The following is a 144179-nucleotide window of genomic DNA, read 5'->3' on the forward strand; positions in this document are numbered from 1 at the left end:
CCTTGGAAAAACAAATCTCACTTCCATACCTTGAGAGAGTATCAGAAGAGGACATTTAGCATTCAGTGTTGTGAGTAGGACAGTCAAAGCAACTGTCATCAGTGACTCAGTTTAGATATCATCTTGGATTTTTCTTCACGCTCTCCATGACTCACATGATTTTCTGTTTAACTTACCTTCTTGAGACAATAGCCTTATCTCTAGCCTGATTCCTTTCAGAGAGTTGCCTGGCTTCAGACATCATCCTCAGAAGTCATGTCTCAGTAACATCCAACACCTGGCCTGAATACAGGAAGCAGGGACAGGCTGTTTAGAACACAAGCTATTTGTGTTTTATTGGAAGCCAAGCCTGAGAAGCAACCCTTGCCACCTTTGCCAGGGTAAGGTAAGCGTCACCTGCTGGTGAGATAGGTAAGGAGCTCCAGGGGCTCCAGTAAACTGAGCTCCCTCCAGACAGCTGCTAAGACCAGCTAAGGAACAAAATCCATTATAATAACATGCTTTCTGAGAAAAGGGGATTACAGGTAATTTTCTTTTATTCCCTAGTAACAGGGTTTTAATACAGTGCTGAGACTGTCGTTGAAAATCAAATACCTCATTGAATTAAGGGAAAAAATAGATACATTGTCTCATTCCTTGTTCAAGGATTTGGAATCGGTGGAAGTTGGTTGCCACTTTGTCGCAAGAAAAATTTTTCTAAACATCAGTTCAGCTACAGTAGCTATAGGATTATTTGTTTTCAAAGTCTTGAGCTGTGAAGAAGAACACAGGTCAATTGAATGTGTTTCATTTCAACAGGATTTTGACATGAGGAAATTGACGAGTTGTAGGCACATTCATAAATGACCAGGATTTATAAATTATCATGTCAGTAAGAGTTGTGGTACACTCACCGTCAGAAGTTTATCATAGAAGTTTATTTTTCTTAGCTCTTAATTTTTACATATGGAGGTGGGATTAAGAATAAGTGTGTACAGGCAAAGCCATTCCACACCATTGTTGTGATTTTCCATCTTGTGTCCTTGGATGTTCTATGTAATGGATGGTGAGAGTGGGGCTTATATGCAGGACCTGTTTCTAATACTATTATTAATCATCAGTTAACATTTATATAGTTCTTGTTATATGCCAGCTACTGTACTTTATAAATATAATCACATTTCATCTTCAGAACAATCCTATGAAGATGGTATTAGTATCCCCATTTTACAGATGAAGCAAATAGAGGTGAAGTGCCTTGCTCAAGGTCACATAGCTAGTAAGTACCAGAGGCCAATTTGAACTCATATGTCATTGACTCCAGGCCTAGTGCTATAACCTCTGTTAGCTATCTTCCACTTCTGCCTCCCTACATTATCAGTGTTTTTGCCCCAGTTGTCACCCCAACCTTTACTTGGTGAATGCCAGTTTGTATGTATGTATGTAAACACATATATATTCATATTATGTGTTCCATTATTGTGCTATATTTTACACTTCCCCACACACATATATTTAAATTAAAGGATTTTTTTTTACTAATTTCACTTTGAAAGCATTTAAATGTTTTCTAATAAATGTTTATAGTCTTAACTTGCAACTGTTTTCTGCAAGGTATAGTGAAATAGGACCAACCAGCAATTATATAAAGTACCTACTCTGTGCTAAATACTGAGCTAAGGGCTAGGGATACAAAGAAAAGGGAGAAATAGCCCTCACACTCAAGTAGCTTACTTGGCCACACCCTCAAATAGTTTACTTACACACTAACAGAGGAAACAAGATGTACAAAGGAAAACACATTCAAAACATACAAATGGAATGTAAGGTAGCTTCTGGTGAGGGGGTAAGAGTCGTGAGGTGACATTGGAGCTATCTTCAAGAATACCGTAAGTTGAAAGAGTTAGAGGTGGGGAGGAAAACCATTCAAGTCATAGAGGATGACCAGCACAGAGGTAGAGAACAAGGAAAACGTTATGTTGGAGTCAAGCGACCAGAGACCAAATTTTAATTCCCACATGTATAATAAACTGGTATGATCAACTTCCTTTGCTTCTCAGAGCCTCAGTTTCCTCAACTTTAAAGTCATAAAATTTGCACTTCCTACTTAGAGGAGTTTCACTGCAAAGTGGTTGGTAAAGCTGACAACACTAGAAGTTTAGTTATTAATGCTGTTAGATATATAGAGAGATATAGTAAGGTAGATTATCTCTCTCTCTCTCTTTTTCTTACTCTGTACACACACATAAATTTGTATCCATATTTATCAATCTCTATAACTATCATCTATCTGTTTATCTATCTATCATCTATCTATGGCATTAGAGGGAAAATACCATTTGAAACACACAGGATGCGCATCAAGGGTAACATTTATTCCATGGCAATAACCAAAAGACCATCTTAATTGTGAACTGAAAAGTTGTATGCATAATTCCAGACTCATTATAAGTAGAAATGTTGATATATTAAACTCTGGAATTGGTTTCTAATGGAAAACCTAATTGATCATTAACTAGGGTAAGGTTAGCAGTATCCAATTTAATGATACATTCATGATAGATAGCAGATTAATATCCTGTTGTTATTAAAGAGATGTGATTAGGAGAGGTCGTTCACACTTCAGTCCTTGGGGATTCTTGGTCACCATGTCCTAGGGTTGTTTAGTCAAGATCTGCAGTTTTCCTTGTTTGGCTAAGGCCTATGATGTTGGAAATCCTGTGATTTGAGATGTCTTTCTTCAATTCATTTTTCGTAACAATGTAGCTGTGAACTGTCTTACTGTGGGAGTTGGGAATGTAAATATAGAAGGAACTGCACTTGTTTTCTTAAAATAACATGCTTCTCAATATCCAGAAGAAAAGTCTTTACAGCTCACTACAAATACTGAGCACAATATAGATTTAAGAGCTAGAAGAAAATTTAGAGTTCCTTTTCCTTGTTTTATAGGTGAGAAAACTCTGGGTCAGAATGCTTACAAGACTTTCCTAAGGTTCCTCAGGTAGCAAGCAGTAGAGATAGTAGAGATCAGATGTCAGTCCAGATTATAGAATCATACAGATGTTTTGAGCCAGAAGCAAACTTGAAAACAAATTAATGTGAGGGTTCTTAACCTGTGGTTGATGACCTGAAAACATTTTTTTATAATAGTATCTGAATATAATTAATACAATTGATCTTCTTTTTACTCCTATGCATTTTATTTATGCATTTAAAATATTATTCAGAGAAGGCATCTATGAAGGTTATGGATGCTTCAACAGACACCAATGGGGTAGAGGAAAAGGATAAGCATTTATATGGAACCTACTATGTGTCAGGTACTATGCTAAATACTTTACAAACATCTCATTTGATCCTCGTAACAACCCTGAAAGGTGGGTGCTATTATTATCTTTATTTTGCAGTCAAGAAAACTGAGGCAAACAGAAGTTAAGTGACCAGTCTAGGGCCACACAGCTAATGAGACTCCAAATCAGAACTCAGATCTTCCCGACTCTAGGCCTAGATTTCATGCCCTATGGTGCCACCAAGTGCCTCAGTGGGGCTCCGTGTCACACAAATACAATGTTAAGAATTCCTGATTCTACTACAACCTCCTCATTTTACAGATGAGTAATCTAGGTCAAGCAAAATGAAAAGACTTCTCAAAGGACATACAGGTAGCTAAAATCCAAGCCTGGGTCTTAGCCTAACTAGAAGGAGCATAGATCTAGAGCTGGGAGGGATCTCATAGGCTACCTGACTCCTAGCTCTACATTTTTTAGATAAGGAAAATAAGACCAAGAAAAGTTAAGAGATTTGCCAGAAAACATGCCGCTAGGGAGTAGCAAAGTCTGGATTTAAGTCCAGGTCTTGTGATCTTTCTACTTCTCTGCACCTCAGTTTCCTCACTTATAAAATCAGGATTTGTTAGAATCAACAAGGCAAGGAAAATCAGCAAGAATTTTTTCAGCTCTTGCTACAGGCAGCTAGGTAGTGTAGAGGATAGAGTGCCTGGTCTAGAGTCAAGAAGACCTGGGTTCAAACCTGGCCTCAGACACTTACTATCTATGTGGCCCTGGGCAAGTCACTGCACCCTGTTTGCCTCAGTTTCCTCATGAGTAAAATGATCTGGAGAAGGAAATGGCAAAACCACTTCTGCAAATTTGCCAAGAAAACCCCAAATGGGGTCATAGAGAGTCAGACATCACTGAAATGACTCAATAACATGTGATCAGCACTGGGAATAGAAAAGCAAACTCGATGAAATAGCCCCTGTCCTAAAGGAGCTTAAATTACAACAGAGGAGGACAACACATGCAAGAGAACTGAGAAGCTGGAGAGGGGGAGAAAGAAGGTACCATGATGGGGAGTGGTGGATGGTCTAAAGAATCAGGAGAAAAGCAAAGGTGTGAGTAAAGCTGTACTTCCTCAAGACAGTGGTTTCAGGGGAATTCATCAATCAAGGCAAGGCTCTTCTTCCTGGATGAAAAGGCTGCTTGGCTATAGTAGAGAATTCCAGGGAGTTAGGACTCTAAAATGAAAATAATCATCATCATTCATACTAAAATAATAATTATTACTTTTCTTTATATCCTTATTGCTTAGAGTGTCTGCCACATGGTAAACACTGAGCGGTACATAAATGTTTGCTGTTTGATTTTGCAAACCTTAGAGTGCCTTCGAAGATGGGCTCTCAGCTATTTATGGCCCTGTACTGCCTCTGATGTCCAGAGAGAGAGCAGTTCAGACTGTATTTAGTACATGCTCAGTTTCTGAGAATGGTACATCATTGTGGGGGGAGGAATGATCAGAAGGCCTGACATGAGGGTTTGGCAAAGGCATGGCATAGGATGGTGCAGCCCCGAAAAGCTCTCTGCTTCTCAGTGAAGTTAAAAGGAACATGGCCAAATCCACCAGGTGTGTTAACCTCCTCTTTTCCAGCTCCAGAAAGAGGCAGGTGAGAGAGTGGGAGGGCCTGGCCAAATGTGGAAGCAAATGTCTTGCATTTCTCCTCCTGAATTCTAGTATAAATCAAAGAGCCAATAGAAATTGATTGAAGTGGAACCAGAGCCAGATGGTGAGTCAGGGAAGAGGAGAAGGAGCTCTCAGCTGCTAGTCACTACAAACCAGCCATGCCAGGATGATGAGGCAGGGGGCTGCTGGGGGAGAAGAACAGATGAGAGGCTAAACCTGGCTGATGGAAGACTGCATCGGTAACACAGCAGAGGTGATAGGAATTCCATCACCTTTACTGTGTTATGGATACAACTTTGATTGTTGCTGGTGGAGGGGGGAGTAACTAGTCATTCTTTCCTACTGCAGAAGGGAAGGTGCTAAATGACCCATTCCTTATCTCTGATAAAACACACACTGTTTCTAATTTTTATGAGTAGCTTTTCTCTCTCACATCAGTGTGAGACCAGCACCTGGGCATCATAACTTGTCAATCCATTACCTCTGTCACTTGATGATTGATAAGTACAAGGCCTTGCAAGTAATTCCAGCACCTTCCCAAACAGGAACTGTGAGGAGCTTTGTGGGCTATTTCCAATACTTTTAGGCCGTTCCTATTATCTGCTTACCTATAGTAAGATCACAGTAATGGAAAGGATCCCTTGACTTTTCTAGGTGCTGGGGAGGGAGAATGAATGGAAACTAGTATGGGTTCCAGGAATGGGGCATCCTGGCTTTCCTCACTTGACCTTGCAATGGGCCTGGGATCATCAAGGAAGGTGAAGCTTCAGAATTAGATGGCAAGGAAGAAATAAGGAGTAGAGCCTGGATAAAGCTGCTGCCCATGGCTCATCAATAATAATACATTACTCTCCTGGTCTATAGACCCTCGTGGCTCCCTCCTACCTCTAGGATCAAAAACAACACCTCTGGTTGGCAGGTAAAGGTTTTCATAGCCTGGCTTCAATCTATCAACCTATCTTTCTACCTAATACTTAATAGTATTAATCTCTTTCCATCACTATTTGTTTCAGTCAAACTATCCTTCTCCCTGTTCCTCATGTATGACATACCATGGCTTTGCAAAGTTAAGGCATGGAATTCACTACCACATGGGTGGAATACATTTCTTCCTTGCCTCTAATTCATAGAATATTTAGTCTTTTTCTAAGTTTAACCTGTGGTGCAAATCAAAACTCTGAAGTACCATATCACACCTATCATATTGGCAAACATGACAGAACGGGAAGATGATAAATGTTGGAGAGGATGTGGGAGAGTTGGAATACTAATACATTGTTGTTGGAGCTGTGAGCTGATCAAACAATTCTGGAGAGCAATTTGGAACTATACCCAAAGGGCTACAAAAATATGCATACCCTTTTACCCAACATTAACACTTCTAGGATTGTATCCCCAAGAGACCATAAGAATGGGAAAGGGTCCCACATGTACAAAAATATTTATAGCAGCACTCTTTGTGGTGGCCAAGAACTGGAAATCAAGGGGATGCCCATCAATTGGGGAATGGCTGAATAAATTATGGTGTATGAATGTAATGCAATACTGTTGCACTGTAAAAAATGATGAACAGGAAGACTTCAGAGAGGCCTGGAAAGACTTATATGATCTGATGCTGAGTGAAAGGAGCAGAACCAGGAGAACCTTGTGCACAGCAATGACCACAGTGTGCGAGTGTTTTCTGGTAGACTTGGAACTTTGTAGCAATGCAAGGAACTAAAAAAAAAAAATTCCCAGTGGTCTTCTAAGGCAAAATGCCTTCCACATCCAGAGAAAGACCTATGAAATCCAATCACACCAATGTAGCAGATTATTTTTTTTTGTATTACGTTTCAGTTTGTTATATGATTTTTCCCATTCATTTTAATTCTTCATCACAGTATGATTATAGTGAAAATGTATTTAATAGGAATGTACGTATAGAACCTACATAAAATTGTATGCCGTCTCAGGGAGATAACGAGAAGGTAGGGGGGAGGAAGGGAAAATAATAATCTAAGTTACATAGTAGTGATTGTAGAACATTGATAATAAATAAAATTAATTAAAAATTAAAAAAAAAAGTTTAACCTGTGTGCTATCTTATACTTGATATCTTTCCTGATTTTCCCCTCCTACCAGCTGCCATTGCCTTCCTATATCCCACTACTTTTTGGGGTATTTTATAATCCTAATTATGTATAATCCTAATTTTGTATTTTATAATCTTAATCTATAAAATGAGAATAATATTAGTAGGATTGTTGTAAGGAGCAAATGAAATAAGACATGATTTACAAATCTTAAAGTGCTAGATAAAACAATGAATGAAAGGATAATTTAGTGTGCATTTACTATATGTGAAGCCCTATGATGAAAATAGAAATGTAAGGCAGCCTTTGCCCTCAAAAAACTCCGATTTTATTGGCAGAAACTACTCCTATGAAAGGTTTTAGCTGTGAATCAGATGGAAATGTCCCATAATCCTGAAGGTGTTATAGCAAAGCTGATGGTAATGCCATATACATATATGCATACACATGTTTCCATACATGTAATGTATCTACATACAGATACAAATCTCTCTCCATATATATATATATACATATATGAACATAGACATAAATATATATGGATATTATATATACGTGTGTGTGTGTGCTATTCTTATTACACATTGTTGTCTCTCATTATAGAATGTCAGGTTCTCAAGGTCAGGGACTTCATTTTGTCTTTGCCATTGCATATACCACCACATTAGTCACTTCATAAATCTTGTAGACTGATTGAATGATAGCAGATAGAGCAATGAGCGCTGTCAGAAAACCTAGATTTGAATACTATTTCTGATGTTTGCTGTGTACCTAGGGTAAGTCCCTCAACTTCTCTGAAATCTACTTTTTCTTACCTGTCAAACAGGGATAATAACACCTGTATTGCCTGCCTCCTGAGACTCTCGTGGCCATCAAACAAAAAAGTGGAGTCTTCCAAAGGGACTACTCCTTGGAGTCTCCTTTATTCTCTGGGATCCACTACTAACTCTTCAGACTTCTTTTTTCTTTGTGACCCAACAGCCTTCTCATGCTCAGAGAGAACTGCTCCCAAGCAGCTTTCTTACCCTGAACTATCATACCACTTTGCAGCTTCTTTTGCTTCGATAGTTCCTTTTGTATCCTCCATTATAAGGAATATGCCCAGAACAGCATGGTCACTCCTTCATCCTTCACAGGGATTACAATCTTGACTCTTAGAACTTTTATCCCCTGCCCCCTCCTCTGTCCTTTTTCAGTTTCCCTTTATGTGTTTCCCCCATTAGAAGTTCCTTGAGGGCAGGAGCTGTCTTTCAGAAAGATGAATCTGGAGTCATGAAGTCTTGAGTCTATATCTGGTCTCAGCTGTGACCATTTGCAAAACAGCCTCTGTTTGTCTCAGTTTCTTCCTCTGTAAAATGGGCATAACTGACCTACCTATTACAGTTGTAACTACCTACTAGAATGCATAATTACCTATCAAAGTTGTAACTACCTACTAGAATGCATAATTACCTATCAAAGTTGCTGTGAGGATAAAATGAGATAATTTGTATAACATGCTTTGTAAAATTGAAAGGTCAATATAATGCTATTAATTAAGATTATGATTACCCTCAGCACTCACCACAGTACCTATCATATAATAAGTGCTTAATAAATGAGTTGGTGACTTGCCTACCCCTTTCCTGCAGAACAACAACAAAATGAGAATTAGACCTTGAGAGGCAATGAAGTGTTTGGACCAAAGTGCCGACATCTAATTACCTACTTCCTGTGGGTTAAGTCTTTGCATTCTATGGTTCTTGGTTCTGAATCTCTATGTAGTGCTTACAGAATCATCTGAATGGGTCCATTGATTAGGAATAGTATGTTTTTTCCATTCTTCCTATGAATTTAGTCTTCTCTGTATTTGCTATATGGATTATGAGTATATGCCTCAGTCTTTGGGGATTAAAATCCTCATTAAGTCTATCATCTGTCTGGAAGCTGATCAGATTTTCAGTGGTCATGTGTTACCCATCCTTTCCAACTCATGATAACAAAGATGTGATGGCACTCACATCTTTTACCTCTTTCTTTGTTTCTTTTTATTTTCTTTTCTTCCTTCTACTTTCTTTTTCCTTCTTTCTTTCCATTTTTCCTTATTTCCTCTCTCTGTCTCTTCCTCCCTTCCTCCCTCCTTTCCTTCTTTCTTTCCTTCCCTCAGCAATATCTAGCATATGATATAAGTTTCCTGGCACTGTTCATCCAAAATGATGATATCTGAATATGATCTCCTGGTGTAGCTTGTAATCAGGTATCTAGTTACAATAAATATCCTCACAGTGTTATGCTAATATCCAATATTTTGTAACCATTTTGTAAAATTTGTCTATTGGACCTCAACAACAACAGCTGCAGCAACAAAAGGACATTCAATGAACTAACAGACTTTCATAATTTTATTGCAAAAGAAAAACAGAAATTAATAGAAAATTTGACATACAAGATCCAAGAGAAATATAAGGTAGGCAGAGAAGATTAATTACAAGGAACTCAATAAGGACAAATTATTTATTTTTCATATGTGGAAATATCAACCATATGTCTAAGATTGTCATTAGTAATTGGGTAATTTGAAAGAAAGACTGGGGTAGAGCTGAGTATGATGTGATTTTAACAACTAAAATCTCGTAGGAAAGGCAAAAAGCATAATTATCTCATACAAATGAGAGTCCAAAGGAAGAATTGATACAGAGGAATTAGATGAAGGAGGAGTGCTGGTAGTTCTAGAACTCTGCTCTCACCAGGAATGAATTTGAAGAGGGAATAATGTGTGTGTGTGTGTGTGTGTGTGTGTGTGTGTGTGTGTGTGTAAAAGGCTGTAACGTTTTCTTAATTTAGTAAGAAATAAGAGGATAAAAGAATGGGGGGGGGAGGATAAGGGAGGGAATCAGAAAGAACATTACATTAGATCTGGGTTAAAGAGAAAGGAGCATATACATATATAGTAACATATAAAAGTTTTGTAAATTTATAAAGAAAGAAAAGGATGAAGAAATAAGATAAGGAAATGGTATTTAAGCATATTGTTTATTGAGAATGGGATAAAAAGGAAAATATATGTATTTGGAAGAGTATAAGTCTTCTAAATTCAGATAAAAAGGGAGATAGGGTGGGGAAAGGATAAGGGAGGAATTCTAAGATGGAGGGTAGGTTTAGGAATAGGAGGGCAAGGTAGTGGATAGAAGTAAAATAGAGGAGTCAGGAGGGATAGGAATAGGGTGAGAAGGGAAAATAGGAAGGAGGAAAATAAAGAATAAGTAATTATAGCCTAGAATGTGAAAAGGATCTTCAGGAATCCTTATAAAAATGAGAGATACACACAAACATAAAGATCAGGAGTAGAATTTATTATATAACAAAGCAGGGCTAGTAATCATGATCTCAGACAAAGTTAAAACTAAAATAGATTTAAACAAAAGAGAAAAATAGGGAAACCATACTATATGTCATCCATATTAATCAATATTGTTTTGGACTATTTAAAATAACTAAATAGTATCACATTGGAATGTTGCTGTGGTATAGGAAATATGAGTTGATGGATTTCAAAAAATATATAGGAAAGCTTGGACTTTTGAAGGAAGATGTTATCCAGCTTCAGAAATACAGAAAATGAGTGGAAATAAGCAGAGAATGATCTTACATATATGTATATGAATGCATGTGTGTGTATGATTATAGATATCTATGTCTATGTCCACATACAAATGTATATATGTGTTTGTATCTATTGGTCTCTCTATTTATCTATCTATTTTTCTATCTATATCTGTGCTTAATAGTAGCCTTCTGGGGATAAGGGTGGAAAAGGGTAAAGAAATAAAATAAAATGAAAAGTGTGCAACAGTGAACAAAAGAAAACTTACAAGGAAGCAAAGAGAAGATGGACAGCTATGAATACAGTGTATAATATTTATTATATAGACTTTTGTGAAATGGAAATTTATTACTTTTTATTTTGCATCCTCTTATGTTCTGCTGTACACATGACAGTTTTTTTCTTTTCTTAGTTTGTATAAGTTTAATATAAAAACATTATATTAAAAAATAAAAATTTGATAAATATATCCTATTGAACTTATATAGTATATTTCTTCTAAGTATCTTAGTATTATACAAAATGGTCCCTTCTCAATCTTTCCTCATTTTCTCCTTATTTGAGAACTCTAGCTCTCAATTGACAATCTTCAGGAGAAATGACTGCCTCCTCTGCCAGTGACCCTCTTCCTCAGGTGAGAGGTGCAGCAGTGTATAACTTACATTTAATCTCTAGGGCTTTGTTCTGACTGTCATCTATCCTCAGATTCAAATCCGGTAAGAAGAAAAACGCGTAAGGAAATAGAGGTGAAGATGGTGGCAATGGCCAATTAGACATCTTGAACTGGATTCCAGGAAACAGACTTGCCATGTGCAGAATGGGTCTCATTATCTCCCTGATCCACCTATACCTTCTGAATTTCCGTAATCCTGTCAGAGGTACCACCGTCCTGCCAGTTAGCCTGGACCAGAGTAAGGGGAAAAAAATAGAATAAACAAACACTCATCTAGCACCTTTTATGCCCTGGGCTCTGTGCTGACTTCACAACTATTTTCTCATCAATCTAAATTTTGTTATCCTAGACTCTTCACTTTCTTCTGCTCCATCTCCAGTTGTTTTGAAGTCCTGTTGATTTTACCTCTACTCTATGTTACCATAACATGTCTCATATGTGCCCACCTCTTTCCTCTGACATTAACAACCTGGATGCAGTTCTTTATCACCTTACACTTGTGCTATCTTCACTACCCTTCTGGTTAGTCTCCCTGTGACAAGTCTTTCCCTCTTTAGTCTATCCTCCACTCAACTGTCAAAGTGATTTTTTTTCTAAAGTTCAAATCTAAACAAGTTACCTCTTTTCCCTGCCCCCTCAAAAAACTCCAGTTGCTCCATATCACCTCCAGGATCAAATATAAATTTCTCTTCTTGGCATTAAAATTCCTTCATAAACTTCCCCCATCTTTCCAGTATTCTTTTACTCTTGGCAGTTAGGTGGCCCAAGGGATAGAATGTTGAGCCTACAGTCAGAAAGATTTCAGTTCCAACCCAGCCTCAGACACTTTCGAGCTTTATGAACCTTGGGAAATCACTTTACATCTGTTTTTTCAACTGCAAAATTGGGATAATAATAGCACTACCTCTCAGGGTTGTTTTGAGGATACAATGAGATAGTATTTGCAATGTTTTTAATGCAACTGAGTCAGCACTCAAACTGGCACATAGTAGGTACTGTATACAAATGCTTATTCCCTTCTCTTCTCCCATTACTCACTCCCACATATTTTATGAGCCAGTAACACTGGATACTTCTTGCATTCAATGTTCAATCTCTCCTCTTGGTGTGTTTTCACTGGTTGGACTCTATGCCTGGAATTCTCTCCCTCCTTATCAGAGAGTCCTGACTTGCCTAGCTTTCCTAGTGAAGAGCAAGATAAAGAACAATAGGATGAGCTAAAAAGAATCTAAGCTTTATGTCAGAGGAGAAAAGACAAATAAACAAACAACTTCCTCACAATATATTTAGCCTGAAGTAGAATGGGAATCTATATAAGTAGAGGCTTACCCCTCCTTGCTGGTCTTCAAGAAGTGTCTATATGAATATGTGTTGGTAAATCATCATGAAGACCTCTTTTTAGGTATGAATCAGATTAACTGGCCACAGAACAATAGTCCAGCTCAGAAATGCTGTGACTTCCTGTTCAGAAGGAAGCAACCACCAACATTAAAACAGGCAGCTCCATTCTCCATGTAGAACATAGAGCAGAGACGTCAACTTTCCCAAGATATCAAATGGAAGAGAAGACAAGCATTTCCATACTGACTCAGAACCTCCCAGTCTGCTCCTTTTGACAACCACACCATGGCACAGGTTGTAGAAGGTCATGGTTGTCTTCCTTGATGTCAACTTCCAAAAATTTGGGACATGCTCCCAAATCTCATTAAAGTTTCCTAGCTCAGAACAGAGGCAGCTAGAAGTAGATTTGTATCTGCTTATGGCTTTGCCGTTATTTACACCTCTTCATTCCTCTATTGCTTCATTGACTAGTAAATTTGCAGTTGGTGCACAAGCCTTGCATTTTGGGGGCTATAAATCAGGTGTACAAAGAACAGAAATGTTGGTGCTAAGTAAGAATTTTTTTTTTAATTTGAGTATTGAACTTCTCTGGCTTGTTGAAATATAGGGCAGGTCCCAGTTACACGGGTATACAGGACTGGGCTGGAAGAATAAAAAATTCACTGGTGACCACATCCATCCTCTTCCAAACCCCAGAGCTGCCTGCTTAGACCTGGAGCACCATTGAAATACAGCAATAGAGGAAGCTGCCACTCTAACGTGTACCTAAAACCACTCGTGTGGAAATGAAGACAGCTGTAGTGTCAGAGAATTATGTGGTCATATTGTCTCTGATGACTTGTTGTGGATAAGGCATGCTCTATACCTCTCACGTTCCTTTCTTTCCAGGGAGTTGACTGTATTGAAGTGTATCTGATATTTTTCTTATAATATGTCAAACTTCCATTTTATTGATGCAGGTCCTTCTATAATACTGTAATATTTTTGATGTAATTTTGTACTAGAGTGGGATTTGGGGGGAGGTTGCTTTCTTAAGAGTTCTTTGAAAACAACAAACTTGCACTACTTAATATCGATTCACTTTCTGAAAGGCTTAAAAGATCACAAAATTTAGGTCATACCATAACTAACCCTTTTGTCCTTTTTCACTCATTAAGTCCATGTATTTTTCTTCATGTGAATAATGATAGGTGACATTTGCATAGTATATTACATACCATGCTAGCCCAGAAAAGTCTCTGCTTGTTAGGGTTTAGTCTTTTTTCAGCAGGCTATATTCATAAGTCAGTCAACAAGCATTTATTAAGCACTTACTATATGTGAGACACTACTAATGTTGGAGAAACAAAGAAAAGAAATAGTCTGCTTTGCTTGGTACCCTTTGGCTCCTGAATCCTCTTATCTTTGGATTCTTCATCTCTAGAAACTTCTATCTCCCCTGTAATCAGATAATGAGAGCCTCCTAGCCAACATATGACACCAGAGGAGTAAAACCAATGAGATGTCTTTAAGTGACAAATCATCCCTCTTTTGTCCTGGTATATGATCCTGTTGTATGTGAAAGCCCAAGTGGCCCAAACTGAAGAACTGCAGGACTAACTAAGCATCTGTCATGCCAGGGAGGGTATCAGGAAAGATGCCAGGCCTAAAGATCGTTGTCTTCAAGGTCTGGAACCTGTACACTCTGCCTAGTCAAACCATTCTCTTTCAGTTGTCAGTAATTCTACGGTCCTCTTCCTCCTTTGCCCTCTTCCTTATCCTGTCACCCTCCACCATGAGGTGTGTAAAGCCAAATGACTTCACTTAGAAAGAGTCAAAAGTCCCATAATCATTATTGTCTTTTTTGAATTTTGACTACCAATTTCTACATACCTTCAAAGCAGCTACAGCTGAGTTGGACATGCACTATTTCAGATGAGCTTTAGAAGCAATTTTTTAAAGGGAGGGACTATAGCATGATTATTCCTGTTTTACAAACAAAGAAACTGAGGCTCAGAGGGTTTAAATGACTTGTTCCAGTGATGCAGTGAGTTTTAATATCAGAGGCTTAGATTTGAACTCAGCTTTCTGCTGCCTTGGAACAGAGCACTCCTCACTACATGAGTCCAACTTGAACAATAGAAACAACAGGCTGCTATGTTATTTAAAGTCAAACAAGCAATGAATGGAAAAACAAATGAAACAACAAAGGATTTTTACATGTGATATAATTTGGTTCAGCCCCTCTAATTCACTTACTTGTTAGGAAGGGAACAGAATGAGGAAGGAGGTAGGAGGTAGGAGAAAGAAGAAAAGTGATTCCAAGAGCATAGATTGAGAGCTGGAAAGGAGATGAGAGGCCAGTTGGTTCTACCTGGCCCCCAGATTCTACAAGACCTATTCCAGGTGAAGCAGGCAGCAAAAAGCAGAGGTGAAATTAGTATCCAGGTGCTCTAGATTCCAAAACCAGCGTCCTTTACAAAGTGCCACGAGACAGAAGGAAGGATACACAAGCACAGTGTAAGTTATAAACATCAAGTTTTAATATAGTTAAGGAATAGTTTATTTTTCAAACATATAAACATATTCATATATTCATACCTACAAATGTGCAGGTGTACATATGTGCATACATATGTATATGCATCCATATCCACATGTGTACATATATTCACACATAGATGCACATGTGCATGCAAACAAACACATGTTCACATATATCTATATGTGTGTATACATACAATGTACATAGACATATATCAGTGTGCACATGCACATGTGCATCCACATCCACATCCATATCCATATCCATATCCATATCCATATATTTCCCTGAGGCAACTCCCCAAAGCGTGAGTTCTTAACTTAGAGTCTGTAAAGGTGTTCATTTTTTTGTTTGATAACTGCATATCAATATAATCTGTTTCTTTTGTAATTCTATTAAATTTTATGCATTAAAAAATTCCCTGAAGGATCTGACTCCACCAGACTGTCAAAGGGGTAGATGAAACAAAAATGGTAGAGAATCAGTGCCCAAATGATCTGCAAAGGAGTAGCTGATTTGCATTGGTGGAGAGAATTCCTATACTGGAAATCATGGAAATCAAAAAGTCAAATCATGGGTCTAACACAACTTACCTTATCCCACCTCCTCAAAGAAATTGTATGAATATAAGATATATGTTCCCATCAATGGACAAAATGACAGTTTCCCTGAATATGGGGTTCTCTACTTTCCTCCCTCCACCCAAAGCTGAAAACTCTTCTGTGTGGAAAAAAAAAAAAAAGAGTAATTAACTTTTTTAAGCTCACTAAGGGACAACTTCAGTTTACACTTACCCAGGCAAGTTTTCAACAGCAGCTCCCTGCAACAAAGAATGGAAAATGTCAAAGCCTGAGCAGTTAACTGCTTAACAATCAACCCCAAAGAGCCGACTTTGAAAGTACATGCACAGACGATTATTGTCTCCAGGACTGGCATCACACAAGTGAGACTGTCTTTTTCTGCATTCACTTTTTTTTTTTTTTACCCTGGACACCTTTGACTGTGAATGTCATTCATCACCATCCCCATTGTCTGACGCTTTAGAGATCTCACTACCAATGAGAGCAGCAGGAGATTTAGGCTGAGAAAAAGAAATGGCTCTAGGATCATTTTTTAAAGAACGTGAAACATTTTACCGTCTTTGTATTTTGGCTTGTTCTATATCTGTCTCAATGTCACTTGTACTATTGTCTGTGTGTTCTGAATACATACTTATTAAGGGACAGCTTAGATACCTAGCAGTGGTGACTGTGAAAGGGAGGACTAAGGCCTTAGTTCTTTGCCCTTTAGCTATGACTGTTGTCTCATGGAATACTTAATTTTCACAGGTCTCTAAAATATGATCGTTTGGTATGATGAGAAGAGCATTGGATTTAGTGCTAAAGGACTCCAGTTCGAATCTGAACGCTGATGTGACTTGTATGACACTGGGAAAGTCAATTAATTTCCCTGGGACTCCATTTCCTCATCTGTAAAATGAGAAATTGTGCTAGGTGGTCTCTGAGGTCCCTTCTGGGTCTATAAGTATGACCTTGGGAGACAATGTTTCATGGAGGTCATACAAGTATGAAGTCCTGATTTCAAGCCCTCTCCTGCCAGAAGAGTCAAGCATGTGGCCCATGGACTGTACACGGTTCACAACACACCTGAGTACAGCCTGAATCAAATACTATTGTGTACAAAAAATGATGAACTCAATAATTTTTAGAAAAAATAAATGGAAAGATGCCCAAAATAATGAAGAGCAAAATTAACAGAACCGAGAGAATATTGTATACAGTAACATCAACATTGTTTTAAGAATGACTTTGAGTGAATACGTTATTTTGTCTATTATAAATACCCAAATTAATTGTAAATGACATAAAAAAGATGTTATCTTAATACAAAGAATTTACTTATATATGTAAAGTTATTCTGTACGTATTTCTATTTATCAGTTTTTTCTGATTTTACACACACACACACATATACACAAATCTATTTGTGTTGAATATATATATAATACATACATATGCATACATACACATACATGTATACATATACACATATACACACATGTATGTGCATACCTATTTGTGTCTAATACTAGCTATCTAGGGAAAGGGGAGGAAGAAAAACAGAAATCTACATGATAATTTTGTTGTATATTTGAAAGGAATAACAAGTTGTGCATACTAGCTTTGCAGTTTCATGCACAATCATCTTTTTATTGTACTATGTTACGGAAATGTTTGTTTTATTTCATAAAGTAAAAAGAATAAAAAATATGATTGGGAAATATTTAACAAAATAGATAAGCTGGCAAACAAAATATACATGGTTTTCTAAGTAACTATGACCTGAAATCCATAAAGATCCATATATATATATATATATATATATATATATATATATATATATATATATATATATGGCTTGGTGACCTCCATTTCTATTTAGGTTTGACACTTTTGCTTTACCCTACCATTAGCTTATCATGGAAACTTGGATTATTCAAAATATTATAATCATTCTCTTCACCCGTAAAATGTTAACATAGTGACTAGGTGGTCTCTGAAGTCCCTTCAAGATCTGAAATTCAGTGGACCTGCTTAACCAAGGAATGGATCCATGGAGAAGCATGACTTGGCATCTGTAATGATACCAGTTAGCTTTAATAACCAAATGTCTAGAAAGTTTTAATGGCAGGTGCAGTTGGAAAAGAAGCATTTAAAAACATGAACCTTTATTTCAAAGGATGTGAATCGAACTTCAGATGAAATATCAGATTCAGGCAAGATAACTCCACAGAGCCCTTACATGGTTTGGATAGTTATTTCCCAGACATTTCTCTGCTCCTTCTGATGGATTAGGCTGGGAATAGAGGGATATAATATCTTATGAAAGTGCTTTTCTATCTGGTCGAGGGATGAAATATTCCCTCTGCTTCTGGTAAGGAAGCAATGAAAATAACACAAGTATTGAGTTAGGGTGGTTGGACCATGAAAGACATCCTGAAAATGGTGCCATGGTCTGGTTGCTAGAGAACTAGATGGGGAGCATGAAACTTGAAGCCCTATTCTCAAAGCTATCTGACCAGCTCCAAAAATACTACAAGGGCAGTTTCTGTGATTCTTAGTTGGTTTTCGTTTTTTTGTGGGATCGATCAAGGTTAGTGGTTGATGCTGGCCCAATCCACTAAATGTTTGAACAAGTCACTGAATTCTTGTGTGGCTGCTGTGTACCTCCAGACTGATATAGGGTTCATGGTCTTTTATATGCTAACCATTTCATTTTGGACAGTGTTTGTGGGATCAATAGAAAGTGGTGTTATTACAAATGAAAACAACTCTGAGGCACTACCTCACACTCTGCCATATTGGCAAAATTAACAAAAAACGGAAAATGACGAATGTTTTATGCAAATAAAAATAATAATAGGTACCATTTATATAGTACTTCAGTTTTGTAGACCACTTTACAAAATATATCTATTTGATTCTCAAAGCAACCTTGGGAACTAGGCACTATTATAATGCCTATTTTACAGATAAGAAAACTGAGGTGGAGAAAGAACAAGTGAATTCTCCATAGCTAATAATAGTCCAAGGCAGTATATGAACTTAGTGGTTCCTGACTCTGAGTCACTTTCTATCCATTACCATGCCTGGTGTAATCTGCACCTGACTATTAATTTCTTTTTTTTCCTTTTAATCACTTTGAAAATGCTTCATGATTCATACCTGTATTATTTTAAGAAAACAGGGTGGAGAATAGACCAGATGAAGATGCTACATGGACATCTTACAAGCATTATAAATTTAGTTTTCATAAACCCTAAGGATTTTTCATGATGATTAAACTTCTAATAAAGATGATCAAACTCCTCAACCTTCCCCCCCCACCACCACCAACCCCACAGAAAGATTATTGGTGTGTCAGTGAGCTTGGTTGCCATTTCGTTTTGCAGACCTATTTAAGGATTTTGCATCCACATAGAAGATTGTCTAGTTGAAGAAATCTGTAAAGTACCAAAAAGAAAATCTCAACATTATATGGACCATACAAAAAAAGATCTTGTTTACAAAATTAATTTAAGATAACATAAGTTACAATGAAATCACAGTGGAGTAGTGAGATTTTTCTGTATATAGATGGAAGACTTGTGGGGATAAACAATGTAGACTGGGAGAGTACCTCTCCACTCCTACCACCATGTGTATCACAATCAACAGTCTTAACCCTGTCTACCATCTTTGTAAAGACATAAATAAAGAACCCCAAACTCAGGTGATTCAGAGTAGCCAACTAAAGCATGTAGTACTGATGTCATGGCCACATTCTCCAGTATCTGGGTCTAAGATTACACATTTATAGTGGTAGCTGGCAGAGGCAAGACTTGAGTTGATATGCTCTTATTCCAAATTTAGTCTTTTCTACCTTGTGCCAGCTTTCTAAACCTTTTACCCTCTAACACTCACCTTTATCTATAAAATGAAAGGATTGGGCTAATTGATCACTGAGGTCCTTTTCTGCTATGAAAATCAGTAAATCTTCCTCCCCTATGGTGTCATAGACAGACTGACTTGAGTCCAAAAGGTCACCTGTAACAATGAAGGTTTGAGACTTATCCATAGTCTCACAGCCTGTACTTACCAACGCAAAGCTGGAACCTAAATCAGTGCTTCCTCTCTAGTCACTGAGACAGGTTGCTGTTTGTCAAAAACAGGCATAGAATAAATCCAGTTGAACAACTACTTAGCCTCATGTTCAGTCATTCATTTGTACTACTCTCTGCAGTGAGGATGGCTGGATATAGAAGGTTAATATGGTCATCTAGAATTTTCTTTTCTAATAAGCTATTCCTCACACCCACTAGATATGAATATTTCAACATATATATTCATTAGCAGCATAACCGATGCAATTATTATCTGGAAGGGCCAGGCATTGTAGGAAGAGAGTGCTCTGTGTTAAGTCCAAAGCTATAAGGGGACATGTGTGTCAAAATGTCTAAAAATCCAAGTTCAAAACCCACTCAGGATTCTTTGCTGTGACCCTCTAAAGCAAATGTGTACCTTTGAAGCTGTCAGCTTTTAACAAAGTGTAGCTTATTCTACTTAAGAACCTTAACCTTGACAATGAATATATCAGGTAGTTCTTACAAATAGGCTGTTTCCTTAAATCTTAATGATAGGAAATACATGAACTGAAGTTTTTGTAAAAGAGATATTAAAGTCCTCAGGCAGGGAGAGAAATTTTACTTATCTTTTTATCTTCCCCTCAGTCAGTGCCTAACATTTAATAAAAAAAAGATGTGGAATTGAATGGAATTACTTATGCAAGTTGTCACTTTATGGTACAGTGGCAGAGAATTGGACCTAGAATAGGGAAAGCATGAGTTTAAATCTGGCCACGGAGATTTACAACCTCTGTAAGCCTGGGCAAATCTGTGCCTCCGTTTCCCCATCTGTAAAATGAGATTAATAAGAGCTCCTATATCACAAGATTGTTGTGAGGATAAAATGATATTGTAAAGGATTTGAAAATAAGAAAATGCTGTTATTGTTGTAAATGGGCATTAATAAGCAGTAACTATGGGGAGAGACCTTGTAGGATGGAGTGGATTAAGAGCTGGCCACAGAATCAGGAATATTTTGGCTCAAGTGCTCCTTCCATCACTATCAAATATATGGCCCTGGGCTAGTCAACTAAACTCGGAGTGCCTCAGTCAGTTGTCAACACACATCAATAGAGATACGCTCCTCATTAGTTGTTTCCCACACCAAATGAAATCATGAATTGGTCTAAAAAAAATCATGGTGTTAGGTACTGGTGATTCCAAGATAATGGGGCAATGACCCCTGACCTCAAGAAAATTTCTTGGGGAATAGGGATAGAATAAATTGAAAGGCAACATGGTGCCAAAGGAAAAGCAGTTAATCAACATATACTCACTTTAAAAAATTTTTTTCTTTTATTCCATAAGTAATGACTCAACATATATTTATTAGCTACCTAGCACTGTGCTAAGTGCCAGGGATACAAAGAAAGGCAAAAGCAGCAAAACCAAGCAAAACAAAACCAGCCACAAACCCCAAGGAACTCCTATCAAGTTGCATTGAAAATAGAGTTAGGAGCAGAGGTGAGCTAAAACAGAAAGAATGGAGTTTTTCCTCAGGTGCTAGGGGGGTAGGAACAGGTGGATGTCAATTTTCCTGGTGTTGCTTCTGGTCTGTCAGCAGCTTAGAAATCTTAAGAAATGCTTTCTTCTCAGTGATCCCTACACCTTAGATAACTACACACACACACACACACACACACACACACACACACACACACGCATGCCCACGCACGCACACACACACATTTCCAAAAGATAGGGTTTGAAATCTTGTTCCACTACTTCCTGTGTGACCCTCAGCAGGTTACCTCACTTTCTTTTGGACTCAGTTTCCTCCTATATAAAATGGAAATAGCAGTGCTTATGCTACCTCATTCACCAATTATGAAGAAAGTACTTTGTAAACCTTAAGGGACTACAGCATGCAGCTTACAGCATCCTGTCTTTGAAAATTGACCAGAGACCGTAGGCAGGAAATATAGTTACTAGACATCTACATACTATTTATAAAATGAAGTTTTCCAATTGAATCTTTATCAAAATATATGTTTTTTAATGTTTTTCTAAGAGACTGCATCTAGACATGTGAAATTAAATATTATTTGAGCAAAATGATTTTTATCTTTATAATCAAGCAGATCTTTATTTTTATGTTTTGGTGGTGGGTTTTCCATTTTAGGTATCTTAATTTTATGAACATATACGTATATGTGTGTGTATATGCATGTGTGTGTGTGTTCATCCTTCATTGCCGAAGAAGACCATGCCATCAGAGAAACCAGAAAAACAATGACATGACTTGCACTTGACTTCGTTTTGAGTGAGGGAGGGCTGTGCAGGTCACCAGCCTCACCTCTCCTCGAGAGCCATCTGAATCCAGTGACCAGATATTCATCAGGATGACTGGAGATGATCCAGGATGAGACAATTGGGGATAAGTGACTTGCCCAAGGTCACACAGCTAGTAAGTGTCAAGTGTGTGAGGTGAGATTTGAACTCAGGTCCTCCTGACTCCTGCACTGATGCTCTATCCACTGCACCACCTAGCTGCCCCTATATATTGTATAATTCAAACTCACTGGCTACTTATCATTTGCTGGGTTTTTTTCCCCTTTCTACCATTGTAAATGTGGCTGAATTGTGTTTCCTTTAAAAGTCCCCATGGAAGACTATGATTGTCACATCCAGTATGGAAAATCATTGGATTACCCCCAAAAACTCATCTAATACATTTGAGGTTTTAGGTTAATGCTGACAATTCAATGCAAAACATCCTGAATGTACTTGGCATTCTACATATTCTTTCCCTGTCAAACCTTGAATAATATTAACTGAATTATATATTTCTTCATTTCTGATCATTAGACATATAAAGAATAATGTCATTAGCTTTCATATTTACCCCAGAGTAAAGGTGAAAGTGAAGTTGATGGTTTCATTAAAATATTCAGGCCATATCATTTTTCTTAGCATACTTCATAAATTAGGTATTCAAATTGGAACTGAGTCTATTCTCACAAAATGTCCTTTATAAAAGTTGTTTTCCTTCATTTAGGTTTAGCACCTCAAGAATCCCTCCAACTTCAAAGTGGATCCCTAGAAAAAGTTATCCCAGACTCAAAATACTTCATGGGCTCTACACCGTATTTCAAGAGCCCCTACCAATATGATTACCTTTACTGCTAACCAGGGGATATAATCACTTTAAAACAAAGACACTGTATACATATGTACATATATATGTACATGCACACACATATCCACATACATGTGTATGCACACACATATGCATACATATATACTTATGAAACATTTTTTGTCATATATGTGGGGCACATTCTTCCATAAATACTATCACTTCATAAATAGGGAGCACACGTGGACATGTCATGACTATCAGACATATAATCTCTGCTAGACACGACCCCTGCCAGATGCACAGTTTCCTCCACTTGTTCTCTGATGATCTCATGTAACTTCTGCTCACTATATCTGTATTGATCCTGTGAAAATGATCACCTCTCCAGCCTCAAAAATTAACTTCAAAAAATTGACCAAAAAGTGACTAAAATCTCCAGTTCTCTCCATGCTCAATTCTTGTTCCTTCCTCTTTGACTCCTGCCTCTTCCCCTTTGCCTCTCTCCACACCATGACAAGTGAATGAAAAACAACTTGGTTATCAGGCTAGTCTGAAAACAATGATTGCACCTTACACCCCTCATACACAACACACACACACATACACACACACACACACACACACACACACACACACACTCCTACCATTCAAATCAAAAAACATGCATTTCAATGGAGATCAAAAATTGGTATTTGAAATGAGAAGTATTTTTTTTCCAAACAGCAAATTTGCTTTTGAGAAAACTCTATTTAATTGCATTTTAGGCATGGTCTTTTCCCTTGGATCCTTTTCTCATTAACTAGACTAGAACATTTCAGCATGTAATAAGGGTTGACTGGCATTTGGGGATTTGTAGATCAGAGGTATAAGCATTCCCTTTCATCCCAGAGAGTTTTTTTGACTATCACAAACTTTGACCCAGAAGATGGACATGAGTCATACCTAGGAATTTTGAAAAAGATACACCTATTCTGACAGAAAGGAGTGGAGACTAGGAGACCTAAACAGTAGCACCCACAAGAGGGGAAAGACAAAATGTCCAGCCCTGTTCCAAATTCTCCAAGAGAAAAAGCATCAGTGGCACAGAAGTAAGTAGGTAAAAGGAGAAAGTGAGAGTGTGGCTGAGCTGGGCAAAGAAGGGAGAGATGGAGGAAGACATCTGACAGACATCTGATAACAGAAAATACAAGGCTAATAGTGGTACCCACTTCTTCAGAGACAGAGGGAAGTTTATAATTCACCTCTCTCTCTTTGTGAATGGCTAGCACCAGGCATTATAATACACTGTACTCATCTTTTCTATCTGAACAATTCCAGTGTCTTGATTTTTGCCTCAAATACCAAGCCAGAACTTAGCTGGAAATATACAAAATTTAGGTTTGGGCCAGAAGGCAAGTTTCATTCAAATTGGTAGAAATTTTCTTAACTAGGGGCTTTGAACTACTGTGATTTTTTTTGTAGTAATTTGGTTTTTACTTGAAATTAAATCCATAAAATAGCAAAGAAAGGAAACATGCAAATGTGTGGATTTGGAGGTCTTGCCTCTATTATAAAAGGGAACTAATTTTTTTGTACCAAAGTGTGACTGACTAAATCTCCAGAGGAAAGGGGGATAGGGAACAGGTGGTAGTGATACCCCTTCTCTCTTTCCCCCTCAAAAAAATTCATATCTTAAACCACTTTACAGAAAGGCAATTGACATTCCCAAGGAAGGATTCAGTTCTCCCATATTCTGTGAGGGACAGACACAAAAAGGTCCTTGTACCAGACGGTCTTATCTTTCCTACACAGCAGTACCCACAGTGGTTCCAAAAAGAAAAGTTTCATCTAAATATTATGGAAATTTAAATCTAGAGGGTACCTTGGAGTTCATCTAGTCTAACTTCATAATTTTATAAATGATGAATGTAAGGTTCAGAGATGGTAATAAACTACCTAATTGCTGTGCTGAGAGACAAAGCTCACTATAGTGGAAAGGACACCACATTTGGAGTTATAGGATAATGGCCTAAAATTTGACTCTGATTGGAAGACCTGGAAAAATGCACTTGATCATAGGATTATAGATTTGTAGCCATAAAGGACTTCAGAGATCTAACTCACCCCTTTTATTTTACATTGGAGGAAATTGAGACCTAGAGAAATTAAGAGATTTTTCCATCTTCAGCCAGGTAACACATAGCAGAAATGAGAGTTGAAAATATATGTATTTTATTCCTGATTCCAAATCCCGGGGCTCTTTGTACTATACCATACTGCCTCGCTGATTTTAGTGGATTAATTTTTTTCATCTGTAAAACTATAGGTATAAACTATATGATACAGAGGAAAGAGAACTGTATTTAAAGCTTGAGCGACTGAGTCTGAATTCATATTTATTCTTTATTATCTCTCTGATCTTACAAGAGGAACTTCATTTCTTTGGACTTTGTTTTCCTCATCAGTGAAATAAGGTGATGAAATAATCTTTTAAAACCTTCTTACACCTTCAACTTAGTTACATGTGATTATATAACAACAGAGATGATGATGATGATGATGTCCTTCTGCCTCTAAATCCAATGAACCTGTCATTCAACTTCCATTCTAGTGAAATTTCCACATCACACGGCCCCCATTTGCTTTGGCCCTGGAGGTCCAGTTTTGGTGACATCTCCCCAAGGAAATGGTAAATTGAGATCTTTTCTGACAGTCTTAGGTGTGTATACAATAACTTAGCTAAGAAAAATATCCTAAAAAGACTGAAAGACAATTTCAGAAACTTTGCCAACCCTTCTCTAATAAATGATGTCATTTGTAACTAACGTAATTCAATTTCTCTTGGTTGTCTCAATTATTGACCATCTGATTAAAAGTGTGTTTTGCCTTAAGTGAAACCTGGCTTTGAGGTGTTTGTACAATAAAGAAATTGAGATCCTCAACATCTTATTGATTCTTTTGTCCTTATTTTTGTCAAGGCAAGTCTTCAAGCATTTACTCACCATTCACTATGTTCCAGGTACTGTGCTAAGAATTGGAAATTATAACCAAAGACAAAAACAGTTCCTGTCCCCAGGGAGTTTAATAGGGAACCAGACATAAGCAAGTATTTACAAATAAGATATACAGAATAAATTGAAGATAATCTCAGAGGAAAGACATTGTCACTTCTAGTAGACTGCAATCTTCTTGAGGATAAGAACCATGTCTTGTTTACCTATGTATCTCAGTATATATATATATATACATATATATATATATATATATATCAATCATAGTGCTAATAGGTGCCTAATAAATATTTATTGGGTTTAATTGAATTGAATGACTCTCTTCTAGTTCTACGATCCCTGCGTGGCCATAAAGCCTCCAGTTCTTTGCTTCATTAGGGGAAAATAGGAATGTGGAAGCTATAAGGAAAAGGAGGAGAATATAAAGAACTGGAAAATGAGAAATACGGATTGGAAAAGGGGAAAAGAAATTAAAAATGAATTACAGGACGAGAAACTGAAAAGAAAATAAAGGGTATATGTGAACTCATTTTTGTGGTTTTTAAATTATTTTTTTTCTAATTACATGTAAAAATATTTAACATTTTGAGTTCCCTCTCTCCTCCTCCCCATTTCCCTCACTGAGAATAAAGGCAATTTTTATAAGTTAAGCATGTTCAGTTGTACAAAACACATTTCCATATTATATATAGTTATGTTGTGAAAGAAAACACAGCCACTACCCCCCCCCCCAAAAAAAGAAAAAATCAATAACAATAAAGAAATCATTAAAAAATATGTTTCAGTTCCTTCTCTGGAGGTAGAGAGTATTTTTCATCATGAGTCCTTCAGAGTTTTCTTAGATCATTTTATTGCTGAGAAGAGCTAAGTCATTGTGTGATGTTGTTGTTTCTGTGTACAGTATTCTCCTGGTTCTTCTTACTTCACTTTTTAACCGTTCATGTAAGTCTTCCCAGGTATTTCTGAAAGCATCCTGCTAGTCATTTCTTATAGCACAATAATATTCCATCACATTCATACAGCACAACTTATTCAGTTGCTCCCCAATTGATAGACATCCTCTCAATTTATTGTTTGGTTTAGCATACACACATAGAACTGAATTCAGTAATTCACTTGAATGAGTAATAATCAGCTATTACGTATAAGGCAGGACCCACTATGATGTAGTGGATCAAGAGTGCTCCTGTAAGGCTGGGTTCAGTTCCTGTTGTATACTGTCTATGTGACCCTGAAAATGTCACATAATATATTTAAGTCTTTTAGAGGAAGGACAGTTTTGTTATGCACTGGCAGGAGGTATTTATTCCCTGACCAGTTTCCTAAGTCAAAAAATCCCAAACCCAGACCAAATAGCAACAAAAACCAAACAATAATAGCTTAAATTTCATAGGCATGTCAAGGTTTGCAAAATGCTCTATAATTTGATATTCAAAGTATTACTTCCACTGATTTTTCTCAGTTCCCTTTCATGTTTTGACTTCTTCCATTAGAATTTAAATTCCTTAAGGGCAGGGCACTCTTGTATTTGTGTTAATAATGCTTTTTTATAATTATTCTGTCTGTCTTTTTAATAACTGTAGGCTTTTTTTTTTTGAGGCAATCAAGGCCAAGTGACTTGTCCAAAGTCACACAGCTAGTAAGTCTCCATGGCCAAATTTGAATTTAGGTCCTCCTGACTCTAGGGCTAATGCTTTATCAACTCTGTTACCTATGTCTCCCATAATTCCCGACTATTAACTCCATTTTATTTTATTTTATTTTATTTTTATTTTATTTTTATTTTTTAATGTTTAACAATCACTGCCATACAATTGAGATTTTATCCCCCCCACCTACCCCCTACTACCCCCCTCCCTCCCTGCGACTGCATACAATTCTTTATAGATTCTACATATACTTTCCTATTGAGTATATTTTCACTATAGTCATGCTATGTAGTCAGACTAAAATAAATGAAAGAAATCGTATAACAAATCAGAACATGATACACAAACACATACACATACACAAACATGATCTGCTACGTTTTGTGAGTGACTTCCATATTTCTTTCTCTGAGTGTGGAAGGCATCTTGCCTTGAGAACCACCTTTGGGATTTTTTTTTTTTATAAGAAATTTTTGCGTTATTACAAAAATCCAAGTCTACCAGAAAAAACTCTCACACACTGTGGTCGTTGCTGTGCACAAAGTTCTCCTGGTTCTGCTCCTTTCACTCAGCATCAGGTCATATAAGTCCTTCCAGGCCTCTCTGAAGTCTTCTTGTTCATCATTTCTTATGGCACAATAGTACTCCATTACATTCATATACCATAATTTATTTAGCCATTCCCCAATTGATGGACATCCCCTTGACTTCCAGTTTTTGGCAACTACATAGAGTGCTGCTATAAATATTTTTGTACATGTGGGACCCTTTCCCATTTTTATGATGTCTTGGGGATATAGTCCTAGTAGCGTTATTGCTGGGTCAAAGTGTATGCACATTTTTGTAGCCCTTTGGGCATAGTTCCAAATTGCTCTCCAGAATGGTTGGATGCGCTCACAGCTCCACCAACAATGAATTAGTGTTCCAACTCTCCCACATCCTCTCCAGCATTTATCATTTTCTTGTTCTGTCATGTTTGCCAATCTTATAGGTGTGATGTGGTACCTCAGAGTTGTTTTGATTTGCATCTCTCTAATTAATAGTGATTTAGAGCATTTTTTCATATGATTATAGATAGCTTTAATTTCTTCCTCTGAAAATTGCCTGTTCATATCCTTTGACCATTTATCAATTGGGGAATGACTTGTATGATTATACATTTGGGTCAGTTCTCTATATATTCTAGAAATGAGGCCTTTATCCCTGAGCTTAGCTGTAAAAATTCTTTCCCAATTTACTACATCCCTCCAGATTTTGGTTGCATTGGGTTTGGTTGTGCAAAAACTTCTCAGTTTAATGTAATCAAAATTATCCATTTTGCATTTCATAATGCTTTCTATCTCTCCTTTAGTAAAGAATTCTTCCCTTCTCCATAGATCTGATAAATACACTATTCCTTGCTTTTCCAGTTTATTCATGGTATCAATCTTTATACCTAAATCATGTACCCATTTGGACTTTATTCTTGTGTACGGTGTCAGGTATGGGTCTATGCCTAATTTCCGCCACACTGTTATCCAGTTTTCCCAGCAATTTTTGTCAAACAATGAGTTCTTATCCCGGAAGCTGGGGTCCTTGGGTTTATAAAACAGAAGGTTGCTATATTCCTTGCCTACTGCATCTTGAGTGCCAAGTCTATTCCACTTGTCTACCTCTCTGTTTCTTAGCCAATACCAAGTGGTTTTGATAATTGCTGCTTTATAGTACAGTTTGAGGTCTGGTAGCGCTAGGCCACCTTCCCAAGCATTTCTTTTCATTAGTCCCTTTGATATTCTGGACCTTTTGTTTTTCCAAATGAATTTTGATATTATTTTATCCAGCTCTAGAAAGTAATTGTCTGATAGTTTAATTGGTATGGCACTAAATAAGTATATTAATTTAGGTAGAATTGTCATTTTTATTATATTAGCACGGCCTACCCATGAGCAACTAATGTTTTTCCACTTACTTAAATCTGAGTTTATTTGTGCAAAAAGTGACTTGTAATTGTGTTCATATAATCCCTGGGTTTGTTTTGGCAGGTAGACTCCTAAGTATTTTATACTGTCTACCCTAGCTTTCAATGGGATTTCTCTTTCTATCTCTTGCTGTTGGACTTTTTTGCTAATATATAGGAACGCAGAAGATTTGTGTGGGTTTATTTTGTAACCTGCATCTTTGCCAAAGTTGTGTATTAATTCAAGTAATTTTTTACTTGAATCTCTGGGATTCTCTAGGTAAATCATCATATCATCTGCAAAGAGTGATAACTTAGTTTCTTCTTTGGCTATTCTTATTCCTTGAATATCTTTATCTTGTCTAATTGCTACAGCTAACATTTCTAGTACCATATTGAATAATAGTGGTGATAATGGACAACCTTGTTTCACCCCTGATCTTATTGGGAATGCATCTAGCTTATCCCCATTGCATATAATGCTTGCTGAAGGTTTTAGATAGATACTGCTTATTATTTTATGGAAAGTTCCCTTTATTCCTACGTTCTCCAGTGTTTTTAGTAGGAATGTGTGTTGTATTTTGTCAAAAGCTTTTTCTGCATCTATTGAGATAATCATGTGGTTTTTGTTAGCTTTGTTGTTGATGTGATTGATAATGCTAATAGTTTTCCTAATATTGAACCAGCCCTGTAGTCCTGGTATGAATCCTACCTGATCATAATGTATTAATCTCGTGATAAGATGCTGTATTCGTTTTGCTAAAATCTTATTTAAAATTTTTGCATCTATATTCATTAGGGAAATTGGTCTATAATTTTCTTTCTCTGTTTTGTCTCTTCCTGGTTTGGGTATCAAAACCATATTTGTATCATAGAAAGAATTTGGGAGGACTCCTTCTTCCCCAATTTTCAAAAATAGTGTATGTAGTATTGGAATTAACTGTTCTTTAAATATTTGATAGAATTCACTTGTGAATCCATCTGGCCCTGGAGATTTTTTCCTAGGGAGTTCATTGATGGCTTGTTCAATTTCTTTTTCTGAGATGGGGTTGTTTAAGTATTCAACTTCCTCTTCTGTTAATCTGGGCAATTTGTATTTTTTAAAATATTCATCCATCTCATTTAGATTATCGAATTTGTGAGCATAAAGTTGGGCAAAGTAGTTTCTAATTATTGTTTTAATTTCCTCCTCATTGGAGTTGAGTTCACCCCTTTCATTTTTAATATTAGTAATTTGATTTTCTTCTTTCTTTTTTTAATCAGATTGACCAAAGGTTTATCAATTTTATTAGTTCTTTCATAAAACCAACTATTGGTTTTATTTATTAATTCAATAGTTTTCTTAATTTCAATTTTATTAATCTCTCCTTTGGTTTTCAGTATTTCTAATTTGGTATTTACTTGGGGATTTTCAATTTGTTCTTTTTCTAGCTTTTTCAACTGCAAGCCTAAGTCATTGATCTCCTCTTTCTCTATTTTATTTATGTAAGCATTCAAAGATATAAAACTTCCCCTAATAACTGCTTTTGCAGTATCCCATAAGTTTTGGTATGTTGTCTCACTATTGTCATTCTCTCGAATGAAATTGTTGATTGTTTCTATGATTTCTTCTTTAACCCAACCCTTCTTTAGAATTAGATTATTTAGTTTCCAATTGATTTTTGGTTTCTCTTTCCATGGCCTTTTATTACATGTAATTTTTAATGCATTATGATCTGAAAAGGATGCATTGATTATCTCTACCTTTCTGCACTGGATTGTGAGTTTTTTATGTCCTAGTACATGGTCAATTTTTATAAATGTTCCATGTACCGCTGAGAAAAAGCTATATTCCTTTCTATTCCCATTTAATTTTCTCCAAAGATCTATCATATCTACCTTATCCAGAGTTTTATTTACCTCCTTAACCTCTTTCTTGTTCATTTTGAGGTTAGATTTATCGAGTTCAGAGAGGGGGAGGTTGAGGTCCCCCACTAGTATAGTTTTGCTATCAATTTCTTCCTTCAACTCCCCCAACCTCTCCTCTAAGAATCTGGATGCTATACCACTTGGAGCATACATGTTTAGTAATGATATTGCTTCATTGTCTATGGTGCCTTTTAGCAGGATATAGTTTCTATCCTTATCCCTTTTGATTAGATCTATTTCTGCTTTTGCTTTGTCTGAGATTAGGATTGCTACTCCTGCCTTTCTTACATGAGCTGAAGCACAATATATTCTGCTCCATCCTTTGACCTTTATCCTATGTGTATCCCCCCGTTTCAAATGTGTTTCTTGTAAGCAGCATATTGTTGGATTATGGCTTTTAATCCATTCTGCTATCCGTCTCCGTTTTATGGGAGAGTTCATTCCGTTCACATTCACAGTTATGATTACAATCTGTGTATTTCCCTCCAACCTCTTTCCCACCATTTGTGCTTTTAGCTCTCCCGTCTCCCTTCCCCTCCTCAATAGTATTCACTTTTCTCCCCCTCCTCCTGCAGCCTTCCCCTCCTTCTTTTAGCCCCGCTCCCTTTTAGTTCCCTTTACTCTTATTGCTTCTTTCCTCCCTTTTAGCCACCCTCCCCTTTCTTCCCCCTTCCCCTCCTACTACCTATAGAGCTAGTTAGGCTTATCTACTTAAGATTATTGTTCCCTCCTTTGAACAAATCAGATGAGAGTACCTCTCAAACAATGCTCATCTCCCTCCCCTCCTTCCCTCTACTATAGTTTTGTATTTCTTCCTGTGATATAATTTGCCATTTTCTGCTTCCCCCTTTTCACACCTCCTATTACAATCCCTTCTCATACTTAAATCATATTTTTGACATAACATCATTTACTTTATGCCCGTTCCCTCTACATATATCCCTTTTATCATAATACCTGCACAGTTCTCAAGATTAACAGGTATCATCTTCCCTTATAGGGAGGTAAACAGTTTGCCCTAATTGAGTAGCAAGTTTTTATTTTTGTTTTTTCCCCTCTGTTTACCTTTTTATGATTCTCTGGAGACCTGCATTTGAAGATCAAATTGTCTATTGAGTTCTGGTGTTTTGGTCAGGAAGCTCTGGAAATCCCTTATTTCGTTGAATGACTTTCTCCTTGCCTGAAATGTTATGCTGAACTTTGCTGGGTAGTTGATCCTTGGTTGAAGTCCCAACTCCTTTGCCTTACGGAATATTGGGTTCCAATTCTTTCGATCTTTTAATGTAGAAGCTGCAAGGTCCTGTGTGATCCTGACTGTGTGTCCTTGATATTTGAATTGTTTCTTTCTGGCTGCTTGTAGTATTTTCTCCTTCACTTGATAGCTCTGGAATTTGGCAACGATATTTCTTGGGGTTTTGAGTTTGGGATCCCTTTCGGGAGGGGAACGGTGGATTCTTTCGATGACGATTTTGCCCTCTGAGTCTAGTACTTCTGGGCAGTTTTCCTTGATGATTTCCTGGAAGATATTGTCCAGACTCTTTTCTTCATCATGGGTTACTGGCAGGCCAATAATTCTTAAATTTTCTCTCCTGAATCTATTTTCCAGGTCAGTTGTTTTTCCAATTAAATATTTTACATTTTCTTCTATCTTTTCATTCTTTAGATTTTGTTTCACTGATTCTTGTTGCCTCATTGAGTCATTAGTTTCTACTTGCCCAATTCTAATCTTCATCGTATTGTTTTCTTCAGTTAGCTTTTGCATCTCCTTTTCCATCTGACCAATTTTTCCCTTTAAGGAGCTATTTTCTCCATTTAATTTTTGTACTTCTTTTTCCATTCGACCAATTTTCCCAGTTAGGTTTTGGGTTTCCTTTTCCATCTGATCAATTTTCCCAATTAGGTTTTGGGTTTCCTTTTCCATTTGATTAACTCCTCCTTTTAGGGAATTATTCTCTCCAGTTAATTTTTGAACTTCCTTTTCCATTTGTTCAATTTTCCTTTTCAGAGTAATGTTTTCATCAGTGAATTCTTTTTTTATAATTTTAAAATCATTGGCCAGTTTTTCTTTTATATCCTCCTTCAGATGTTCCAGGTAATCTAGTTGTGCTTGCGAGAAATTCACAGTCCCATCTGAGGTTTCAGATGGAAGTACAGTCTCAGCTCTGACCTCTTTGGTGTTTGTGTTTTGGTCCTTATCCCCATAGAAAGATTCTATGGTTCTTTCATTTTTTGTCTGTTTTTTCTGATTCATGATGTTGGCTGAGTGTTGTAGTTTCTGGTTCTTTCAGTCAGAAGATACAGATCTTTTAAATTGAGCTGATGTGTGTCTAGGCTAAAAGCAGGCTTTTTTTTGTTGTTGTTGTTGTTTCCCAGATCAACCCTGGGGTTAGCTTGTTAGGTGTGTGGGAGGGGTGGTCTGGTCTCAGGAGATCTCCTCAGCTGACCTGAGGCAAAGGCAAGTTCAGGGGATGGTGATCCCTGCTTCCCTATTGTCTTCCCTTTTCCCCTGGAGGGCTAGGGCACGCCTAGAAGCTAATGCGTGTTCCCACCCCTCCTGGGGCTTGACTCCCATCTCTGAGGCTTGCCTGGGTATCAGTGCAAATTTTCTCTGCCCTGGGTCATCTGTCCTTCCAGATCGCCTCCGCCACAGTAGGAAGAATCCCCCTTTGCTATTTTTCTAGCCTCTGGTGTTATGAGACTATTTGCCCCCTTCTGCTGTTCCGGCAGATCCAGAATTTATCTGGGGAAGAATTTTATGGTCTTTTCACGGTCATCAGGGGGGAGGAGAGAGCATTTATTGATCACTCCGCCATCCTGGCTCCCGGAAGTTCAAGTAGTTGACTTACCGAAGTTTAGTCTTCAGGCTGAAGGTTTCAAGGGCTGCTGCGCTGATATCTGGAGCTCAGCGGCTCTCACCAGCTCGGTTTGGCTTGTCTCCTGCTCCGCTGGTTTCGCCCGCCACTCTTGGGCTTCTCAGGTCCCTTCCGCCCTGCTGCGCTGACCGCGCTGCGCTGTGCGCTGGGGGCTTACCCCCGCGGAACAGATCCTTCCCGTGGACCTTCCAGTCTAACCTGGGCTCCGAATCTGTCAAAGTCTGTTACCCACTGGATTCTACACCTCCAAAGTCTGGTCAGATTCTCCTTTCAGAGATATCCAGAGGAGTTTTTCCAGGCACTTAGGTGAGTCGTTGCTTACACTCTGCCATCTTGGCTCCGCCCCCTATTAACTCCATTTTATAGATGAAAAAACTAAAGCCAAGAGAAGTCCAGTGTCACAAAATCAGAGTCACAAAGCTAACTAGGTTACATTAGCTAATTAAGCCTGAAGAGCTTTATGCAATTAAAAACAAGTAGAACATTAGTTCCTAAATTTACTACTAGCTGGAAGGGTACAGTATACACATGGTCAGGTAAATAGAATTGTTTTGCTTTCCTTGCTGTTTTATTCAGGCCTGCAATTTCATTGTTGTGGGACACTTCTTGTGAAAAGCCATCTCACCTCCCTCTCCCACAGACTAGGAAATGTTCTGCAACTCTTACTGCAAGTGAAGAGGACAGCTGTAAAGACTTGGGTAAAGTAGAAGCGGAATGTCAGAGGTGATGCCTAGAAGGTGCATTGAAGGAAGTAGGGGATCAAAAGAGGCAAAGTGGAGGGAAGAGATGTATTCTAGAAATGGGACAGGCAAGTCAAACCCCTCTACATACAGAAGTGATTCTATTCTGCCCTCACTTCTCCGGGATTTTACCTAATACACTCACTCTCGTTTACCTTCAATATCTCCCTGTTCAATGCCTGACTTTCTGTTACCTACAAATATGCCCATACCTCTCTGTCCTCCAAAAGCCCGCACTGGATCCAGCTACAGCACAGTAAATAGAGGGCTGAGGATAGAATCAAGAAAACCTGAGTTCAAATCCAGCTGTGTGACCCTGGAAAAGTCAGTATCTGTTTGCCTTGGTTACCTCAACTTCAAAATGAGTATTTTAATAGCAGCTATCTTGAAGGTTATTTTGAGTATCAAATGAGATACTATTTGTAAATACTTAGCATAGTGTCTGGTGCATAGTAGGTGCTATAAAAGTATTTATTCCCTTCACTCACTTTTTATCCATTTCCACTACTTATGTCTCAGGGACCTAAACTTGAAAAGACCATCTATAATACGTTCCTCCATTTCCTTTTCTCTCACTCTCTTAATTCTCTAGAGTATGGCTTCAAGTTTCATCATTCTACTAAAACTGCCCTCTCCAGAATTATTCATAAACCCCTAATGACCAAATCTAAAGAACTTTCTTCAATACTCATTTTTCTTGATCTTATACAGACTTTGATACTTTTGAACACCCTCTCCTCTTCAACTCTCTTTTTCTCCCCCTAGGTGTTTATGACACTAGTCTCCGAGTTCTCCTCCTAACATCTGAGTTCTACTTTTCAATCTCTTTTGATGAATTTTCATTGGCATTAAGCCCTGCAACAGTGGGTATACCAATTGTTTCTGTCCCAGGCCCTCTTCTTTTATTCTATAGAATTTTACTTAGTCCTCTCATCATCTCCCATAGATTCAATCTCAATTCTAATGATCTCAAATCTTTTCCACCCCTCATCTCTCTAATCTCTTCAAGTCTTATGTTTTCAACTATTATACATCATGTACATCATAAAGTGGATGTTCCATTTAAACTCAACATGTTCAAAATTGAACTCATTATTTTTACCCCCAAATGTCCCCCTCTTCCTCTCTATACTTCACTGTAAAGGTTCACCCAGATTAACAATCTTGGAGTTCTCACTAATCTCTCATTCCACATCCTTATCCATTCTATTGTCAAGATATTTCTTACCTAAGCCTACTGCTACCATCTTGGTGCTTGATATCATCTCACTCCTTGACTCTTGAAATAGCCTGCTGGTTGTTCTTCTCCATGACTCAATTTTCTCCCTACCCAAGTCTATCCTTCACTGAGCTGTAAAATTATTTTTTCAAAAGTATATGCTCCCAGTCATCTATGGGAATAGATATATAACCCTCTATTTTGGCATTCAAAGTCACGTTTAACCTGTCCTCCTTACTTTTCTACTCTTCTTATATCTTACACTATCCACATACTCTGTGATGCAGTACTATTGACTTCTTTACTATTCCTGGCATAAGATCCTCCATCTCCTGACACCGAGAATTTTACTTGTTGTCAGCTTTGACTGGAATCCTCTCTCCTCTTCCAAAACCTCCTCTATTTCTGTTTCCTGGTTTCCCTGTCTTCAAACTTAAACTAAAATCCTTCCTTCAGCAGGAAGTCTTTCCTGATCTTTGCTAATGTAAATCCTTTCCCTCTGTTGACTCTTTCCAATTTATCTTGTCCATAGCTTGTTGTTTCACAGTTGTTTGGATACTCTCTCCCCAATTAGACTGTGAACTCTGAGAGGGATTATCTTTTGACTTTCTTTGTATTCCTAGTGTTTAGAACAGTGTACTATGTGCTTAGCACGTAGTGGGTATTTAGTAAATACTGACTGACCACCTAACTTTAATTCCAGTGCCTCTTTCTTTCCATTGTGCCATTCTTCTTCTTCCTCTGATGGGCTCTATCTTTGGTTTTATTGTTATTTTTTCCTGAGAAAAATTAGACCAGATATACGAAATGATAAATTTTGGAATCAAGAAAAGAAAGGTTGAAAACACCCCCAAAGGAAAGGAAAAGAGCTTACCAACCTGACTATGGGAAAGAGGATTATTTTAGGTCCAAATTCCTAATAATCTCTATTTCTCAAGAGCCATGCTAATGACCCATTAGACAAAACCCCCCACACTTAGCAGCCTCCCAGGCTCCATTCAATTCTCTCTTTGGCTGAAGGTCACCCATAATTATACTCTCACCTAGCTCCCAGGGTCACTGGGAGGAATAACTTGTATATTATTGAGAAATAGTTCACATGGTATGCATCAAAAGCTAGATTCACATCTTACCTTATCGAAAGTCACCAAAAAGGTAGGCTAACAAAAAAAATTATTTGGGGACACTGAGTAGGAGGGAATCCTCTGTTTGAAATACATATTTAAAAGTATTCTTGCCCCTTCCCCAAATAAGTGTAGCCACTTCTAAATATCATCTCCCAAAGGTATCTTAGTAAATGCTGTTTGATATGTCATGCATTGCTCACCACTCTCCATACATCATCTTGTCTTTTTGGTGAAAGTAAAGGGTGATGAGACATGACAACAGTCATAAGTCTGTTGTGACTTTTTAAAATGAATTTTTTGGAATATTTCAACCTTCCATGTAAAAGCATAGCTATATTGAGGCAGTGTTCTTTAGCTTAAAAATGGAGCAAACCTCAAAGTTTTGATTTAAATGCATGTTGTTTTTTGAGTAAGTTCCCATTAAAACTGGAAAAAACCCCCTTTTTGATGCATTTAAAAAGAACAAATTATAGCCTGAATCCATGGGGAAATCACACATTTAAATTGTTCATGTTTATTTCTTCTTGGCTAATAGAGAAGTTTTTATAGGCAGGAAGGGGGAAAATGTACAGCTGGGAAGGTGAAGAAAAGTTGTGAGTTCAGAGGTAATTAAAAAACTGAGTAAATGGATTCTGCATCATGAGGCTGTATGACTTGTAAGGATCTAGGATAAAAACTAGAGAAAAAGAGATTTTTAAATAAATTGATGCTGATGTGGGAGGAGGAAGAGAGGAAGGGATGGTGTTTTTTAAAGCCATACAGATTTGAGTTGAAGGCCAAACAATCCATTAAGATTTAGGGAATCCCACTGTCTAACTAGAGCACAATCTATTGGTTCTGCATCCATGTTTAGTCAGTTGATTTATCAATCAATAAGCATTTATTATGTACTATGTGCCAGAAACTGTGCTAAGCACTAGATCTACACAACTGTCTCTGATGTTCTTTTGTTGCATTTTCATCCTTGTGGGAATCTAAGAAACCCAAGATCTGAGGGTTGCTGAATTTGTGACCCTTTGGAAACTGAGACTGCTTCAATCTTTTCTTGGATAGAAAGAGGACAGGAAATCTAGACAGTTCTTAGCTTACAAGGAATCTGAAGTGATATAATCTTCAAGTTGTGGAATATAGGGTTGATTGCTTCTTTTTTCCTTCTGCTGCCCTTGCACATAAGACAGGCTAATCAACATGCAGCAAGGGGGTGGCCATTAACCTGAGTTTTGGTCTTCCAGCAATCCCTGAGCTACAAAAAAAGCAGTCAGACTCTTAGCTATGATGGCCAATACCCTCACTGCTGTGTTGTCTAGAGACTCATCAACCAGAGAACAAGATATTCTGAGGGCACTGCAAAAGAGATCCTCACTTTATAGCATGGACAAAGAAGGAAACTGGGAGAAGAAAGGAACTTTGCCAAAGACAATTTTTACTTCTGTGATTTCTGTCAGGCTAATGTCCACGAGAGAAACACAGATTTATCTCACTGCTTTTCACCCTTTTCTCCTTAATTTACTCCCAGAACTCCATAAAAACCAGAATTGACTAATTGGGCAAAGTAATACAAAAATTCACTGAAGAAGATAATTGCTTAAAAATTAAAATTGGGCAAATGGAAGCTAATGATTTTGCAAGAAATCAAGAAACAATCAAATAAAGTCAAAAGAATAAACAAGATAGAAGAAAATGTTATATATCTTTATATAGAAACATGTATATATAGAAGCATATACATATACACATACATATATACACCTATTATATATAGATATAGACATATATATGTGTGTGTATGTGTATGTATGTATATGTGTATATATGTGTGTATGTGTATATATATATACATATATATATGTATATATATATATATATATATATATATACACATATAGAAACTGACTTGGAAAATAGATCTGGGAGAGATAATTTAAGAATTTTTGGACTACCTGAAATCCATGAGCAATTAAAAAAAAAAGAAACAAGACATCATATTTCAAGAAACTATCAAGGAAAGCTGTTCTGATATCCCTGAACAGAGGGAAAAATAGAAACTGAAATAATCCAGAAATCACCTTCTGAAAGAGATCCTAAAATGAAAACTCCAAAGAATATTATAACCATATTCCAGAGCTTCCATGTCAAGAAGAAAATATTGCAAGTAGGGAGAAAGAAACAAATCAAATATCTTGGAGTCATGGTCAGGATCACACAAGATTTAACAACTTTCACATTAAAGGAACAGAAAGTTTGAAATATGATATGCCAAAAAGGTAAAGAACATAGAATTGCAATCAACAATGACCTATTCATTAAAACTGAATATAATCCTTCAAGAAAAAGAATGAATACTTAATGAAATAGAGAACTTCCAAGCATTCCTAATGAAAAGAACAGAACTAAGTAGAAAATATGACTTTCAGATACAAGACTCAAAAGAAGCATAAAAAGATATACATGAAAGAGAAATCATAAGGGACTCAATGAAGTTGAGCATTTACATTTCTACATGAAATATAATACATGTAACAACTAAGAACTTTATCATTGGGGCATTTAGAAGTATACATAGAAAGAGGATACTAAAGTGAGTCAATTATATTGTGATGATGTAAAAGTAAATAGATATGTGAGAAGGAAGGGTAAAATGGGAGAAGAGAAAAGGGAGAACGATGGCAAAAAATATCTCACAAAAAAGGGACACAAGGAAGATTCTTTACAGTGAAGAAGGTGGGGGGGAATGCTTGAACCTCATCTAAATTGGTTCAAAGAGGGGAAAATATATAGAAGTACACAATAGCCCAACTATTTTGGAGGATAATCTAGAACTATCCCTGAAGGACTGAAAAACTGAGAATACTCTTTGACCCTCCAATACCACAGCTAAGTCTGTATCCCAAAGAGATCAAAGGAAAGGAAAATTATCTATTTGTAAAAAAAATCATACCAGCTCTTTTGGGGGTGGCAAAGAATTGTGAATGTGGGGAATGGTTGAACAAGTTGTGGCATGTGATTGTGATGGAATACTATTGTGTTAAAAATGATAAGGTGCATGGTTTCAGAAAAAAAAAACATGGGAAGACTTATATGAATTCATGCAAAGACAATTGAGAAGAACATTGTACATAGTAATAGTAATATTTCACTATGATTACCTGTCAATGACTTAGCTATTCTGATCTCTAAAATAATCTAAGACAATTCTGAAGGATTTATGATGAAAAATGCCATCCGTCTCCAGAGAAAGAACTAATGGAGTCTGAATGCAGATTGAAGCCAAATTTTTTTTCACTTTTCTTTTTTATTCTTTTTTTTTTTACAACATGGTTAATCTGAAAATGTGATTTCCATAATTTCACATGTATAACTGGCATCATATTTCTTAATTTCACAACAAGTGTGGGCGTCATGAGAGAGAGGGAGGAAATTCAGAACTCATTTTAAATGATTGTTAAAAATAAATATTTTTAAATAAAACAAAACATAAACTTTACATTTGAAGCAAAATTCTATATCATTCCTTATCTAAATTTGGGATATGTCTAACATCAACACTTGAAGTTATGTATTTCTTGGTGAGAAGAGTAATCTAGGCATCTCCAGGCTGATTGCCATCTGATAGCAAGTAAGAAATGTTAGACTTTTAAGGAGGCTATTGCTCACAAAAATGCCAGAGAGATTCTGATGAAACTGTTGGACTAGAGCTCAACAGGGTCATCACATGGTGGAAAACTCAGATAATGCATTCCCTCACTAGTTAAATATTTGATAAGTGAGATATATTTCCTTTCTGTAGACTTGAAGAAGGTAGCACCTAAGCCACATAAAACAAAAGGCACCAGGGAAAGAAAGAGGGCACAGAAGTTTGGAGTGCCACACTACTATGCCCTCAAGGTGTGATCAGACCTTAGTAAAATAAAGAAGAAAAGTTTTCTGATGCACTGCTGTGGACACATGTGAAATTAATTGGACAAGATGAATAATATCTTTCCCATAACTGCCAAAACAATCTTCTTAGATAACATGGTACATCATGTCACTTTCTTGCTACTCATTGTTGCTTTTGGAATGAAAAACAAGTGGTCCAGATTAGCACTGATGCCCTTTACAATATTACTTCTTGCATTTCTTAACTTAATTCCAATTACTCTCCTTTGTCTGCTTTAGATTTCAGCTCAAATAGCCCCTTTGATTCTCTCTAATCATTTCATGACCTTATTCCGTGCTTGTGCAAAAGCTATGTTCTAGACCTGAAATTCACTTCTTCACCTTCTCAGAATTACAAGGTTCTTTTTTTTTCATTCAACAAGCAAGTGGACCAGTTTTTATTAAGTGTATACTATTTTCCAAATACTAAGCTAAGAACAGGGAATACAGTTGCAAGCAGAAATATAGTACCTGTCCTCAAGGAGCTTACCTTCTAATGGAGGAAGACAACATATCAAAAGAGTGCTGAAAAGGAGAATGGGGGGATTCTCATAGAGACCTGGTAGAAAAAATCCAGAGAGTCAGGTATACAGCCTGAGGAAGAATGAAGACATAGAGGGCCTGGGCATAATCCTTAAAATGTAATATGAAAGAGGGAGTAGACTTATTTTTTTCTTGATTCTAGAGGGCAAACCTATGGAGAAATAGATACCACAGTTACACAGATTTCTTCTTGCTTTAAGGAAATAAAAAATAAAAAAAAACAATAAAAGAATGAATAATTAACTAAATGGATAGATAAATGGATTAGCTAATTACTAAACAAACAAGTATGGACTTCTTCACAACTAGAGCTATCCAAAAGTGGAACGGACCATCTCACGAAATTACCAGTTCCCCATCGTTAGATGTTTTTTACCTGAAGCATGGTCAAAGATGTTGCAAAGAAAATTCCCTTTTCAAGCAAACACTTGTCACTAGATAACTTCTAAGGCTCCTTACAATTTGGAGGTTATGCTATTAAATTATTCTAGAGGTGTATAATACTTAAGCTCTTTATGAAAACCAGAAAGAGGAAGTTTGTAAGGAATACATTTTGCATCTGTATCCCTCCTCATATAATTGTTACTGGCCCCGAGTTTATTGATCTTATGGATATTTAAATAGAATTTCCCTTCTTTATACAAGCAGGCTTTTTAATTAATAGCATGTTTAGCTGTTAGATTTGGTCTCAGTTTGGTCAAAGCCAACTTCTTTGGACTTATTGACTATTATTTCCCCTCTCCCATATGCTCTGTTTGACCCATACTAGTCTTCTAGCTCTTCCTTAATATGGATATTCTGTCTCTCCTTCATACTTGACTAAGATTGTCTCCTACTATAATGCATGGTCTACTCATCTCTGCTTCTTGGAATGTCTAACTTCATCTCAGTCTCAATTTAGGGAAGTCTTTATGACACATTTAATTGTTAGAGCAATATCAAATTATATTGTATTTATGATCTGCTACATATGTCTATGTATTATGTTTAATATTTTACAGAGCAATAAGCTAGTGAGGCTCAGAAAAGGACATCATTTACTTAGGGCCATGGATCTTGCAAATATTTAAACTGGGACAGCAACTCAAGTCTGATTCCAGCACTTTTTTTCATTCCCCCCATCCCCACCCCCTTACACCACAGTTTAGGATTTCATCAGAAGTCTACTGAGAAGCAGCAGAGGCTTGTGGACAGACTTCTGGCCTTTGAGTCAAGAAAATTGGCTTAAATGACTAATTAGCCCAGAGTATAGCATTGACTGTAGTATAAAAATTAATTACTTATATGATTGACAGCATGCCATTTAACATCTATGGACTTCAGTTTTCACATATGTAAAGTGAGAGGAAAATTAATAATAGTCATACCTACCTCATGTGGTAAGGGGAGGAATGGACTCTGAAGAGCTGAAGGGGTTAAAGAAAAATGATTCATCATTACCAAAGTCTAGCACACCCACACATGTTCTCTAGTGGAATGTATCAGAAGGGAGCATCTCTCTGTCTCTGTCTCTGTCTCTGTCTCTGTCTCTCTCTTCTTGCACTCCCCATTACTTTGTTTCTATTTTGCATATATTTTCAATTTAATTATCTTCCAGTTTTTACCCAGTAGAATAAAACTCCTCAAGGGTAGTAACTGGTTTTTTTATGCTTGAATACCTAGTGCCTAGCAGGTAATTATCACGTTTATTTCTTCGAATTGCACTAAATTGTTCCAGTTCTTTCTTCTTCCAGGAGAAAGTAAGCACCTTGAGGGCAGGGACTACTTGCATGTTTTGCTTTTATTTTTGTGTCTCCAGCACCTAACAGAGTCTTTCAATTAAAAAATAATTAATAAATAACCATGGAATGAATCTTTTTTTACTATCTTATTCTAGAAACTGGAGACTACATATGTTTTCAATAAATCAAACACCTGACAGAACATCATTTGACAAGGGCTTTTGATGAAAAGAAAATTGTCCAGAAAAAACATTAAAGCCATCAGTAAGAATTTCCAAATATTTAAAAGAAAAGTTTTTTTGTTGTTTTTGCCTTGAAGAAATAAAAACAATGAGCACTATACAAGTTGATTGACATGAGAAATCTGAGCTGGACATCTAAAATTCCAATAGTATTTAAGGAAGAGGTGGAATCTTATTTTCATCCAAACTTTAGAAATATCTATAGTCATTTATATATTGTACCTTTCTTAGACAAAACAAAGAAGCCGGAGTTACTGAGCACGTGAGAAAACATTTAATAATTTTACTGTAGAAATGTTAAATGGTAATACCTCCAAATTTCTTGTTCTTATGAATGGCAAGTGTCTGCAAATTCATCATTCTGAAAAACAAACAAACAAACCTTATTGAGTATTCAGTGCATGAGTTGATTTAATAAAAAAATTAATAAAGCCCAATAGGAAGAAAAATGCATGTGTTTTTAAACCTGGAGTTAGGAGACAAGATTTAAGTCTATAAAAGCAATAATTAAAATCTAATACCATATTATTTGAAACAGGACCTGAATATTCATGTTGAGTTAATTGCCATAGACCCTACCAATTCTGTTGGCAGTGCTATATTGGGTGAATATTTTCCTAGACTTATTTGTTAATATAATGTAAATTTTTATGGGAAAAAACCCAACAACTCTCTAACATGAAGGGCCTTCTGTTAGAGAAGTCACTAACGATTTAAAAACATATATTTAAGTCATATTTACTGGAAATAAGTGGAAAATTGGCCTTTTGAGAATGCTGAAATCAGAGATGTTTAGTTTCTTTGTGTCAACTAATCAGGGGGAAGGGAGCTTTTTCTTTCTTTCTTTTTTTTTTTTTTTTTTTTAATGCAAAACAGATGAGCCTTCTGGAGCTCCATAGAAGCTGAATATTGTGCTATTCCCTTTTAAAGATGGATTTCAGAGGTAGGGAACCTGCAGCCTCGAAGGCACATGTGACCTTCTAGATCCTTAGGTATGGCCTTCTGACTGAGTCCAAGTTTGACAACAAATCCTTTTATTAAGGGGATTTGTTCTGTGAAGTTTGGAATCAATTAAAGGGCCACCAACACAGGGGGACCTACAGGGTTACATGCTGCCTCAACACCACAGATTTCCTCACCCTGGAAATCATCTACATTGATAAACTTTTGCATAATCTACCTAGCAACTATTGTTGATTTCCTTCAGGCAAGTTAAAGTCTTGGAACCCAGGGATTTAATAGATAAGGAATTAGAAATGAGGAGTTAAGTGATTATAATACTTGAACAAGTATAGATGGGCCATAACCACCAAACACCCCATGCAAGTGTCTCTCTACTTGGCCCTATCACACTTGTTCTGGAAAGATGAACTGGATAAAACCTTAGCAATGTAATTCAGGAGCATGTGTGGTTCAAGAAATTGAATGATTCTGCCAATGTTAGTTTGAATGTCCTAACCTTGAGAAATAACAGTATGTGAAGGATCTGTATAAACATCCATGAATAAAAGACAGAAAGAGCAAATAAAATTTTCTCATATTTCTTTTTTTTAATCTCTTATTTTCATATCTGTCAGGTATTGGATCAGGGTTATTTTTAAATGTCAAAATGAAAAGAAAAGATGTTTTCTCCTTGCTTAATTGACATTCTATTAGGGGGTAGAGCTTTATTTTCTCTGTTCAACCTATCAAATCTTCAACATTATCTTCATATACAGCTTTCTCCTACCTCAACAACTGTGAAAATACAATGAAATAGTTTGCCATCTTTCATATCCTGTTTATAAGCTCCAAATAATTATTTATCTGGCAGTAAACCCTTTTAGCTCTCCTTGCCCAAAATAACGTGGCATGGTAAGCAGGGAAGTTCCTATTATTCCTATTATTAAGTTCCTATTCTAAAAGGTACATGCTATTATCATCCTCATTTTATGGAACAGGAAACTGAGACAGAGAAGGATTTTGTGACTTTCATGGTTCAGACAAAGATTTAAAGTTAAATCTTTCTGATTCCAGGCCCAATACTCTATCAACTGCACCATTTAGCTTTTAGCTATGTCATAGAAAGAGTGATGCTGGATGTGGAGAACCAGAGAACTGACTTCAAAATCCTGCATTTGATACTCTACTGCATCTTGGAATAAGTCACTTAATCTCTCTGTGCTATAGTAGCCTTATATCTAAAGGAAGTGGGTTAGCCAGATGATATCTTAAATTTCCTTTCAGGTTTAATATTTTATGAGATGATTTGTCATAAGTACAACACAGGAGTCTACAACATACTTTGTGTGGGTCTATGCCTATGTTTGTCTGTGGAAAGGAGTTCCACCCTGATTTCATCAGTTTAGGAAACTATGATGTTGAATTTCCCTTACTGGTACAGATTTGACACTGCAGTGAGTGATAATCTAAAGTCACACAGCTAGTACCCCAAAAGCAAAATTTTAAATTCAGGTCTTTTTTTGATCCCATGACCTGCCCCCTGCCACTACTCTATGGATGCTCTCATAAAATGTTGTCCCAATATAGGACAGGGGTCTAGATTGAAATATACCCTGTTAATGCAGGGATTGGTCTCATTATGCCATGGGATTATTCTCATCCTTCAAAGAATGTGTTTGACATGTACAAAATTATTCTGGTGCACTATGTACATGTTTAACCTCATTGCATTAGATTGTAAGTTCCTTGAGGACTGGGACCATGTTGTATAAATCTTCCTCAACCTACTTCTGGTGCTTAGTAAATGTGGGTTGAATACTAGTCAATAAAGAATGAGGGATGGTCATTTGAGGGTTTAAACTTATTATTATAATGGAATTAGACCCTGTGCAGAGAGAAAATGAATGTCTATTGGTGACTATTAACACTGGAGATGTTCATCATTAAGGGCAAAGTTGCTTTCAATTTAATTTTCATAAAGCTCTAGGTAAAATGTTGCTGCTCTGTGGTACATCAGTGGTTTCTAAGATGCATTAGAATAATGTAGCTCAGAAAGGACATTTCTAAATCTAAATCCATGGTGTAATAAAAGAAATATAAATACTTAGGAGGCAAGTGCTTTTCTGTTGACAGGTTGGAGTAATTTATCCTTTTTTATATTGAAGATTATATGTATGTGTGTGTGTGTTTCCTCATTTCTTGCTATAACTTTAAAGAGATGTAAGAAAAAAGCTCTCTGGCTTCATTTTGTATCAGCTCTAAAAATGGCATTAGACAGCAAACGGAATGCTTTAGATTCTGATACTGGTTATTCCATATGCATACACACTTCTGTCATGTATGTGAACATTATAGGTAACTGTGACCATAAGGGCAATACAGAGGCAGAGGGATATAGACTGGATAAGGGAAAAAGATAGGGCAGATGAAAAGGAGGACAAGAAACAGGAGGAGGAGGAAAGGAAGGAATTTAATCAGTCCTACTACACGCCAGACACAATGTTAAGCACTGGGTAATATAAAGAAAGGGAAGAGACAATCTTTACTGTTTACAATCTAAGGCAAAGAGCTATGTATAAAGTAGGCATATATGGGATAAATTGAAACTAATCAATAGAGCAAAAATCAGTAGAGCAAAAGCAAAGAGGAAAAGGGGAAGAAGAGATAGAAGGAAGGTATGAGGGAAGGAGAGAAAGGAGAAGAGAAGGAGAGAAGGAAGGAAAGAATAAAGGAAGTTAGGTAAGGAAGAAAAGAAGGAAGGAAGGAAAGAAGGAAGGAAAGAGGAAGAAAAGGAAAGAAGGAGGGAAGGAAGGAAGGAGAGAAGGAAGGAAGGAAGGAATACATGATAGAATGAAGGAAAGAACTTGTGAAATTTGGTTCTAACGATATATATGAAGGACAATTTTTCTTGTTCAGACTGTGTGGGGAGAGATGTATTTTGGTCACTATTCCTATATTCAGCATACTGCAAAATTACTTCTTCACAATCATCAACTTCATAACCTGAAAAGAAACTCTTTGGGCATCCATCTTCCCCAGTCTGATTTTGGGAATTATGTCTATGTTCACCTACAAGCAAAACTTTTCAAAATAAAGCCATATCCAGGTGCATTTGAGATGAAGTTGTCACAGTCATTCCAGTTCATATCCAGTCGATATTAAAAATAGAGTTTTTTACAAGGTAAGCAACAGGGAAATTACATTTTCTAGATTCAGGTCCCCTACACAATTGTCAAGTGATGTGGCATCAACATCAAGCAAAGAGTTTGATTTTATGACAATGTGTTTACAAATATATTAAGGGTGGAATTTCCAGGATGTTGAATGGGATTTGAGATGCATTTCTGGCTTATGATCACAGTAGATGCTTGTCTGCAGCCAAGTCTCTTGATAATATGATGGAAATGAGACTGGTGTTTATTTTTGTTCCTCTATGGTGGAAACTACCAATAAAAACACCTATTTGGATGGTGTTTTAAGTGCCACGAGAATGCACTAATTAAATATTGCAGAATGAATGTCCCGGAAAGGGTGTCACTCACATAAAAATGCTTCAATACAGAGTCAATTTTGAATACTGAAATGCCCCATATGAAATGCCAGATAAATTACTGGAGCTCATCAAAATGAAGGCACACATCACCAACTATTCCACATGTCTCCATACTACAGTCTGAAATTAAAATCCAGCCTGCTTTGCTCCCCTTTTGTCCTTCTGCGATAAAGTGAGATTTCTTGATGGGAAAACCTCCATGGGATAGTGGTTTGGATAAACTACAAGTTCTTCTCTGAGCCTGACTCCTTCCAGGCCCATTCTATTCACAACACATAATAATTAATTTAACGACAGCAGCTCAAAGAATTTCCTCTGCAAAAAAAAAAAAAAAAAAAGGAAAAGAAAATTTAAATGTATCATGGAAAAATACAGATAGATATAGATAGATAGATGGATGGATGGATGGATGGATGGATGGATGGATGGATGGATGGATGGAGAGAGGTGATTTACCAAATTTCTGAATTTAAAATACTAATACTAATAATCAAGTCAGAGATGGAGATTTGAATGCCATTATTAAAGTTTAGGGTAGCTCGTATGTCTCTTTACTGTTCACTTTGGTGCACTTTTCCTTTGAGAAGCTAGATTTCCAGGTGCTGATAGTCTGGTTTCATTTTTATTTTTGCATTCCACCTCCATCTCAGATTGTCCATGTCACTCTCCATAAAGTTCTCTTGTTTTCTTCTATGGTTACATCTACATTAGAAAGGGAATATAGAAAATCATAATCAAAGGTGATGTTGTTTTCAACCTTAGAGGCCATCATTCTGATAAATCCCATTTGATTTTCCTGATCATAATAAAGTTCTTCTCCCACCCAGTCTCTCTCCCTATCTCACTCTATTTCTTAGTCCTCCTCTCCTTCTCAAAATATCTAGCAAACTGTAAAATTGAGATAATAACAGCGCCTACCACACAGGGTTGTTGTGAGGATTTCAGGAAATATTTGCAAAGAACCTAGCACGGTGCCCAACCCAGAGGAGGTACTTAATAGTTATTCCCTTCTCCTTTGTTCACTTAGTACAGATATACATATGGTTATGTATTATTATATCATACAATATTATATCATACAATCAGAAGATAAGTTCCCTGAGGGAAGGGCAAATTTCCCTTTTGTCTTTCTATCCTTAGCATGTAGCTTACGGGCTGGTCCACAGTAAAAATGTAAACAAATGTTTGTTGGCTTGCAGTTTAATTCAAATTTCTTTCAGCAACAGTTAAAGTCCTGTATTCAGGACAGGTCATATTGATTCAGGGACATGAAGATTTATTTTGAAAAGCAATGTGTGAATTCATAGCATGATTGTTTCTAAGTCATGTAGGTTTATCTCATGACATCTTTTCCCTTCTTCAAGTGGATTGTCTCTGTGACTTCTCATCAAAGAGTGAGAGAGCAAACATCGAAGTTCATCTTACAGATAATATTGTTTGAACTGGTAGACACGCTGTGGCCACACTAGCTTTAGAACAGTAATTTTAAAATTGAGTAGAAGACTAGCTTGTTATAGTTAAAAAATGAGGAAGAAAACAGATGCAGAGACATTAACAAATGTTCATTGAAAAACTGATTATTAATCGATAGCCTATATACCGATTAAAACAATTTTTAAGAGCCAAGAGTCCTACAATTTGGGTTAATGTTGATATTGTTTTTTTTCTTAAATTTAGCAATGTTTAAAAATTAAAGTTTATTGATGCCTTTTGTTTTTACATCACAATCATTTCCTAATATACTGACCCATCCATGTCATCCTATGAGTTTTTCCTTGGAAGAAAGAAAACCAGTTAAGCCTGTAGGCTGAAGCCCATTCTAGTCTGGGATAATTTTAATTATTAGAATTTCTTTTACATAAAGCCTAAGTTTTCCTCTTGGGAACTTCTATTCATAACTCTGAGTTTTGAATTTTGAGATTAAGCTGAACAAGTCTAACCTAGATGGTTCAATGGTGAAAGTGCTGGATCTGGAGTCAGGGAGACTTTGCATTCAAATCTATCTTCAGATAATTTACTAGCTGTGTGACCTTGGGGAAGTAATTTAACCTCTATTTCCTTAACTATGAAGTGGGAATATTAATAGCACCTATCTCATGGGTGTTGTGAGAATTAAATGAGATATTTTTAAAGCACTTAGCACAGTTCCTGGCACAAAGGATCTGCTATATAAATGCTAGATATTATTCACAGTATCTCTTTAGTATGACAACCATTCAAAATTAGCTGTCATACTCTCTGAGTCATCTCTTCTCCAAGATAAATATGTCCAGTCTCTTGAACTGATTTCTTCAGACCCAAGTTATCTGCTGGGGATAGTTCATTTACTCAATCAGTCAAGTCATGCCACAACAATAAACATTTATTTCACATGCCCTATGTGTCAATTGCTATGCAAAACGCTAGGACTAAATATAGCCCCCACTAGTGAGGAACTCACATGATAAAGTGGAGACAACACGCAAGCATACAAGATACAGCAATGGGGGACATGAGAGAAAGGAAGACAAGGGAAGTCCTCCTGTACAAGATAAGATTTAAACCAAATCTTGGATGAAGATATGGAAGCCAGAGGCAGAGGGAAGAGAGAAGCGTATTCCAGGGATGGGGAATGGTCTTTAAGAAACCATGATTTCAGGAGATAAAGTATGTGTGTGTGGGGGGGTGGGGGTGGGTGGGTGTGTGAGAATAACAGCAAAGCTAGTGTTAGTGGATTGTAGAGTACAAAGAAGGGAGTAAATTATAATAAAGATGGGAAAGCAGTAAGGAGTCAGGTTGTGAAAGTCTTTAAAAGTCAAAAAGATGATTATAACAATGCTTCTTGACTTAAGTATCTGGAGTTTGCAGATTTGGGATGTGACATGGTCAGCTCCATGCTTTACAAAGATCATTTAGCTACTGACAGAAGGATATCTTAGAATGGGGAAACCCTTGAGGCTAGAACACCTATTGAAATCATCCAGGCATGAGGAGGACCTGTAACAGGATGGTGGCTGTGTCACACCAACAATAGGGAGCATATATGACATATGTGAAGGTAGAAGTAAGAAGACTCATCAACATATTGGATATGTGTGGTAAGTGGAAGTAGAGAGTTGAGAGTGAGGCAAGAATTGGGGAGTCACAACCTAAGTTGCAAGCCTGGGTGACTGATAGAATAATAATGCCCTTGACATTAGTAGATAACTTTCGAAGGAAGGGGTGAGGAAGTCTAAATTCAGTCAAAGGGCCACATTTGATGACCTAGAGGGCCACATGCATCCTTGAGGCTGCAGGTCCTCCACCCATGATTAGTGAGAAAGATGATGATATCTGTTTGGGACATGTCAAGTTTGTGATTTCTATGGGACATCTAGTTTGAGATGAAACATAAGCAGTTAGTAATTTGACACTGGAAATCAGGAGGGAAATGAGGGCTGGATTGACAGATGTGAGAATGATCTAAATAAAGATGATTACTGAATCTGTAGTGACTGATTAGGTCATGAAGGGACCTAATATAAAGGGAGGGAAGAGGAATGACAAGGACAGTATTTGGGGAGACATCTACAATATGTGGTTATGACTTCAAACTGGATGATGATCAAACAAAGGAGATTGAGAACTGATTGGTAAGGCAAGGTAAGAAGAGAACCTCAAAAGAGCAGGAACATAGAAACAGAGAGAAGAGAGTATGAAAGACAAAAATGTGATTGACAGTGTCACACACAGCAAACAGGTCATGAAGGATGAGGACTGAGGACTTGTCATTTACGAGATCATTATCATCCTTCGATAAAGCATTCAATCAACAAGCATTTATTAAATACCTACTAGGAGCCAGGATCTTTGCTGGGCTCTGGAGCTACAAGAACAAAAAAGAATTTACTCAAGGGTTTAAAAAGCACAATCAAGGAGCTTACATTCTATTGGGAAAATGGAGATGATTTATTTAGATAACTGCTGATTAAGCTAGATTGTTCTAGCTCTCTCTCCACTTGTGTATCGTGTCCATACTTTCTTCGGATCCCTGAAATTTAAATACAATCTCTCAGGTTTCTCAATCAAAGTAAAAACCCACCTGAGGATGCCGAAAACACCCCACAAGAGATCAAACAGATCAAAATCTCAGGGGAGACGTAGAGCAGATCATTTATTCCATAGTCATATACACTAGGAACTGTGTCAGTATAGGTCAGATATTCAGTGTGACCACTGCAGAGCAAAACTCTTAACCCCACTCCAGTGTGGACACACAGTTCCAAGTTGCAATGGTGTTTCAAAATGTCATCTTTCTGGGTGGGGGTGTAGGCAGAGGGAGGGGGCAGTCCAGTGGTGCCAGTAAACTTTGGTGACAGGTAATAAAATGCTAGAGCATAGGCCAGAATATTTCATTTCAGTGAATGCCACAGCTCAGAATACTGAATACTGAAGAATCCCAAAGAGGCCTCCATCTGGCCCTACCACAACCCAAGCCTGTTCTTGGGTATAACAATTCACACGTCATTTAATTGCTCTGGCCTGAAAAGGACTAGAGCTGTGAGTGTTGTCTAGAGTTTCTTCTCCTCTTGGGGGAAATGTCAGTGAACCAGGCTGGTGTACAAGTTGGTGAGTGTTATAAGGTGCCTATGTGTGAGCAGGTAGAGAAAAAGAAATGTTTGTGAGATCAAGCAACTCAACAGCTGTTTATTAGCTGTTATATTTCCACATGGTGGGGGGGTGAGGGGGGAAGGAGGAGGATGCCAAAATAATCCTAACCCTTATCTGTGTTCCTTTCTCAATTTGACTTAATATATCATGAAATAATCACTTTTAAAATTTCTGGTTTGTATTTTATTACTTGTGTAGTTGGGACTCTGAGGGTTGTAAATTGATCATTTTAGTGAAATCATCTGAAAAAAGGAAAAGAAAACTAATGAAAATGAGCAAAAAGGGGGCATAATAAAGCCAGTGTCACATACAACCAACATTTATTAATTAAGGACATTGGGCTGGGTACTTAGAGGGAGACATAAACATTCATTGGAATCCTCCCTCTCTTAGGAACAACTACCTGGTTGTCACTGGGCAAGGCAGGGAGCTTCTACAGGCATGAATTCACTTGTTCAGAAAATTACATTGGATTAGCTAACCTGTACTTTCTTTTCTTCTATTTTTTCATTTTATTATGAACTTAATCATTTCCATAGTCATAGAATAGAATAGAAAAAAAGATGATTTTCTATGAAACTGCAAATCTATTAAGTACAATTTACTAGTAATTTGAATATATAATGAAGTAATCACATAACATTCTTTTTTTCTCTTTTTTTTCTTCCATTCCCACACCCCTGAGATGGCTACCACTACACACAAACATGTGTGTAGATAGACAGGTAGGTAGATAGATAGGTAGATAGGGAGATAGATAGAGAGAGAGAGAGATAGACAGACATAGATAGATGTGTGTATAAATATGTGTATGTATGTGTATAAAACCATTCTATGCATATTTCTCTTTATCAGTTCTTTCTCTGGATGCTGAGTCTTCTTTCATATGTCATTTGTAGTTAATTTGAGTATTTGTAATAGCTGAAATGATTTAGTCACTCAAAACTGTTCTTAAAACAATATTGTTGTTACAGTACATAATGTCCTCTTGGTCCTTTCCACCTTTAAATCCTGAGATCTAATGTCTGGGCTTTTAGGGAATTGACAATAGAGCAGAGATAGAACACAAATAACTATTTTTAAAAAGTTAACATTAGAAGAATCTAGGAAATGGTCCATGTGTTGTAAGACATTCAAGGAGGGAGACCCCTTTATACATACTTTTCCAAATAGGTTAGCAGTTGTCTTTAGATTTGTACTTTTGTATTGACCTGAGCATCTTGATTAATGGCATAATTTTAGAACTAGAATGGACCTTCTGAATCCTCTACTGAATCTGCTACATACTTTTTAAGAGTTCAAGAGGTTAAGTGAATTTTGAGTCTTGCCTCAGATTCATACTGTCTCTATGACCCTAGGCATGACACAACCTGTCAATGGTCTACACAACTGTCTAAGACTGAGTTGCAGAGTTCATACCTATTTTCAATGGTAGATAGAGTTCCCCTTACCAAAGACATCATAGATTTCACCCTCAAATTTGGTGCATGTGTCACCATACACTAGATTATAAGTTCCATGTATGTGGGGCCTACATCTAAACAACTTTTGTATTTCTAGCTGTGCCTACAACAGTATTTTGCACATCATAAGCAATTAATAAATGGCTTATCAAAAGGATGAATAAAATAAAGTAAAACAGGTAACAGAGGCAATAAACCTTCAAAATAAACAATGTGTTTTGGAAATATGTATCTGGTTCCTAACTCACAGAAGACCTTAAGTTTCTGACAGGACAGTGATTAGTAATATCACAAAATTGGCTTTTACACTCCAGAGAAGAGAAGCAATATTTTTTTTCTGTGGCACCCTGTGTCAGCCTTCATTCTACTGAGATTGGGCAGACGCCCCCATTAATGGGCTGGAGAATATCAGCAATGTTGGTTTCTAACATTTTTTTGAAAAGTTTCTTTCTTTCTATTCCTAGAGCTTATCTCACTGTCTTGGATAACACAGACATTTTTTAAGGTTCAGTTCAACTGCTAGCTCTCAAAAGATAGCTGTCATCATTTACCCAGTTAAAACATCATAGAATTTGATAGTTGGAAGGCCCCCAGTGGCCATCCAATCCAACCCACACCCAAAAGGAATCCCAATTATAACAGATTCACTTCCAAGCTCTACTTGCAGAATTATGAGGAAGGAGGAATTCATGGCCTCTCAAGCCCAGTTTATATTTGATTACCTTTAGTAATAACTAAAATGGGTGAGGAGGGGCAAACTATAATAAATGCATCCTCCAGAATGGAATTCCAGGATGAGGACAGAATGAGGAGATGAGGGGCAGATTTGGTTCAATGTATGTAGAAGAGAAGCATTCTTCATTTCTCTTTTGAAAGAGAAACCATGTGATTCTAGACTTTCTTGGGTACCAGTTCTTGACACATGCAGAGACAAATGGACTTTGTAAGGCAGACAAGTATAGGAAACCAACATGTCCATGATTTCAAGTTTGCCTTTCTAGAGACTCCAGGGAATGTTTCCTTGAATGCATTAGACCCACCACAGACTGCTGAAATTGTCAAGGTGTAAAGTGACAAGGGTTGCTACCATGGTGGTAGCACAGAAGAAAAGGGGATATTTTTAGGAGATATTACACTAGAATTTGACCACATTTTGGGTATGGGTGAATGAGGGAGAGTGAGGAGTAAAACATGGCACCTAGGTGGCAAAGATATGGAACTGGAATAATGGTACTACCCTTGATCATAATAGGGAAGTTAGGTAGAGAGCAAAGTTTGTGGATAATTTCACTAAAGTAGACCATTCGCCCTGGTGTAGTTTCTGGTATACTTTAATCTGTAGATCTTCTCCAATTTCTATTTGTTATTTTCCTAGATAAGTAAGCTTATACAATATTGGCTATGATATTGGAGGGAAGGAATCAAGCTCCTGAGTTCAATCTTGGGTTACATTTTCACTTGAAGAATAGAGATCAGGGATTCTAGAGATTTCAACCTCCTCTCCAAAATGTATGCCTCCAAAGCAGCAATATTTGGAGGGAGCAAATATACGCAATTCTAATATGCTGCCCCTTTCTTTTAGAGGAAAACTGATAGGCTATCCTCATGGCCCCCTTTGTTCCCCTCAAGACAGGTAACAAGGTCCTGTTTGGTAAGGAGTGAGCAAGGTAATAGAAGTATCCATGACTCCCCTCGAGTTAACTGAGTATACGTTCAGCTTTCCTATGTGAATGTAGAAATCTTACATAGATAGCATGCACCTTACATACTTGTTAGGGTTCTTTTTCCCCTGATATCAAGCCTAGAGTAGCTTCTTTGCAACTTCTACGTATTACCCCCATTTCTGTATTCTGGCCTCACACATAACAAATTGAATCTTTCCTTCATGTGAGAGATTTTCACATATATAGAGACAGATATCATATCCCCTCTGAGCTTTATCTTCTGCCCAAATGCGTCCAGATTACCAGTGCATTCACATAATTGTCAGTGCCTCTGAGAAAAACTAGAAGGTATTTATCTAATATTTTATATTAATTTATCTGTATTCATATTGTGTCTTACCAGTAGCAAGAAGGAGGAAAACAGCTGTCCCAGTTTTGGATCCGTATGCCCAGTACCACACAGTCCCTGGCACATACCAAATGCTTGAAGAATTAAATTGAACAGACAATTGCTTTTTGAATCATTAGATTGGATTTTGCCTAGTAAGAAGCTGTATAATCTGCTTTTGGCAGTATTCATTTGCATTCCTTGAGATAATCACTCTGTTTGGGTAGGGTGTGTCAGCCTCCAAAGAGTAAGATATCATAGAGCACCCAAAGCATTTTCCATTTCTTCTGAATCTATCACAATGAAAGTTCAGGAACTGGCTATAATCACCACTTCTATTTTCAATCCATTGATTTGTTTACTAATTAGATGAAAGACTGTGTCCTGGTTAGGATCTGATAACAATCACAGCTGAGTATGTTTTGACTGTTAAAGTGATAAATTATACTTCTGTTTACTCTTTAGTTCTCAATGTTAGTTGTGTGTGTGTGTGTGCGTGTGTGTGTATATGTGTTTGTATTTTATTTCTTTGATATGTTGAAAAAATCAGCCTATAGAGATTACTTAAGGTGGATTCATGCATATTTAAAGTTACTGTGTTAGACTAGCTTCATAGAGAATTTATTTCACCCCCTCCCACTATATTTGAACACTCTCAGCCCATGTCCATCCCTGAGGAAGGGTCTTTAGTAGGGCTACTAAAATAAAAGTAAAAGGCAAATACAAAAGTAGCTGGAAAACGACACAATATTAAAAAGAAACCAGGTTTTGAGATGAAATTGATCCAAATTTATTAAACACTGGCAAATTGCCAGGTATTGCCATCAGATTATATCTTTGTATGATTCAATCCAATATGGAACAATCTCAAGTCAGTCAACTAGTCCTTATCAAGTGCCTACCGTATATAAGGCACTATGCTAGGTACTAGGGATCAAAGAGAGTCAAATAACAGTTTCTCCTCTCAAGCAAGTTACAGTCGACTGGGAGAGAAAATATGCAAACAATTATGTACAAACAAGATATATATATATATGTATATATATGCATATATATGTATGTGTGTATATATGTGTATATATGTGTGTACATATATGTGTATATATATACATATATATGCATATATATGTATATATATATATATATATATATATATATATATATATATATATACACACGTCTATGTTATAAATTGTGAGTAATCTCAGAGGGAAACCATTGAGATTGAGGAGGAAAGGCTTCTTATATTAGGTGGGACTTTAGTTAAGACTTGAAGGAAGCCAAGCCAAGGAAGGAAAGAGGCAGAGAAGAGGGAGGCCTAGGAACAACTAGTGAAAACATAATTAGAAAATAGAGTGTATTTTAAAAAGAATAAGATTTCATTCCCCCCCCAATTATATGTAAAAGCAATTTTTAACATTCATTCATTTTTTTAAAGTTTTGAGGTCAAACTTCTATCCCTCCCTTCCCCACTCCCTGACATGGTAAGCAATTTGATATAGATTATACATGTGCAATCATAATATTTCCATATTAGTCATTTTGTGCAAGAAGAAAAAAAGAGATAGAGGGAGGGAGAAAGGAAGAAAGGAAGAAAGAAACAAAGAAAGAAAGAGAAAAAAGAAAAAGAAAGGGAGAGAGGGAGGAAGGAAGGGAGTGAAAAACAGTATGCTTCAATCTGTATTCAGAGAGCATCAGTTCTTACTGTAGAAGCAGACAGCATTTATCATCATGACTCTTGGGATTGTGTTGAATCACTGTATTTCTGAGAATAGCCAAATCATTCACAATTCTTCACCGTACAGTACTTCTGTTAACGTGCACAATGTTCTCCTCGTTCTGTTCCCTTCACTTTGTACAGACATAACAAGTTAAGTTTTGGACATAGATTAAAGATAGCTATGGATCATGCAATTTGAGATGTCCATAGGTACATGGAAGTGCAAGACTGGAAGTTGGCTGGACAAGTTGATCGGAAAGTCACCTGTGTAGAGATGAAAATTGAATCTACAGAAGCTGAGATTGCCAAGCAAAATTATGTTGTGTGAAAAAGAAAGAGGACCTAAGATAGAATCTTGGCAGAGCCTTCTCTTAGTAGGTATGATGTGGATAAATATTTACCTAAGAAAATTGAGAAGGAATTGTGGGATAGGTAAGGGGAGCCAAGACACTGGTCATGATAATCAAGAGAGAAGGTGATCTACAGTATCAGAAAATAAACAAAGAAGATAAATATGAAAAGTGAAAAAGTCATAAGATTTGGTAATTAAAAGATAATTCGCAATTTTGGATAGAGCAATTTCGGTTGAATAATGTAGTCAGAAACCATATTGCAAAGAGTTAAGAAAAGAGTGAGAGGAAAGAAAGTGGAAACATCTATGGAAGACAATCTTCTCTATGAGTTAGGGCCCAAAAGGAGAATTCTAGCAGAGTTGCTATTAAAAATGGAATAGTGAGGTTTTTGAGAATGGGTGAGATATGGACATGTCTGTAGACAACAGTGGAGTAAACTATAGAAAATAGTTTACTGTATTAGTGAAAGAATATTAGTGAAGGAATAAAGGTGATAGAGTGTGCAGTCTGCTAGAGAAAAGGGGATGGAATGGTGTCACTTATGCATGTAGAAGGGTTTGTCTTGACCTCCTCTTCATATAAAACAAAGGTGAGGAAAAGAGAGTGGCAGAAGGCATCTAGATTATGAGATGAAGAACATGAAAGAAAAAGGAGATCTTCACAGATGACCACATTTTTTTTTAAGTGAATTATGAGGTAACATTCTTAGCTGAGAGGATAGATGAAGGAATAATTATGGGAGGCCTAAGGCAGGATGAAAAGGTTTAGGAAAATTCTATGGTAAGTGCGATAGTAGGTCTATTACCTAGATTACCTAGTAGCAGTGAGAGCCCAGTTGATATTATGTAACCAACTTTAAAGAACTTTGTCAGCTTGTTTTTTGTTTTTTTTTTCTTATTCTCTCCCACTTTATTTAGCAAGATGTGAATAGGAAGCAAAACATCAGGTGGTGGAAATAATCCAAAGCTAGGATTTGGCAGGGCAAGATCACCAATAGAACAAGGAAGAAAAGGACTTAAGAGAAGAGGAAGCTACATTGAAATGATTCGTCAGGGGAAGGGAAGATAATGGAATCAATGCAGGGATGCAGGGGTGACAGTCAGAGAAAGAATAAAGGGGTAGAAAGATTGGAGGTCATTGTGAGAACAAAGAACAGGTATTGCAGCTTCAAGGAAAAAGGAGAGGAAGAATAAACAGATTACAATTAGATAAAGGAGTTTCCGGAGTTCATGAACATGGATGCAGAATACTTGCAGGTGATGACAAGATCAAAGGTATGGCTATTAATGCTTCTACCTATGAAAGAGTAGAGGTATATGACATGAGAAACGAGTAAGTTCAATACTTGGGAGTCTGGGTATTTGATGGAACATAATTAAATATGATAAAGTTCCTTCAGTATGAGAGCAGTAGCCGGGGAGGAATGACTGTGAGCCAGACACTGAATTCATTGAGGATGAAAGGAGAGTATCCTGGAGATTTAGGCAATGACTTCCAGAATCTTGACTGGGTGATAAATATGAATGGAAAGAAAGGTTACTGAGTGATTGAAACAGCAAGTACCCTAGCATACCAGGATGGCTGCTAGTGTAGGTTCTTAGATCTGCTTTACTAGGAAAGATAGTTGTTTAAAGAGTCAATAATCTTTATTTTAAATTACATTCCCTAGTTCAAGGGGAAAAGTCAGTACCCTGAACTTCAGAAAAAATACAAACAGAGAATATAAGCAGAGAAACAAATACCAAGAGACAGGGTTCTACTGCCTGAATCAAAACAATATTACCTATATACTTTATATACATCTCTGGATTGAGAGACCCTTTACATCTGAGCAGTCAAAGGCTACTTAAGAGTCTTGACCAGGGAATCACAAGGCCTTCTCAAAAGCAAGTCCCCAAAGCAAAATACCAATTCAGAGTATGTGTGTTCTCAAAGCCAGAAGGCATCACAACCCTTGTGACTCAGTGCCTAATTAGAAATTAGAAAAAGGTGTGAAAGCCTTCCTACAAGCAGCCTTCCCCTAAGCAAGCGTCCCTTAATGGGCTCCATGTGAAGAGCCGTTAATGGTCAGGGAAGATCTTAAATCCAATTAACATAACAGTGATGGTGATAGAGGGAGTGGTATTGGAGGGCAAAGAGTAAATGAACTCCTCTACCTTGACCAGTGAGTTGGGAGAATGAATGAAAGTGCAGGCAGTACAGGAAAGGGTAGTCAGAGAAGCTGTCTCAAGTAACTTTGGTAAATATTTAAAATATAACAATGATTATTGCTTCCTTCTGATGTCTAGAAATCTTCCTTATAAGGATAATGGTTAAAATTTCTAAATATTTTGTAATTCATGATGTGCAGTAGGAAAATATGCCTTCTGCCCTCTTAAAACCAAGAGTCTCAGCTTTATTGTCTGTAAAATCATACACTTACCTTGTAAGGTGCAAATACATGTCACTCTTCAAATTTTGAGATTGATTGACTTCCTGGGAGTCACACAGCTAGCAAGTGTCACAGGTGATATTTGAAACCAGGTCTCTCCTCAATCTAAGGCCACAGTTCGTTCAATTGGTTTTGAAGAAGAGACCTGTGTTTGGATTACACTTTAGACACATATTAGCTACGTGGTCCCCACATCCAGGAGGGAGGAAAGTAGATTTCCCTACTGTACATCATAAATTACAAAACATTTAAAAACTTTACAAGTGATCATTACACAGACTACTTCCAGACACATTCAGGAAAAATAAATCGTATCCGAGACTAAATTATAATTCTCATCCTCCCACTTTCCTTTCATATTGAAATGTTACAATGAAATCAACCCCAAAGTGAAACCTCCCCTACCCCCACCCTGCGATGTTTCTAATAGCTGAAGTGTTCAGGTTAAGAAAAGTAGGGGCAGCAAAGCTGTGTGAATTCCCATTACTCTCCACCTAGGCAGATTTTGTGTTTACCTTCCATGCTCATCATAAGCAACAGGGGTTATAATGTCTGCTATGCAGTTAGAATAATATAAAGATCATTTTCTGTCATAGAAGCCAATTAATATGATGGGGCGTCAAGGGGGTAACGTGAAGCTTGGTCTTTATGAATTTGAAGTGGCATGTTCAGTTTAGACAGATTAATTAAAACACCCAGGTACATGTTGTTATCATATCGAATTCACATCCTTTTTTGCATTAAGGTTGCATTAGATTGATAAAATGGGATATTAATGGAGAGAGGTGCTAATTAAATGTAAATAAAGGCCATTATGAACTTTTCATCTGAGCTCAACTGGTGTCATTTTATGAAATAAAAATGGTGTCAATCAGCAGCCTGGGTGGATGACTGTTTGCTGCTAACGGGATTCTAAAGTACCATTACTGATGAGATCATTTGAATTAAATATTAATAAAAGCTCAGCTGACCATTTGCCTAGGCCATGTGACGTGGGTTACAGGTAACCATTCATTTCTAGGAAACAATGACTTTGTTTTTCTAACAAAATAGTTGCAGAATCTCTTCCAGACTAAATTCTCCAGTTCACATAGGAAGCTCTCTAAGATTTCATCCCCCTCTCCACCCCAGTTCTTTCTAGAATTGTCAATGGTGCATATTCACCTTCATAATAATGAGGACTTTTCTTTGCTCCTGCTTTCTAATGAGAAAACTCATCTTTTTGCTTTCCCCACTAAAAATGTTCACAGGCTGCAAAACCAAGGAAGGCTAGAATCTCTGGAGAAATATAAATTTCTGGTAGCCCAAAGGCCACTTGACTGGTGGTCATAAGCAATGTATTACCAATGATGACTTAAAAAAAAAGAAGTCACCTAATAGATATGCTGGAAATTTATCTCTGTCTATCTTTCTATCTATCTACCTATCTACCTACATACCTACCTATCTATCTACCTATCTACCTACCTACCTACCTATCTATCTATCTATCTATCTATCTATCTATCTATCTATCTATCTATCTGTCTATCTATCTGAATTGAGGAGATGCCCATCAATTGGTAATTCACTGAAGAACAAGATGCTTTCAGCAAAACCTGGAAGGACTTATGTGAAATGATACAGAGTGAAATCAACAGAATCAGGAGAACACTGTACACAGTAAAAGCAATATTGTATGATGAGCAACTGTGAACGATTTAGCTCTTAGCCATATAATGATCCAAGACAATTCTAAAGGATTCATCATTAAAAATGCTACCCACCTTCAGAGAAAGAACCAATTGAGTATGAACACAGACACCTACTATTTTTATGTGTTTGGATTACTTTTTTTGGTCTGTGTTGACTTTCACAACATGGCTAACATGGAAATATGTTTAGCATGATTGCCTTTATATAACTTATATCAAATGATTTGTCACCTGTGGGATAAGGGAAAGGAGGGAGGGAGAATTGGAGAGAATTTAGAACTTAAAAAAAAGAATATAAAATTGTTTTTATATATAATTGGAAAAAATATTCAACATTTTATAAAACAATTTATTAAGCACCTACATTGTGTCAGGCACTGTGCTAAGGGATAAGAAAACAAAGAAGGACAAAATAATTCCCTACCCTCAAAAGGCTTATGTTCTAGTGGAAGAAAGCTTTGACTTCCAGGAATAAAATATTAGTTGTTTTCACTGCATCTTATATATTGTATTGCGTTTTGTGCACCACATTTTTTAGGGAAAAAAAATATTGATATATGGCAAGCATCCAAAGGAATGCAATCAAATGTATGAAATCCTTCAAATCGTATGAGTCCATTTAAGTATTGATGAAAGGAAATGCAAACATTTAATCTGTAGAAGGGGAAACTCAGGGCAGACATGATGGCTGTGTTTAACTATTTGAAGGTCTGTCATGTGGAAGAAAGATTATATTTTATTTGTTTGACTCCATAGCACAGAACCAAAAGGAAGACAGGAACATCGCAAAGAAACAAACAGAAGCTTGATTTCAGGATAGCAAAACAAAACAAAAAAAGCTTCCTAACAATTAGAACTGTCCAAATTTGGAATAGGTTGATTTCAAAGGTGCTGGATGCTCCTTAAATAATTTTCTGAAATTCAAGACGATGACATACTACAGTAGAAATTCATTCTCGGTTACATGTTGAAATAGAAGATTTCAGGGGTCCCTTTTGACTCTAAAATCCCCTGCTTCCTTGAAATTATTATTATATTTTATCAGTGGGTATTTGGCACAATGACTTTTTGCTGTTCCATAAATATTTCTGCCTATGGATTCTATTTTTAACATCTAAGTGATATTTATAGCCACTCACTGGGGATTCCCATACCCATTTGGGAAGTGTGCCTTGCTGGAAAGAAATATTATGTTTTATACTCCCTAAACTTTTCAGAGAATAATCAGTCAACATTTCATTCCTCGACTCTACCTTTCTTTTCTGGGCAACACCTACTTATCATTTAAGACCATAGATTTATACATTGACTCAAACAGAACTTCTTTCTGAGTCCCCAACCACTAGTGAAATCCTGCATCCTTTACTTGAACTCCCTTTAACTCATGATTGCCTAATCTCTTCTTCCCCAGCTACAAGTGTCTCCCCTGAAAATCACCTTGAATTTATTTTGTATAAACATATATATGTTTAGAGGTTGTCCCTCTTAATAGATTGTAAACTCTTCGAGGGAAGGGATAATAATTGTCCTTATCTTTGTAACTTCAATGTTTAGCACAGAGCCTGGCATACAGGAGGTATTTAATAAATAAATGATTGTTTAATTTGCTGGATTGCTCTATTTCAGTGAGTACTTGTCATAAAAATGCCAATATACCAGATTCACTTCTGCATCGACAGCAGGAGTTTCCTCATCTGGGATTTCCCTACAGCAATGAAAGGACAAGCTCAGCCTTATCCTTATCCTTCTAAATGCACTATGAGGTAAATATTTCCATTTTACAGATAGGGAAACCAAAAAAAAAAAAAAGTAAAATGATTGATCCAGTGCCATACCAATAATCTGAGGTGGAATTTGAAGCCATTTCTTTTTTCAGTTTTTAATCTAGTCTTCTGTATAACTAGAAAACAATTAGGATACAGTATAAAAAAAATGGGTTATTTTGTGTGTGTGTGTATGACAAACTATGGGAAAGTTTCTAAGAAATTGATAGCCCTGCACATTTCTTCATTGTTAGAGATGAAAATTACCCATTTGGTATTCTCTTTCTTTGGTTGTAGCAATAATTATCCATATATAATTTCTCCATACGCCTCAGAACTAACATAATAATATGTCTTATGTATGTCTAGTTATTGAAGCTATAAATCAAAAGAGAAACAAATAAAAACCTAGTACTGTTTGAAATCATAATTCCAAGTCAAATTTATGTTAAATTAACCTATTGCTTGAGAGGTTATACATGATATTATTTTTATCATTAGCATTGTCTGGCTTCTATGTGTTTATCATATTAACTATGCCAGAATACTTAGAGATCTAAAATATTCTTTCTCTTATGTCCACTAACATTTATTCCTCAAGGAAACACACAAACAACTTCAATTTCTAACAGGAGAGTAATTTTTTTGTTGTTCTTTGATGTCCCCAGCCAAGTATAACTATTTCAGAAAAATTCTTAGATATATGACCAACAATTTTGGCCTGGTATTCAGACATGAGTGAAAGGGTCAGGCACGCCACCATGTTCCTTCAGCTCACTCCCATGCCTTCCCCTCTCTCCAATAAAAGTCCCTTAAGGTCAAATCCAAATAGGCTTGCCAGATGAGGAAATTCCTGACAGAATAACCAATCTTCACTCAGGGAATTTTAAAAGTAGGTGGTAAGATTTCATTTGATCTTAGAAAAATAATAATAAAAAGAGGGCATTTGGTACTCTTGGAGAAGCAGGAGATTCTAGCCTGAGTCACATGTGTTGTAAAAATGCCTTCCTCTCTAAAAAGTGGCTATTGATTGAAGGGCAACACCAAATGTTAACACTAATGTGCTAAAATGCAAATGTAGAGTCATAAGTATTTTCAAATATTTGAGGGAAGTTTATTTTAGTGAAATGTAAGCTTCCTAAGGGCAAGAACTATCTCATATTCATATTTGTATACCCACCACATAGTACAGTGTCTAGCATATAGTAAGAACTTACAAATGTCTGCTGATTAATTGATTAAAGATGATGAAAGCTTCCTAGTAAAAGATATGTGATATTAATATGTTATTGTTTATTTGAGGTGTGTGGATCCCTAAGACGGTAGTATAACTAACCCAAGTACTAAAGGAGATGAGGATTCCACAAGTAGGCTCAAAAACAAAGAAGGGAAATAACAATGAGGGATGGAGCCAAGATGGTGGAGTACAAGTTGGACCTAGATGAACTTTCCCAACATTCCCCAAAATAACTTTAAAATAATTTTGCACCAGCAGAGCCAACAAAAAGGTCAGAGGGAGGCATTTTTTTTCCAGCCTAAGGTAGCATAGGAGGTCTATGGAAGAGGTCTGTGATAGGGAGATGAAATTAGCAGGATCACCACTGGTGGTGGACTTTAGAGGTTGCTGTGACAGAAGAAGCACCTTCAGGAATTTTCAGATCAGAGATGGTAAGGGGGTGTGACAACTGGTCAGGAAGAGATGGAAGGGGACCATTTTCTGGCAATGGGTGCAGTTGGCAACAAAAGTTGGATAGGTCTCAGGGTATATTTGTTTACTCTGTATAACTGAAGAGATGCAGACACACTGATGAGCTTATAAAGGGTTAAGGATCTTAACATGATTGAATAGTTTGATGAAAACAGTAGCAGAGACATGTAATTTAATATAGACAGGTGATATAATATCGTAGGATCATCATGTAAAGATGGAGAGGTTCTCAGTTGCTATCTGTGCAACCTCTGAAGCTGAGATACAACAAAGTATGGATCAATTCTCTGCTGCTTGTGCTAATTTGGGCGTAACCATTAACAACAAGAAAACATAGGTTCTCCACCAGCCAACACCACACCATCCATATGTGGAAGCATCGGTTACAGTAAATGGAGAAATACTTAATGCTGTGGAAAAGTTCACTTAGTTCGGAGATGTACACATAGATGATGAGGTTGATGCACACATTGCCAGAGTGAATTCATTGTTTAAGAGAATCCTACCAAACTGAAGGTCTGCAAAGTCTTGTGCTGATCTCACTGTTGGAGACCTGTGAACCTGTACAGTGCCATGCCAGGAAACTGAATCACTTCCATGTGAATTAACTAAGGAAGATTCTGAAGCTCACCTGGAAGGATAAGGTAACTGACACTGAAGTCCTTTCTCAAGCTGAACTACCAAGCATTTCAACTCTACCTCAGACAGTGCAACTTTGATGAGTTGACCATATTGTTCAAATGTCAAATGTACATTTGTCTAAAAGACTATTTTATGGAGAACTCATATAAGGTAAGTGCCCACAAAAAGATAAGAAGAAGTGATACAAGGACACTCTCAAGATCTCTCTGAAAAACTTTGGAATTGATTTCATGTCATGGGCAACATTGGCAAAAGACTGCCCAGTGTGGCATGCCCACATTAAAGAAAGTGCTGTGTTCTAAGAGTGAAGTAGAATTGCAGTAGCTCAAAAGAAATGTGAGATGCAAAAATTTAGAGACATCTCCACTCCAAATGTTCATGTGGACTATTTGCAGCCCATCTGTGGTATAGACTTTCAAGCTCATATTGGTCTGATCAGTCACAGTTGGACATACTTGACTCCAATATAATGATGTTAATTTGGTTCTCTCCAACAATGAAGAACAAAAATCAACCAACTGGTGGCTATCTACTACAATAAGTGGGAAGAATGACAACATTCATGGGTTGACAAAATTGGCAATACTGCATCCAGGTTGCTGGAACTATCCAGGGTGATGGTGGTAGTAGCCTCAGGTGCAATTGGGGGATGTTAAATAAAAATAAGAGTTAACCTAACTTAATTACAGGAGGTCATCAAGTATTTTTCTTGAAAAGGGAGTAGTAGGTCAAGTAAGTTCAGGAGCCTCTGAATCAATATTGTTATCTATAGCTATCTATTATATCCATCTCTTTGTATAGAGGGGGTATTCTAAGGTCCCCTCTATATAGAGAGATAGAGCGGACCTTAAATCCTGGGTCCTCTTTATATAGAAATAGAGACAGATAGAAATACATACATACATACATATACATGTGGAAAGCATGTACTGTGTTCTAAGTATTGCTTGTTCTGCATAAGCACTGTGGAACAAAATGGATTTTACATATCTTTTGTATGCTCTAGGATGCTATTTTAAACTCCTTAGGAAAGATATACTGTTCAGGCCTACAAAGATGGTAGTATCGAAGTATAGACAGAGTCTAAATAGTATACATATAAACATGTGTATATACATATATATATAATATGTATTCAATCAATTTTGTTATTATATTGATATATTGTTAATATAGCATCTTACTACCAATATATAATATATTCTGTAATATATTAATGCACTATAATATCTATACATCATTTTATAATATTAATATATTATATATATTATTTAAAGTCTATATTATATAGTGTGAGTGACTTGCTCAATATCAATCCACCAGTGAGTGTCTGGGAGGATGCAAATCTAGGGCTCTACTGAACCATAGTCTAGTATGTTTTCAATGACACAGTGTTGCCTCCCTTAATGTCTCTTGATGGAGGGAATAAGAGGATAAACTTGGTATCTCAGTTTTTCTAACATTCTTTCAAAATGCTTATTAATATGTGCACTATTTGGCAATTATCTTTCCAAAAATAGCTGCTTATTGAATTCAATTGCATTAAGAGAACTGAACTAAACAGTAGAGGTTAAGGACTAATGTAGGGAAATGATTTTGCTCATTGATGAAGAGAGCTTTCTGGCATCTTCCTCTCTCCACTGATTTAAATATCTTCCCATGTAAGATTTCTATGTTAATATATAATATCAAATATCCTTGTATTTTTTCTCTAAATATTTTTAAAGTGTTTGGAATTTGTAATAATTAGGTGAACTAATGGATTTTCTGGAGAGATACTGAGAAAATGGATTTTTTTCCCTCTTTGAAAAATCATGATGCTGAAGAGTTTCAGTTACACCAAACAGCAAGGGACAAAAGATGTTTTAAATTCAATAATGGCAAAAGAATTTTGGAGAGGCTGACTAAGCCAAACCACTGTGTTATCTTTGCAAACAAACTGAATAAAAAATAATTAGGCGTTAAAGTGCCTCATCGACACCTCATGCATGATGCTCACTTATTGGAAAAGGGATTTGGGGGTTTATTGAATGGAGCAATGGAGGGGACTTGGGGGCTGAAATGTAATTGATACCTCTGTCTCTGGGTAGCACTACACTTGAGCCTCCTAGACAGATGTTTGTCTCTCCTTTTAAAAATTCCCAGGAAAGGAAATTCAGAAAGAAAAAAAAATTGTCCAAAACTTTTTATTGTTATTTAACTCAGAGATAAGAATTTCCCTTTTACAACTAACCTGAAACTCTCATTTTATTAAATCCCCTTTTCTTTTTGGTGTAGATGGACACCATTTACTAATCAGTTTTTATATTAAAATTCTTTATGGATTTGAATACAGCGTCCATCCAGCAAAAAAGTTGGGACTTTAACACAAATTGTCCTTCAAATGCCCCAAATCCTTTATCTATATCCCTTTTTATCTCCTTTTATTCTCCCCTTATCCAAGTACCTAATTACTGTTTCTAGAGGAAATTTATTTGCTAAATAATAAATTATGTCACAATGATGATGATGACAAAGATATTATGGTTCAGTTATGTTTAATCCTTTGGGAGCTCATTTGGGGTTTTCTTGGAAAAGATACTGAAATGGTTTGCTGTTTCCTTCTCTACCTCACTTTACAGAAGAGAAGCTGAGGCAAATAGGGTTACACAGTTACTAAGTATCTAGGGCTGTATTTGAACTCAAGTCTTCCTGACTGCAGGAAAGAAGTTGCTAATAGAGGAATGTTGGACCCCTCCAATAAACCCATAAAGGAGATACTTGAAAGCCAGAGATCTCCCTGTCATCAACTAACATCAACTAGGTGACTACCTATTCTGATCATATAGTAAATGTAGATGTGCTTTCCTTTTGCTACAACCTTCTTTTTGTTCTGGCAAGATTACATAGAAATCCAAAGCACCGTTGCAAAAAAATTGGGGCAACTAACTGATCGTGCTCTCAGATATAGCAAAACACATTCAAGGATTAAGAAAGAAACTATATTATGCTGAAAGGTATAATAGATAATGAGCCAATATCAGTATTAACCATACACACACATATATGTATATCAAATGCCTTAACATGTAGCTTCATAAAGGAACAATTTAAATGAAGAACAAGAAAGCCTAAATAAATGGTAATGTAATAGTGGCAGGAAATTTAAAAGTACCCTCTCCATTTTGAATGAATCTAACAAAAAAGATAAACAAGGAAAAAAAAGCTAGAAATGAACAAACTGCTGGAGAAAATAGCTAAAGGATACATGACATCTTCAAAGTTGGACTACTAAAGAATATGTCTATTTCTAAGCACCACTTGGTGAACATGTATTAGAAAACAGTTATTGTAAAAAGCAGAAATAGCAAACACATCTTTTACAGACAATAATGTAATAAAAATAGTAAATCAATACAGGGAGCACAGAGATAAATAGAGACTTCGCAATGAAATTTTTAATAATGAGTGAGGCAAAGAACAAATCATAGAAATAATAATTATGTGAAAGAAAATGATCATATAAAACACAGCATTTTTTGAGATGCAACTAAAGTAGTCCTCTAGGGAAAGATTGTTGCTGTGTTTGTCCTTCTTCTGAAGCCTGGGGTAGTACACCTTCCACTGGATGACAAAGGACTCAAAAATCAAGTAATTGCCTGGGGACATGCAACCAAAGGAGAAAAATAAGACTATAGAAGGTTGCTTTCTTTGTGAAAAGGTTTTTTTCTTCTGTCTGATGAAGAAGAGCAAAGCATATAATCATAGGAAAACCAAAGAGGAAAACAGTAAGTTCAAAGTTCCTACATTCAAAGCCTAAAAAAGAAATATGCAATGGTCTCAGGCCAAGGAAGAGCTCAAAAAGGATTTTGAAAATTAAGTAAGAGTGGTGGAGGAAAAACAGGGAAGAGAAACCAAATTTTGACATCATTTTCCATAAACCCTCACAACTAACAGTGTCAAAGGCCTTGGTCAGATCTACAAACGTTGTGCACAGACCTCTGTTCTGCTCCTGGCATTTCTCCTGGAGTTGTCAGGCAGCAAACATCATATCCACTGTTCCTCAGCCCTTTCTGAAGCCACACTGGCTCTCAGGTATATGACCATCTTCCAGGTGAAGGATCAGTCTATTAAGGAGACCTCTAGCAAGAATTTTGCTAGCAAAGACTAAGGGAGAGATCCCCCTGTGATTGTCACAGGACAACCTATTCCTTTTACCCTTATAGAGATGGACAATGGAGGCATCTTTGAACTCCTGGGGGATAACCTCCTTTTGCCATATAACCTGGAAAATTTCAGTCAGCTTTTGTATGGGGTGGGGATGAGGAGAGATGAGGAGAGAATTTTGAATTTGAATTATTCTGAAAGTAAGTGTTGAAAACTAAAAAATAAATAAATAATTATATATTTTACAAAAAGAAAAAAAAAAGAATGATGGATGAAGAACAACTGGCAACACTAGTTGAGAATGGTACCTATCTCTCTCAACCCCCAAATCACTCATTACAATACTATTGATTTTGTTTGTTTGGTTTTCTGCATTGGAGGATGTATGGGAAGGTGCAACCACAGCTGTGGATTTCTCAGACACTTCTGTGGTGTCAGTGATCACAGGTCTTCACCAGGAAAAAATCCAGATGACCAGAAGAGAAATAAGACAGTGTTCATGGAGTTTACTTCCATGTTATAGCATGGATAGAGAATCGTACATGAAGTCAGGAAGACACATACTAGTCACATGATCCTGGCCAAGTCATTTAAACTCTTTGTGCCTCAGAAAAATCTGGAGCTACATTCTTCCTTGTATGATAATCCATTTATCTGTACATATGGCTAATGCTTAAATAGGAATGTATAAGTATAAAGCTCGTTAAAGTCATTATAGTAAAACCTCATTAATTTCAAATAATATAAAATATGCAATAATCTGGGAATATATGACATGATCCTAAGAGCAAATTTATAACAGGACTTCAGGGGGTGTAATTAGCCTATTCAAAAACAGGCTTACCCTCTGATGCCTAAAGGGAGGGATGCGAGGAGGGAAAATAGGATATAGAAATTGATTTACTGGCTAAAAATATAATGTCAGAGAAAGGGATTTGGCTTTCTGGATCATGCCTTAAGATATGAGCATGATGAGCTCTAGGCCAGGGATAGATTTTATCACATGAGGATTGAAAAGAATGCATATGCCTGGAGATTTGTTGATCTGATCAGGAAAGCTTGAAAACAAAAATATAGAAAAAGGAGGAAGAAAACTGTCCAGACACAACAACTAAATCAAATAACAACAAGAATTCATATCTAAAGAGCATTTTAATGTTTACAAAACACACTCCATTTACTTGAGCTTCACAATAGCCCTGTGAGCTAAGAACTTCGTGTATCCCCCTTTGCCCAGATGGTGGTACTGAAACACAGAGAGGCTGTGATTTCTCCATTGTCACAAAAGTATTAAATGTCAGGAGGAGGATTTAAACCCAGAGCTTCTTGGCTTCATGTCCAGCACTACATGGCAGATGGCCGCTAGATTAGACTTGGAATCAAGAAGGACTGAATTCACATCCTACCTCAGATACTAGCAGCGGGACCCCTGCCTAGTCATAACTTCTCTGTGCCTAAATTTCTACATCTGTAAAATCAGGGTGATAATAGAACCTAAATCACGAGGTTGCGGTGAGGATTAAATGAGGTAACATATTGCAGTGCCTTGCAAACATTAAAGCTTTATAGAAATGCTAGCTGCTGGTTCTGTAATATTCAGACTGCCAGTCTCCTTCATATTGGGAGGGGGGAGTCCAGTTGATGTGGTATGCCTCCTGGCTCTGGAGTCAGAGAACCTTAGTTCAAATCTGGCCTTTAATGTTTTTTACTTGTATAACCTTGGGTAAGTCAATTAACCTTGAGGAAAGTCAATTTCCTCATATGTAAAACTAAAGGGTTAAATTAGATAGCCTTTACTCTCCCCTCTAGATTTAAATCCATGAACCTCTAAGCCTACTATGAATGACTAGCAGAGGAGAAATCTAGTCATTCAGAGGAGAAAATCACTTGGAGGAGAAGGAAAATACACTTAAGATTTTTGTCTATGGACCAATCAATGTTCAGAGTACATAATAAAGTGAACTTGAGGTGTTAACATAAGGAAGATAGATGTCTCATAGGTGAAAGCAAGACTTGGTGGGATGGGCTTAGTGAGGGTTATATATTCCTGTGTGCTCATCCTTCGTTGCTGAACAAGACCATGCCATCAGAGAAATAATGACATGACTTGCACTTGACTTTGTTTTGAGTGAGGGAGGGCTGTGCAGGTCACCAGCCTCACTTCTCCTCCAGAGCCATCTGAATCCAGTGACCAGATATTCATCAGGATGACTGGAGATGACCCAGGATGAGGCAGTTGGGGTTAAGTGACTTGCCTAAGGTCACACACTAGTGAGTGTCAAGTGTCTGAGGTGAGATCTGAACCCAGGTCCTCCCGACTCCTGCACTGGTGGTCTATCCACTGCACTACCAACTGCCTCAAGGGTTATATAGCAATAGAAAGAAATATCTTGTCAGTAATGGCTTGGGATAAAATGGCTTTATAGACACACTATATATAGATATAGATATATATCTATGTATATGTATACAGATATGTATGTATATATACACATATATACATATATGAACACACACACACATATATATATTTATACATCCCTGAGTGGAACTCCATGAATCATAAGAAGAAAAGTTCATTTAGCATTTATACAATGATAAACTGGTTTTTTTTTTAAGTAATAAAATAAAAATATTTTATAAACTTTCTGGTCACATGGAAGAAATTACTAATGAGTTCCAGAACTAAGATACAAACAAAAAGATGCCACAAAGGCAAGAAATTATTGAGATAAGGAATTCCAGCTATTTCCAATCTGCTGGGTGGCTAATCACTCTAAAATAATTTTTTTGGATATAATTTTTCCTTTCCTAAATAAAGCCAAAGTTTAATGGGGAGAAGTGGAACTGGAAGCTTTCAGCTTGGCTGAGGGGTTGGGGCTGGAGAAGTAGACTGGGGAATCATCTTCATAGAACTGATTATTTTGAAGCCATGAAAATTGTTAAAACCAAGAGGCAGAAAGAAAAGAGAGGAGAGATAAGGCCTGAGCTTTGAGGAAGGTATAGTAAGAGCATGTGGAGAGGTTATTCAGAACAGAAAAATTATTAAGAGCCAGATAAGTTGTAATAATATTCATTAGAAGAGCATGGTCTATAATATCAAATATCAGTGGATTATTATTAGTAGTAGTAATATTTAAAATAATTTTACTGATTGTAATCAATTCAATGTAATAACCTACTGATATTTTCAGTAGTAATAAACATTTATATAGCACCTACTATGTGTCAGGTACTGTGCTAAGTGCTTTACCAATATTATCTCATTTGATTCTCACAACAATCCTGTGAGTTTGGTACTATGACTGTTCCCATTTCACAGTTGAAGAAACTGAGGCAAATAGAGGTTAACTAGGTCACCCAGCTATTAGGCATTTGAGGTTGTAATTTGAGGTAGATCTTTCTGAATCCAAGCCCAGCTTTCTATCATTGAATCATTTAGTTGGTTATTAACTATCACTGAGGAAGAAATTTTATTAGAGTGATATAGCAATAGATCATATTTATATTATATAGTGCTCTAAGATTTACAGTTTGCTTTATACACATTATTTTATTCTCATAATAACCCTGGGAAGTAGGTGCTATTACAATCTACATATTACAGATTAGGAAATATACATACATGAAAGTAACTTGTTCAGATTCTTGTCTGAGACTGGACTTGAACTCAGGTCTTCCTGATTTCAGGTATAGCGCTCTATCCCCTGTCTCATTTCATATTATACTCCTTCACATATTTTACATTCTACAAAAATGAAACAAAACAAGATAAAAATGAAAACAAAACTCACCATCACCAACAAAACCCCTGACCTAGTAAATGATTTTCAAATTTGACATTTTGCCCCTCACTTGCTTTCATTTGTACAAACTATTCCTGGAATTAAGTCATCCTTCATCCCTGTCTCTGAACGTTCTGATTCTCAGAATGATGATCCTACTTCCAGGCTCAACTAATGGGATATTACATTCATAAAACCTTTTGTTAGATTTTTAACCATCTGTGTTCTTACTCTCATCAAATCTTCTTATATACATGCATACCTATCATTACCCAGCTCTGTGCATCCCCCACCAGTAAAATGAATACACCCACAAGGAAAAGTTTATTTTATTTTTACCTTTGCATCCCCAACAACCAACTGTATGCTTTGAATAGATAACAAATCATTTATTTAAGAAATCATTATGTAACAGGCATTGCAACTAGCTGCGCAGTGCAAACACAGAGATATAATCCCTGCCCTCAATAAGCTACAGTGTATGTGCCTTACAAAAATCAGGAACTTCTCAAATGAAAGAAGGAAAAATGAATAATGAGACATTTATTAAACACTTACTAAGTTGGTAAAACATTGTCCTGAGCTCTGGGATATGATGATTAATTGAACTGAGCTGGCATTGACATTAACATTGGGATGTAGGTCAGGGCGACATCTTGGCCATAGAAGAGGATGAGTATTCAATATTCAGATTTTCAGTGAAACCTGTTGGATGTGATGGGTCTGGAGGATTCAGATAGAAAAACTGGGAGGTAAACTAATGGCATGAACTAATTTTGTTCTAGCAGTCTAGGTGACTCAATGGACAGATTGCTGAAGTCAGGAAGACTAACCTTAGTGAGTTCAAATCTGGCCTCAGACATGTCCTATCCAGATGACTCTGGGCAAGTTACTGAACCCCGTTTGCCTCAGTTTCTTTATCTGTAAAATAAACTACAGAAGGAAATGGCAAACCACTCCAACATCTCTGCCAAGAAGACCGTCGGATCATGAAGAGGCAGACATGACTGAAAATGACTAAACTACAAAAGCAACAGCAAAAAGAAGTCTTCTATTTCTCTCCCTGGGGGAGTCTTGGACTACTGGGCAGCTAACAAAATGACTTAGAGATATGGTATTTGGGAGAACAAGGGAAGACTTTGTTTTGTGTTGTAAGAGACAAAACTGAGGGTTCAAGATGGATAGTGACATATCCAAGATCACAGAGCTACTTAGTAGCCGTTAGCATTCTTTTCTTTCTACCTTGTTTCTACGTCATATTCTTGCATGCCAGGAAGAATGAATACATCTCAATTTCTATTTTGAGATGAGTAGAAGGTGCCATTTAAGAACCATGTACCTTGAAATGCTTGGGCCTGGAAATTATGAGAAGTTTCATTATCCAAGGCTCAATCTACCTTTTATCTGGTATAGCACTCATCAACCTTTATCTATTAAATAGAAAAAAAAAAAAAGGATAGCACCTCTCTCACTCAACATCTATTGTATATATTATAAAATTAAAAATATTTTTTAATCTAAGGTCATGTTCACTTAGAAATCATGAAATTGAGGAATTGAATAGTCATAGACACAAGAATCTTGTAAAAAAAAGGTGTTTCCCTCCCCCACCCCCCCCACCATGCTTTGTCTGGAATTCTAATTTGAGAAGATAATCAAGTCTTTGGCATATCACTAATGTAGTCCAACAGAACACCAAGATGCCCATGATTCTTAGAACAGCTCTTCATATCCAGAAAGGACAATCATGTCTTCTCTTCTTTGAATTCTACCTTTGGGTTAGGGGTGAATTCTGTACGATAGCTACCATTTTTCATCTTATTTTTGACACATTCTTTTGTTGTTGTAGGTAACTCCCATATAATCCTTGTTTATGAACTTTAATTTTCACGTATTTCATGTAATATGCACAGCAAAGTCAGCATTATAGCTAAAACTATGTGTTCGATGTGGTTTGCTTAGAAATCTCAGTGTTGACACAGCCTGCTTACTGTAGAGTCTGTTTGTTATCTCTTGAGTATGTAAATATATTTCCAACATTTTTGTGCTCTGATAAAACATAAGTTTATTTTTTTAATATACTAATGTATTTGTAATTTCTTTAATTTGTCATTTCTGATTCAAATACAAAAAGAAAAACAGTCTCGGTTCCATACAAACTGGTGACTTCTCATCAGCTGGTAAAGTGACTACAGACTTCAAATAAGATCAGTTAGCAGAACTCATAAGAATCGCCAACCATGATTAAACTCACACTTTCAGGGCATGAGTTTCTTGTACTGACTTGGCATTATTATTGCATTAGTTGTGTGTGTGTGTGTGTGTGTGTGTATACACACACATAAATATACACATGTATATGTGTGTATATATACATATATTGCATTCCATAATGCATTAATGACTATAATTTGTATAGCTAGAACTGTATTTTAAATGAAACTGCATCTCACATGGGGAGCTATGGATCCTGGGAACACTGTTATCAGTAGTACAAAGCATTTTTCCTAGAGGACCCAAAAGTTCCTGGGATAATAGGATCATAGGAATTAGAGTAGAAGTCCCACTGACATCTTCAACTTAACATATACAAAGCTGAATTCCTTATATTCCACTCCAAAGATATCCCTCTTCTGAACTCAATCTCTGTCAGGGAACCAGCGTTTTTCCTAATCATCCAAGTTCAAAGCCTGGACATCCCTGACTCTTCACTCTCCCTCATTACAGGTATCCATTTAGTTGCCAAGTGTTATGATTCTACTGCCCCAAAACCAATCCTGTTCTATGGCCATCACTTTAGGTTAAGCACATATTACTTCTCACCTGGACTATAACAGTCTCCTGCTCAGTCTCCCTGACGCAGTCTCTCCCTTCCGCAATCCATTCACTATATACCTAAGAAGTGAGTCCAGGTCTTCTGCTCAGGAATCTCTAGGGACTCCCTACTTCTAGGATCAAATGAGAACTCTTCTAGTTGACATTTAAAGACTTTCGCAATCCGATTCTTACCTACTTTTCAAGGATTATTATATATTAGTCCCCTTCATGCACTGTTCAGTCCAGAAGAACTATTCTGCTTTTTTTCACACGATATTACACTTTTCACTGCCTCTACGAATTTTCACAGGCTGTTTATTATTACTTGCATTTGGTATGCATTTCATTGCAGTCTCTGCCTAGCTTTCCTCAAATCTCAGATGCCATCTTCCAGAGGAGGCTTTTCCTGATTCTTCGAAGTTGCTAGAGCCATCCCCCCCAAAATGTCTTCTATTCATTATTATGTATGTAACATACACACACATACATACATATTTATACTATATACCTGTACATGCATGTTTGCATAAAGACATATGTAGATATAGATAGGAATATTGGAATGGGCATAACTATACCAATCTGTGAGTACACCTATGTATAGGTAAAGGTAGATGGAGATAATGATAGAGATATGCACTTGCATGTCTACATGGTGAATCCTCATACAGAATGAAAATTCCCTGAGGGTAAAGGAAATTCATTTTTCTCTCTATATAGCCAGTTCTTATCACAATATCTTGAATTTAGTAGATGCTTAAAAATGCACCTTAATTGATTGAGAGAATTACTACATTAGAGGAAAGCTATTGCTGACATGAATTTTAGTAGCAAATCAAGCTGTCTCCATGCTCTGTTTATAGAAAAGATGTTACAGATGTAGAATACAGTAGTATAGTTGGAAGACATTAGAATTGCTTTAATGACTGAACCTAAAAAGTAGTCATTAATGATTTGATGCCAACTGGAGAGAGTATCTCCAGTGGAATTATACAGGGATATGCTCTAATCTGGTGTGTTGGTTTTTTTTTTACTTTTTTTTTTTTAAATAAGTGATTGAAAAAAGTACACATGGAATCTTTATGCAATCCACAGATGACTCCAAGCTAGGAAAGATCTCTAGAATGCTTACTTGGATTTAAAAAAAGCTCACTTTTTAAAGTACAAGGTAAGGAGATTTTGTGTGTGTGTGTGTGTGTGTGTGTGTGTGTGTGTGTGTGTGTGTGTGTATGTGTGGATAGAGAAGGAGAAAAAGAGAGAGAGAGAGAGAGAGAGAGAGAGAGAGAGAGAAAGTGAGAGAGAGAGCTGGATAGCAGTTTGTTTCTTAGATATTCAGGGGTTTCAGTAGCCTCAATAAATCACTATGAATCGAAAGTCTGATGTATCAAGCAACAAAAGCTAATATAATCCTTTTTTAAATTAAAAGAGTCAGTGTAGTGCCCAAGATAAGCAAAGTGATGGTACTATTAGACCCTACCTTGCTCTAATCACATTTTAGAGTATTGTCTTAAGTGGTGTGCTGGCTAGAAAGAATGGTTGGAAATGGTAATCTCATAAGATCCCATGGATTTAATTACCATCTCTATATTAATGATTCTTAAATCTATCTACCTTGCCCTAACCTCTCTGTTGATATCCAATCTCAGATCTCTCTTTTCACACATTTTGACCTGGTTGTCCATCATAAACTGGACATTCCCAAAATTGAATCCATTATCTTCCTCCCCAAAGCCCTCTTTCCCTTCAAAGTTTCCCATTATTATCAAACTACCATTCTGTTAATTCACCAGGTCCAAAATTTAGGTGTCACCCTCTACTCCTCAGTAGCCTCCCCCCGCCCCACACATTCAATCTGTGCCAAGGCTTGCAAATTTCAGCTTTGAAACATCTTTCATATACTTCCGCTTCCCTACTCTGACACTGCCATCACCCTGATTCAGGCCCTAATCACTTCATGATTGGATTATTGCAATAACCCACTGGTGGGTCTGTCTGTCTCAAGTCTCTCCTTACTCCAATCCATCTTCCAGACAGTGTGGTTCTGATCATGTCAACCCATGTGACACATCCTACTCAGTAAATTCCAGTGGCTCTCTATCATGAGTAGTCTCAAATGAAAAATTCTCTATTTGGTCTTTATAACCCTGTTTGTACTTTTACAGTCTTCTTGCATGTTGCCATGTACTCTTTATTCCAATGACCCTGGTCTCCCTGCAATTCTACAACCAAGATATTCTATCTCATGACTCTAGGCATTTTCTCTCTGGCTGTCCTCCATGCCTGGAATTCTCTTTCTCCTCCATTTTGCCAATTAACCTCCAGGGCTTCTTTTAAGTATCAGCTGAAATACCATCTTCTACAAGAATTGTTTCCTAAGCCCTTTTACTACTTTTTTGGCCAAGAACCCTGAGGATTTTCCCCTCCTAGTTTGATTTTTTTTTTTTTTATTAAGAGGACAAGACTTGACTAACTTCTTAAAGAGAACTCTTTACTAAATGGGTGTATCTCACTCAAAGTGAGAACCTGAAAAGACCTTAACCTAAATGGACCAGGGTCTCCCAATCCATCCTGGGTCATCTCCAGTCATCCTGATGAATATCTGGCCACTGGACCTAGATGACTTTGGGTGAGTAAGTGAGGCTGGTAAACTTACACAGTCCCCCTCCCTCAAATCAAAGTCAACTACAAGTCAGGTCATCATCTCCCTGATATCATGGTCTTCTTCGAGAATGAAGGACAAACATAACAACAACTTCTAGGGCCTTCCTTCTGTCAATGATTTTCTATTTATCATGTATACAGTGTGTACATATTTATTTGCTTGTAGCCTTCCCTATTAGATTATGAACCTCTTGAGGGCAAAGACGGTCTTTTGCCTAGTTTTGCATCTCCAATGTACAGAACAGTGACTGGTACATAGTAGGAGCTTAATAAATCTTTTTTGACTTATGGATTTACTGATTGAATCAGGAGGACCTGAGTTCAAATCTAGATCCAGACAGTAGCTGTGGGCAAGTCACTAAACCTCTACATGCCTCAGTTTTCTCATGGGCAAAATGGGAATCATAGAAAAGACTGCCAAGATAAGTTGTAAAGATCAAATGAGAAGATATTTGTAAAGTCCTTAACCCTGTGCCTAGCACATAGTAGGTACTTAATGAGTGCCAGTTCCTTCCTTCCTCTTCTCTCTAACGCTTTAATAGATGAGGAAACTGAAGGCTTCCTTGGTGAAATTACCTGCCCCAAATTAATAAGGAGCTGAACTGAAGCTCAACCTTGACTCCTCTGATTTGAAATTCAGCATCTAGTGTGAGCATTTAGTAAAACAAGTTATTTCAAATAATTTGTAAATTATAAATTGATGTTTAAACATGAGTCATTTTTAGCATAATTGCTGCGACCTCTCCAAGACCCTTGTGGGCAAGAATGAGAACAGGGACCACAAATCAAAAATACAGAGGAGAAAGTTTTCAGATTCTTCCTGGGATATTTAGACCTTGTACTAGCTCTGTGCATGATCATTCTTCTGAACCTTGAGGCTGATCTGCCATGGCCAGGGCAGACAGCCACCAGGCCATAATCCTGACCAGTTACCTCTCCTGATATTATGGGCTCTGTCTGACCTTTGGAGAGTAGAAATATTGGCAGGTCATTTGCCTTTGTCTAAATATAACAGGGGCATAAATAACCCTCAGGTGGTGAGTTGGACTTTCAAACATGTTAGATATTATTATGCTTTAGTAATGACAAGAACCTGAGTCAGTTCATTCTCTCATTCTTAGTAGAATTTCAACCCAAAGAATATTTCTAAAAGCATTAAGCCCAAGATGTAGGTTTAAAGCTCTGTTTAGTACAACAAAGTGGGCAAAGATGGCAGCTCCTGTGGCACTCCTACTTTTAGTTATTAGTCCAAACTTATTTCCCAAAGAGCATTCCTGGCACCCAAAGACTTGATTGGAAAAGAATTGATGGAAAGAGACTGGAGACAACACCAGCCCTGGTCAAGCTACAAAGTTCACATCACAAAATAAAGATTTCATTTAGACCATGGAGGTTGGATATAGACCTGTCATTTTGAAATGGGTTTGCATGACTGCTTCCACTTTGATGGTTCTGTGAAAGGCTAGCTCTCTAGAGCAAGATGGAAACATGGTGCTCTGAACATATTTTAAAGTGACAGCTCTGAAGTGTTAGTGTGAAAGGAATCACTATATTTTAAGCCCCTAAGTCAGAGTGGGAGCAGAGATGAGGAGTTCTGTCAGCCAAAGATTTCAAATAAAATTGTCTTGGGGAATTGCCCCGAAATTTCCAAACCCAAATGCAGAGAAAGACGGCAGCATAACTTTAACAAGTATGAAGAAAACCATTTATAACCACATTCCATGCACCATTTCCCAGTCCTGAGCTTTGAGATTTCACAGGACCATGGTTGGGAAGCTGGAGCTGTAAGGTTAAGTTCTTCGTGCATTTCTCTGGTATGAAAATGATGTCTTATTTGTTTGGTCCCTGTTTCAATTAGATTTGGGACATTTAATTCCCATACTAGGTCAAAAAAATGCTGAAAAGTATGTAAAGTCTAGGATCTAGTGTAAGTAAAACCTCAAAATAAGTTCCATTGCCTTTTCACAGAATCATAAATCTGAAGTAGGAAGAGATCTCAGAGTCTACCTAATTTCACTCTACCCCCGGGTCCCTGGGCTCTGAGAGAAGAACTTTCATCTTGGCCAGAATTAGGCTTCTACTTTCTGGCTACTTCCAAACAATGCCACTTTCTTTTCTAGCTCCCCTGTATATATCACTTTTCCTCACTTAAATATAAGCTCCCTCAGGACAGGGACTAGTTGGCTTCTATTGCATCACCTGTGTCTAGTACCACGCATGGCACATGTTAAGTCCTTAATTAATAAAAGTGTTTTTTTTTTTCATTCATTCATTCAAGTATTTATCTGGGGAAAGAAACAAAACAAAACAAGACAAAAAACTCTCAATATCATACCTCACATGCTGTTCAGCTTTTACTTGGAGACCTCCACTGAAAGATCAGTTAAATGCTTTCTGATGCAACCCATTCCACCTTCAACAGCTAATTTTAAAAATATCTTTCCTTCCATTTAAATTTGCCTCTTATCAACTCCATCATCTCATTTTCTTTCTTGGGGTTCTTGCCCCCAAGAGACAACCAGAATAAATCTAATCCTTATCATACTAAACAACTTTTCATAAATCAGAGTTCATGTTTTCTTACCCTATCTCACTGAATTAGAGCTGGGAGAGACTTTAGAGACCATCTAGTTCAATTGTATAAATGAGAAAGTGAGTCCAAGAGAAGCAAAGTGACTTATTCAAGATCTCAGAATTAGTTTATGTGATCCTCTGATTCCATACCTGGAACACGTTCAGTTGGCTTTCTAACCCAAGTTCCATGCTGCTTCTTTCATTCAACTGAAGAAATGTTTATTAAACAAGTGCTATGAAACAACTTGTTCTGGGTGGTGTTCATACAAATATAAAAGGAAAAGCAGTAAGGAAGGGGAGGGAAGAGAAGGAAAAGAGAAAAAAAAGAGAGGAGAGGAGAGGAAAGGAATGGGAAAGAGATAAAAAGGAAAGAAGGAAGAGAGGAAGAAAGGAAGGGATGAAGGGAGAGAGAGGAATGGAGGAAGAAAGGAAGAACCCTTGTTATCAAGGAGTATATATTTTATTTATTTCATTTTTGAATCACTAAAGCTTAACTTTACAGAGATGAAATGACTGACAGGAAAAACATACACACATACACACAAAGCTGTAAATGAGGAAAGGAGGAATGGAAGGCCTGGGGGACTGACTGTCTGGTTTATATCTGATGCTATTTAAATAAGAAATAAGGAAATTGTCATACTTTTTTGATCTCAACAAAGGACAGAAACTTATTGCAGCTTTCTTTTCCAGTCTTGAGCGTCTTTGGCACTTGTGAAGACAAAGCAGTTTGTAGCCCAGCTGACTCCCATATCTGGAATTCTCACTTCTGTTTTGTGGGTTTTTTTTTTTTTCAATTCAAATGAGAGTTGTCCAACACAGGCCTTAATTTCACATTTCCAACGCTGACAGTTTGACCTTGTAGCGTGAGAATAATGTGTTCATTTGAACACTTTAGTTCATCTGCTGCGCAATACTGTGAGATTATTCAGACACCTGTCTAATAGGTGGTTGAGTGAATTCTCGTATAAATTTAAATAACCAATTGGTCCTGCAGAACTGCTTTATGACTTCATTCAGGTACATGCCCATTGCTCCAGGATGTTTTTTTTTTTTTCTGATTCCCTCTTGTTGAAAGTTTTTCTTCCCTCCTCAAATTTCACATGACACTTTTTTCCTTACCTCTCATTTTTATTATTCCATTTGGTCTCATATCATTCAATTAAATAAGCATTTATTAATTACTAAACAAGAGACGTTTTGTTAGGTGCAAGAGATACAAAAGATCTCACCATAGGTCCTGCCTTCAAAGAGCTCATAGACTAGTTGATAAAAAAGCCAGACATAAAATGCATAGAATGAATCCATAAAGGAATGAACAAATTAATGAATAGAAAATAATGAATTAAGTGACAACTATGTACTAGACACTGCTGAGGACTGGGGATACAATATCAAGAGTGCAAAAGTCTCTGCCTTCTGTCTTCAAGGATCTTACATTCAAATGGTGGAGACAATTAATGTAATGGAGTCATGGTCAGGGAAGGAAATTTTTTGGAGATTCTAAGAAATTCCTTAGATTTTAGGAGAAGACACATGAAAGAGTTCAGAAATAACACAAGTAGAATTCCACGACTAAAATTTTCTTAAAGACATGAGCTTAACAAGAATGGAAAGTCTTAAGAATGACACACTGTTTACAAAAGGAAACAATTCCAGTGAGAATGAAAAGTCATGTACAAATTTGTTTTTTAAAAATTCACATATAAAAGATAAAAATGATGGTAGATACGAATACAAATGTTTAGTACAGAGAAGTGAAAGTAGTGTCAGACTGCTAAGGAAGAAAGAACAGAATGAACTCAGAATAGCAAGGAAATCTAAGGGCAACTTCTGTAAGTATCCTAAGTAATGAGAGCTGAGAAGAGTTATTTCTGCTTCTTGCATTGGAAAAAATGATGATGATCAATGAGGAAAAGAATAGAAAACTATTTTAAACTCTTTGATTTCTGCTTTCTTTCACAAAAGGCATGATCATTGGATAAGAAGAAACAGAACAAAAAATGGCTAATAGGGAGCTGAACTCCTCAATAACTATGGAGATAGGGAGATAAGGTAGTAGCAGAAAACTTGACTCCCCTTGTTGAATTCACATACCAGGTAACTATGCTCCAGGGTATAGAAAACACTGACAGGTGATCACTGTGTTACATTTAGTGATATTTGAAAGATCATGGAGGAGAGTAGAGATTATTAGGGAGGAAGAAATATTGTCCTAAATTTTAAAAAAAGTTAAAGGAATGGAGTTTATATACTGCTAGTTCATGAGTTGACTCTGACAAGCAATATTTAATTTAATAGATAACCATGATTCTAGAGGACCAATGATGGGGAATACTACCCATTTTAAAACGGAAAGGATGTTGACCAAAGACATGGTCCACATGGGATTTTTTTTGGTTGACTATAAATATTTAATTTATTCCCATTTAATATTATTTATTTTTTTTCAATTGCATGCAAAGTTAGCTTTCAACATTTACTTTTACGAGATTTTGAGTTCCAAATTTTTTCTCCCTCCCTTTCATCCTTTCTCACCAAGATGGCTTGTGATCTGATATAGATGTACAATCATATCAAATATATTTCCACATTAATCATGTTGTGAAAGAAGAATCAGGATATAGGGGGAAAACAGGAGAAAGAAAAAAAATAAAAAGAGAAAACTACATGGTTCAATCTGCCTTCAGGCTCCATATTTCTTTCTCTGGGTGTGGACAGCATTTTCCATCTTGAGTCTTTTGGAGTTGTCTTAGGTCATTACATTGCAGAGAAGAGCTAAGTCAATCAAAGCCGGCTATTGCCCAATGCTGCTATTACAATCTTCTTTTGTTTTGTTCAGTTCGCTCAGCTTTAGTTCCTGTAAGTACTTCCAGGTTTTTCTGAAATTCACTTTTGTCATTTCTTATAGCACAATAGTATTCCATTCCATTCCATTCATACACCGCAACTTGTTCAGCCATCCCAACTGATTGACATCCCCTCAATTTCTAATTCTTTGTCACCACACAAAAAAATACGCATGTTTATTATAAGGCTTTCAGGTTTTTTTCCCCTGGGGAATGGGGGGAGGAGTCAGGTGGAAGATAAGAGGAATGGAAAATAAAGTGCTTATTGATCGTAAATAGTTAATTTAAAAAGAATAAAAAAACTTAAGAATGTGTTTTCATAAATAGTTAACATTGAGAAATGGAAGATTTTATCACAAAGAACAAGAAAGGACCATGTTGGAAATCTTTTCTTTTTTTTTGTTGGTGTTAACAAATTGCTAAAATAGGAGAATATTTTCAATATAATTTACCCAGATTTTGATCAATCATTTGAATAAAAGATCTCATGTATTTACGGAATTTTTGAACAGATGGCAGCAAATAATATAATTAGATTTTTCAAAATCAATGGAATGGTCTAACCCAAATGATGGCCATTAATGTCAACTTGGAAAGAAATGGCCAGTGGCAAACAAAGTCTTTGGTGGCAAACTCCAGAGGGTCAGAAAAACAATTGGGAGGGTAATGAAACATGGTTATTATGGTTCCATCCCCAAAATAGAGGCCAGAGGAGGAACTCAACAATGGGAGACCTGGGCCTGCATGATGGATGGATGTTTCAGGATGAGGCACTGAAGATGTTATTGGGTAACAGGGTACCTGATTTTGGTGATGAAATCTGGAGAAAGTCCTATTACCAAATGGAGGCTAGAGAAGGAACTCACTAATCAGAAAAGAGGGCCAGTGTTGTGGAGAACTAGTCCAGGGTGAGGAGGCCTTAGGTAAAGAGGGAAGTGCTAGGATGAGATAACAGTTGAGTCATTGCAAAGCATAGAAAGTCAGAAATCCAGCTGGGAGGGGAATAAAATTTAGACAACTTGGTCCTATCCCCAAAATGGAAACCCCAGAAGGATCCAAAGTCATAAACTGTTAAAGGTAAGAGGTGTGATTTGAACCCAAATATCATGATATGAGAAGTAGCGTGGGATAATGGACAGAAGTCTGGCCTTGGGGTCAAGAAGACCTTAGTTGAAGTCCCATCTTTGATTTGTCTTATCTGAAGTGACCTAGGCAGATCACTCAACCGCTCAGCAGCTCAGTCAAATCCCAAAGAGTATGAATTACTCTGTGGTAGTCAATCTGCACTGTTGAAGGGAGTTTTCATACCAGGGATTCATTCCTGTACAGGTTATAACGTAGTAAAATGAACAAGCAAAAAAATAAACATGAATGAATGAAACCTACAACAAAACATTTCATCTAGAGCAGGAGCTTTTCTTTGGGGGTCTGTGAACTATAATACATACATATATATGTGTGTGTGTGTGTGTGTGTGTGTGTGTGTGTGTGTGTGTGTGTGTGTGTATTTGAATATAATTAGTTTCCTTAATAATCTTATGAATTTTACTTCATTAATTTAAAGACATCATTCTAATAATAGGTTCATAGGTTTCACTAGACTACTCAGAGGTCTATGACAGATTTAAAAAAGGTTAAAAATAACCGCTGTTCTAAAGCTAGAGGGGGTCATCTAATCTAATCCCCTCATTTCACAACTAGGGGAACTAAGACCTGAGGGGGTTAAGTGTACTTTTTTGAAACTGTATTATATCAATCAGTAAGCACTTAATTAAGTACCTACTATGTACCAGTCACTATGATGGGTGTCAGGGATGAAAATAAAACAAAACGTTTAATGACTATACTGGTTTTATCAGTGGATATGCAACAGAAAGAGGGCTGAGCCTGGTGTTAAGAAGACACGAGATCAAATCTGGCCTCAGACATTTACTGGTTTTGTGACCTTAGGCAAGTCACTTAAACTTTTGTGTTTCAGTATCTGCATCTGTAAAATGAGCTGGAGAAGGAAACGGCGAACCATTCTAGTATCACTGTCAAGAAAATGCCAAAAGGAGTCACAAAGAATCAGAAATGACTGAAAAACAACTAATCAACAGAAATAACTATTTTAAAATGACATATATGTCACAGAATTTTTACATGCTACATAATACTAAGTGTTTAAGGTGACTCTTTCAAACTATGAATTTTAGTGAAGATGCTGATCTCTATAGGTACATGAAATTCTTCACCAGGATCTTTCTGCATCTATGAAATCACAAATTCAGGAAAAGGAAAAAAAATAATTACAGGAGGGAGACCCTCAAAGAAGCCCATTGGGTTTATTATTTGCAGACAAGTACTCAGTAGATCTAATGTTTCTCAAAATCTTTTGGGACTGGATACAACCTCTTTTTTCTGAAGTGTGTACTTATCCTGCTTACATCCAGATGAAACATGTGGTTTCCTGCTCTGGTCACTATCAAAAGTGAAAGTTTATTTAACAGAAGAAGAATACAGTTTGACAGAATACTTGAACTGCAAGAAAGGTTTAGTTTTCTTTCCTTTTTTATTTATCTATTCATACATTGTTTGTTTACTCATTTATTTAATTTTAGAGTGAAGGTCCATGTTACAGAAGGTTCTGAGTCAGGCAGCTTACCTCTTATTAGATTGCACTTGAATGATCTTATGTGTACATATACATACATACATACATATATTATACATGTGCATGTATGTATACGTATATGCATATGTATACACACAATGTTTTGGGTTCCTTACTTCATCCACCAAAGTGCTTAAAATTACAGTATGTGAAGACTTGACCTTAGCAAGGCAAAATTCATCTCAACCGTGAGTCATTTCTACATGTTTCTCAGAAAAACTCTGCAGCAGATTAAGTCATGTTCTAAAACTCATTCCTGCGAAATCCTTTCCTAATTACTATTTTAGGCCTCAGTTGAGATTTATGGCAACAAAGGCTTCCACTGCAGACCAACAGCACATGTGAACCACATGTCTGCCGATGAATAGAAAGCAGAACACTCTTGTTCAGTACAAAGTTGAAGACTCATGCTGCCTGAAGCTTTGGTAATAATGAACATCGATAGATAGTATGTCACGTACTTTTAGGGAGACGTGTTTTTCTTTTTCTGAAAAGTAGGTTTGGGAAAACTTGACATTTGAATAAAATTTTGCATTTTGAATAAGGTGTAAAAATAAAATTAAAGGTTACAGTTTCAGAATCATGATTGTTAACAATTCCACAGTTTAACTTCACTTTATAGGTTGTGTAAGCAGTTTAAAAAAGAAGTGACCTGTACAAACATGCAGCCTTTCAAAAGAAATGCAAGCTAGTGGCCCTTATTTGTGACCCAAGAAGCCTGATGGGATTTGGAATTTCTAGAGATTTGAGAGATTAGAAATATATATATAAGTATATATTTTGTTCTACTTCACGAGTAGCATTTTGGAGTATTCGTTTTTCTTGGAATAATGTTTCTGTTAGGACTACTAATGTGTTCCCTGGGAATTTTGCAACATGTTAAAAATATTCTTTATTGCAATCAATTACATTATAAAGCTATGCAGAGAACCTCTAAGGATGATCATTTAAGATACCCTCTACAGTTTATGGCTCATCCACAATTAACAATTCCGTGAGGAAGTCACCTGGTCGTCTCAATTAGGAGAGCTAGTGATGAGGGTGCGGTAACTCCAATGTATTTAACACGAGACCCAAGTGCTGTGCCATCAATTCTCAGTCTTCTACTGCAATAAGAAGAGTGGTGGGTGTCAAAAATCCAAAATCAATTGCACGACGGTTTGGGTTTGAAGATTTCCCTTCCTAATTATGTTTTGTCTTAGTCTGAGGATATTGGATTGTATTTTTCTAATTATGTTTTCTCAGGTAGGGGGTTCTACAAAATGATCTCTAATGTCTCTTCCAACCAGAAGATTCTATGATTCAAGAAATAATATTAAAGTTGCTTGGCATTCCCCAAAAAGAGCTGACTTTGAAGGAGAATGGTCAGAAGACTAATAAGGAGAAAAAACACTTTTACAGGATTAAACATCTGCCACAAGCAATCAAAAATGGATAATCCACATGTGAACAGTTTAGAGCTGACTAGAGTTACTATTTTTTAAAATCCTTACATTCATTCATTTATATGTTTCTTTGTTTTGTTTTCTCAAAAGAGAATGCATGCCATACATACTATGAAGTTATGAATTGATTCAATAACTCTGAAGAATTATTTGGATTTATACTAATAGAAAGAATAAAATGCCCATACCTTTGACCCAGAGACCCTACCCCAATGAGATAAAAGACAGAAAGAAAACCCATATATATATATACATATACATATATACATCCATATATATATTATATATATTCAAAAATATTTTAGTTGCTTCTTTTGTGGCAACAAAATTATAGAAACTAGGTACCCATTGACTGGGTAATGCCTAATGAAACTGTAGTATATGGATATCATGGTGCTATAAAAATAACAAGCATTAAGAATTCAAAGAAGGTTGGGTAGACAGAATCAAGAAAACAGTATAATGACACAACAGTATAATAGTGATTTACAACCACTTAAATGGAAATAAAAGTTCCATCAAGATACTGAATGCTATATATTTGTAATAATCAAACTTGGTCCTGGAGGTGAGATGAGCAAATGTATATTCTTCTCTTTCTTGCAGAGATGGGGGATTATGGATCTGAATATTGTCAGACATAATTGATGTGTTTCTCGGGCTTACTGTTTTTCTTCTATGTTGTATTCTTTGTTACAGAAGATAGCTTGTCATGTGGGGAGAGGAGAGAAATATATTTGGAAATAAAGGTAATGTAAATCAATAATTTTTTCTGCTGGGGATGGAAGCTCAATTCCAGGTGGACAGTCTCGGGCGGGTAAAGGTGGGAACTTCTAAATCTTAGAGTTCTCACGAGACCCCCCAGGAAACGACTGGGAATCGAGGTGAACCGAGCTATCTCGTGTATTTCCGCCTCTTCCCGTGAGAAACGTGATGAGAGAGAGCTCTCCCCACCCTCGAGATTGTCCCGGATCTGGGCACACTATTGTTATCTAACAGCACGGTATTCAGATGCAAACTATGCTGCTGGAGAGTTTAAGTAGGATCAGGAAAGCCTGAAAGCTCTCTTGGGCGGAGGGGCGCGGAGCGGACAGGACAACAAGGCTCCGCTTTTCCTCTCTCCTCTCTCCCCTCCCCCTCTCTCCCCGCTTACACTTCTACTTCCAATCTCTTATTGTAAGATCTTTGCCTCCTTGGGAGATTCTTCGCTCCCTCCTAAGGAAGAATTCCCCGCACGTGTAACTAGACCCTGAAATAAAGCTCAACCCTTGTTCGACTCTGGAACGTCCTTTCTCTCATACGAGCATCCGGTTTGGCCAACCGAAGACCTCCGATAGAGGTAAGGGAAGACTCAGGTAGCCCTCAGGCCTCTAGGCCTGGCATTTTTCCAAAGTATGCACACTCCTATACAAATGATAATTTCACACAAAATAAGTGCTTACTATTTCCACTGAAGTCTTAGTCTGATGCCTCTTTGTAACATGGAGTCATTCAAGGGGTCTCCAAAGCTATGCCAACAAGACATAAGCTGTGAAAACTTTTGTTGTCCACTCTTCACAAGAACCATCTACTAGCATGTTTTTATTGTTCTATATTTTTCAGCTGTGTCTGATTCTTCGTGCCCCCATTTGGGGTTTTCTGGAGAAAGTGGTTTGCCATTTCCTTCTCCAATTCATTTTATAGAGGGGGAAAATGAGTCAAACAGGCGTAAGTGATTTGCCAGCATCACACAGCAAGTGCCTAAGATCATATTTGAACTCAGGAAAATGAGTCTTCCTGACTCGAGGCCCAACACTCTATCTACTGTACCACTTAGCTTCCCCTAACATGTAAAGGAATTGAAATTAGCACCAGTGGAAACAATAGTCATGCAAGAAAAATCAGGTATCCTAGAAGTATATAACTACTTGCACATGTATTGAACTATATGCCCAGCATTATAGAGTCAGAGTTAGATGAGGCTTCAGGGATACATAATCTACATATACCTGAATCAATTAACCAACTGTCGTTTATTAAGTACCTACCATATTTCAGGCAATGTGCAAGGAAGGTGCTGGAGATAAAAAGATACAAGTGAATAGTCCCTTACCCCAACAAGAATCCTCCCTATAAGATTCTTTTCTGGAACTTTGTTTTTTAGAAAGCCTCTTCACTCCTTCTTTTCCTCAACATGCACATATAGAGCCAGAATCTGCCTCATTTCAACTTCCATTGCTTTCAGGTCTGCCCTTTGGGGCCAAACAGAATAAATTCAATCTCTTTCACCTGACAACCTCTCAGATTCTTTTTTCCAGGCTGAGCATACACAGTTCCTTCAAGCAGGTTTCATAAAGCAAGAACTCAAAGCACCCTTATTACTTTCCAATTTATCAGTGTCCTCCCAAAAATGGTCATGGCAAGGAATGAACACAATACAACAGAAGTGATCTGACCACAGAGGAGTATAGAGCACTAATGACTCCCTAGTTCATAGCACTTTGTGGCCCAATGATATTAGCTTTTTTTGGCTACCAGACCCCACTATTGACAAGTATTGAGTTTGCAACTTAATAAAACCCCCAGATTTGTTTTCCCCCCAATGGACTCATATCTAGTAATATATCTTCCCCACTCTCATCCCATCAGTCACAGAGTTGATGTTTTAAACCCACATATAAGACTTTAAATTTAATCTAATGAAATTCATCTTAGTAAATTTATGTAAACATGCTGGTCTGTCCCGATGGTTTTGTTCATCCATCATGTTAACTCTCTCCCTCTACCACCTCACCTCTAGCTTTGGACCATCTACAAATTTGATAAACATGGCATGCAAGCCTCTATCCCCCCTGTAGATGAACAAAATTAAAAGATATAGTCAGGCATAAATTCAGTAAAGCTATTTCCAATGGAGACATTTCAAATCGACATTGATCCATTAACAGATATATTTTAGATCACTATTCAACTGCTTCCCAATTCATGTAGCTGCATTCATATTTTACCTACACCTTACTATCTTATTCCTTAGGAACAGCAGGAGGAACTTTGTCAAATGTTTTACTAAATTCTAGCTCAATCGCATATGCTTTAAATAGTTTTTATTTCCCCAAACAGTTTTTAATATCATTAAGCTTTCAGAAGTATTGTTTGGTCTTCTGTATTTACATATGCATGTCAGTCTCACAGATTTTCCCAATCCACATTTCACTTGCTTGCTACCCAATCATAAACTAAGAAAATAAATATAAAATAATTCTGAGGAGTTGTTTCTCCTCAGAGAATATGTCCACCCTACCCAGCGGAAAATAAAACAAAATTGGTAACATTATCCAGATAATTCAATTGTGAGGGTGGGGTGGGACTTTTGTTTGAAATAGCAAGTTACATTTTATCTGAATTATCTGAAGGGTGACTTGAGTTTATTCTGTTCTCTGCAGACAAGTGTGAATTTCCCTTGAAATAATATTACAAATTCCAATGAAAACCAATCAGAAAGGTAATAGGATGAAGATGCAGAGTGCATTAAATCACTCATTAGGTCCATGGCTTAATTCTCATTTGATTTGTGCTAATATCTTTTAGGCCCCTGGGCACATTGGCCCAGACTTATTTTCTTGGTTGGATTGAATCAGATTGTACTTCAAATTTCTACTTTTCTTTAAAAAAAAAAAAAGTCTCTCTTTCTCTCTCTCTCTGTCTCTGTCTCTCTCTCTGTCTCTCTGTCTCTGTCTCTCTCTCTGTCTCTGTCTCTGTCTCTCTCTCTTTCTTTCTCTCTCTCTCTGTCTCTGTCTCTGTCTCTCTGTCTCTGTCTCTCTCTCTCTCTCTGTCTCTGTCTCTCTCTCTTTCTCTCTCTCTGTATTACATGCATGAAAATACACTAATTTGGGCAGCAAGATAAAAATATTCTTGACCCTCCTTCAAAAATATGGTACAGATGTGCTTTGCTTTATTCAATGAGAATAAATATGTAAGCTGATGCTTGGTACATTAAATTGCATTTCAAATATTCTCAGAGTTGCTCCGTATTTTGTGGTGAATAATTTTGTAAAGAAAGGATTCATTTTGTAATCTGAATAATCACTGCCACCCCCACCACCCCACCCCCTACTCTGTGATCTGTTTTGTAAATATGGATTTTTTTTTAATATTAAGTTTTCTTAAAGCAGGGAACACAGATTCTAAACATGCCCAGACACAAGCAATCCTTTTTTAAATTTACATATGTTTCAGTATATTTTTATAGTTGTTATTTTTTTTTAAAGAATTATGGGTTTAAATGAAATACTTTCTGAAAGATATTTTTTGGTTCTGGGTTGCATGGAAGTTGAACTTCTTTTTTAAATTCTGTTACTAGGATAGAAATTTTTTTTCCTATTTTTTCCTTTTAATCTGCTAAAGAAGTCACAAAACTTGAAGTTTTGTGGGCAATAAATAATATTTGTAAAATATCTCTTCTAGGTGGGAAAGGATGGTGTTGTTCAGTAGGAATATGCATTTACAAAGTTCTAGCTACATTCTTGGCATCAATCTAGGCTCTGCAGATAAAATGATGCAAACCCCAACAGCATCAATGAGGAAACAGCCCCTACTTTCTAGAAGCCTCCATTTTACTAAGGAAATACTATGGTTCATATGTAATTAAATCCACTATCTATAAAGTGAATATAAAGGAATTTGAGCAGAGAGAGCATTAGCAACTACAGGGATGAGGAAAGGCATTGGGAGAAGATGGCACATAATCTGGAAAGAGAGCTAAGAACCCAAGAGATAGCAGATGAGGAGGGAGAACATTCCAGGAATGGCATCATTTGGTGCAAAAGCAGAGGGTTGGAATACAGAAAGTCATGCACTGGAAACAATAAGTAGACCAATTAGTCTGTAATATAGGACTTGTGAAAGAATTTAACATGAAACCTTGGAAAATTTTCCTTGGAAAATTGTTTGAAATGAGAAGGTGAAGGGTATTGAATGCCAAATGAAGGAGTTTGTACAGACCTTTATTGTCCTTTATCCAACATATGCCATCTTCCATCTTGTGCCTTGTGTGGTCTGACTCTGAGGTCTAGAATACTTCCTCCTGACCTCTGCCCTGTGAAATTTCTGGTTTCCATCAAAGCCCAGCCCAAAGATCCCTTGATACATAAAGCTTTTTCCACTCCATTTCTTATTGCTTCCTCTGACTAACACCCCCCCACCCCCCAAAAATTCCTGCCCTTTTAGAGATATGTACATTTGTACATTTCATCCAGTCCTTTCCATCCTGTCCCCTATATAATGGAAGCTCCTAGAGGGCAGGAATTCTTTGATTCCTGTCATCGTAAACCCAATGCCTAGAACAGTAACTGATGCATAATAGGCACTTAATTTTTATTGATTGATTGATACATGAGCATTTGGGACAGGTTTTCTTACGGATGAAAACAAAACCTTGAAATTTAAATATCAAAATACTTTGGGGAAAGAATTCATAGATACAACCCATAGAAATAATTAACTGAATCTACAGTCATTTTCCTGCCTAATCAGAGACACCTTTGTGATATCAAAATGGTTAGACAGGCCTTGAAGAAGGAGTATTCCACCTACACCCTTGGTTAAAGGCTAGAAAATAAACAGAGAAACAAAATTGGCTTGGTCTAATTATCTAAGTCAGTTTGACCCAGTGTGGGAAATTATACTGTTTAATTCTCACTGGCATCACTCCAGCGGCCATTTTCCTTACTAAGGTGGTTTAAAAGGTTTTTTAAATATGCATTTGAGGACAAAAAAATATTCCATTGCATTAAATAAAACAGTTTGGTTGAACTACCTAAATATATAGTTTGAGCAGACATAGCAATTATTGTCCAAATTCCTCAATACATTTCAGTGGCCATTCTCCTTGTAACTGGTCTCCCTGCCTTAAAGTCTCTCCCTATTCCAAATCATTTTCCATTTTTTTTTCTACCAACATGAAATTTCTAAAGTGTAACTTTGGCCATGTCAATCCCCCTGTTCAGTAAAGTCATGTGACTCCCTGTAACCCCTAAGATCAAATATAATGTCCCTTATTTGGCATTTAAGGCTGTTTATAATTTGCCCCCATCCTATATTTTCAGCCTTCCTACTTTTTTTTATTTCTCTGCTTATACTCTGTGATCTAGTGATACTGACCCACATGTTGTTCCTTGCACATGACATTCCCTCTTCCTACTAGGGGCAGCTAGGTAATGCAGTGGATAGAGCAGGAGTCAGGAGGGTCTGAGATCAAATCTTACCTCAGACCCTTGACACTCACTAGCTGTGTGACCTTGGGCAAGTCACTTAACCCCAATTGCCTCATCCTGGGTCATCTCCAGTCATCCTGATGAATATCTGGTCACTGGATTCAGATGGCTCTGGAGGAGAAGTGAGGCTGGTGACCTGCACAGCCCTCCCTCCCTCAAAACAAAGTCAAGTGTAAGTCATGTCATCATTTCTCTGATGGCATGGTCTTCTTTAACAACAAAAGATGAACACACACACCCCTTCCTACTGTGTTTTCATGATTCTGGCTTCCCTCCTTGACTGAAATGCTCTCCAAACTCACTTTTTCCTCTTGACATCTCTTGCTTTTTTCAAGATTTTCCTCAAAAGGCACCTTTGTCAGGAGGTCTTTTAGGCTTTGAGCTTTTCTCTCTAAGATTATCTTTGTTCATTTTGCATATATTTTGTACATACTTACTTATTCACATGGAATCTCTTCCATTAGGATGTAAGCTCCTTGAGGACAGGGCCTTTTTTTGCTTTATTTTTTTATCCCAATACTTAGCATAATTCCTAACACATACTAATACTCAATAACTTCTTGTTTGATAGTAGATTAATTGATTTGTTTGAGGGAAAGGCCTTCGGTGCACATTTGTATATCTTTCATCTGCCTGTCACAACATTTTTTATACAGTTAGTCACTAATAAATTTCCAATGAAAAAAATCTGCATTCTACTTTTTAGCTACCTTTCCACTATAACTTCACATGTTCCAGTCAGACTGGACTATTACTGGATTATTCTCCATACACAACATCCCAGTACTCATCTCTGCTCAACATTCATTAAATGGCCTTTGTGTCTGGAATACCATCCTTCCTCTCTGTCTTAAAGAATCCCTATATTCCTTGAAAAATCAGCAAGTATTATTTCCTATGTGAATATTTTCCTTATCTGATTCCCTTTCCCAGTTAGTAGAGTTCTCTCCCTCTTAAAATAATTCTTTTTTTTGCATATTCTTATTTCCTTATGTATGTGTATCATAGATTTAGAGTTGAAAGGGAGATTTTAGAAATCATCTAGGCTAGCCCCTTGATTTTTTTTTCAAGATGAGGAAATTGAGTTCTAGATAAGTTTTATGATTTCCACCAAGTTCACACAGGTAGGAAGTGCAGAGCTAGGATCTGAACCAAGGTTCTCTTACTCAAAATTCAGTGTTCTATCCGCTCACAGTTCCTATTACACCCACTATCTAGTATATATTCTATCTCTCTCTTTATGTTTTAGAATGTAAATTCCTTAAGGACAAAGTGTGCTGCATTTTACTTTTACCCCCAATTTATAGCACACTTGTAGACGTAGAGTATACCTTTCATCAATACTTAATGAAACAAATTGAACTTAAATGCAAAGAAATAATTGCATTTTATATAATTAATTATGTGTTATTTCCTTTTTATTAAGGATCTATAAGATACTTGGGAATCATACTATCCATAAAATCAACTTTTGGTGTAGGTAGTAGCATAGATGGCTTCCAAACCTTTTCAATCAATCCATTTGGTAATGGAAAAAAATAATAAAAGCTGAATCAAAAACCACAAATCAACTGTAACCATGTAATAGAAAGATTGAATCAGAATGAACGTACAGACAAATGATTGTCATGGAAACAGAAGGAGTACCTTTAAAAACATCTATTTCGTGCACAGAAAAGAAATTTGGACCAAACCTGTAATTTCCCTGATATAGAATGCATCTCACTTACAACTTAATAGGCTTAGAGAGTTTCATGGCAACAATGAGACATTAAGTGATTTACATTTTCACAGGACATATGTGACAAGAAAGTCTTGAACTCAGGTCTTTCTGTCTCTAAGACTGTCTCTCTCATCACTGCTGCCTTAACTTGCAATTAATGTGTTTGAAGGTAAATCATTAAAGGGCATGTTTAATTAGTCATATTGATGCTTACTATTATTTGTAACTCATTCTTTTGAAATACATTGAGTATTCTTTAGCATTTTCTATCCTTTTTTTTCCACTTCTGCATATTCAAATAGTATCAAAACCCTATAAATGTAGATGGATACCAATCTTAGTTATTTTTTCATTTCTTCCCAGAGGATGCTAGTGGATTAGTGGGAAAGTTTGCAAATCAACTTCTTAATAAGTTTCCTAATAATATAGTTGCCATCAAAATCTAATCAAAATGGATAATTTAATTGTAGTAATTTACTCTTTACATAGAATAAAGAAAAACTGGATTTGACTAATTCACTATTCATGAAATAGAAGCTTTGCCTTCATTGGGGGAACATCAGTTATACCTGGAAATTCATATCTGCCTTCTTGCTTTGACAACCACCAGAGATACTATATTCAAAGGCTTGATGATCTAGTAGTGAATTTGAAAGGGGAAACCACAAAAAATTTACAAGCACACTACAGAAAGATGTCAAAATCTCCCAGTAGAGGTAGATGTGACTGAATAGTTTAAATGCACTGTCATATGAAATTCTAGACACATTCAACTTAATGCAAATGAGTAAACTCATGAATGGGAATGAAGTAACACTTCTTTAAGGATGCAAATTAAAAAGGAAACATCAAAATAATGAAATCTGCCATTTTTTCCTCCACTGAGAAAATCTTTCACCAGATTTCAAAAACAGGCTAGACTCTTTGGAAAATAAACCATAACAAAGAAAGGTATTTGAAGCAGATATGGGTATTGGGAACTCTCAGGAAATGTTTCTATTCCTATTTCAATAATCTGATAGGAAAATGGCAGTAATTAGGTGGATTCGCCATACACAGTTAAGTATTCACTAAATCAGACCATATTGTATCAGAGAATGAATTTACTTTCAAAGCAAATTTTAGAAATCACCTTCCTTGTTTTAATGTTCTCTGTAGAGTTATGAAGTTCTCTTGTCTGTTGGTTTGTGCCTGTATCAAGAAAAGTTTCCATCAAGAGATCTACTCTGATAAATTATAGTAGTACACATCAATTTGGTTTTCAAGTAAATAAGAAGATTTTTCAAACTAGTTACATGTCACATCAATATTGGCAAAAATGTAATGCAGACTAGGGAAGGGGAGAGTATCAGCGTTTATATAGCACTTACTATGTGCTAGGCATTGTACTAAGCATTTACTAATCTTTCATTTAATCCTCAGAATAATCTTGTGAAGCATCACTATTTTATAGTTGAGGAAACTGAGGCAGACAATTACAGTTGCAGCGACTTGTTTGAGGTCATAGAGCTACTGTCTGAGGCTAGAAACGAACTTTGCATCTTCTTTACTCCAAGCTCAGATCTCTATCTAGTGTACCAGCCTGCTAACTCTTAGACTATCTCCAGCTAGTCATTTGTAGTTATTTCCAAATTACCTTAAACATTGACTTTAAATTAAGCACAAAACCAATTTTGTTATCAACCTATAGCTATAACTTCATGAAAGAGTCTCTTAAGTACCTTTACATTGCATGTGACACATTGATAAGACCTGGCATTCTACTGCAATACCCACCTGTTGCTGTGGATTATTTCAAAAACTTTATTCTTTTTTAAAATTTTATTTATTCTTAATTTATGAAATAAATCAAAGGTGTATATATATATATGTATATATATATATACATATATAATGTTAATTAAATTATTTCATTTGTTTTCAGTTTTCTACAATCACTTCCATATACCTTAGATTTTTTCTCTTCCTCCCCATGACGGCATACAATTTTATATAAGTTTTACACCTGCATTCTTATTAAATACTTTTTCACCTTAGTCATGTTGCATAGAAGAATTAAAATGAGTGGGAGAAAACATAAAACAAAACAAAACATAACACAAAAGAAAATAGTCTGCTTCATTCTGCAATGAAATTCCATAGTTCTTTCTCTGGATGTGGAAGGCATTTTGCCTCGAGTCCATTGGGAATTTTTTAAGTCCTTGCATTTCAATGAAGTACTAAGTCTGCCAGAAAAAATTCCTCACACACTGTGGTTGTTACTGTGTACAAAGTTCTCCTGGTTCTGCTCCTTTTACTCAGCATCAGTTCACACAAGTCTTTCCAGGCCTCTCTGAAGTCTTCCTATTCATCATTTCTTATAACACAATAGTATTCCGTTACATTCAAATACCACAATTTATTCAGCCATTCCCCAATAGATGGACATCCCCTTGATTTCCAGTTCTTGGCCACCACAAAGAGTGCTGCTATAAATATTTTTATACATATAGGGCCCTTTCCCATTTTTATGATCTCTTGGGTATAGAGTCCTAGAACTGGTATTGCTGGGTTAAAGAATATGCACATTTTTGTAGCCCTTTGGGCATGGTTTCAAATTGCTCTCTATAATGGTTGGATCAGCTCACAGCTCCACCAATAATGAATTAGTGTTCTAACTCTCCAATAGCTTCTCCAACATTTATCATCTTCCTGTTTTGTCATGTTAGCCAATCTGATACGCGTGATGTTGTACTTCAGAGTTGTTTTGATTTGCATCTCTCTAATCAATAGTGATTTAAAGCATTTTTTTGTATGACTATAGATAGCTTTAATTTCTTTCTCTGAAAACTGCCTATTCATATCCTTTGACCATTTGTCAGTTGAGGAATGACTTGTATTCTTTATGGTATATATTTTTTAAAACAAAAGATGATTGTACATGAAACTGCAAGTCCATTATGTACAATTTGTTATTACTTTTAAATACATAATAAAATTGTCATGGAACTTTCTCTCTTTTTTTTTTTAATTTCCTACCCCCATCCACTCTAGAGATGACTACCGTTAAACACAAATAACTTTCACAAATAACACAAATAGCACAATTATTTTCTTATAAGCCTATCCGTCTCCCTACCTTCCCACACTTGGATGCATCTGCCCTTCATACCACTGACAGAATCACTTCTTTACATATTTATCTTCATGATCATATCACTATTCTACTTGGACATCTCCAGTGGCTGCCTATGGCCAACTAAGTATGGTTTGAACTCCTCCACCTCACATTGTAGGACCCCTACAATCTGGTATCGTCTTGCCTGCTCGGTCTTGTAGAATCAGAAGGTCACAACTTTAGAACTGGAAAGACCCTTAAAGGTTATCTAGTCCAAGGCCCTCTTTTTCAGATGAAGAACTGAGATCAGGGAAGGATCAGTTAGTAAATTTTGCATGAGAGGGAAATGGAGTCCAAGCTTTCCTGCCTCTAAATTCCACCCCCAGTCTACCATGCTATGCTGTTTTACTCTCATTTCCATGAATTCCATATTTCCATATTCTTCTCCTTTATCATACACATGGAAGAACTCTGCTGTCTCATGGATTTATTTATCCTGTGGCCTATTCCTAGAAGACCATTCTTCCCCTTCTTCATGTATTTGCTTCTTCTTGAGGTTGTTCTGCTGTTTTCAGTTGTGTCTGACTCTTCATGACCCATTAGGGGCCTTCTTGTCAAAGATACTGGAGTGGCTTACCATTTCCTTGTCCAGCTCATTTTGCAGAAGGGGAAACAGGTAAACAAGGGTAAATGACTTATCCAAGGTCACACTGCTAATAAGTGTTGAAGCACAGATTTGAATTCAGGTCTTCCTGATTCAAATACTCAGTTTAAAGATCCTAATTTAAATGCTGCTTTCTCCAGCAATACTTCCTTGATTTTCTCAGTTGATAAGACCCACCCTACTCTTCTAGTGGACAATGACATTATTTTACTCCTCACTAGAATATAAGTTACTAAAAGGAAGAGATCATGTCTTAAATTAAATATTTTACCACTTCTTTTCCAGCAGCTAACAAACTTCTCGGCATATAGTATGGATTAAATAAATAACAGGAGATAAAAGATAAGGGAGCTGTTTTTATGCTGATTTATTTGTATACCTTTTATGTGGTCATAGTGGAAGTGATGAGGGCAGCTAGGTGGTTCAGTAGATAGAATCCCAGGCAGATGGTCTAAACCAGGTGAGGGGTAACCCATAGAACTCAAATCCATCAGTAAATTAGGGGGACTCCTACCCTAAGCATGTGAAGACTTCCCCTGGCAGAATGGGCCAATGAGAACAATTCATTCTGATGTCCATGAAGGTGGCTGAAGTACTTAGATCTTGGTTAAACACTGAACACAACAAGTTGGTCCACTGCATCCTGGGCCATTTCTAGTCATCTTGACTTTTGTCTTGTCACTGGACAAGCTCTAGAAGAGAGAATGAAGCTCACCACGTTATGCAACTCTGTCCCACTTAAATTTGTCTCACACTCCAATCAAGACATTGCCCAGTGATGTCACTGATCTTCCAAAAGGAAGACCAAACAAAACATGGTGATGATGGTGGTGGCAACAGCAGCAGCAGCAGTAGTAATAGTAGTAGAAGCAGCAGCAGCAGCAGCAGCAGCAGCAGCAGCAGTAGTAGTAGTAGTAGTAGTAGTAGTAGTAGTAGTAGAGGAGGAGTAGTAGTAGTAGTAGTAGTAGTAGTAGTAGTAATATATGTGGGATTTGAATTCATCTTCTGATTCTAAAATTCATGTTCTTTGAATTTGCACTATTCTTATTCACATATTCTCATTCATTCAACTTTTGGACAAATCTAAGTGTTAGGAAGTTTTCTTTTATATCTGGGCTAAAAGTCTTTCTCTAAAATTTCCTTCTTTCTTTGCTTATTTTAAATAGTATCTAACTTTTTCCAAAAATTACATATCAAGAAAAGTTTTGGCATTCATTTTTACACGATTTTGAACTCCAAATTTTTCTATGTAATTTCTACTTCTTACTCTTAGTTGTGACCTCTAGAGTCAACACAAATTCTATAGCCCATGACCAAGCCAGGTTAAAATAGAGTTGAAGGGAAAGTGTTCTCTTTGGAAGGTTTGAGGAAAATATAAATTCCTGTCAAACCAACCTAGTTGATATTCCCTTTTAGAACACTGTCACTTTTCAATTTATGCCTCTATGGTCCTTCTGTCCCTTATCTCTGGAATGTTCTCTCTCCTGATCTAGTAGGTTTCTTGGGACCCTTAGATCCCTTCAAGACTAAGTTCTAGTGCTACCTCCTATAAGAAACCTTCCTTGTTTCCTCCCAAGTCTTAGCTGTCTCCTCCCTTCAAAGTGTTTCTTTTGTATGTATTGATTTGTGTCCATGAAGATTCTCCCTCCCTTCCCTAGGAGAATATGTTCCTTGAGGGCAAGGACACTTTTAATTTTGTTTTCATAGACTCAGTTCTTATTAGAATTTGATACCTAGAAGACTATATACACTTAATAAATATCTATTTGAGTTTAGCTGAGCCAAGATATTGTTTGCAAATTTTTAAAGGAAAAGGGAAGAACAAATATGGCTGTGTACATACCTGCTCAAATGTATAGTTCAAAACTCTCATCTCTGAATTATTCCCCTTGAATAAGCTAAAAAAATATATCAATGTGATGTAAAAGATTCCTGACATTTGAATTTTGGAGCCCATCCGATTAATGTCTCCTGAGAACCAAATCCCACTTTTTATGTCATCTTTCATTCTAAAATATTTTGTGACCAGGAACCCCACATGTTATCCAGATTGAACTTTCAAAATCCCTTAAGGCTTTTGACCTGCAGGACTAAAGGTTCCCATTATCTAGTCAAAAACATTTATGAGTGACCACTGTAGAGAAATATCCAAAGGACTCAGGAGAAACAATCCTTGTTCTCAAGAAGCTTACAGCCAAAGGGAGGAAGATGAAAAAATTCATTCCCGTAAACACAAGTGACAAAAAGGTCTGCCAGATGGAGCACTCCAGCTGTGTAGGGACATCAACATAAGTGTTTGGTATTGAGGTAGGAGAGCAGGAAGAAAATTGGGGAGATTTACTGGAGTCACTGGAGAGAGGAAATCCAAGAGGGGCTCATTTGGAAAGACTTCAGGAAGGACCAAATTTTTCTTGGCTTGTTTATAGGGAAAGCTATCTGACTGTGTAAACTGTTTCCTACTTCTTTGTGGGATCTCCCAAATGAACTATTCCTTAAACACATATATGTACTCCTTTTTATCCTTCTATTTTTCTTCTTGAATAATAATAGATAATATTTATATGAACTAAGTGCCAGGCACTATATTAAGTGCTTTACAAATATTATCTCTTCTGATCATCACAACAATCCTTCCAACTATATGCTGTTATACTCATTTTATAGTGGAGGAAACTGAGGCAAATAGAGATTAAGTGACTTGCCTAAGATTACAAAGCAAACGAATGTCTGAGGCCATATTTCAATTCAGGTCTTCTTGACTCTAGGACCAGTGCCTTACTCCCTGAGCTGTCTAGTGCATTCCATACCAATATTTATTTTTAGGGAGGAATTAATTTGGTGGATATGGTTGGAGGTCTTGCTCTCTTCAGTATAAATAGATGTGGTTCCATAACAGGACTATTTTGGGGGGTATAATAGAGGAAATATAGGGGATGGTGGGAATTTCCTAAGTTAATTTTTGTTAACCTTTGTTTTTGTGCAAGCTCACATCTGATGGGGACTCCTTTGAAGTGTCTTAATCTACTCTCATTAAATAAAGGAAGGAGATGATAGCATGGAGTAAGGGAGTAGCCAGATCTCTCCAACCCATTCAATGGACCACATCTGTGCTGTTGAAGGCCCCAGAATGCTTTTTCTTCCTCCTGGTGCTTAAGTTGAGATATTAAAGGATTAATAAGAGTGGTACTGAAAGAAACAGGGAAGTTAATTTTATACATGTTGAGTTTAAGGTATCAGAGGAATATTCAGGAGAAGATGTCCTATAGACAGTTGAAGATGTTGATTTAGAGCTTAGAAGAGAGGTCAGACCTGAAGAGGTTATTACTTTAATGGAGTCCTGAAAAGAAGTCAACACAAAGTGCTACTCAAAATCTGATGAGGGAAAGCTTATTTCTTATTGGGAGTGATAAGGAAGACTTCATAGAGGAAGTTGTTTCAGATCTGGGTTTTGAACAATTGATAGGATTTCTACCAGGAGCGATCTGGAATAGTACAATCCAGACATAGAGCATACTATGAGAAAAGATAGGGATGTGAGAGAGCATGAGGTGTGTGTGTGTGTGTGTGTGTGTGTGTGTGTGTGTGTGTGTGTGTGTATTCAGGACAGTGAACAGGCCATTTTCCAAAATGGTGAAGACATAGAGTGATGTGGATGAAGGAGATAATAAGATACTGTTTCTATGAGGCTGATTAGGCAGCTAGGTGACATGGAGCACTGGTCTTAGATTTGGAGTCAGGAGAACACGAGTTCAAATCCTCTCAGACGCTTGCTACCTGTGTGATTCTGGACAATTTACTTAAATTCTCTCACCTTCAGTTTCCTCAGCCGTAAAATATAAATAAGAATAGCACCTAGCATAGGGATGGTCTGAGTTTGAGTCTCTCCTCAGAAACTTAATATCTAGATGACCTTGGGAAATTCACTTAGATTTTCTAAGTCTCAGTTTTCTTGTCTTTAAAAGTAGGAGGTTGTACCCAATGATCTTTGAGGTAGCTTGTACTTTCTAAAGCTTTGGAAATCTTAAAGCTCTATATAAATGTCATCCCCTACATTTTGAGGAAGAGCTCAAGCCATATGGTTCCCCTTCTTCCACTGGTAAATCCTTTCCTTTTTCAGAAAAGCCTCAACCAGTCACTCTTCTTTCTCATTACTTTGTCACTATGCTGCAGCACAGGAAACTCCCATTCAAGATCTATCAAGATGGGTCTTGAAAGAAGCAAAGATCTGAAGAAATGCAGATGAGAGAGACCATGTTACTGGCATGGGAAATGTGTGCATGAATGAGTAAACAAGCACAAGAGAGTTCAGGATGAAATTAGCGAAGAAGTAGGAGACAGGGTCTATATCTGTGATTCCATTGGTATAAGAAATTTGTTCTACTAATAGAGGTTACAACTTTCTCTGTAATTTATAATCTTAGAGAATTGCCTAGAACACTGGGAGGTAATTTATTTGCCTAGGTGTAATGTTAATGAGATTTATGTTAATGAAAGGCCCTCCCCCCATTAATGGGCCTCAGATTAGAGGAGGCTTATTTGTAGGAAGACCCACATCTTTTGTTAATTGCTATTGAGGCACTGGGTCATGAGGGTTATTCCTTCTGACTCTGAAAAGCATATATATACTCTGAGGTGAGGTTTCACTTTTGGGGACTTGGAAGAAGGTTCATGTGCCAGATGAGACTCTGGGTAGCCATGCCCCTTCACCTCCCTCTTCCCCCTCTTTGAAAACCCAGATGTCAGTGCTTCTCTCTCTGGTAATTACGTACATATGTATGGTCAGACAGTTGGATCTGTCTGTTGATCTGTGCTGTATGTATTGTTTATGGTCAGACACTTAGAAGCCCTGTTTGTTGGTCTTTATTTCTCTGCTTGTATTTTCTCTGTTGGTGAATGTAATCAAAGAAGATTATTAACTCCTCAAAAGTTGTTTTCCTTTTAGAAAAGCATATGTAAGAACCTGTATGGCAGACCCTCCTGTGTATGCTGGGGTGCTTGCAGCTACACTGGGGTTATACAGTCAACGTTTCTAGAAACAGCAATTGTACTGAGGTCTTCCTGACTCCAAGGTCAACTCTAAATTTAATATGTCTCCCTAGAGTATAGGTAGTAGTCATCGCAGAATTTCTGAGTTGAAAGGTGCCTCATTGGCCATTTAAGCCAATGTATAACCCCCAAAAAATCACTGCTAAAAAATATCTGACAAATGGTCATCCAGTCAATTGCTTGAAGACTCCAGCACAGATGAACCTACTACATCCCTATTTAATATAGCCCTTTCTTTTTTTGGTTAGCTCTAACTGTTAAAAAGTACTTTTTTCCTTTCTAATTTTTTTCCTTGAGACTGACTTTAACTCTCTGTATCTAACCATTGCCTCAGATGTGTTCACTTGGGCCAAATAGCACAAATCTAAGCTATATTTCACATGAAAGCTTTCTAAGTCCTTGAAAACAGCTATCATGTTGATATCAGTTGAATTTTCCTCTCCTTGTTCCTGGATACTATATCTCTTAATGCAGCTCACAATCTCAAGGTCATATTAGCTTTTTAAACTCCCATATCACCTTGTTGACATATAATAAGTTTATAGTGCACTAAAATCCTCAAGCTATTACAAAAAAAGCTGCCCCTCTCCTAACCATGTATCCTCCATCTTGTACTTATGAAAATACTTTCTCAAACCTGAGCATAAGCCTTTTAATTTATTCCTTTATATCTGTCTAGTGCAGTTGCCTGGTAGGTTTAGTTTTTTAAATCAACCAAGCAAGTACGTATTAAGTACTTCTTTTGTTTCAGGCACTTCTCTCAGCACTGGGGATGCAAAGATAAAAGTAAAAAAGCCCCCACCATAAGAAAAATAAGACAAAACTCTCTACATTCTAATGGGGAAGATAGCATGCATATAAATCAATACGTACAAGAAAAATGTAGAACAGAATGTAAGGCAGTACTAGAGGGAAAGAAAGCAGTAGCAGCTGGGAGGATTGCATGGGCCATAAGGTTGCAAAGGTGTCTTGGAGATAAAATGTGGAAGGCCTTAAATACCAAGCAAATGAGTTTGTAGTTTATCCTGCTGGCAATCAGGAGCCACTGAAGATTTTGGAAGAGAGGGATGTTAAGGGCAGACGTTATTTGTCAGTTAAGGATGAGTCAAAGAAAAAGAAAGCACTGACAGGAAGAGCCCGTAGAAGCTTTTAGAATCTTCTAGAAAGGGGTGATGAGGGTGTGCTGCAGGGAAATAGCAGTGAGAAGGATAGAGAGGAGAGATGTTCCACCATGATTCGTTTCCTGATGCCTCCTGTCAGTAACTGCCTTACCGCTTCAGCTGCATAGAGTACTCTCTCTCCCACAGTAACTTGGGTCCTTCCTTGCCCCAAGAAATTCTGGGCTCTGAAGGGTAACATTACACCATATTTTGCCAGGAATCAGGCCATTAAGACCCTTCCCAGAATCTCCAAACCATTCCCCTTATACTCTTATTCTGCAATATCTTGTTTTCAACTGTAGTTGCCTTGTGTCTTGACTTCCCCTATTCAAATCTAAGTCCCCAGAGTTTCAGGACTTTTTTCCCCCTTAAGTAAATCTTTATCACCAGTACAATACTTGGTGCTTAGTAAGTGATTAATGATTGCTTCCTCATGCATGAACTCATTTCCCTTTTCTTTCTCACCTCCCTAATATACTTTGCACTGTATTATTGTATACTACAGTTATCTATGTCAACCCCTCTTAAGAGTGTGAGCTCAACAAAGACAAAATTTAATCTCAGATTTGTAGCCCAAAACACACAATAGGTATCTATTAAATATTTGCTGAATGAATGGTTGAATATGAATGAATGTACTCCAAGTTTCAACAAGTTACTTCCTCATTCAAATGAGGTTGTACAAATATTATTAATCTCATTTTACAGGTCAAAAAAATTGATGACCAGATGAGTTAAGGAAGACTTATAGTTACAAAGCTAATAGCCTAACAATTACTGGGACAGTAAGGAATCATGACATCACAGGGTTCTAGATTCAGATCTCAGAGGAACAGGAGGGTCTCCTAAAAAAGTTATCCAATGTAAATTTTGCTTCCATGTTTTAGTTATTTGTTTTATTTCTAATGTATATATTGTCTCTCCTGATAAAATATAAAGTCCTTGAGAGACATCCTGAAAGTCCATTTCATGAGAACCTTTAGTAACTTCCCACTGATGCTCGATTAAAATATATATTCCTCAGTTGGAACTTAAACCTTTTTATTAATCTGACTTCAGATATGTTTTCTCTCCTTTGTAGGTATACAAGGCTAAACTGGCATTCCCTCTCCTAGCTCCATACCTTTATACAGGACTGTCCCTCATTCCAGGAATGCAATCCCTCCTCATCTCTGCCTCTTAGAATTCCTAGCTTCCTTCAAAGGTCATCTCATGTGACACCTTCAAGGTAGCTTTTCACAGTCTCTTAAATTTAGTCCTTTTTCTCTTATCAAATTACATTGTATTCTAGCAACTATGATCCCAGAGGACTGATGATGAAGATTACTACCCGCTGCCTGACTGAAGTGATAGCTTAAATACGCCCAATGATACACATATTTTTTTTTTGCATGAGGTCAATATGGAAATTGATTTATATGCATATTTGTTAAAAAGTTTTGTTTTCTTTCTTTTTGTTCATTGTGAGAAAATGAGATGGGAGGGAAAATTTCTTATTTTTTTAAATTAAGGACAGATTATATTGTATTTATTTAACTTTTTAAACTCCGTATGCACACAGGAGAATGAGAATTCCTCTAGAGCAGAGATCGTTTAATTTTTGTATATGTGTTCCCTACTGCCTAGCACAGTGACTAACATGCTAAGCGAAGGGGTTTTTTGTTTTTGTTTTTAGAATAAATGGAATGGATCATTGGAAGAGAAAATTAAAGCTTCACTGCCAAGGTTTCATGATCACTGACCATAAAGGATATTTTTCTACTTTTATTGAACATGTAGCAATGCCTGTCAGAACTACAGGAATAGAGGACTACAGAAAATTTGGATAAGACTTTCTTGAATAACTCATGTCTCCAGAGAATGGCTGCTTCTGTTAGTGATAACAGTGGGCACTAAACTATAAATACCCTTCAATTCAGCAATGCAGTTGCTAGCTTTATGATCCAAGGAGATTAAAGACAAAAAGCAAGGTCACAGAGGTGTAAAATATTCATAGCAGCACTTTTTGTAGTATCAAAAAACAGCAAAAAATGTGCATGATCATCAGTTGGGAGATTGGTAGACAAACTGGAATAAAAATGTGATGCAATATTATTCTACTGTGAGAAAAATGGCAAATAAGAATTCGGAGAAGCTTGGGAAGATTTGTATCAACTGATGTGGAGGGAAATAAATAGAACCAGGAGAGCACTTTACAAAATGACCATAAATATACAAAGGAAAACAACAGTAAAAAAATATCACAACTCTGATCAATATAATGACCAGTGAACGGTCATTAAATCTGTTTCCTGCTTTTCAGTAGAGAGATTGTTGACTGCAAGTGTGGAGTGAGACGTACTTCAGATCAGCCAATAAGCTGATATGTTTTGTTCAGTTATAGTGATTTGCTACAAGGGAAAAAGGCAGAGGTGTTTGTGAATGGATAACATAAAAAAAATTATAATTTTTGGATGGCAAAAAAGAGGAAATACCTGACTCAGAGGACATAGTGTACAGCACAGAGTAGGTGCTCAATAAAAGCATGTTGAATTTAATTGAATTTAAATGTAATTGGACTGAGCTACAATGGATAAAATTGAATCAGAAACTCAATATCCATTGGCTGGTTTGTCTTCAGCTGGCCAGCTAAACTACTATGAACCCACCAACTGACTTACAACAAAATTCGTGTCCCTCAAATTGGTAATATTTCAGTCTCCTTTTCCACAGAACATTTGCTTTTAATTGACTAACTTAAAGCTTGTCCCTGGTTGGATATTTTCTCTAGAGAAAGTAAGTCCCCTGACAGCAAAATTCCTTTTCATTTTAGTTTCTAAATCTTGGGGAAAAAGAAAACTCTTTATTTATGAACCTTACAAAAACATTCTTATAACATCTGATGCACAAATATTGATCCAAGAAGGTGTTACCTCCTGTGGTTACCCTGTGGGTTTCCACTTTGAATTGCCAGGGAACTCACACTGAAATAGGAAAGTAATGTTATGTTACATGTCCTCTTTCTAATTTTTAGCCCTGAAAGTCATACATTTTTTAAACACACAATAACATCTGTAGACATCTTATGTCAGAAGGAAGAAGCAGGAGGATTTAAAACAACCCTTGTTTATTTTTTTTTTAAACTTGGGAGAAAAAAAGTAAGCTTACTAGTCTATAAATAATTAATAAGATGAAAAGCTTAATTGAAAAATTAGTATTTTTTTGTCAATAAAGGATTGTCTGATTGGTATAATGACCATCTTCTTCCACTCTGAAAACAGGCCTTTGTTCTAGCAATTTGTGGATTTAGGAGTGAAAAGAAGTGTAATATTTATATCCAGAGCCAAGAACAGAAATGGCAAGAGATTTAATTTTAAACTGCCATTTGACAACTACTTGGTCTTGGCCAGTCATGGTTGAAACTGAACTGCTTTAACTTTCATTTTGAGGGGAAAATGGATGAATTGTTTATTTTTGTGTAAAAATGGGGAAGAAAAAAATCTACTTCTAGATAATGTGAATTATAATACAGAACCACAGAGCTCTAAAAATCCCGGAGGTTTCAATGCAGCTTAAAGGCGCTGAAGTTTACGGTCAGAAGACCTACATGCAAATCCAAACTCCCATGTCATCTTGGACAAGTCACTTACTCTTTCTTGCATCAGTTTTATTTGAAAAATAACAGTCTTGGACTATGTGATTTCTAAGGTATTTTCCAAACTTAAATCTATGAGATTACTATCATACTTTCACCTGATAAAGTACTTAGAGGCACAGGAAAGAATTTAAGGTTCCTGAACCTAAATTCACATGTGTGCATACGTACATACACAATTATGTAATGTATTCATATATATGTAAATAAATTTGTTGAAGGAAATTCATGTATGCACATTGTTGTTCTATTGTGTCTGACATCTCCTGATTGCATTTGGAGTTTTCTTGGCAAAGCTATGGAGTGGTTTACTATTTCTTTCTCCAGATCATTTTACATATAAGGAAACTGAGGATTAAGTGACATCCCCTGGGTCACACAGCTAGTAGGTATCTAGGTAAGATTTGAAATCACAGCTTTCAGATGCCAGTGACAGCACTCTATCCACTCTGCCACCTAGTGGCCATATGTACATATTATATAAATGTCATTACATTATATATGTGTGTGTATAATTCTCATTCAATTTCACAAATGTCCTAAAAAAAGTGTTTGTGTGTATGCATATGCACATACACACATATACACGTATGTATATTTACACGTATTCATATGTTTGTATGCATACGCGTACATATACATACATTATGTAATTTTTTTCATTTTCTATGTTCGTTCATCCATTTATTTCACTAACTTTCTCAAGTTATTTAAAAACATTTTCGTGAGAAGGAATTCACAGTTGACTAATTGCTATAGAGTTCTATGATATAAAAAAAGTTTATGAACCTTTGACTTAAATAGCTTTAGACGGATGAAATTATAAATTTTTCACTTAAAATTCAGCAAAAATGAACAGAAGCTCCCCAATAAATTATATTATCTGGGTCTTTTTCTAATCTGTCTTGATCATTTAAGTATTGCTTTTTATGAATAATAATAGTTCATATTAATAGTATTTTATAATCATTGAGCACTTTTGACTAGATTATCAATTAATGTTCATCACAGGTCTGGGAGGGAAATAGGACAAGCTTTATTAACATCATTTTCTAGCTGAGGAAACTGAGGTTGAGAGGAAAGGAGTTAAGTCACTGACAACTACATCCCTATTAAATGGTAAAGGTCAGACTTGAACCCTAAGTATTCTGATGATCAGCCCTGTGCTCTTTTCAGTTTCCTTATTATAGAACTTCCTAACATCTGGTTATGTTTGTTGTGCTTGTCAGCTAGTTACCCAGCAACCAAGCAGCCTTGGCCAATTAATGGAAGTCCGTATCTGGAAAATGGTCTTTAGTTACACACACACACACACACACACACACACACACACACACACACACCCCTATATTTAGTTCCAGCACACATATATAATTTATTCGTTCAATAAACAATTAAGCTCCTACTATGTATGCACTATTATCATTAATAATGTAAAATGAAATTAAAAAAAAAACAACACTGATACATATTCTTCCCTCAAAGAATTCTACCTCTGTTAGGGAATGAATCTCAAAGGAATAAATTTCTAGGTAGAGTCCTATAAAAGACAAAGGAAAAAACAAGACAAAGTACTCTGGGAAAATCTGAAGAAAGAGAGAATATTTCTAGCTGAGAGTATCAGGGAAAGTTTTTACTGTGGGGATGCTACTGAACTTGAGCATTAAGGGAAGATAAGGATTATGGGAGGTAGGAATGAGATGGAAATGTACTGTAGGTATGGGGGAAAATTTCAAGGCAGGAGATGGAATAGTAAGTTTAGGAAATAGCTAATTGTCCAGTTTGGTTGCATCACAAAGTGCCTGAGGAAGAATAAATTTTAATGAAAAGGGATAGATCAGTAGGAGTCAGACTAGAGGGTTTTTATAGGCCAGCCAGGCTAAAAAGATGTATTTCATTATTTAGTCAACAGGGAACCACTGGATCAATGGACATTTTTTGAAAAAGAAAATGGCATGGATAGACCTGTATTAGGAAGATTATTGGTGGATCTATGTGGGAGAGAGAGAGAGAGAGAGAGAGAGAGAGAGAGAGAGAGAGAGAGAGAGAGAGAGAGAGAGAGAGAGAGAGAGAGAGAGAGAGAGACAGAGAGAGAGAGAGACAGAGAGAGAGAGAGACAGAGAGACAGAGAGACAGAGAGAGAGACAGAGAGAGACAGAGAGAGACAGAGAGTGAGAAAGAGACAGTGAGACAGATACAGACAGTAACAGACAGAAACAGAGATGGAGAGAGACAGAGGACAGACAGAGACAAGATAGTAAAAACGAGGCTACTCCAACAGTCAGAAGGCAAAACAACAGACAATGGAAGTCTACAGAATAGTTGAAACATGAGTAGAAGAAAGGGAACGTACCCAAGAGATATTGTAGAGATGAAAACAATGGGGTAAGATGTAGAGAAAAAGGAAGAAAGAGTCGTCAAAGATGAACTGGAAATTAGAAACCCAAGGGACTGAGGAAATGGAGATGGCCTCAACAGAATTCATTCTCTCACAAGGAGAAAAACTTTTGTACCAGAATAAAAAACTAAACAAACTGATGATTAAGGAAGTTGATGCTCAAGAGGAGGAAGAAAGTAAAAAAGCCTCTAGTTTCCCTTCATAATCTCATCATTAGACCTAGCTGAACTACATACAACCAAGTGAAACTTAGCAAATGGTGTATGTGTTATAGTGTAAAATATACAAAACCATATGCACACACATACACAACTGCTAAAATTCAATAGGGAATGTGGTATGGTGACATGATATGATATGGCAACAATATGATGAGATGCAGAGATGTCAAATATGGTAAGTTACTCATCAGGATTGCACCATAAATATGCATTTTAACCCTCTCATGTGGTAGGACAAACCATTCTTGCTCTAGATTTGGTTCACAAATTTCAACTGTTATATTAACAAGTCCAGAATTCCAGTGATAGCCCACCACCACTACATAATTATAAGCCAACTCCTTCCAGGTGCTAGTGGTAACACTGTTGAGGAGAAATATACTTCTATTCATCATTATAGTTCTCCAGCCCCCATCCAATATGTTTTCTATTTATATAAGCCACTAGCAATAATCATGCTTTTAGAACTCAAATGTAACCATTTACTTAAGCATAAGCAAATAAAATAATATTACAGATTCTAATATGTTAAAGGAAACATAAAAACTACAAAACATGTACAAATATATGCAAACCAAAATATAATATAAATTAAATGCATATAAAGGCAGTTATAGAAATATAAACCCAAATCATCCTCTCCCACAAGTCACTCAATATCTATGATAAAAAGTAGGTGCATATTTACAGGAACCTGGTAGGAAAGTTGAGGAAGGAAAACTCATGCACTCAGAATAATCCACAGTTCTGGAGGGGCTGGTTCAGTTGATCCATTCAAGAACATCAGTAGGACAGATAACTGGTTCTTTACTCAGTACTTGACTGATGATATTTACCTCTCTTTGGCCACAGAGAAATCCTCTTCTTTTCTCTATTTGAACATAGCACTTACAAGCACTTTCAATTTAACATCACCTTAAAAGAATGTTTAGAAAGTCTGAGCTCTTAATGTCAATATCATTTTTCTTTAAGCCAAAGAATTCTAAAGCTCATCAGACTGGATTTCTTTGTGCTATACAGACCAGCAATTCACTCACCCAGATCTTGCTTTGTCAAATCAGAATAGAGCTAATGACCACACAGTACAGACTGACTCTTTAAGCCAGATCACCAAAGTGCGTTCTCTGCCTTTCCTTCTCAAAACAGAGGTAGCAGCAGAAAGGACCAAACCTTTGTAAGAAGATTCACCTTTTTGTACCTCTAGGTAGCACGGAAAGGTGAGACTTGTCATGGCAGCCAAAATGTGGATTCTCTTTTCACCTATCAGAAAATATGCAGCTAAAGCCTTCTGTGAGGTGACTGCTTTAAGGTGCCATAGTAAGACATTTTTTCACTCTACTGGCTATGTTCATTTTTTATCTCAGGTTCTCCTACCCAATTATTCAGCACTTCAGTGGTTTAAATAATGAGAGCACGATGACTTCCAATGTCTCACATATCTATTAAAATTCATACTTCCCTAAATTTTCCCTATCAAAATAACAGTCCTTTTAAAATCACACCTCTGTCCAAATATTTACGTGATTTCTCTTTAAATTTTAATGTATTTACACATAAAAAGTTATACGTTAATGAGGCAATTTATCCACAATATTTGCAGCTATAAAGTTTTAACCTTATCCTTAAGCTTCTTTGGTGGCCTTGAAACTGTGATCATTTCCACTCATGTTTCTCTAGCTTCAATAAATACAAGATCTTTCTTTGACTCTTCATGGCATCAAACTGTTCCCAAAGGAATCAGTCTACATAATTGTCAGGGCAATTTGAGTCTTCAGATTTATGTCTCAGTTCATTTTATATCGTAGATCATATAAATTTCATCTGAAAGCTATTTCTTCATACACTAATATTAGCAGTTTTTAAAAGTTAAAAACAAGTTATTTTACTTCTAAGAGCAAAAATTTGTTTACTTATTACAGAAGCCATATCTTATATGCTTTGATATTTAATATAAAATTTTCCCTTTGATCATTTTTGTCTCTTTCATTAAAAAAAATGATCAATGTACTTCACAGTTGTGAAGCAATCATCTACCTTACACTAGGACATTAAAGGAATTGGCAGATAAGATCCTGGGATCAATATCTGTGGTCTTTCAAAGAATGTGATGAACAAAAGAATGAAAAGTATTGTACTGGATTTCAAAAAGGAAGAAAGAATGAAATCTGAAGACTATAGGGACTCAGTGAGTTTGTTTAATTTTCCTGCAAATTTCTAGAACAATATTATTAAAGTAATCATTAGTAAACATCTAGAAAAGGAAACAATGTTCTTAATAGAATAACCTCATTTAAATTTTTGACAAGGTTACTAGACAAGAAAACAGGGAAATGTCATAGAAATATTTCACCCAGATTTTAAGGTATGAAGAAAATACAGGGAATGAAAGCAGGATCGCTCCTGAGCTCTCCCTCAAACCCCTTCAAATACTTTAAAAAGTGACTCTGAACAAATTCTAGAGGAGCAGAACCCACAGAGAGACAGTGAGGAAGATTTCTAGCCCAAGATAACCTAGGTCTATAGAAAGTGTTTGTTGCAATAGACTGAGGGAGGAGGACAGCCCAGGTAGTGGCAGTGTAGACCCAGCCCCCACAAAACCAGAGCAGACATCAGGGGACTGAATCACTGGCAGCAGTGGCAGTTTCCAGACTTCCCAGTCCACAGATGCTAGAGACAACTTAGAAGGTCAGGGGAGGGAGCCTTTTGCAAGCAGGTGAGAGAGAAGTACAGTTCATTATAGGGTGTGGTAATAGAGCCAGGGGCCCCAGCAAACCCAGAGAAGGCCTTGAAAGTATTGAATCAGCAGCATCAGCAGCAGTGACAGTGGCAGTGGCAATGGCTGCTCCTGGAGCTATCAGCCCACAGACAGAATGTGTGAAAGTTATCTGTTTTGATTTCCAGGGACCAAGATTGTGGAATAAGCAGTAAATTGCTCTCACCTTCCTTCATTGACCTTGAAAACCCAGAAAATATTGCCCCAGGAAAAATTCTGGAATAGTGGAGCCAGCAGAAAATGAGGCACAGCAGACTTTTAGCTCAGAAGGCTGGTTAATTAATAGGAAATGTCCCTCTTGCTGTGGCTGAAGGTGACCACTACAGGATGGGAATCATTCCTGGCAAGCCCCATCTTAGCAAACAAGTAAGAGATCCTGAGCCCCAGGGCAGTGGAGCAGGCAAGCATCAACACCAGGCACACAACAGTATCCACCACCACTTCCAGCTCAGCTCCTGGTAAGTTACCAGCCTCAGCTGCTACTACTTGAGGCCCCAGCACACAAAATCAGTAACAAGATCACTAGCCCCCAGCACAAGAAGACTGACACAGTGCTTTCTGTGCCCCAGTAGCAGATATCAACTTTTAAAGCTATAAAAAAGGCAAACAACATGAGCAAGAAACAACAAAGAAAAATAATGACCACAGAGAAATATCTTGTTGATAGGAGAGATCAAAACACAAATTCAGGAGAGGACAACATGGTCAATATACCCACATACAAAACCTCAAAGAGGAACATGACTGGTCTCAAACTCAAAAAGTCTTTTTGAAAGAGCTCAAGAAGAATTTTAAATGTCAAATAAGAGAGGTAGAAGAAAAATTGAACAATTCCTTTAAAAATACACTTCATAAAATGGTAGAGGAGGGGGAAGTACACTGAAGGAAACAATTTCTTATAAAGTAGAATTTCCCAAATGGAAAAGAAAGTACAAAAGCTAATGGAAGAAAATAATTGATTAAAAATTAGAATTGAGCAAAGGGAAGGTAACGATTCTATGAGACATCAAGAATCAATCAAACAAAAACAAAAGAAAGAAAAAGATAGCAGAAAATATAAAATACCTTATTGGAAAAATAGCTGATCTGGAAAATAGATCCAGGAGAAATAATTCGAGAATTATTGGTTCACCTGAAAGCCATGAAAAAAAGGAAAAAAAAAAACCTGGACAGCATCTTCTGAGAAATAATCAAGGAAAACTGCCCCATGGTCCTAGAACCAGCAGATAAAATAGTCATAGAAAGAGTCCACCAATCACCTCCAGAAAATCTCAAATTGAAATATAAGGAATATTATAGCTAAATTTCAGAATTATCAGGTCAAGGGGAAAATATTGCAAGCAGACAGAAAGAAACAATTCAAATATTGTGGAACCACAGTCAAGATTGCACAGGACTTTGCAGCTTCTACATAATAAAAATAGGAGGACTTGGAATACAATATTCTATAAGGTAAAGGAGTTTGGATTACAACCAAGGATTGGTTTACAACCCAACAAAACTGAGAGTAATCTTTCTGGATATTTTATGAAATAGGGAACTTCCAGACTTTCCTGATAAAAAAATCAAAGCTCAACAAAAAATTTGATCTTCCAATATAAGACTCAGTAGAGGCATAAAAAAGGAAGACAGGAAAGGAAAAACCAAAAACAAACACATTATTCAATAAGGGCAAACTGTTTACATCCCTACACAGGAAGATGATATGTATAACTCTGGAGAACTGTATCTATTACAATATTTAGAAGGGATATAAATAGACAAAGTTTGTGGAATTAAGGTGACTTTGATGTAATGATAAGAAACCTAATTAAGTGGGGAAAAGGGATTGTAGTGGGAGAAGAGGAAAGGAGGAGGCGAAAAGTGTAAGTTACATCACATGAAGAAGCACAAAGATATATTACAGTAGAGGGAAAGAAAGTAAGGAAATGAGTATTGTTTGGATTTTACTCTCATCAGAATTGAATCAAGGAGGGATTGAAAAGCAGTTAGGTATAGAAATCTAAACTTGTCCTACGAACAGTAGGAGGGGAAAGGGGAAAGAAAAGGGGGGGATAGAAAATAGGGCAGATTGAGGGAGGCAGTGATCAGAAGCAAAACTCTAGTGAGGAGGAAAGGGGAGAACAGAGAAAGAAAAGCAAAAACAGGAGGGGGAAGAAGATGGAGAGAAAGACACATACAATATTCATGACTGTGAATGTGAATGGGATGAACTCTCCCATAAAATGCAAGTGTATAGCAGAGTGGATTAAAAACCATAATCTTGTAAAATGTTGTTTATAAGAAACACATTTGAAGCAGAAGGATACGCACAAGGTAAAGATAAAAGGCTCGAGCAGAATATATTGTGCCTTAATTGAAGTAAAAAAAAAAAAAAAAAAAAAACAAGTGTAACTATCCTGATCTGAGACAAAGTAAAAGAAAAATAAAATAGATCTATTAAAAGAGATAAGGAATGAAACTACATCCTGCCAAAAAGCACCATAGAAAATGAAGTAATATCATTACTAAATATGTGTGCCAAGTGGCATGACATCCAGCTTCTTAGAGGAGAAGTTAAGGGAATTACAGGAAGAAATAGATAATAAAACTATACTAATTGGGGACCTCAACTTGCTCTTCTCTGAACTAGATAAATATCACCACAAATTCAACAAGGAGAAAGTAAACGAGGTGAATAGAATTCTGGAAAAGATAAATATGGTAGCTCTGGAAAAAAACTGAATGAGGATAAATATTTCTTTTTCTCCATGGTACATGGCACCTACCCAAAAACTGATCATGTCCTAGGACATAAAAGCCACATAATCCAAAGCAGAAAGACATAAATATTGAATGCATCCTTTTTTCAGATCATAATGCAATAAAAATTATGTGTAATAAAGGGTCATTGAAAGACAGGCTAAAATTAATTGAAGACTAAGTGATCTAATCATGAAGAATGAGTAGGTCACACAACAAATCATAGAAACAATAACTCCATTCAAAAGAATGACAATATTGAAATAACATATTAAAATTATTGAATACACCAAAAGCAGTTCCTAGGGGAAGTTTTATATCTCTAAATGCTTACATGAATAAAATAAAGAAAGAGGAAATCAATGAATTGGACATGCAACTAAAAAGTTAGAAAAAGAACACATTGAAAATTCCCAATTAAATAACAAATTAAAGATGCTAAAAAAAGAGATTAATAAAATTGAAATTAAAAAAAAACTATTGAAATAATAAAACTAAGAGCTGGTTTCATGAAAAAAACAATAAAATAGATAAACTTTTGGTTAATTTGATTAAAAAAAGAGGAAAGAAAACCAAATTATCAGCATCAAGAATGAAAAGGGTGAATTTACTACCAATAAAGAGGAAATCAAAACAATAATTAGGAATTATTTTATCCAACTGTATACCAATAAATTGGACAATCTTAGTGAAATGGATGAATGTATACAAAAGTATAAATTGGTCAAATTAACAGAAGAGGAAACAAAATACTTAAATAACTCCATTTCAGAAAAAAATAAATTGAACAAACCATCAATGACCTCCATAGGAAAAGAAATTCTAGGGCCAGATGTATTAATAAGCAAATTCTATCAAATATTTAATCAATTTATTTCAATACTATGTTAACTCTTTGGGAAAATAGATGAAGGAGTCCTACTGCACTCCTTTAATGATATAAATATGGTAATGATACCTAAACTGGGAAGATTCAAAGCAGAAAAACAAAATTATAGACAAATTTACCTAATAAATATACATTCAAACATTTTAAATGAAATATTAAGAAAGAGGTTAAACAACTTATTTTGAGGAAAATGCACTATGATTAGGTAGGATTTATATCTGAAATACAGGGCTCATTCAATATTAAGAAAACTGTCAGCATAATTGACCATAAGAACAACAAAACTAACAGAAACCATAGATGTAGAAAAAAGCTTTTGACCAAGTACAATACCTATTCCTTTTAAAAATATTAGACAGCATAGGAATAAATGGAGTCTTCCTTAAAATAACATCTACCTAAAGCCATCAGCAAGCATTTTATATAAAGGGGTAAACTAGAAGCATTTCCAATAAAATTGGGGATGAAACAAGGATATCCATTGTCACTACTGTTATTCAATATTGTACAAGAAATGTTGGCTTTAACAATGAAAGAAGAAAAAGAAATTAAAGGAATCAGAATAGGCAAAGAAGAAACAAAACTACTACTCTTTGCAGAAGATGTGATGATAAGCTTAGAGAATCTGAGAGAATTAAGTTAAAAAAAACACTTCAAAATAATAAACAACTTTAGCAAAGTTTCAGGATATAAAATAAACCCACATAAATCCTCATCCCTTCTATATATTACTAACAAAGCCTAATAGCAAGAGATAGAAAAAGAAATTCCATTTAACGTTACTCTAGATATTATAACATATTTGAGACTCTACCTGCCAAAACAAACCCAGGAACTATATGAACATAATTACAAAATACTTTTCACACAAATAAAGTCAGATCTAAATAACTGGAGAAAAAAAATCAATTCCTCATGGGTAGGTCAGGCTAATATAATTAAAATGACAATTCTACCTGTTAATTAATTATTCATGCCATATGAATCAAACTTCCAAAATTATTTTATATAACTAGAAAAATTAATAAAATTCATCTGGAAGAACAAAATGTGTAGAATATCAAGAGAAGTAATGAAAAGAAATGCTAGGGAAGGTGGCCGACCTACACCAGATCTTAAATTCTATTATAAAGCATGGATCATCAAAACCACTTGGTACTGACTGAGAAACAGAGTGGTGGATAAGTGGAATATGTTAGGTGCATAAGACATAGTAGTCAATGACTGTAGTACTTTACTGTCTGATGAACCCAAAGATTCCACCTACTGGGATAAAAACTCACTATTTGGCAAAAACTTAAAAACAGGATGGCAGAAACTAGAAGTAGAGCTATATCTTAAATTGTATACCAAAATAAAGCTAAATGGGCACATGATTAGATATAAAAGCTGAAGCCATATACAAAGCGAGAGAGCAAGAGATAGTTTACCTATAAGATTTATAGAAAATGAAAGAATTTATGACCAAACAAGAGATAGAGAACATTATGAAATGCAAAGTGGATAATTTTGATGATATAAAATTAAAAAATTTCTGCACAAACAGAGCCAGTGTAGCCAAAATTAGGAGGGAAGTAGAAAACTGGGAATTTTTACAACCAATGTCTCTGATAAAGATTCCATTTCTAAAATATGTACAAAACTGAGTCAAATTTATAAGAATACAAATTATTTTCCAATGGATAAGTGGTCAAAGGATATTAACAAGCAGTTTTCAGATGAAACAATTAAAGGTGTCTATAGATATATGATAAAATGATCTAAATCACTGTTGATTAGAGAAATGAAAATCAAAACAACTTGGAGGTACCATGTAATACCTATCAGATTGGCTAAGATGACAAAACAGTAAAGTTATAAATGCTAGAGGAGATGTGGGGAAATTGGAACACTAATGCATTGTTGGTGGAGTTCTGAACTAATCCAACCATTCTGGAGATCAATTTGGAACTATGTCCAAAGGCTATAAAAATGTGTAAACCAGGGAGGAGCCAAGACAGCAGAGTAGAAAGACTCACGTATTCAAGCTCTTCCCCCATAGCCCATAAAATACTTATAAAGAAAGACTCTCAACAAATTCTAGAGCAGCAGAAGCCACAGAATGATGGAGTAGAGGAGATTTCCAGCCTCAGGTGACCTGGAAGGTGGATGGGAAAGGTCTGTTGCACCAGGATGCAGAGAGAAGCCCAGCCCAGGCCTGGCAGCCCAGCATTAGGAGGAGGACATGGGCAGGCCTTGGGGGACAAATTCCCAGGAACAGCGACAATTCGAAGATCCCTCAACCCACAGGAGCCAAAGGCAGCTTCAAAGGTCAGTGAGAGAACTTTTTTATCTCCATGATAAGGGAGCAGGGTTCTCCCCTAGTCCCAGCTCCAGGCGGTGGCCCTGGTGGCAACAGCAGCCACAACACTAGCAGCAGTAGACCACAACTAAGGTGGCCAGGCAGGCAGTCACCTGGGGGAATTGAACAGCTGATCTTAATCTCACACTGAGTGGTGGCCCTGCCCATGCCTAAAGCCCCTAGGGAAATTGAGCAGCTGATCAAAACCTCAGCCACAAGCCAGGCCAGGGAGAAAACTCCTCTCCCTTGATTGTACCACCTTGGAGGAACTGAGGACTTAGAGGCTCCCAGAGTATACCCTACTCTTGACAAAGGATTCAAAAGTCAAGTAACTGGTTGGGAAAATGCCCAAAAAAGGGGGGAAAAATAAGATTGTAGGAGGTTACATCTTGGTGAACAGATATTCTTTCCCATCCTTTCAGATAAGGAAGAACAATGTTTATCATCAGGGGATGACATAAAAGTCAAGGCTTCTGCATCCAAAACCTCCAAAATAAATATTCAGTGGTCCCAGGCCATGGAAGAGCTCAAAAAGGACTTTGAAAATCACATAAGAGAGGTGGAGGAAAAATTGGGAAGAGAAATGAGAGTGATGAAAGAAAATCATGAAAAGTGAGTCAACAGCTAGCTAAAGAAGACCCGAAAAAATGCTGAAGAAAACAATGCCTTTAAAAATAGACTAACTCAATTGGCAAAAGAGGCCCATATAGCCAATGAGGAGAAGAATGCTTTAAAAAGCAGAATAAGTGGAATGGAAAAGGAGGTTCAAAAGCTCACTGAAGAAAATAGATCTTTAAAAATTAGAATGGAACAGATGGAAGCTAAAGACTTTATGAGAAACCAAGAAATTACAAAAGAAAACCAAAAGAATGAAAAAATGGAAGATAATGTGAAATATCTCATTGGAAAAACAACTGACCTGGAAAATAGATCTAGGAGAGACAATCTAAAAATTATGGGACTACCTGAAAGAGGGCAAAATAAATATTGAAAGAATCCACCAATAACCTCCTGAAAGAGATGCAAAAAGAGGAACTCCTAGGAATATTGTGGTCAAATTTCAGAACTCCCAGGTCAAGGAGAAAATATTGCAAGCAGCTAGGAAGAAACAACTTGAGTATTGTGGAAATACAATCAGGATAACACAAGATCTAGCAGCTTCTACACTAAGGGATTGAAGGACCTGGAATATGATATTCCAGAAGTCAAAGGAACTAGGATTAAAACCAAGAATCACCTACCCAGAAAAACTGAGTATAGTACTTCAGGGAAAAACATGGTCATTCAATGAAATAGAGGACTTTCAAACATTCTTGATGAAAAGACCAGAACTGAGAAGAAAATTTGACTTTCAAACACAAGAATCAAGAGAAGCATGAAAAGGTAAACAGGAAAGAAAAATCACTAGGGATTTACCAAAGTTGAACTGCTTACATTTCTACATGGAAAGATAATATTTGTAACTCTTGAAACTTTTCTCAGTATCTGAGTAGTTGGAGGGATTATACACACACATACACACACACACATACATATCCATACCTATCTATATCTATATCTATCGATTAATCTATCATCTATCTATCTATCTATCTATGTATCATCTATATGTATATACATATATATATATATATATACATATATATGGAGAGAGAGAGAGAGAGAGAGAGAGAGAGAGAGAGAGAGAGAGCACAGGGTGAGTTGAATAGGAAGGGATCATATCTAAAAAAGATAAGATTAAGGGGTGAGAGAGAAATAGATTTGGAGGAGATAGGGAGAGATGAAATGGGGCAAATTATCTCTCATAGAAGAGGCAAGAAAAAGCTTCTCCAATGGAAGGGAAAAGGGGGAAGGTGAGAGGGAAAAAGTGGAACTTACTCTCATCATATTTGGCTAAAGGAAAGAACAACATGAACACTTAATTTGCTATGAAAACCTATCTTACCCTACAGGAAAGTAGGGAAAAGGGATAAGTAGGGTGGGAAGGATGATGGAATGGAAGGCAAATGGGAGGAGGAAACAATTAGAAGTAAACACTCTTGGGGATGGGCAAGGTTGAAAGAGAGAATAGAAGAAATGGGGGGCAGGAGAGGATGGAGGGAAATATAGTTAGTCTTACACAACATGACTATTATGAAAGTCATTTGCAAAGCTACACATATATGGCCTATATTGAATTAATTGCCTTCTCAGTGGGGATGGGTGGGGAGAGAGGGAGGAAGGAAGAGAAGTTGGAACTCAGAGTTTTAGGAACAAATGTTGAGAATTATTTTTGTTTACAACTGGGAAATAAGAAATACATGTAAAGGGGTATAGAAATATATCTTGCCCTACAGGACAAGAGAGAAGATGAGGATAAGGGAAGGGAAGGGTGTTAGAAGGGTGGGCACATTGGTGGAAGGGGCAATCAGAATGCAAGGTGTTTTTGAGTGGGGGGAGGAGAGACGTGGGGAGAAAATTTGGAACTTAAAATTTTGTGGAAATGAATGTTGAAAACTCAAAATAAATAAATAAATTTAAAAAAAAAAGTAAATCCCTTGACTTACCAACACCATTTCTGGTCTGTATTCTAAAAAGATCATACAAATAGGAAAATGATCCACATGTACAAAAGTTTTTATAGCAGCTCCTTCTTGTGGTGGCAGAGAATTGTATATTGAGGGGATGCCCAACAGTTAGAGAATGGCTGAACAAGTTCTGGTATATGAATGTAATGGAATACTATTTTGCTATAAGAAATGATGAAGTGGCTGACTTTAGAAAAACCTGGAAAGATTAAACGAATGAATGCAGAGTGAAGTGAGCAGTACCAGGAGAATGTTGTATGCATTAACAGCCACAATGTGTTATGACTATCTTTGATAAACTTTTCTTAGCAATGAAGGAATCCAAGACAATTTCAAAGGAATCATAATGGAAAATACTGTCCATATCCATAAAAAGAGCTGTGGAGTCTGAATGCAAATTGAAGCATATTGCTTTCTCTTTCTGTTTTTTGTGTGTTTCTTCTTCCTTGTGGTTTCTCCCACTGTTTCTAATTTTTCTTTAGAAAATGACTAATGTGAAAATAGGTTCAATTTGAATGTACATGTACAGGCTGTATCAAATTACATGCCATCTTGGAATGGGGCAGAGGAGAGATGGGGAGAAATTTTGGAACTGAAAATCTTGTGGAAGTGAATGTTGAAAGCTAAAAGTAAAGTAAGCAAATAAATTTAAAATAAGAAAAAAAAGAAGGAAATATATGGTCATCTTGGGTTCATAGCCAGTCAAGCACTGGCTTTTAGGGTAATTTGTTATGTCTTAAGGAGAAGAAAAATCTACTTTGCTAGCCTGTCTTTGGCCTCAGTTGTCCAAGATGGGGTGGATTTTACCTTTGGGCTGGTCTAATCCAAAAACAAGATTAAAAGAAAGTAAAATAAAGCAATTAGATCTGACTATTTAGATTTAAAAGTTTAGTCAAAAAGATATTCATTACTCAAGCCAAGAAATAGAGGTTGTGCCCTTCCTTATGTCATGACATATTGAAGATATTAGACACTGTTCTTGTTGTTGAGTCATTTTCAGTTATGACCAATTATTGGTGAGCCCATCTGGGGCTTTCTTGGTAAAGATACTGAAGTGGTTTTCCATTTTCTTTTTCAGTTCATTTTATGCATGATTAAACTGAGGTAAATGGGGTTAAGTGACTTACTCAGGGTCACACAGTTAGTGTTTGAGGCCAGATTGGAATGCAGGAAGATGAGATTTCCTGATTCTAAGCCTGGCACTCTATTGACTACACCATCTAGCTGCCCATCAGAGATAATAATACCAAAAATAATAATTCATAATGGTGATGATAATGATTTTTTAGAGTATTTTGAGAACTGAAAGCATTTTACACATATTACCTCATTCAATACTCACAACAATCTTATGAAATAGATGATAATATTATTTTCACTTTGCTTATGACAAAACTGTGGCCTAGACATAGGAAATGAGAGAATCACATAGCTACTCCATGTCTGAGGCAGAATCTAAGCTTCATTTTCCTAGCTCCATGTCCAGTACTTTATCTATGCTTAGAGATGTTTAGAGAAGATAGGACACAGAGAAGACTTTATAAGTTTCTTCAAGATGGCATGTCATGTGAAAGAAAGATAATGATTCTCATCCACCACCCCCAAAATAATCACTTAAACTACTGGTCTGACCAGGTCACTCCCATGCATGAAAATCTTCAGTGGTTCCCTTTTGCTTCTAATATAAAATGAAACGCCTCAGCTTCACATTAAAAGCTCTTCCAGTCAGGGTCTAGGCATTTTCCATTGCTCCCATTTGCACACTGTCTTCCAAGTAAACTCTCTAGTTTTCTTTTCCTCAAACTAGGTATTTATTCTCCTACGTCTGGGACTTTGCACTTTGCTTCCCTCCATGTCTCAAATATTTTCCTCACTCTTGTCTTTCATAATTCTTAATTTCCTTTAAGGTTGCACATTATAATGAGCTTTCCCTCTTCATCTTAGCACTTAATAGACTCTCCATCTCCTAACTGCACTGTATTCAATTATTGTTTAAATAGCACCACTCCCTCATTGACATGTGTGCTTGTTGAAGGCTGTTTGGTTTTTTTAATAACCCCAACAACTAACACAAGTTGTACATAATAAATGTTTATTGTATCAATGAATAAAAGATCTGTCCCCTAGACATTCTCTCTCTCTTATCAAACTCATGGCTGTTATTCAGTTGACAGAACTAACTTCAAAAACTAACACAAGGATTTGTACCTAATAGGTTTCTAATAAATGTTCATTGTATCAATAAATGAAAGAACTGATATGAGTTCTTTGCATAGTGGAAATTCCCTTTCCTTTATTTAACTTATTTCTGCTGTTAGTCAGTAGAACTAATGCCCAAAATTAACAAAAGGACTTGTACATGTTAGGTTTTTAACAAATGTTTGTCATATCAGTAAATGAAAGAATTGACTTGGATCGCTATACACTGGACATGGACATTCCCACTGCCTTACCCAACTTATTGCTGCCATTACTTAATTGACGAAACTATATGTAATTGGGATAAATGTAAGTAGTAATGAGGTGCCACAGTTCCCATCTCATTGGCCTTGACTAGACTTTAACAGAACTTACTATATTATCAGTATCACATAGGGTGATGCCTTCCATGAATTTTGAATAACCAGAATCCCCAAGATGGACACAGCTAATGGTAATCAAATACAGATGGAAATTGCTTAATTTCTATACAATTTTATTGGTCTTGCATGAGAGTGTATAATAATCTAAACCAGTTATTTATTTTTAGGTATCTCTTCTTTCCAGATTTCCATGTTACTGCAAATGCAGATATTGTCTAATCCTTCCTAACTTAATTAGAGGAAATGTCTGTCACCCAATTAATCTGTCAAAGTCAAAAATTTACAAATAGTTTGTTTGGAGTCTTTTCCTTATTAATTGGGATAATATCTATACAACTGATAGGTGGTGTCTTCTGTGATTAATGTTTTCTTAACTAAATAAAAATAAAAAGAGATGGTCCTGTAAAAAGAAATACAACAATGATGTCTTGTAAAGGAATAGAATGAATTAATCTGTTCAGATCCATTTCGTCTTTGGTAGCACATTAATACGCTTGATTTTATTGACTATTAGTTACATACATATGATTCCATCTGATGAAACAGGTTTGCCAAGGCCTGTAGAAATGATTTCTGCGAAATGCATCTCCAGCATTTAGCTTTCTAGGCAACGACAATTGACCCGCCAGCCTTGCCCATCCCCTTTGGATGATTTAAAATGTTTATCTAAATAAGATGACATATAAACCTTCCATTACGTTTGTTTCATAAATCAGGGTGCAGCTTATGTGACCCAAAGTCAACTCTGTCATAGTAAACTTGCAAGCAATTGTGAACAATGCCATTGAAATCTTCAAGTTAGCCCTAATGAAAGGCCTTTTTAAGAGAGCCCAATGAACTCTTTTCAGATAACAATTAAAGAAAGGGTTTTTATTTCATTAGATTCCATGTGGACAATAATGTTTTTTTTTTTTTACTTTTTCTTTTGATATATTCATAAACTAATCTATTTCAACTTACTTATAAGAAATTATAGTTATAGGAATGAAATTTTAAGTGATGTAATAAAGAAATGGTGTTTAACAAATAGCACTGTTTTCAAGACACAAGTATTATTTGAATAACTTTTGTAGATTTCTTTTAAGGAATGAAAACAATATACTTTTTATGCAATAGGAAGAAATTTATGAGTGACATTCATTGGTTTGTAGTTAAAATAAATAGAAAATGAATGTGTTGTTTTTCCTAATGGTTATAAATATCTAGAGACAAACTTAAGAAAAACAAGATGACATCTTGTACAAAAGTGGAATACAATTTTCTGAAACTCAGTCAGTGAATACAATGAGCATAGCAATTAGATCAAACATAATTGATGTTTAAATTAATCTGTGCATCACAATTTGAAGGGAAAATTTAGCAGTTTGTGGTTTAAATTTACCAGTATAATGAACGAATGCAGAAAATGCAGGTTGCTAGATTGCTTGTTTCATGGTTTATACTTTTTTCTGCTTTGTCTACTTGGTTTGATGTGTTGTGTTCACATTAACTGGATAATTGCCAAGCATTCTTTGAGGAGTATCTAGAAAAATTTAAGGGGGGAATGGAATGGAATGGCTGTTCTCAATTTTTCATCTTTCAGCTTTCCCACTGAAACTTGTTTCATTAAAATGGGAGATGCCTGTCAGACAGCTGCCTCTGTTGTTTTTATTATTCCCTTAGATTTGGGGATCTGCTTTATGTATAGAATTTTTCTAGTGAAGGTTTATTGTGCTTTTTAAGCCACATGCTTTCCTGGACCACATTTGGAATTTATGATGACATTGTTTGGCTTTAATTTGACATGCAATGCATGTTTTGGGCCTGTTTGATTCTCATTTAAAGTTGTATTCAAGAACAAATAAAAAATTTGAAAGTTTTACCCATAAAATGTTGACTGAGTTTTCACTTGACACGTTTTCTGAATATTTTTCTAAAATGTTATTTATTCCTTCAGAATCTGCTAATATGTACTTGAAGAATTGCAAATTTTTGACTAGAGGCAGAATGTGGCATTCCTTCAGTGAAAAGCTGTGCTTAAATTTGGCCTTTGATCACAATCAAAAATATTCTCAAAGTTTTTCATGTGGTAATATTCTTCTTGTGAATGTAAACAGCTTCATTTTGTCTCTTTTTCATAGGAAAGAAGCATTATAGCAATCTTAAGGAAATTTCCTGGTTGTTGGAAACCCAATACTTTTCTTTCCTGTCCCCTCCTCTTAGAATCCTTGGTTTCCTTCAAAGTTCAGCTCAAGCCCTATCTTCTACATTCAGCTTATCTTGATCTCCCCCACCCCACGTTGCTAGTGTCTCCATTTCCCAAATCACCTTTAATTTTGTATATGTTTATGTGTGCATATGTTTGCATTCTTAATAAAATTCAAGTTCCTTAAGGGCAGGGACTATTTTATTTTTGATTTTGCATATACAGTGCTTAAAACTATGCCAGACATAGAGTAAGAGCTTAATAAATGTCTATTGATTGATTTCATTTTCATTTGTATATATATATATATGCACATGTACATATGTATACCCAGACACATATGTGCATATACAGACATTTCTATAGTCTTTTTCATGACTTTTCATCCTTGGGATCTGAGCCTTCTAGTTATTCATTAATCAGGATGAACTTGAAGGAATTATTTGGTCACCAAGATCTAATGCTGATGAAGAATATAACCAGATTTCCTTAGCTCTCTGCTTATTAGGTCTTATCAAGAAATGCAAAGCCATTAATTATAGTAACTCATTTGTCTGAGGTTACAGAAACAAGCAACATGTATATTTGTGACAAGCACTGTAGATGGGAAATGAGTTGGACCTGGAATTAAATCGGGATATAAAATATGATGCATTTCATTTGAGAGATCATACAGTATTTTCAAAGATGCTAAACTATTCAGAAGTCCATGAAAAATTGTGTTTTTCACATAAATTTTATAATGGTGATATAGTATGTTTGTGAGTCTTGAAACACCACATTCTCCAAAAATTTGAGGATCAAAGTGGCCCAATTCTCCAAAATGGAGAATTGCATTGTAAATGTACATAAACCAGAGCACATTTGAAATGATAGTTTTTTCCAAAGATGAGAGAACTTATTCAGGTAATGTGACCTTGTGAAAAGCAGCGGGTAACTCATGTGGCAAATGGGAGGGATACTAGATGGAGAACTCAAGAACTACATTCCTATTCAAACAAAACTCTTCAAATTCCCATTATAACAAGTCACTGTAATAGACATTAAGGATACATTGAGAATATTGCCCTCAAATATGTTCCTTTGGACTCTGAAATTTTGTATGTTTCTCCATTTCCATCTGATTCATCTCCATCTTATTCTTATTTTTTCTATGCCTTTTTTGCTCCTGATGGAACTTCCTTTTGTAACATGGTAACAATTATTTTTCACACTTCCTTTATTTTCCTAGTCCATCACTTCCTTTCTGGTTCTCCTATACAGCCTGGCCACTATTATTAAGCACTCTAGGGCTAGCTCTTGCTCATATTCTTGAATTATTTGTCACTTTAACCTTCATTCATATTTGCCTCACCATTTGCCAGATTTCTTTTGGCAAATGAGAAGAAGAAGAAGATGTCAATACTGCCACCTCTCTCTTTGACTCTTTTTCCCTAGTTGTTGGGTTTTGCTTCAAAAAGTTGGGAAACTGTGCTGTTTGGGTCCACTATGAATGAATGTCAAATTAAATCATTTTTCAGACTCCCTATAACATTCCCACTCTAAAAGGTTCTGAAACGTTTTCACTCATGTTATCCCCACCCCAATCCATGGTCATAAGAAATATCACTTTTTATTTTTCTGATACAATTAAGAACTTCTTTTCTCAAACGCCTTCATCAATGCCTGACAAGTTTTCCATATCTTCAATTATCAACTTTTCTTTCTTTTTTCTGACTCAGGGAGATTTCCTTTCTCCTTTCCAAGGCTAAGCTAGTCACCATCTCTGCCTTTGGTTGTATCCTCTCTTAATTCCTTTAAGACCTTACCCTTTCAATTATTCCCCAGAAGTCCTAAATCTTCACTCCTTCCCTCTCTACTCTTTCTCACTCTCCTACTCTACCCACTACACATCTCCTCCATTGTCTTCATAATATTTCTCTTTCATGCTGCTACCACTTCTAGTCAATTTCTCATTGCCTTTATTTTCTCATTACTCATTCCTTAACTCTTTTAATTTCTTTTCCCACTATGCTACTGAAGCTGCTAACTCTAAGCAGGCAAATAACCTCTTAATTACCAAAAACATTGGCTTTTTTTTTTCTAACCCAATTCTCAATGGTGTTTTTCTGCAACACAAAATTGGTCCAGTAAATCCTAGTTTTCTTGGTATGTTAAACTATGCCTTCTTTGAATACTTCACTGGTTATTTTCCTCCTTCCACGCTCCCAAATATGCGCATTGACTAATATAACATCCTCGAATTGCTTCTATCTATATTTTCTTCCTTGGCAATCTCACTTGCTCCTACAGCTTGAATGATCACTTCCATGTAGTTAATGTCCAAATCTATTTCACCATTCCCAATTTTCTTCCAGTAATCTTCCCACTTTTCCAGCAATATGCTGAACATCCTGATCAGAATGCTCCTTAAACAACTCAAATTTGGTGTATTCAAAACCAAACTCTCCTTTGGCAATATCACACACTCTCATTATCTCTTCTCTCCATTTCCAGACTAACCCTTGCCAAAGCTACTCCTAAATGGTGTCCCTGTTTCTGCTAATGACTCCGTCAATCTTCCAGTGTTCACCCACACTCATCTTTGACTACTCCTTCCCACTCCCCTAATCTAATAATTCCTGTCTATTCCATTTCCTGAGGATTTGCCACATTCATTGCCTAGGAAGCTAGGTGGGTCAATAAACAAGACTACTGAATCTGGAGTCAGGAAGATCAGAGTCCAAATTCAGTATTATATACTTTCTAAAAATGTGACCCTGAGCATGTCAATTAACCTCAATTAACCTGTCTGCCTCAGTTTTGTCCACTGTAAAACAAAAATTTGTAGCAACTGACTTTCCGGGGTTGTTGTAAGAATCAAATGAGATACCTGCACAATGCCTAGCACATTGTAGGCAGTCTCTAGATGTTTGTTGCTCCTCTCAGCCCTACTTTCCATTCCCATTGACACTAACCACCCTCAGGGTGCATGCTTCATAAAGAAACAATGACCATATTGACTTAACTCTTCTCTGTCACTTTTTCTCTCCCCAATCCATCCAACACCTAATTGACAGATGATTCCACAAAAGCCACTGCTCTGATTATGTTATGTATTCAAAGGGAGACAGAGAGGCAGAGAAATGAATGTTGCATCATTTTCCATGGAATAAATTCGAAATTCACTGTAGCCTTAAATAGCCCTCCACAATCAGTTTTTAGCCTAATTTTCAAGTCTAACTAAATTACTTTTTGTTTAACTATACTTCTCATTTCTTGTACCACTGACTTTTTTGACTTCATTCAAAAGATTTTAGATATATCCTTAGTGATTTTTCCTTTATTAGATCTGGTCCCAAAGTCTAGCCTATCATGGTCTCTTTAAAAAAAAATCTTGATTTTTATCATACAAGACGGTAATTATCACTCCTAGACATTTTTTTTTTTTTTTTGCAAATTTGACAAACATACCTTTTATGCCTTGATTCAAGTCACTGCTAAAAATATTTACTAGAACAGAGCCAAGAAAGATTTTTGGAGTACCTTATATGAGACCTCCCTCTAGGTTAGTATGAATCCATTCATCAAACAATTAAAAAAATTCTAGCTATTTTATAACTTAGCCCACATCTTCCCATATTATCTGTAAGGATAATATACGAGAAAGTACCAAATGCCTTGTTGAAATCAAGGTTTATTATGTCTGTAGAGCCAGGGGGTCCTTGAATTATGTCTTAAGAGGCGATTTTTACATTTTCAGTTTGAGCCTTTACAACTCAGACATAAAAAAAAATGCCAAAAAATAAGACTTACTTTTTGTTGTTGTTGAATGTCTGTACTCAGGAAAGTGACGGAGAATACATTAATAATACAGATTACACTTAAAGGTGTGTCCTTAGCACACTTTCCCCCATTCAGAAAGCTAGCTATTAAAACCTTTACCAACACAACTTTGTCAATAATATTCCTTTTATCTACCATTATAGTAACCATGCTAAAAAAAAAAATAGGAATTAGATAGAAACACAATTGGTCCGGCATGTTTTTATTAGACCAATTTTAGTTCTTAATGTTAATTTCTTCCCTTTCTATATGCTCACAATGTATGCCTTTAAACTTTTAGAATTTTTCCAGGAATTAAAATCACCAGCCTAAAGATTAAGGAATCTGCCCCTTTTGTAGGATGACATTTCCCAGTCTGGCCATGTGACATGCTTCTCATTTTCTATGGTTTTTCAGAGATGATTCATAGTAATATGTCAATCATATTATCATTTCTTTCAGGATCTGGGGAATAGTTTAGCCAGACCTGAAGTACTGAACTCATCAAGGGCCTTTAAATCAGGGGTTCTGGGAACTTGGGATCCATAGAGAGGTTTTATTGGGTCCAAGAACCTAATGTGAAAGAAAATTTGCCTTTTATTTTCACAGACCTCTGGTTTCCTTTACAATCCTGTGTATCTTATCTGGAAAATTTAATTTAAAAGTAAATTAAATTTTAAGTTAAAATTTAATTTAAAAACATTCTTCTGAGAAGGGATTCATAGGCTTTGCTAGACTGTTGCCATTGGGTTCCATGACAGAGTGATTATTACCATCTACTCACTTCAGATCCAGTTCCTTAGGAAATATTTTCCTCCTTCTTGCTATGATTAACTTTGGTTTCAACTAGCTATCATCCTATCTATTTTCTCAAGCAGCGGTCATCTCCCTTCTTTGATTTTCCTCTTGTTGCCAACATAACTTGAAAAGCCTATTGTTATCTTTAACATTCTTCACCAGGCTCTATTATTTTCAGTTTTATTATTTCTGACATTATTCTTTCAGGCCTTGCCCCTGTTCCTATTTTTCAGTTTATGTTATTTAGAAATCTATGTTGGCAGTTGAGCTGTCTTTCCTTTAGACAGATCTATATTGTTTTCCTCATCAAAATTGTTAGAGCTGATGTCATCTGAATTTCATTCTTCAGAGCATATCATTGACTCCAGAATAAAATAGAAATGCTTCTTTTGGGCAATCAAAGCCCTTCTCAATATGCCTCCCACTTATGTTTCTGGGCTTGTTACATATTACACCCCTTCATGAAATTTATGCACCAGTCAAGCTGGACCACTGTCATGTGTGACATTCTACTGTCATGTCTTATGTCCCTGTTCAGGCTGTCAACTCCTTACAATTCTTATCTGCCTTCAAAGCTCAGCTCAGAGCTTACCACAGTGTTTGGTACATAGTAGGCATTTAACAAATGTTTTTTGACTATTGACTCACTAATTCAAGTGCCATCTCCTTTATAAGACCTTACTTGATTCCCAATAATGGTGGTCTTTGGATAGAAATAAATATATTTTTTATTTGTGGTTGTGGTTTGTCCTTTATTCTCAAAGAGAACCGTGACATCAGGGAGATGATAACATGACTTGAAATTGACTTTGATTTGAGTGAAGAAGGGATATGTAAAATCATCAGCCTCGCTTCCTCCGCTAGAGCAACCTGGATCCAGTGGTCAGATATCCATCAGGATGAAATGGAGATGTCCCAAGATTCAGTGGGAGACCTTGGCCCTTTAAGGTCTTTTCAGGTTCTCACTTTGAGTGAAGCAACACCCATTCAGTGAACAGGCCTTTTTAGAAGTGAGTCAAGGGATGACGCCTTTAATAAAAAAATAAAATCAAACAGGGAAGGGAAGATTCAGGGTTACTAGCCAAAGGAGAAACAGTTAGCATTTACATTCACTCTGAGCCAGGAGGGTCCGAAAAAACAAACAAACAAATCTACTAAGTGATGCTTGGTCTGGGATCTATTGTTATCCAATCCTTGAGATCCAGAGTGAATTAAGTTTAAGGCTTGGTCTTGGAGAAAAAACCTGGCAGTAAACCTCAAGGTAACTAGATAGCTTTTGGATATCACAATTTACCTGCCTTTGGGCAGAATTCCCTTGGGTAAGGGAAGGGGAGAGCAAGGCAAAGAGGGAGAGGGGAAGGGGAGCAATGAACTGGTATAAATTTATGAGATCAAGAACCAAATGTAAATGGTTCAAGGAAATGAACAGATAGTTTTTAAAGGAACAAATCCCAGTTTCCAACAGTCTCATTAAAAAAAAAAAGTCCTAAATCACTACTAAATAGAGAAACTAAATAAAAACAACTTAGAAATTCTGCCTTACACTTATCAGTCAGTCAATAAACAGACTTGCAAAAGATGGCAAAGGAAGAAAATCGGAAGTGTTGGAAGGATTCTAGGGAAATGGGGATGCTAGTTGACTGCTGATGAAGTTGTGAATTGATCCAGGAACTGATTGTGTGGCCCTGGGTAAGTCACTTAATCCTGTTTGCCTCAATTGCTCATCTGCAAAACGAGTTGGAGATGAAAATGCCAACCTAATCCAGTACCTTTGCCAAGAAAACCCTGAATGGGTTCACAAAGACTTGGATTCAGCTCAAACAACCAAACAACAAATGCTACCTATTCATGTATGACTGTTTATCCATTCTTCAATAGAATAGCAGTTGCCCCTTAGTTTTTTGATATTTTGCTGCCATGAAAAGAGCCACTATAAGTATTTTTGTATATATGAATACTTTCCCTTTGGTTTTGATTTCCTTGGGGGTTAAGGTCTAGTACTATAGCTGAGTCAAATGTTATATACAGTTTGGTAACTTTAGGGGCATAGCACTTAGAGGATATGGGGCCTTGACCCCCCCCCAAAAGAAAACCACAACTCAGCTCCTGAACTTTCCCACATAGCCCCACCTAGATACTCAATCATCCTTTCAAGTCTCCTTTTGCTATGGCTCAAACCCAAACCCAACCTTCAGCTCTCTGTTACTTTTGACCCAGCCCAACTCTTCATTGTCTGTTACCTCCAGAGCACTATAGGCTATTTTTCCCACCCTTGATCCCATCTAGACCTCTTCTCTTTGCCTCAGGGTCACCTCAAGAAACTGGCTGCTCCTAGATCACATTTAGATCTTTCCACAGTCTTCATGTATAAAAGTGTCCATCTTTTCCATTATATTGCTCAGATTCTAAAAATCTCACCTGCTTTTATAGGCATCAGAAACAGCATAGACTCACTAGGAATCTTATCCACCCCAAATAGTGTTTTAATAAACCTTGTCTTAGATTGAAAGAAGGCTTGACTGTTCAGATTCTTTCAAGGCAGACTTGTGCCCTTTTCCCTTGCATTTCAGGGTTTCCAGCACCCCTAGACTACAATAATCCCAAATTGCTTTCAAGAATTTTGTTTTTGTTTTTTTTAAAATTTACTTTGAATATGAAGAAACTAGGTGGGATGTGGAATGTTATGCATTGAGACAGGAAAACTAGAGGTCAAATCTTACTTCAGGTATTTGCTAGTTGTGTGACTTTAGACAAGTTTCTTAACATTTATTAGATCCAGTTTCTCATTTATTAAGTCAGAATAATCGTAGCATGTATCTCATGTGGTGATTATAAGCATCAAAAGAGATGAAGTAGGTAAAATGTTTTGAAAACCAAAAAGGAAATATTTTTGTGTTCAATATTATTTCTAATATGTGAAGCACTATTAAGATACTTTTCCAATTTTCTTCTTTAGGTATGCCAGTTAATTTTCCGAAGGGTGGATTCTATGTGATCTCTAGGGGAAATTTTGCAATTGGCTAATCCCAACATTGTGGCTCAAGAACCCCACCAAACAAATTTCCCATTAACCATCTTCCACTGAATTCAATTAGAGATAAATAAAATAGTAATTTCTAAAATAAATAAAATATAAACAAATAAAATTTAAAAAATAAACAAAACCTTCCCCCTTAAAAGCCCGGGGTATGTGCTCTCACAAATACACACAATATCTAAAGGAAGAATGGATTCAAACTTGATTAGTTAGGCACACATGTAGGGTATTCAAGTAGCAAAGATTAACTCACAAGCAGTCTCTTAGGGTCTACTCTTTTCTGGAGTCCATCACCAGCTCTCTTCTCTGGTACAAGAGGGTGCTTGGGGCTACTTTCTTGCTCAGGAGACTGCCCTTTTATCTGTTTCTATCCTTGGCTGTGTGCTTCAGCATGATTTGGAGGCATTTTCTTCTTTTCATCCAATAGATATATTTGATGGTACATGGTTATCAGGGACTGGGATGGGCAAATCCCTTGATGCCCTCTGGTATAGGGGAAGGAATCTCCTTTTACAAATTACTCTTGAGACAGGAGTCTTCAACTACTGAACAAAATATTGTGTTATATGTTCTCTCAGTCAGTCACAAAATTATGTCTACGTGGTATTGCATGCTTTGTCCAATGATCAAGACCCTATAATACCTTAAAATTAAGGACTAATTCATATATTGTTATGGGATTACAGAAAAACTTCTTAATATTCAAATAGTCTGTGAATAAATTATGAAATCTGTAACTATATCATCAGAGGTGGGGAAGGAAATTTTCTTCTTTACACTGATTACATTCTGGAATTTTTGTGATTAAATTAATTGAGCTACGGAGAGAAACTTGTTCCCTTACAAATATATGTATCTATGTATGAATATGTATTCATAAATATATATATATATAATGTTCCATTACAAATATATGTCTCTATGTATGAGTGTGTATTCATATATATGTATGTAAAAACATATATACTGTGTATATGTTTATACTCACACACATACATACATAGATAATCCATATTTGTATACATATATCCCTATTCATTTGTTTCTTTTTGTGTTTGTTGTCTTTTCACTAAAATAATATGACCTCTATAAAAGAAGTGACTACTTCATTTTTTTGTTTTTGTGGTCCCAGGGTGAAGTACAGTATGTGGTAAATAGTAGGCATTCAATTAATAATTTGTTGATTGATTGAACCTCCTCTATAATCTTTTCAGCTTTGAGATTTTTTTTTTTTCTGGACCCCTTCAAATCTACATCCCTTCAAATCCATGGTATAAACAGAAATGTTCCTTATCTGCTCTAAAACATGGGAGACAGGGATTAAACAGAAATGTTGATTCTTATCTATTCTAAAACTTAACCGATAATGGTACTTCCTTTTTTTGCCAAAGCTCTCATAATTTCTGTCAGAAAAAGTAGCTGTTCCTAATTAGTCAGATATATGTCCAAAGCAATATTCTTCATCATTATTTTCACAATATCTTAAATAATGGAACTATCTTTTAAGTAAATCAAGAATCAACCAGCTAATCTACTTTAAGGGAAGAAAAATAATCCATCAGACATGAGTAGTTAAAATCCCTCATTACTTCAATATCATAAACTTTTGCTAGACTTGTGATCTGTTTCCAACTCATTATCCATTTCCTCCTTCTGGACAGACTATATGTATAGTTCTATATTTTCTATTTCTTTTGAATATTAGTCACACCATCACAATAGTCCATTAATGGGTCATATCCCATAATATGTCAGAGATGCCAATGAAGTTTAATTTACAACTATATATTGAAATCTCTAGCTCATTTTGTTTATTATATATACAAGACTTTTGGTGGGAAAGTGAATAAATTACTGGCCTTTGAACTAGGAGGCCCTGGGTGTGGATCTCAACTTAGAAAAATATTAGCTGTCTGATACTTGTTAAACTGCTTACTGTATCTCAACTTTAGCTTCTTCATTGATAAAATAACCATAATAGTAGCACCTACTTCACAAGATTATAGTAAACCTTAAATATGAGAAAATTTTGCATCCTTTAAAGTGCTATAGAAATGTGAGCTATTATTAGTATCACTTTAGTGGTAGTATTATCATTAAGCCTTATCATGTCTAACAACATAATAATGTTTTTGAGGATAAGAATTGAGTCTCATTAATCTTCACATCTTTTACATCCCTCTTAGAATAATGATTTTTACATAATATGCCCTACATATTTACTGAATAAATGAAGAATGAATTGAAAAGTGAAATTGAATTGATTCATGGTCTAAATGAAATGAAAAAATTGACTTAATCAGTTTTTTTTTAAATCACTATTAGGTGAAAAGTAGGGACTGTGTCTTATTTTATAGTGCCAAGCATGGCACTGAGCATGTAGTAGTTACTCAACAAATGTATATTGAATTCAATTTTAATTACATTTTACGTGCAATTTGTACTTTTCTCCAAAAAAAAAGTCTTTTATTGGAATTGTGTGTACAAAACCATAGTTATAAGATCATTGCCAATTTGGTAGCTATTCTGTATTTAATTTTCACATAATACTAGACAAATAAAAAAGCATCAGTATTTCTTTTTTCTATTTTTTTATTGGTTAGTTGATCTTTCTATTTCTATTAGAACTGCACCTTTGTTCAAAAAAATCAAAGTACTGGAGTCCAAAACCTGTCAAGTTCCCTTTTGCTGTAGTTGTTGTTCAGTCATTTCAGTCATGTCTGACTCACTCCTCATAATCCTGTTTATTGTTTTCCTGTCAGATGCACCGGAGTGGTTTGCTGTTTCCTTCTCCAGCTCATTTTACAAATGAGAAAACTGAAACCCATTTGCCCTTAAGTGACTTGCCCCTAGCAACTAAGTGTTTGAGATCAGATTTGAACTCAGGTCTTCCTGACTCCAGGTTCAGTGCTCTGTTCACTGTGCCACCAAATTCTGTGTACTTTAAGCAACAGTCAATCATCAAGCATCTTTTAAGTGTTTATTATGTGCCAGTATAACAGCAAGCCCTCCAGCATTCCCAGGATTGACCTGCTGGCACAGGTTCTTGGATCTGCTTTTCTAAGGAAAGCAACTTAAAAAGGGGTCAACAATCTTCTTTAATTACATTCACCAATAGAGAAAATACAAGCAGAGAACTAAAGACCAACAGACAGGGCTTCTACCTATCTGACCATAAGCAATACATACATCACAGATCAACAGATAGATCCAACTGTCTGACCATTACATACATATATATTTACTAGAGAGATAAGTGCCAACATCTGGGTTTTCAAGGCCAGGGGCTCCTTAATGGCTACTCAGAGTCTTATCTGGCACAGGAACCTTTTTACCAAAGACAAGCCCCAAAGCAAAAACTCACCTCAGAGTGTGTGTGTGTGTGTGTGTGTGTGTGTGTGTGTGTATGTGTGTGTGTGCATGCATACATTTGTCAGAGGGCAAGACCCTGGTGACCCAGTGCCTCCTTTGCAATTAACAAAAGGAGTGAGCCTTCCTATGAAATAAGCCTCCACTAATTCCATTAATGGTTGAGGAAGATCTTTACATTACAGCTATGTACTGTGAAAGCACTAGAAAAAAACAAATACAGATAGATAGATAGTCCCTTACCTCTAGGAGCTTACATCCTAATAAAGGAAGTCAAAACATAAAAATAAGTGCATAGTGGAAGGTAATCATACAGAGCCATGGCAGATGAAGTCCAGAGTGTTGCTAGAGAGGGAAGAATGACACATGGCTGACTGGGCACTCTCCTTAAATAGAGATTCTAGGAAGGAGTCATTCAATCAGAGGGAGAGATGAAAGAGGCAGAGGATACTTCCACTGTGTGAATTTCAGTGCTGGATGAAGAGGTTTTAATAGGAAATCCAGAGAGTAGACTGGAGGAAAATGAGAAGAATAACGCAACGAACTCAGTATCATGCTACAGAAGAAAGAATGCTAAATCTTGAACCAGATTGCCTGGATTTGCCTCTTGGATCAGCTACTAATTATATGATGATGATTGATTTTCTTAACCTTTTAGGACCAGGTTCCTCCTATATAAAATGGAGAGGTTGAGAAGACAACCTGAGACTCCCTCAAATTCTAAATCTATAACCTTATAAACACACAAAAGGCTTTGTTTGGCAACATGAGGGTCATTGAGATAAAAATCAAAACAGAATAAAGTCATGGGGTCTTGACTGCAAAGATGCATGTTCTTCAAATGCACAATTGCCAAATTAGAATGAACCCTGGAACATTTAGTACTTGTTCCATTTGCACAATGCTGGAGGATGATTCTCCCACTTACCTTTGGTGTTTATGGTTCTAAGAATCAGAGAATATTAAATTTGAAAGGATCCACAACAGCTATTTAATCAAACCCATCACTGAATTAGTTCTCCCTATCACATGTCTAAAAAGTAGTTTTCCAGACTTTATTTGAAGAACTTCAATGAGAAGGTACCCATTACTTTCCCAGGCAGATCTTTCCAGTTATAAATTGTTCTAAATTATGAGGCAGGTGTTCCCATCCACACTCTTTCTCTTCAGGAGTAAATTTTCTTTTTTGGAACTTTTACTCATTGTTCCTGGCTCTGCTTTCTGGGTACAAGAAGAAAATTCAAATCCCTCTTAAATATGATAACCCTTCAAATACTTCAAATGTCTCTCTAGAGTCTTTACTTTTCCAGGCTGAACATTCCTAATTTGTTCTACCAATCTTCAAATGACAAGAAATCAAGGTTCTTGCCTATTCTAGCTGCCCTTTTCTGAACATTTTCTAATTTATTACTGTCATTCTAAAAACCAGTTGCTCATAGAAAATGAAACATATGAAAAATGTTGACTTGGCTTATTTTCTCTGCAACACAAATTGACTTGAATCCAAGCTCTACCACTAACTACCTAACCATCCTCACAGTCTAAAAAGTTGATCAAATCCCTAAGCAAATTATCTGGAAAGCTCTTGAAGTTACTCTGGTTCTTGCTCTCAAAAACATGATCTCACTGTGGCAGTGTGGTAAATGTGGCAGCCCATTATTACTGAATAAAATCCTCACTCACAACTTTATAGCTTGGCGCTGTTACATAGCGATAATGACTACATCCTTTGTTACGTGTTTGTTTAACTAGTATTTGTTAGACTGAAAGGCCAAGGGTGATAACTTAATACCATCTATTTCTCTGACAACTGTGAGAAGCAAAAGAAAAAGTGTTTTAAACACAAGTCCAAACCAGTTAGGAGAAGTTAAATTATTTTGAAATATACTTGCTGCTCCATCTTGAATGAGGTAATTCCCAGAAGTACTGCTGCAAAAGAAGAAATTTAAGATATAATTTACCTCAAAAAGTCATTTTTCCCCTTCTTAAAAGAGATTGCTTAGGCAATGCCATACAAAAAAAGGTCCACACAGTCCTAGGAGGCAAAATATCTCTAGTTACCACTAGCTTCTGAAAAGTTTAGAGCTCTCTGTAAGACAGGGAAGTTCCAATGGGAAGTTAAGTGAAATCTAAACTACCTCACTTCAGCAAACCCTTATTAAACTCCTACTGAATGAAAAACACTGTCTTACTAGGAATAAGATGAAAAAAAGAAAACTGCCATCCCGGATTTTCTGCTCTGCTACACAATGTGGTGGGGGAGGAGGGGAGAGGAGAGGATGGACCACAACATATATACAGATGAAGTCAAATTAAGTACAAACTTATGCCAAGTAAATCAAAGAAAGAAATAACACAAGGGAGAGATGAGAGAAGAATGCATGGAGGTAGCTCTTCAGTTCGACTTTAAGAAGTAAAGATTTTGAAAGGTAGAGATAAAGAGGTAGTGCATCGGGGCATGTGGGAAACAGCATGTGCAAAGTCACGGAGGTAGAAGATAGACTGTCAGAATGTGTTCTGTGCTCAACAGCTGCCAAGTAGACCAGGTGAACTGGAATGGAGAGTATGCAAAGAGGAATATCAGGAAATGAGCTTAGAACTGTAGGTGGGGAGTGGTTTGTGGAGGGTCTTAGTTCTAACAAGCCAATGTGGAAAATTTATGATGCTTCCAGCCTTTACTCACTAAATGTCAACTCAAAACCCTTAGAACTTTTAATTAGAATGATAATATGATGATAGCAGGGTGACACACTGGAACACAGGCTAGATTTGAGGTTTAAGAATCTGCATTCAAAACTGTAGCTCTGCCACTGAAAGCCTGTTGGTCATACAATCTCTTGTCCTATTTTTGCATGTTGTGTTCTCCTTTAGATTTCAAGACCCTTGAGGGTAAGGACAGTTTTTTGACTCTTTTTGTTCTTGCAGTGCTCAGCACAGTGTTCGACACACAGAAGGTAAAATGATATTTAAAAGTTTCCAAATCTGCAATGGAGAGAAGTGAAATGGGATAGCTACTATGATATGGGTTCCTCGTCCGAAGAAACTGAAATGACAAAGTCATTTATAGATCTTAGAATATAGGAAACACAACAAATGATTTCTTTATTTGTTCAGTCATTCATTTAAGCAGGAATTGATGACAGCCAGAAATAAGGTGGTAACTATAATAGAGGAGAGGGACAGATGGGATAAATGATTTGAAGATAGAAATGACACAACTTGACAATTGATTGGATATGTGGGGGTGATGGAATAAGGAGTCAAAGGTAATCCCAG

At 36.5% G+C, this 144179-nt stretch overlaps 1 long non-coding RNA gene across 1 annotated transcript; it reads right to left on the minus strand.

Moving 5' to 3' along the window:
* Nucleotides 1–15314: 15314 nt before the first annotated feature.
* On the minus strand, nt 15315–74582 carry LOC140529870 (uncharacterized). Its single transcript, XR_011975713.1, has 6 exons — nt 74464–74582; nt 48793–48939; nt 44054–44103; nt 43151–43185; nt 41727–41930; nt 15315–15951 (listed from the first exon to the last, which is right to left on the minus strand). It is a non-coding gene; the product is annotated as an uncharacterized lncRNA (long non-coding RNA).
* Nucleotides 74583–144179: the final 69597 nt, after the last annotated feature.

This window comes from Notamacropus eugenii, chromosome 2 (genome assembly GCF_028372415.1).
Source record: "Notamacropus eugenii isolate mMacEug1 chromosome 2, mMacEug1.pri_v2, whole genome shotgun sequence".
NCBI lineage: Eukaryota > Metazoa > Chordata > Mammalia > Diprotodontia > Macropodidae > Notamacropus > Notamacropus eugenii.